Source organism: Trachypithecus francoisi, unplaced genomic scaffold (assembly GCF_009764315.1).
Source record: "Trachypithecus francoisi isolate TF-2019V2 unplaced genomic scaffold, Tfra_2.0 Lachesis_group11, whole genome shotgun sequence".
NCBI lineage: Eukaryota > Metazoa > Chordata > Mammalia > Primates > Cercopithecidae > Trachypithecus > Trachypithecus francoisi.
In genome coordinates, this window is record NW_022681456.1 from 112601190 (window position 1) to 112723085 (window position 121896).

Below are 121896 nucleotides of genomic sequence, written 5' to 3' on the forward strand. Positions count from 1 at the left end.
AATTAGATGGCAGTTGTGTTATGTTACTAAGTTTTGGGGTAAATTTTAAATGGAGCAGTAGATATTTAACACAGTACCCTCTGCCTTTGATTTTATATTTTCTCTTGCTAACAAGAATGAGTCTGTTTTTCCCTCTCTTAATTCTGGTTTGTCCCTGGGACTTGCTTTGAACAATGAGATGTTAGCAGATATGACACAAATAGAGACTTTAAAAAGTACGTTTGTATTTTTGCTGTATCTCTTGTTTCTCTTTGTCACAAGAAAGGCTAACTTGCTGGAGAAGAAACCCAGTTCTGAATTGCTCCAGCTCCCATGGAGGCTATCCAGGATCAGCTGACTCGCAGCTGACGGCCAGACACGTGAGTGCATCCAGCTAACGCTGGAACTGTCATGCCAACCTCAGTCTAAATTGATAACCCACAGACGTGTAAGCTCAATAAATGCTCATTGTTTTAAGCCATGAGTTTTGGGGTAAATTGTTAGGCAGCATTACTATGACAATGGATAACTAATGCATCTCTCTTGCCTAAATGTTATGCACTCACAGCAGCTGCAAAAACAGTGTCTTATCTATCCAAATGTCCCCATATGGTCTTCTCATTGCTCTAATTTTCTCGGTTCATCCTCTTTTCTCAAACCCATCTTGGTGACTCAGGTCTGAACTTGATTATTTAGTCCTGTTCCCAAAAGGCCCCTAGCATCACCTGCTACCTGATCAGCTTCGTAAGTCTGAGATTTATGCGGCCTCTCAGTTTGATGATGAAACTCAGAATTTTTGAATAATTAATGGAGAAAAATGACATTCATTGGGACTGACCCAGTCAATTCTAATGCTGCTTGATAGCCAGCCCACTGCAGTCCCTCCAACAGAAATACAAAATGGAACATTTCTTCTCATTTTAATGTTAATCATGAATTCCATATGCAAATTCTTGCTACTTTATACCCTGCTATACGAGCTTTCTAGGGGAGGGAAACAGTCTACCAGGGACATAGAGAGTCTGGTGTTTTTGATTCCTGAAATAAATTTAAATGCTGGGTCCTGTATGTTCTCACTCATTCCTCTAGTATTATAAGTTACTAATATTTGCCATCTTTCCAGCATTTTCAGTGTTGTGTGCCAGTCATGACTCAAATGACTCCCCCTGAGATGGGACCATCTGGAAATTTCTGTATTTATGGAATCAGTAGTCTGTATCCATGTGAAGGCTACTTGGACCAGTTGAAAGACCTACAGCAGCCACTGAGTCTCCAGAGAACCAGTCAGTAAAGCAGAAATACAAATTTGAACCAGTCCAAGCATGTCTGATCTTTCTCTCTCGTGCCAAAATAACTCTAATTTCTCTCTCTTTTTTTTTTTGAGACAGAGTTTCACTCTTGTTTCCCAGGCTGTCATGCAATGGCACAATCTCGGCTCACTGCAACCTCTACCTCCCGGGTTCAAGCGATTCTCCTGCCTCAGCCTCCCAAGTAGCTGGGATTACAGGCATGAACCACTATACCCGGCTAATTTTGTATTTTTAGTAGAGACGGGGTTTCTCCATGTTGGTCAGGCTGGTCTCCAACTCCCAGCCTCAGGTAAACTGCCCACCCCAGCTTCCCAAAGTGCTGGGATTACAGGCGTGGGCCACTGTGCCTGGCCAGTAATTCTAATTTCTAAAAAGTAGTAAGTATGCATTGTGTCTGGGCTCAAAACTAATATCCAACTTTGTGAGTGAGCTTTTTATATGTTCTCATTTAGTAAATTCATGAAATGTTATGTGATTCTGTTCTCTGCCTGGATCATCCATTCTTGAACCATGCTTTCTCTCATAAACTGCAATCCCAAGCTCAGCATGATCTCCTCAATGCCCCTCTGAATCACCAATGCTAGTCTTAGTTGCTCACCCATCTAAATGATTATTAACATGAAAGGGCAAAATATTATTTACAGGAATAATTTTTCCTCAAATTCTGAATATAATATATTCATGTGGTACATGTGTTATTTAACATACTTTTTCTGATATTGTCATCCTTGAGATTAAAAAATCCACTGCGTATAAGAAGTCCTTGATTCTGCAAGATATGAATAATACATTATTAAAAGCAGTCATAATCATTGCTTACTTTACAGAGTAATGTCTGTTTCAATTTGCCTCAATAGGGCTTAAGACGGGTTGGATCATTAACAGTATGGAAAGGAACTATAAGTTTAATACACAAGATATACTATAGTGTCCAATCGGTTTTTGAAAGGCTCCTTTTCTGTTTCTTGGCAACAATTAAACTATACTTCATGGATAGCATGGAATCAACCAGAAGTAGCAGGATCATTTTACACCTATAGTTAGTACTTTTCCTATTTAAGTTGAACTGGACTACGGTATCTCTAGGAATATTTTGCTTTGCCTAAATGATGAGATGCATACTAACTGCAAGGCAATACCATTTTCCTGCTGATTACCCTGTCTTGTCCTAGCTGCCTTTTCTCTTACGACTGGCCGCCATTTGGCAGTGGCTACTTAAGCCACTTTCTTCATAACAGAGTTCAGTAAATAAACACTTAAATGCACCAAGGGAGTAGCTTTTCCAAAGTCCTTTGTAATTCAAATAATCACCCCCTAATGTTTTATAAGAGTCTTTGAGTGAAGCTTGCTCTTATAGTGTCCCATGGGGTAAGAGTACTTCCCCCAAAGATAATGTGAACACATGTTTTAAAGTCTATTACATGGTTTGAAGTAAATAGTATGTAGAGGGGAAAAAATAATAAAGTTCAAATAAGCAAGCACACGGTCTTCAATAATACTGAAGGATTTCTACTGAGAATTGATATCTAAAAGATTCATGGCATGTCAATTTAACAGGAGGAAGCACAAGCCAATGGGAAAAGTAGAAAGAATGAAATTGACATAAGCAAGAAAAAAGGAGGTGGGGTTCTCCAAACAGGGTGAGTTGAATGTTAAAAAAAAAAAAGAAAAAAAAAATCAAATAAAATGAAGAGGGTAGGATTTTATAAAGTATTCTTAAGTCCCTTTTCTTAATAACTTCTCCTTTCCTCTCCCAGGAGGCCTGCATCTGTGACAGTAATATTAAATGTCAAGTGTTGTGACAAACGGTGATGCCCTTTCATTGCTCTCATCACCTATTTATGCTAAGCATATAGAAGGCTTCTCTGATTAGAAGTCATTGACAGAGAAGCTCAGCATGGCTTCTTTTGAACAGTCATAAATAGTTGAAGACTTGCGGTATGCATAAAATTAGAATCCCTAATAATTTCCCAGCAGAGAAAATATCATTTTTTTATAATTTAAAAAATATATTTGGCCAGGGGTTTAAATATACCATACATTCAAATCTTGAGCATCAGGCTAAAATCTCTTCTATTTAATATTCCATTTAATGTTTAAAGCCATTGGATCAGATTCTTATAAGATGAGATGTCTTCTTTGGTTCTTATCGTTGGAGATTATATTACTTTGATGTTACTGGGAAAGAACCCATGTAACCATGGCATCAGAACACCTCACAACTGGAAGGGCCTTAGATTTTTGCTTTGCCTAAGTTACTGGAAGAACCACTTCTAGCACTAGGTCTCCAACTCCACTGCCCACACACCACCACTACTCTGTGTCCAAGGATAGTTATTTTTAATACAAATATTTTTCAGTGGAGACACAGGCTGTCACTTATTTATTATTTTCCCAATGAACAGAAGGATTTGAGTTCTTCTGGCTCTTCCTTTTACCAGCCCTGTAAGTTTAATCAAGTTACTAGTCTTCTCTGAGCTTCAGTTTTTTATTTGTTAAATGATATTAGATAATTTCTCAGGTCTCTCCAGACACTCAGATTATCTTTATATGCTACACCTTTCACTACTGAACATGTTACGTTTAGTATCAGAGAAACATTTATTGGACATTTTTCTGAGTCCATCTTTCTGTGAACTGAGTCTTCATAGCTCATAGAGCTGGTTAAAATATCAAAAACCAGAAAAGGTCCATAGTGTTTGGCTTTCCTGGATAAAAACTGAACTTCTATGGATGTTCACCATTTTCTTGGACAATGATGGAAACCTCTTCTTGATATTCGCTAACTGGGAACTAGACTTTTCTTTTCTGCCCAGTAGCGTAAGTTTCTTTCCCCATGTGAGTTTCACAGAGCCCCTCCTTGCCAGTTAACATCAAGACAGCGGGAGTGGGGTGGATTTAGACGGAGCTCACTGTAGAGAAAAGTTTGTAAATCTAGTGGATTTAGAAATTGGGCTGAGGTGGTCTCCAGCCTCTGGTGGATATGAACTTCCCTGATCATTCTCTGCTATCTATTTTTTATTTGGGATAGTCATATTTCACATTCTGAGACTATAGTTTTTTCCTCCCAACCACACGTGCAGGTGCGAAACACCACGATTCTTTTTTTTTTTTTTTTTTATACTTTAAGTTCTAGGGTACATGTGCATAACGTTTATATCATGTATAACTCCCCAATGCAATCCCACCCTCCTCCCCCCTCCCCATGATAGGCCCCAGTGTGTGATGTTCCCCTTCCCGAGTCCAAGTGATCTCATTGTTCAGTTCCCACCTATGAGTGAGAACATGCGAACACCACGATTCTTGTCTTGAGAAACACACATCTAGATTGTGGTAAAACATAGATAAATACGCTGTTGTGGTTTAACTCTACTAGACATTGTAAATATCTAGACAAAAGGACATGAGCAACATTTGGAATATTGTGCATGTAGGGATCTCCCCATAAGCCATTGAGTTCTGATATTTAGTGAGGGCAGAGGCAGGGAGAGGGAAGTGATTTTTAGGAAAAGGTAGTGTTGGAAAACTGATTCCCAAGTTAGGCAAATACCATCAAAGCATTTGAGCACTATTTGATTTCCTCACTTTTTAAAGATAAGAACAAGGTTAAGGACATTAGGTAATTTATCCAAAGTCATATAATTAATACGTAGCAGTAGGTTGCAATAGTTAAATTCATTTCCACATAACTTCAGAAGACATTATTTTCCTATTTCTTATCCAAATGCCTTGGTGCCACATATATTTTGGGTATCAGAATTTAGAAGACAACAGAGTGCAAATATCATGTACTATGCAAAAAGTCCCAGCAAGGTCTGGGGCTCCCTGTAATCAAACAGATTCATATTTTGGTAGAAAAACAATAATGTTCACCTAACGTGAGATAAATAATGTCTATAAACAGCCTCACACCAGTTCAGGTCATGTTTTGCAGCCAAATGATTCAGGTCATTTCAGCTTTGCTGCCAAAAGGGCTTGGAGCTTTACAACTTTTTGAATTTTAGGATTTTAGATTTAAGAATTGTGCCCTTGATCATTAGCCTACCTGAGTCTATTCAGGGAGTTTTGAGTCGGCTCTGGACCAAAGCTGAGTTTTCTGACTGGGGAAACTGTTTCTATCCCAGGCCTCCATGCAGCCCTATCTGGACTGGTGGGTGTCAGGACCTGCAGCTCTCACCCTGAGGGGCATGAGGCCCAGGGGCTTTTCCCTCAGCAGCCAGAGCTGAGGGCCTTTGGAAACACACAGTGCTCCATGGCAAGTGCTCCATGGCCTCTGGCGGCCATGTCCTCACCACACCTGTAACATGCTTTGTGTCCAGAGTTGACAGAATGAACTTTTCAATGAAATCACATGTTCTATTATATTTGGGAGGTCACTGAAAAATATCGGACTTAAATCTGTATAAATTCGCATTGCAGCCAAATTCAGTGAAGCATATCTAATTTGAAAAGTGATGGATATCTATAGTTAATGAGCTAAAGCTGTGTTATGCTAAGGTTATTTGAAAATAGAGTGAGATTAGAAGTAGAAGTGACAGTGTTTTTTCTTTTCCACAGGCCAGGCTTCTGGGACAGGAAAAAGCTATTACATACCTGAAATATTTTAAAAACTGATGTACAGTATAATCACTTAAAAAAATACACTATTTGAAATATAACTAGTTGATAGTTATTTTTTTTGTTCTGTATCTCCAATTGTTTCTATATCTTAACAAGGTATAAACATTAATACTTTCTAAATTGTGGCTGAACATAAAGTTAATATTATGAGGATATTAAGAATTCATGCCATGACAGCAGTCTGAAATATAGAGGTACATTACTTTGTACCCAAAATAAATTTGACCTTGGTGGTTGCCATGCATTAATCACTTTCTTCTGGGCATAATAGCAGAACACTAACTGGATATGAATAATGGATACAACACTTTTAGACCAATTTTTAGCTCTTTAGTCTTTGTATGAACACAAAATGAGGTTAAATTCAGATTCTCATTCAGTTTCAAGTGCTCAAATTTAAGATATTTATAATTTATTAGGCTTAGAGGTTTTCATTAGTATAAACTAAATAGCTGCTACAATAAAGATATGGCCGAATGGATTGAAAGAGTATTCTATAGGTGTGTTGCCTTCCCTTAGCTCTATAATCAAATTCAGATTGATCAATTTAGGTGATATGAACTGATTTGTGAAACCCCAACAGATCACAAAGGATAAAGTAGCACACAGGATAGATAAATCTATACCATGATAGGTGAGAGCAAATTCATGTAAATGAGAATAATCGAAGACATATCTGATGATAGAGTTAATCTAATTATGAAGTTTTAAAATCAAATTAAGTCTTTTTTATGAACTTCATGACTGAAAAGTATATATGCTAAGAATTAATTCTATCTTCTGGCTGGATAAAGACCAGTATCTCAGGTTCTAGAGAACCTGAGATAAAATACAAACTTTAGTCACTTACTCATGTATGATTGAAGATTTATCTTTTGTTGATTTTTGTCTTTTTTTTTTTTTTCCTTTTTGTGGACAATGGGGTCTCGCTATATTACCCAGGCAGGTCTCGAACTCATGGGCTCAAGCTATCCTCCTGCCTCTGCCTCCCTGAGAGCTGGGATTATAGGCGTGAGCCACCGCACCTGGCTGTTGATTTTATTTTAACAGAAATAATCCTCATAAAGAATGAAGAGGCAGCCAAAAAGAGCCTTAAAGGAGAACCTGAGATTCTACAGAACCTGAGATACTGATCTTTATCCATTGTATTCTAAGGCTTAAGAGCACAACTTGAACTTAATTTAACTTTGATGTGCTCAAGAATGCTAGATTTATTTTGTTAATAAACATAAACATTATCAATGATAGTTCCTAAAATACCTTAGTTTTTGTAATCATATCATATACAGCAGCTTCATCATGTGCCTCAACTTCTTTGTAAAACAAAATAATGGGAGGTGAATATAAATATATGAATAAAAATAGAAAAGCTAAGTCAGTTTCTATGATGGAGAAAGAATACTTCTATATTTATTTTACATTTAGAGAAATAATGTTCAATAGTCAATTCAATTGTTATTGGACATTGCTTTTCCTACTAAAGTTTGATTACATAAAAATGTTCAAAAGATGTTTACCCATAAATTATATATTCTTTCCTGCTACCAAGATATCTATTTTCAAATTCTCCTTTGAGACTTTTTTTGGCTGCTTCTTCATTCTTTATGAGGATTATTTCTGTTAAAATAAAATCAGCAAAAGATAAATCTTCAATCATACATGAGTAAGTGACTGAAGTTTGTATTTTGCATTAAAATTAGAGCCTAGAGCTAGTTAACAACTGTTTTATAATTAGGAGATGTTTCAGTTTTCTCAGATACATTTTCTCCTGAAGGAATGTGTGAGTCTATTCTCTCAGGATGGTCTCAGTATCATGCTGGTACCTATTATTTATATACATCTAAGTAGAAAATATTTTTAAAAATCATTGTGGAATGAGAGTGGCATGTCTCAGTGTTGTTTTCAGTTTGGGGCTAATCATCATGATTATTATGTTATATGTTAAATTCCACCTAGTCAATAAAAATGGCTGTTTCCTAATTTAGTCAAAAAATAAAAAATAATATGGTGCATGATATGGTTTCTAGTGAACTCACTATACTTTCTCGAAACAACATAGTAGTGGTGATTTACTATGTACTTTATCGATGTCATCAGCAGATGAAACAAAATCACAGTCCTTTCTTGTGAGATGATATACCATGTAGACTGGGAAAAGTAATCCAGCTGCAGAGACTGACAATCAAGAGCAATTAGTAAATGGTTGTTTTAAATAAAACGTTTCAAATAAAGACGATGTCAAGTACTTCCAACATGTGCATGTGCATTGATTGCTAAGTCTTGCTTTAAAAAGGGCCTTCTTCTCTGAGACTTTAGCCACTCAGTAGCCAGTACCAAAATTGTGACCACGGATTCTTAAGTAGATCACCACTTTCCAGGGGAAAGATCTTATAAATTGAACTTATTTATATGAACTACACATGAAATGAAGTCACTTTTTTTTTTTTTCTTTGAGACAGAGTCTCACTCTGGCACCCAGGCTGGAGGACTGTGGTGAAATATTGGCTCACTGCAGCCTCCACCTCCCAGGTTTAAGCGATTCTCCTGCCTCAACCTCCCACCTCAACCTCCCGAGTGGCTGGGATTACATGTGTGCATCTCCACGCCCCGCTAATTTTTATATTTTTTGTAGAGACAGAGTCTCATTATGTTGCCCAGGCTGTTCTTGAACTCCTGGGCTCACATGATCCACCTGCCTCAGCCTCCCAAAGTGCTGGAATTGCAGGTGTGAGCCGCCGCTCCTGACCCGAAGTCACATTTTTATCAGCTCCTAAGACCTACTATAAAGCTGGCCATATTGCAATAAAATAAGAGCTTTTCTATATCTTACATAAATCTTGTTCAGAATGTTCATCCAGGAGTATAGGTTATCTTTCTCTAGACTTGACTCCCCTGATATGGCATGACAGTAAAATCCTGTAAAATTGTATTAAAAATATGAAAGGAAGAGAGAAACAGGTGACAAGACCACTTTGATTCTCTGGGTAGTTTATTCTCTTTTGCACACCATTATAATCAGAAAGTTTTAACAACATGCATTCAATATTTTGTTATATATATCAATATATTTTGTTATATATTGTTTCATGCATTAATTTCCACAATAAATGGGTTATACACAACTATGGAACAAAGCCGATCCAGTCACTAAGCTGGGGATTTCTTTTGTAGGGGTGTAATGTTAACTCTTGTAACTTTCCTTTCTCTCTGCTTCCATTGCTGACAGATCCCTTTTGCAGGTATTCCTTCAGGAGTAACATTTGTTCATCTATTTTTAAGGTTTTGAGAGTCCTCATAACATTCCCTACAGATCAGTAACAGAACTTAGAAGTCACCTCCAATGTAACTGATGAACTAGGAGCATTATAATATTGAAAAATAGATCACTTTATAAGAAATAAGATAACAGATACTCCAGATTGGTCTAGTTGAGAGCCGAATTCAAGAATTCATAAGGGTAAACAATTGTTAAGTATTTGCCAGAGTGGGCCATACACAGCTCTGCGGAACGAGAGTCTTTATTTAATGTAAGCTTTACAATCAACAGTGCTTTCAGAAACCATTGTTGGCCAGGCGAGATGGCTTATGCCTGTAATCTCAGCACTTTGAGAGGCCAAGGCAGGAGTATACCTTGAGGCCTAGTGTTGGAGACCAGCCCGGGCAACTTTGTGAGACCCCCACCTCTATAAAAAATTTTTAAAAATAGCCAGATGTCATGTTGTGCACCTGTAGTCCTAGCCACTCAGGAGGCAGAGGCAGAAGGATCGCTTGAGCCCAGAAATTTGAGGCTGCAGTGAGCTATGATAGCACCATTGCACTGCAGCCTGGGCAACAGAGGAAGACCCTGTGTCTAATGAAAATTAAAAAATCATTGTTAATGGTCAATTAGAAAGAGATGTGGGGTTGCCGAAGTTCACAGCAGTATTTCTTGAAATATTAAATTGAGAAAAATGGGTCTCCTAGATGGCAATAGGGGCCTGGTGTGGTGGCTCACACCTGTAATTCCAGCACTTTGAAAGGCTGAGGCAGGAGGATTGCTTGAGCTCAGGAGTTCAAGACCAGCCTGGGCAACACAGTGAGACCCTGTCCCTACTGAAAGGAAATTTAAAAACGATGTTAAATGAGATGTCTTCCATGGACTCAGTTATGACAATTATGCCATTGGTAGTTATATCCCAGAATCTGGCCTCATTCCCTACTTTAATTGCCAAACCCCGATCCTCATACTATAACACTAAGAAGATTATAGTATGATTTACATTACTTAAGATTGTAGTATTTCTGAATTATGTGGATGATGATAGTAATGTTTTGCTACCCATTATCCCTATCAATATAGCAACTAGCAGGGAGGATGTCATTTATACCCAAATGTAAATTATATATATATATATATATATTCATTCACTACTTCTAAAACACAAACTATATGCTCCATTTTTCTCACAGAAAAAGTCCCCACACTCCATGATCTTACATGATAGTGGGAAAGGACATGTAAATAAATACAGAAAGAAGTATACAATATGTCAGATGGTGATAAGTTCTATGAAGAAAAATAAACAGGATAAGGGAGACAGAAATACTTAGGCAAGCTAGGGAAGGGGTTCCTGTTTTATATTAACTGGTCAAGAAAGCTAGTATGGTGAAATTTCTGTATCTTAGAAATAGCAGAGACAAGAAAGAGTGACCCCTGTGGCTGTCTGGGGTAAAAGCACTTCAGGGAGCAGGAACAAGAAGGGCCAAAGTACTGAGATGTGGCCTGTTGGTAGTGCCCCGTGCAAAACACCCAATGTGGTGACTGACAACGGGGAGGAGGGGAGAATCTGTATTCAGAGAGATCATAGAAAACTAGATTATGTAGGTCACTTTAAGGATTTATGAAATTATTTTAAATGATTTGGGAAACCACTGGAGAACTGGGCAAAGGAGTGACCAGATCTAATTATTCTAAAAAGATCAGTGGGCTATTTGTAGAAATCCTACTGGCTAACATCCTATTGAGTTGCAAAAGACTGAATGCTGTTCCTTTAAGATGAAGAACAAGGAAAGGATCTCCATGCTAACTACTTCTATCCGACATTGTACTGAAAGGCGTAACCAGGGTAATACAATAAGAAAAGGAAATTAAGCATTCAAAGTTGGAAAGAATCAAAATTATTTATTCTTAGATGATTTTCTTTTTAAAATGTAGAAATCCTAAGGAATCTGCAAAACAACTAATATAACTAGTTGAATTTAACAAAGGTGTAATTTTCCAGGTCCATATAGGTAAATAAATTATATTTCTATATAGCAGCAAAACAATTGGAAAATAAGATAAAAAATACAATTCATAATAACAAAGAACCATAGAATACCCATGGATAAATTTTATTCTACATTTCCAAAACCTATACACAGAAAACTACAAAACACTGTTGAGTGAAATTGAAGAGGACTTAAATAAGTTGGAGAACTATATCACATTCATGGATTAGAAGACATACTGTTAAGATGGCAAGTCACCATGAAATAACAGCCAGTCTAACACTGAAATGAGACTTGAACTAGGAGAAACAATCTTCTACTTGGGAAGCCAGAGTGCTTGGGGAAATTCCTCTGAGATTTACAGATATATGTGTGAGTAGTACTTAGTGAAATATATATTTTTTTTCTGGAAAACATAAAAGACTTACGATTGTTTATATGAGGTAAGGAGTTTTAAAAAACCCTGCTTTTTAGCAAACATGTAATATTAACCTTCATTACAAAGGCCAGTGCCTTGAAAAAAGCTTATTTTGAAATTAAATCAGCATAACTTGAAGTAAAAAAAAAAAAAAAATCTTTCCCACTGAAGCCAGAGTTTAGAGTATCTCATGTTTAAAAACTCAATTTATTACCTTCTCTAGATTATGGTTTTATTAATTTGTGGTGTATTCCATCCAAATCTTCTACTTGCTTCAAAGTCTGAGATTCTCAGGCCAATATTTTATGTGAGTAACAGTCAGGTTTTATATATGGCCACTCCACACCTAGTAAATCAGGAACAGTATTAGATAATTTGTGGCATATGTAGATATTCAGAATCATTATACTTCTGTGGATTAGAGTGATTAATGAGTACTCCTGGACCAGAGAGTTAGAAATTGCCAACACGTGGTTCTGTTTTGTCTGCTCCTCATTCCTTTACTGCCCTCTTCTTGTTTTATATTTATATTTTCATCTTCTAGTGCCACTTTCAGATGGTCTAGATGCATACACTTGCCACTTAAGACAAAAGGGTATTTTCAAAACTGTGCTGACAGCACAACCTTGCTAGTTCATTATTGCTAAAAAAGGACATCTGATCCTCTTCCTAAAACAAAAAAATTTTTTTTTTTTTTTGGTACCGATTCTTTAATTTTCAACTGGGCAATGAATAACAATCCCATATAAAAATGACTGGTTATTCTGTTACATATCTGGCTAATAGTTTATCCTGGAAGGAATACAGGAAAAAAAAAAGGGGGGGGGGGTGTTCAAAGCTAAGGATCTGAGGTTACTTTATTGAGAGTTTATTCTGCCAAGGCCGAATTCTGGTTTTATCTGCCTTCAAAGTTTTACAAGCTAAAACTATTTTGACCATGCTCTTTAGAAACTTTTAGACTTTGCTCATTCATTTATCTTAGTCCTGGAGGAGATTGGGAATAATTTTCTGAGAAGAAAGTTGGTTCTGCCAGAGGGTGTTCCCTCTGCTCAGAGCAAAGGCAGTTTAAGTTGGGTGTTTTGATTCATATCATTTTTCTTTGTCAAGGAACAGACACCCACTCAAATGAGCTCACATGGAAATACGGTTATACGGGTCGTATTCATTTTCCAGAGCTGCCATAACAAAGTACCACAAACTGAGTGGCTTAAACAACAGGAATTTTGTAACTCACGGTTCTGGAGGCTTCACGTCTGAGGTCCAGGTGTCAACAGGGTTGGTTCCTTCTGAGGGCTGTGAAGAAGTAACTGTTCCATGCCTTTCCCCAGCTTCTGATGGTTGCTGGCAATCTTTGGTGTTCCTTGGTTTGTAGATGCGGCATCTTTTTTTTTCTCTTGAGACAGAGTCTTGCTCTGTCGCCCAGGCTGAAGTGCAGTGGCGCGATCTCGGTTCCCTGCAAGCTCCGCCTCCCGGGTTCACGCCATTCTCCTGCCTCAGCCCCCTGAGTAGCTGAGACTACAGGCGCCCGCCACCACGCCCGGCTAATTTTTTGTATTTTTAGTAGAGACGGGGTTTCATCATGTTAGCCAGGATGATCTTGATCTCCTGACCTCATGATCCGCCCTCCTTGGCCTCCCAAAGTGCTGGGATTGCAGGCGTGAGCCACTGCGTCCTGCAGATGCAGCATCTTGATCTTCACCTTCATCTTCACTGAGTGTTCTCACTGCGTATACCTATTCCTTAATTTTTAGCTGGGCAATGACTAGCAATCCCATATGAAAATGAATGGTTACTCTGTTAAATATTTGGCAAATAGTTTATCTTGGAAGGATAACTATTCTCCAAACTTCCCCTTTTTATAAGGACCACAATATATTGGATTAGGGGCCCACCCTACTCCAGGAGGAACTCATCTTAACTAATTACACCTGCAATGACTCTATTTCCAAGTAAGGTCCCATTCTAAGGTCCTGGAGGTTAAAGCTTCAACATATGCATTTTTGAGGAATACAGTTCAACCCACAGCAGGGGTTTCCCCCAGAACGCTCTTCTCTGGTGCACAGCAGGACCTCACGGAAACCGGAAATCTGTCTGGCAGCACCGGAATGTCTATCACTTTGTCTCAAGGGTCACGTGGTGCCTCTCTTCTCTTCTTTCTGCATGTGGGTTCTGCTTTTTTCTCTCCAAATCTGCTTCTTCTGCAAGACTTTTGGTTTTTGCTCCTCCATAACTTTGGTTTGGTATGGTGCTGACCCTGGTTTCTGGCGGCACACCTCCTTAAAACTGACTGGGGTCTCTGTGACTTTTAATTAATATTCCTTAGAGAGACATCAGCCTGTGGATTGCCTAAATCAGGAATCCACCTGGAGCTCAATCAGCTGAGGCTGGAGGTGGAGGTGCAGCGGTATTGCAGGTGGGGGATTTTCAACTCCAGTTGAAGTCAAATATCTTGAGAAGGTTCCAGGCATGGGGCATGGCAAAAGAAATGACGTGGTGATTTAAAATAGCCACAAATTCTTTGACTCTCCTTCCACCGAAAGGCAAAATTTTATATTAGTATGAGTATAATATACTAATTTGTATTAGTAGAGTATAATATACTAACTTGAGAATTAGACAGCAAAATAGCAGTAAATAAGCAAGGATTTCATTAGAGGCCGTGCCTGTGTGACTTGTAGCCAGGTTCAAAAAATACAAATATATATCACCTTGAGGCATTTATAAATCTGGTACAATGTGTTCACCATACCATTGTTACCTTTTTAGGGAAAAAGAAGTGCTAAAACTTTTTGCCTATTCTTTTTATTAAGCTCCACTTACCAATTTTTCAATTTTTATTAAGTAGCCAGGGGGTAGTCATTTAAGTCCAGCCTCTGTCACTTACTACTTATTGATCATACACAAACAACTTAACCACTTTTATCCTGAATTTCCTTGTCTGTAGAGTGAGGATTAGAATAGAATTTATCTCCTAAGACTAGTGATTAAGCAGAAAAGGCAACTAGAGCCCTTTTTGTAATAACTGCGTCATACTAAGTAATAAATGCTATCTGTTTTTTACCATTAATGTGTTATTTATAACAACCATAGATATTGACATCTACCGTTTAATATACCCAATCATAAATATAATATATTGCTACAACTATTCATGTCTTTTCTGTTATGCTATTAAAAACATTCAAACTCTAATGACCTAAATTAAATGAGTATTCTAGCATTTAAATATGTTGACCTATATTATCAGTGAAATTAATTCTCAATTATTCTAGTCAGGTATCATTTTATAAAGAGATGCAATTAAGTTTGGTGGATTCATCTTACAGTTTGGACCTCAGTGGATTATTGTCTCTAGTGATAATTTTATTATTATTATTTTTTGCTTCTGGCTTTCCAGATACATATTCATGCCTTCTGCAACTATGACTGATTTATATTTTCATTTTTATGTTTGTGTGCCTATTTCTCTTTTTGCTTGAATAATATTTCCAATGATTTTAACATACAAATTGCCAGGATTATTACCATATTAAGTAGAAGTACTAAAAGGGAGCATTTGTTGTCTTTTTTTTGTTTGTTTTTTAGAGAATAACTTCAGTGAATGTGTATTAAATATATTAACATGCAACTTGAAATATATATACTCTTTGAAGGTGAGTTAAGGAATTCTCAATGACTCTAGTTTTAGACTTAAAACTTGGAATAGATATTGGATTTTTGTCAAATGTGCTCTTGGTGTTTACTGAGAAGCTTAGAAGACTTTAGCTTTTTCTCACCTTGTTAATATGATGAGTCATGTTGATTACTTTCTTTGTGCTACATCAATTTGAAATCCCAGGGTAAATCATTGGCAGTTTTTATAATTCTTGAATACATTTTATAATGCTTGAGTATTCAAGTATTATATATATAACTTATAAATGATTGTAATTATCATTTATAATTGAGGTTGGCTTAGTAAAACTTTGTTGGTATTTCTCTTTTAGGTTTTGAAATCAAAACAGTTTTTGCCTTATAGAGAAATTTGGGGTACTTTTTCATTTCAAATAAACTTAGATAATTTTATGTATGTATTATTTAAAAAAATTTTTACAAAGCTTTGCAATTAATTTATGACAATGGAGTATATACAGTTATATATAGCATGTATAAAACTACATCTACTATATATTTTTCATTATATAGTATATTTAATGAAATTAATAATATTAATTAATATTAATATTAATTAATATTAATAGTAAATTAATAATATTAATTTCATATATAGTATATATAGTTTTATATATACTATAGTTTTATATATACCATATAGTTTTATATAAACTATAGTTTTATATATAATTTTATATATACTATATATGAAATACACTATATAATGAAAATATATATAGTATATATAAAATATACTATAATGAAAAAGATATATAGAATATGTATAGTTTTATATATATATAGTAACTAGTTATCAGTGCTACTTGGTTCTTCAGTTTGAATCAATGGTATAGTGAGAATACCAATGCACAGGATTGGATTGGAAAGTCAGCCCCACATGAATCAGAGAGCTTACCTTATATTATTCAAATGAAGTTAAGGAATAGGCACTCAGTAGGTTCAGATGCAGTGAGAAGTACTTCCCATGTTGGCTGTGTCCCTCTGGCTCAGGATAGGCTGGTTTGCATGTGAGGTTATGGGAATATCTCCCACAGTGAGAGATACTCCAAGGGAGTTGAATAGCCATGAGGCATTCTCCAAGGGATCATGCCCCATAGATCCTGGATTCTATTTACTATAGGTAATCTGTAGCCAGAGACTTCCCATTAAAGGTAATTCAGAAATAAGTTCTCCTCTTCCTAATAAATTTCTGTAGTATATTTATCCAGAGATAAATATCAGGTGGTATTGTTTTGGTATCAGGTTGATGCTGGCTTCATAAAATGAGTCAGGCAGGAGTCCTTCCTTTTCAATTGTTTGGAATAGTTTCAGAAGGAATGATACCAGCTCCTCTTTGTATTTCTAGAATTCAGCTGTGAATCCATCTGGTCCTGGATTTTTTTTGGTGAAGGTTTTAATTACTGCCTCAATTTCAGAGCTTGTTATTGGTCTTTTCAGTGATTCAACTTATTCCTGGCTTAGTCTTCATAGGGTGTATGCATCCAGAAATTTATTAATTTCTGCTTCAATTTCAGAGCTTGTTATTGGTCTATTCAGGGATTTGACTTATTCTTGTTTTAGTCTTGGGAGGGTGTATGTGTCCAAGAATTTATCAATTTCTTCTAGATTTTCTAGTTTATTTGCATAGAGGTCTTTATAGTATTCTATGATGGTAGCTTGTATTTCTATGGGGTCAGTGGTGATATCCCCTTTATTCTTTTTTATTGTGTCTATTTGAGTTTTAGCTCTTTTCTTCTTTATTAGTCTAGCTAGTGCTCCATTTTGTTAATTTTTTCAAAAAACCAGCTCCTGGATTCATTGATTCTTTTTTTTGGAGGGTTTTGGTGTCTCTCTTTCGTTCAGTACTGCTCTGATCTTAGTTATTTCTTGTCTTCTGCTGGATCTTATCTTCCTGCTTCCCTAATGCTTTTAATTATGTTGTTAGGGTATTGATTTGAGATCTTTCTAGCTTTCTGCTATGGGCATTTAGTGCTATAAACTTCCCTCTTAACACTGCTTTAGCTGTGTCCCAGAGGTTCTGGTACGTTGTCTTTTTGTTCTCATTGGTTTCAAAGAACTTCCTTATTTCTGCCTTAATTTCATTATTTGCCATGGAGTCATCCAGGAGCAAGCTGTTCAGTTTCTGTATAATTGTGTGGTTTTGAGTGAGTTTCTTAATCCTGAGTTCTAATTTGATTGCCCTGTGGTCTGAGAGACTGTTATAATTTTAGTTATTTTTCATTTGCTGAGGAGTATTTTACTTTCAATTATGTGGTTGATTTTAGAATAAGTGCCATGTGGCACTGGGAAGAATGTACATTCTGTTGATTTGGGGAAGAGACTTCGGTAGATGTCTACTAGTTCCACTTGATCCAGAGCTGAGTTCAAGTCCTGAATATCCTTGTTAATTTTCTGTCTCATTGATCTGTCTAATACTGACGATGGGGTGTTAAAGTATCCTACTATTATTGTGTGGAAGTCTACATCTTTTCATAGATCTCTATGAAAGGAGATCTTTTATGAAAGAGAAACTTTATGAACCTGGGTACCCCTGTATTGGGTGCATATGTATTCAGAATAGTTAGCTCTTCTGGTTAAACTGTTCCCTTTACCATTATGTAATGCCCTTCTTTGTCTTTTTTTGATCTTTTTTATTTTTAAGTCTGTTTTGTTAGAGACTAGGATTGCAACCCCTGCTTTTTTGCTTCCCATTTGCTTGGTACATTTTCCTCCATCCTTTTATTTTGAGTCTGTATGTATCTTTGCATGTAATATGGGTCTCCTGAATACAGCACACCTATGGGTCTTGACTCCCTATCCAATTTGCCAGTCTGTGTCTTTTAACTGGGGCATTTAGCTCATTAACATTTCAGGTTAGTATTGTTGTGTGTGAATTTGATCCTGTCTTCATGATGCTATTTGGTTATTTTGAACACTATTTGATGTAGTTTCTTTGTAGTGTTGTTAGTCTTTATATTTTGGTGTGTTTTTGCAGTGGCTGGTAATGGTTTTTCCTTTCTATATTTAGTGCTTGTTTCAGGAGCTCTTGCAGGGCAGGTCTGATGGTGACAAAATCCCTCAGCATTTGCTTTTCTGGAAAGGATTTTATTTTTCCTTCACTTATGAAGCTTAGTTTGGCTGGATATGAAATTCGGGGTTGAAAATTCTTTTCTTTAAGAATGTTGAATATTGGCCCCCAATCTCTTCTGGCTTGTAGAGTTTCTGTTGAGAGATCCACTGTTAGTGATGGACTTCCCTTTGTAGGTGACCTGGTCTTTCCCTCTGGCTGCCCTTAACAGTTTTTCCTTCATTTCAACCTTGGAGAATCCGATGCTTATGTGTCCTGGGGTTGATCTTCTTGTGGAGTGTCTTAATGGTGTTCTCTGTATTTCCTGAATTTGAATGCTGGCCTGTTTCGCTAGGTTGGGGAAGTTCTTCTGGGCAGTATCCTGAATTGTGTTTTCCAGCTTGTTTCCATTCGCCCCATCTCCTTCTAGTACTCCAATCAAGGTTTGGTCTTTTTATGAAGTCCCGTGTTTCTTGGAGGTTTTGTTCATTCCTTTTCATTTTTTTTTTCTCTATTCTTGTCTGCATGTCTTATTTCAGTAAGGTGGTTTTCAAACTCTGATATCCTTTCTTCTGCTTCGTCAGTTCAGCTGCTGATGCTTGTGTATGCTTTATGAGGTTCTTGTGCTGTGTTTTTCAGCCCCATCAGGTTGTTTATGTTCCTCTCTAATCTGGTTATTCTAATTAGCATTACCTCTAACCTTTTTATCAAGGTTCTTAGCTTTGTATTGGATTAGAACATGCTTCTTTAGCTCATTGTAGTTTTTTATTACCCATCTTCTGAAGCCTACTTCTGCCAATTCATCTATCTGATCCTCTGTCCAACTCTGCACCCTTGATGGAGAGATGTTGTGATCGTTTGGAGAAGAGGCACTCTGGCCTTTTGGGTTTTCAGCATTTTGTCATCGATTCTTTCTCATCTTTGTGAGTTTGTCTAGTTTCAGTCTTTGAGGCTGTTGACTCTTGGAAGGGGTTTTTCAGGGGGCCTTTTTTTGGTTGTTGTTGTTGATGCTGTTGTTGTCACTTTCTGCGGGTTTGTTTTTCTTTTAATAGTCAGTTCCTTCTTCTGTAGGGCTGTTGCCATTTGCTGGGGGTTCACTTTAGTACTTATTCATCTGATTCACTCCTTTGCCTGGACATGTCACTCAAGGAGGCTGGAACGCAGCAAAGATGGGTACCTGTCCACTGATGAAGGATGGGTCTGGGTTAGACCTAAAGAGGCAATCTGGCCACAGACTGCCACAGCTGGTGTGTTCGGCCGTGGGGACAAGTCTTGGGACCAAGCCTTCCTGCCTTCCTGGCTCTAGCAGGGATAAAGCACAGCCTGGAGCTATAGAAATGGATGCCACCCTTCCCCTACTCAGGGAGCTTAGCATGTTAGGCAATTGTGAGTCCCAGTGCTGGCTGCCGCCTCTCCTCCAAAGAACTCAAATGGCTTAGACAGCAGGCTGTGGCAGCTGATGCTCGTCACCTCCCCCTCTAAGAGTTTGGTAGACTTAAGCAGATTTGAGCTGAGAGGCTGTAAGAATCTCTGTGTTTTGGGGTTGACACGCTAAGCCCCAGTGAAATGGGTTTATGAGTGGGATCTTCCAATTCGTGGGTCGCACAGTTCCATGGAAAAAGCACCGTTTCCCTGGCTGAGTAGCACACTCAATCACCACCTCCCTAGGCTGGTGGGAGGAGGATACCTCTTCCTCGTGTGGGTCTCAGGTGGGCTGCCACAATACACTGCTCTTCCTTCTCTCCATGGGCCACACCAGCCTTCTAGTCAATTTTGTTTTCCTTTTTTTTGAGACAGAGTCTTACTCTGTTGCTCAGGCTGGAGTTCAGTGGTATGATATCGGTTCACTGCGACCTCTGCCCTCTGGGTTTAAGTGATTCTCCTGCCACAGCCTCCCTCCTGGGATTACAGGCATGCATGATGGCACCTGGCTAATTTTTATATTTTTAGTGGAGAGGGGGTTTCACCATGTTGGCCAGGCTGGTCTCAGACTCCTGACCTCAGGTGATCCACCTGCCTTGGCCTCCCAAAGTGCTGGGATTACAGGCGTGGGCCACTATGCCTAGCTTTCTAGTGAATTTTGATGAAAGAACCTGGATACCTTAGTTGACAGTGAAGGATTCACACACTTATGGTTTTCTCTGATGGGAGCCTCTGAACAGCGCTGCTTCTAGTTGGCCATGTTGGCTCCACCCTTGACTGTGTATTTAAATAGCTTGTCTTAAAGCTCACTAATTATTTCTTCTGCTTAATTAATCCTGCTATTAAAAGTCTTTGATGCATTATTCAGTATGTTAATTGCATTTTCCAACTCCAGAACTTCTGCTTGATTCTTTCTAATTATTTCAATCTCTTCACTGAATTATCTGGTAGAATTCTGAATTCCTTCTCTGTTATTTTTAATTTCTTTGAGTTTCTTCAAAACACCTATTTTCAATTAACTATTTGAAAGGTCACATATCTCTATTTCTCCAGGATTGTTCTGGTGCCTTATTTAGTTCATTTGGTGAGGTCATGTTTTCCTGGGTGGTCTTGATGCTTATAGATGTTTGTCTTTGTCTGGGCATTGAGGAGTTAGGTATTTATTGTAGTTTTCACTATCCAGGCTTGTTTTTACCCATCCTTCTTGGGAAGGCTTTCCAGTTTTTTTTTGTTTTGTTTTGTTTTTGTTTTTTTAAAGGACTTGGTTGTTGTAATTTTAACTGTATCTGCATTAGGGGCTACTTCAAGCCAGTAACACCGTGGTCCTTGTAGACTCATGGAGGTATCACCTTGATGGTCTTGGATAAAATCTGGATTACAAGGCAGAGACTCTTGTTCTCTTCCCTTACTTTCTCCCAAAGAAATGGAGTTTCTCAGTTCTGCATTGTCTGGAGCTGGAGGTGGGATGACATAAGCACTTCTGTGGCCATCATCAGTATGGGACTGTGCTAGGCTAGATCTGAAGCCAGCACAGTACAGCACTGGGTCTCACCCAAGATCTGCTAACCACTACATGGCTACTGCCTATGTTCCCTTAAGGTATTAGGGGCTCTACAATTAGCAGGTGGCAAAACTATCGAAGCTTGCACCCTCCCCTTCAGGAAGGTGAGTTCCCCTGTGCCCTAGGCAGGTCAAGAGATGCCAACTGGGAGCCATGGACTAGAGTAAAAAACCTTAGAAGTCTATTTTACTGTAACAGAACTGGCACTCAAACCATGAGACATGATCCTTTGCACTCTTCCTTCCCCTTTCCATAGGTAAAGGAGCCTCACCGCATGGCTACCACCACTATAGGCCCAGGGGGAGTACTGTCTGACTGTTGTCAGTGTTCCCTTGAGGCCCAAGGGCTCTTCAGTCAGCTTGTGGTGAACGTTGCCTGGCCTGGGTCTCACCCTTCAGGGAAGCGGGCTCCTCTCTGGCCCAGGGCAGGTTCTGAAATGCCCTCCATGAGCCAAATCCTGGAATTAGAGACCCCAGGATCCCACTCAGTTCTCTATCCCTCTCTGGCCAAGCTGCTACCCAAGGTGCAAGACAAAGGCCCCTTGGCTTTTTTGTTCACTTTTCTCAAGAAGAAGGAGTCTCTCCCCATAGACACCATAGCTGGGAATGTGCTGGGTCTTACCTGAAACCAGCAAGTTTCAGAGTCTCACCCAAGCTCCGTGGCATGCTACCTTGGTATTGCTGCTCGTTATTCTGAACCCAAGTGATCTTTACTCAGCAGATGATGAGTCCTGCGGAACTGGCTCCTTCCCTTCAAGGAAGTAGGTTCTCTTTTGTCCCAGAGCATGTTTACTGATGTCATCTGGGAGCTAGGGCCTGGAGAGGTGGCTTCACTACTCTGACTGGTGCCCTTATCCTACTGTGGCTGGGCTAGTATTCAAGACAGAGTCCTCTTTACTCTTCCCTTTCCTCTCAAGTGGAAGGAGGGTGTCTTTTGGATTCAAGAGCTGTGCAGCCTGGGGTTGGGGGAGGGGTGGCACAAGCAATCTCCTAGCTGCCCTGGCTGGTGTCTCACTAGGTCATGTGCTCCCCAAGTCCACTGGTACCAAGCCCAGCACAGCGTTAGGTCTTGCTTAGGAATTTCAGTGTTTGTGACCTAGGCAGCCTTTGCCTTTCAGGTTTATTAGAACCCCAGAGCCCTTTAGTCCATGGCAGCAAGGCTTGCTGAAACTCAAGTTCTGACTGCTGGGATGGGCAAGTCCCCTCTGGATAGGGCTGGCTTAAATACTTCCTCCATCAACAGGCATCAGCTGAATTCAGCCCGGTTTTGCTCACTGCTGTGACAGAGTAGCACTGAATTCAATGCAGTATCTCACAATTGCTACACTTTTCCTTTCCCAAAAACGCAGATTCTCTTTCTGTGTCAGGCAGCTGCTGCCAGGGATGGGGCAGGGATGGTGTGGAAGATTCAAGACTGTCTTTTCTCCCCTCTTCGGTGCATCTTTCAGTGACATGAAGTTAAAACCAGGTATTATGAGTGCTCACCTGATTTTTGGTTCTTATGAAGGTGCTTTTTAAAATGTAGGTACGTTGTTAAATTGGTGTCCCTTCCAGGGGGACGACTGGTGGAACCTTCTATTCAGCCGTCTTGCTCCACCTCTCCTATACATTGTTTTAAGCAATGAGTTTATGGTACTTCGTTGTAGCAGCAACAGGAAACTAATACACTAAGGAAACTGCACTCCCAGCTGGGAGAGAGTGCTGCCTTATTCCTACTTTGGCAGCCTTCTCTGTGCAGTTAATGTTTCAATACATTTGCCACTATAGGCACTTGATATAAAGTTAACTGTGTCTTTTGAGGTCTTTCTGTCCTTTACTGTTCCATTGTAACACCCATTGTAGGTAAAGTGATAATAAACTCTGCTCTGTGATCTCAAAGGAATGAATAGAGAGTAGGCCTTAACTTTTAGGTTGCTAATATTTCTGGATATTAAGTGTAACTCTTACAAGCAACAGCTTGTTAAAATTATTTTAAAATTTAATTAAGGACAATTTCTTTTTACAGAAAAGTTTTGCCTCCTTACTTATAGTTCTTTTTTTTTCTTGCTCCAATTGCATTTTCATTATTGGTTCTGTTCATATGTTAAAATTTAATAATGCCATTCATTCTTTTCCCTTTTCATTTACATCATATCTCGATGCATGCTAAACTTTCCAGACAATGCATTCAGTTTATGTCATGATGAGGGATTTCAAAGTTAGATGTTTCTCTTAGAATATGCATCTCTCTTTCCAAATTTCCCATTGAAATAAATAATTAAGAGAACAGCTCAGATTACATACAAGGAGATAAAAATTAAATTGTCCTCAGAATTGTTTTCTTTTCCAGTGAACATTATAAGATAATTCAGAAATGACAGAGTTCTATGGGAAATTATTTGAAAAGAATAAGACTGAAACCAGACATATTTTCTGTGAAGACACAGAAGGTCCTTCTTAGATATAAAAGAAAACTGGAAAAATGAGTCAAAGAATGCAGTAATGACAAAATAGCAATTGGAGAAAACTAGTGGTGATTACTAAACTCAATTCATATATTCATTTACTCAAAAAATATTTATTTAATGACTCTTATGCCTTGATCACTGTTCTAGGTGCTAGGGATATAGCTGTAAGCAGATCTTCTCCATAAAGTTTAAATTCTAGTTGGGGAGAAGACAAAAAAGCAAAATAAATAAATGTAATATATACTATGCTGGATGATGACACATATGATTAAAATAACTAAATCCAAGAGGGGGATATGATGGGAGTTTATGGAGTATTATATTTAAAATATTATAATCAGGACTGAGAAGGTGATACCTGAGTAAATGTATAAAGGAGGTGCTAAATTAAAGGATGTTTTAATAATTTTTAAATACACTAAATTGTATACAGTTTTTTCTTTTAAAGTTATATTTTAAATTGTACAATAAAATAGAAATTATACATTGTTAAATTTCAGGGAAGATTTTAGTGTAGAAGTTAAATATATGAGCTCTGGCTCCAAAGTTTCTGGGTTTAAAGTTCAGCTCTACCATATACTAAGTTTTATGAACATGGTTGTGTTAAACTCTCAGCAACTCAATTTCCCTACTTGTAATTGGAAACAAGAATAACAGTTGCTTCATAAGGTTGTAGTGAGGGTAAAATGAGTTAACATATAAAATGCTTAAAACTGACTGGCACATGGTAAGTACTCAATAAATGTTAGGTATTACTATGGCTATTCTTGTTATAATATTAAATCTACAAGGATCAGAAGGAGAAACATGGATCCAATAGGAACCCCTACTTTTCAAAAAGGTAGGTAAATAATATTGTTCAGTTATTGAATAGATTCACTAGTAGGAACAAATGTGTTTCTTTCTCTTTATAATTTTTGCAGAGAGTAATAGCAGAATAATAAAGAAAATCAAGAATAGAATGCAGAGAATAAAGCTGACTGAAACCAAAGCAAACTCAACAATTAACGATATTTAATGTAAACAGGCCAAATCTCCATATGAACAAATAAATCACATCTGACTAGTTTTTTTTTTTTTTAACAAAGGAATATTCTTCACATGAAAGTACACCTTTGTAAAATAAAACAGGAAAAAAGAGATATATTAGGAAAGATTTCAAAAATTAAAAAAGCAAGAATGACATTATTCACATCAAACAGGTAGAAATTAAGATAAAACCTTCAGAATAGGACAGTTATTTCATAATGTTAATAACTATTATACACAACTAAGATGAAAAAGATCTTGAAATAATAAAATATTATAATGTTAGAATGAAACATTGAAATCCACAAATAATATAGTGGGATATTTTAACACTCCTCTATATATTCGTGTTAGAGCAAGAAAACAAAACATATATCGCTTCTCGGCCTTTTGGCTAAGATCAAGTGTGAAAACAAAACATATATAATATTTGAATAATATGATTAATAATTGAACTAATCGTTTGGTATCTGACTTTGTAATCCATAAAGAGAAAATATTTTTTATTTTTAAATGTTAAAGGAACATTTATTCAAAAGAAACTTTGACTAGGCCAAAAAAATTTCAATATACTTCACAAGTAGAATTTCAATATACTTCACAAGTATACAGAGATTGTTACAATCAATGTGAAATGCATTTTGGCAATATCTTGCCAAGTTAAAGATGAGGATAACCCATCACTGGTGGTTACAATCCCAGGTACCCTATAGAATATTTTCCTCGTGTGGACAAGAAGATCACGCAAGAATGTTTGTTGCACCACCATTCATACTTGCAAAAAGCTGGAGAGACCTTAACTGTCTATCTAAAGAGGAATAGAAGCATAAATTTTGGAGTATACATGCAATTAAAAACTCTATAGCAGTTCAAATGAATAAACTATGAGTATATGCAACAGTGGATGGATCTAAAAAATATAAAATTTAGCCAAAAAGAACAAGTTTTAAAATTATACAGTATGGTTCTATTTATATAAATCTAAAAACGTACAACAATACATTTTGCTAATGGATATATATGGGAACAATACCACTTTAAGTAATGAAAATAATAATTACTAAGTGCAATACAGAACTTACCTTTGTAAGTTAGAAACCCTACAGGTCAGATTCTTTGGTTACCTAAAACATAACAAGAATTAATTTTAAAAGTTTAATAACATTTTTTCAATCATTTGTATACTTAAAACATCCCCACGGATTACCATAGGATCAAAAATCAAATCAAAAACAGTTAACAACTTATCAAATAAAAAAATAAATATGTATATCAAAACTTATGTGATTTGGCCAAAGATAAACTTATTCATAAGTAAATATGTATTTTTTAAGTTTTAACTTTTATTTTAGATACAGAGGATACATTTACACAGGTGTTTTACATGGAAATATTGTCTCATGAGGCTTGGGGTATGGATCCCATCACCCAGTGATACATAATGTCTGTTAGGTAGTTTTTTGATCCTCTTCCTCTTTCCACCCCCTACCCTGAAGTGGGCCCTGGTGTTTGTTGGTCTCTTCTTTGTGTCCACATGTACACGATGTTTAGCTCCTGCTTATAAGGGAGAAAATGTAAAATTTGGTTTTTTGTTCCTGCATTAGTTTGCTTGGGATTATAGCCTCCAGCTCCATCCATGTTGCTACAAAGGACATAATTTTGCTCTTTTTTTTATGGCTGCATAGAATTCCATGTTGTTTAAAGGTACCACATTTTCTTTAGCCAATCTGCCATTGATGGGCACCTGAGTTAGCTATATATCTTTGCTACTGTGAATAGCACAGTGATGAACATACAAATACATGTGTTTTTTGTAGAATGATTTAATTTTCCTTTGGGTATACACCCAGTAATGGGATTGCTGGGTTGAATGGTAGCTCTGTTTTAAGTTCTTTGAGAAAACTCCAGACTGCTTTCCACAGTGGCTGGACTAATTTACATTCCTACCAACAGTTTATAAGCATTTACTTTTCTCTGCAGCTTGGCCAGCATCTGTTGGTTTTTTGACTTTTTTATAATAGCCATTCTGATAAGTGTGAAATAGTATCTCACTGTGGTTTCGATTTGCATTTCTTGGATGATTAGTGATGGTGAGCATTTTTTCATGTTTGTTGGCTGCTTGTGTGCTTTCTTTTGAGAAGTGTCTGTTCATGCCCTTTGCTCTTCTTTTAATGGGGTTATTTGTTTTTCACTCATTGATTTAAGTTCCCTATAGATTCTGAGTAATAGGCCTTTGTCTGATACGTAGCTTGTGATGTCTTTCCCATTCTGTAGGTTGTCTGTTTACTCTGTTGATAGTTTCTTTCACTGTGCAGAAGCTCTTTAGTTTAATTGGGTCCTACTTGTCTAGTTTTGTTTCGTTGCAATTGCTTTTGGGGACTTAGCTAAAAATTCTTTGCCAAGGTCAATGTCAAGAAGAATAGTTTCTAGATTGTCTTCTAGGATTGTTACTATTCCTATCAAACTACCAATATAATTCTTTACAGAATTAGAAAAAGCTATTTTAAAATTCATATGGAATCTGAAAAGAATGCAAATAGCTAAAGCAATCTTATGCAAAAAAAAAAAAGAACAGAACAACAAACCCCCCACCCCAAAAAAAAAGCTGGAGGCATAACACTACCCAACTTCAAACTATACTGTAAAAATACAGTAATCAAAACAGCATGGTACTGGCACAAAATTAGACACATAGACCAATGGAACAGATAGAAAACTCAGAAATATCACCACACACATAACAACCATCTGACCTTTGACAGGACCAACACAAACAAACAATGGGGAGAAGACTTCTTATTTAATAAATGGCACTGGGATAACTGGCTAGCCATATGCAGATAACTGAAGCTAGACCTCTACCTTTCATCATACATAAAAATTAACTTAAGGAATCAAAGATTTAAATATAAGTAAACATTTTTGTATTCTTTGTACATTAATAAAAGAGAAAATGAATTAATCAAGCATTCAATGTAAAAAGATAGAAATAAAACAAAAATGTTAAAGTTAAGGAATCTGAGTGAAAAGAAATAACACATACACACCGACACATGCACACACATATATAAATTAGAATTAAAATGAGATAAAATTTAAAAAGTCACAGATTGATATAGACAAGAATTAGATTTTTTTTTTAAAAAGCCAAATTAATGGAAAATCTAAAAAAGAATATACACACCATTTGAAATGAGAAAGAGGATTTAACAATAAAGAAAGAATAAATTAAACTCATAAGAGATTTTATGCACATTAAAGCCTACAACTTGAACATTTTAATGACATGAATAACTTGTCTGATGAAAAAAGTATTAAAATTGACTCAAGAGGTAGAAAACCTTTCTAATGTAATCATTGGGAAAAAATTTAAAAACATACCAATTATCTAAAAATACATGCTCCAGAGTCACAAAGTGCTTGAAAATTATGCATTTAAGTATTCCAAAAATAGCTCATTTCAACAGTATACACTTTGCTTAGAACATTAAAAACCTGTGTGTGCTTGTGCCATTCGTGTTCCCCTCTAGATCCACTCCACCCTTCCCCTCACTGCCCTCATACCCAGATGGACTACTTTGAAGGACTCCCTGCACTCTGTTTTGGACTGGTTTCAGCCAGATGGGAAACCCAGAAGGAGGCTTAAGGGAGGAAAGAAAGTAAACTTGCAGTATTTATATCTTGAGCTCATTTTCTGAGGAGTTACCTTAGGCTATTTGAGACCCCTACTAAAGATTATAGGTTTTCGCAAGTTGGCCATTTTAATATTATTCTCTCATTCCAAGTTTGGTAACTATTTCTCCCTTTACCCCTTCAGACCTAGGTGTGCTAGCCACCCTAAGATACTGTAGTGTAGCTGGTGGTTAATCTACACTCCCTGCATACCTCTTTGTACACGGTACATTTATTTATCTTTCCTGAAATTATCTTAATTTGACTATAATATTTGTTTCTTGCTGGCACACTGATTCGTACAATAAGCAAATCATTGAATGAAGTATCACATATGATACCAAACCCTGAGAAGATGGTGCATAAAAGAATTACAAACAAATTTCATCTTTTATTAAAAAGAAAATTCTAAATAAAATATTAACAAAGATACTCCACCATTGACAAGTAATTTGCATTAAAAATGCAAGGATGGCTCAAAATGAGTGCACTTACTTTATATCAATAGATTAAAGAAAAAATACTTTTAATAGGTACTGAAATATATTTAATAAAATCTAGTATATTTCTGGTTAAAAAATCAATTACTTAAAAAATAGTAAAAATTGTTTGAAACTAAGAGGTGCCTTATCCTTAATGACTGAACAAAAGACCTTTCTTTGTCATTAAATTATTATTTACATTATATTTTACAGTGTATATATTATACTATATTAACTATTATAGTATTCCAGGTCAATGTAATTAAACATGGAACAATAAAAACTAGAGTGTTTTGAAAAAAATGAGACAATCTATTACCATTGCAGATAATGTAATTTTTCAAATGTAGATAGCCTAGAATTAAGCAATCTCATTAAACTGGCTGAATTCAAGAAAAAGATACAAATTGACCATTATTATCAGTGTAGTGCCCAATTAGATAAAACAACAGGGGAATCTCATTCACAATTACTGCAGAAAAAAAATCATAATATATTTAGGAATGAACTCATGAAATGTAAAGAAATATAAGAAAACCTATAACATTTTACTTATCCATATGAAGGGGTTCTTGAATGGATGGAGAGATATATTGTTGTAATTGATGAGAAGGTAGTATATCATGATAATTAAGATCATGGGGCCGGGCGCAGTGGCTCAAGCCTGTAATCCCAGCACTTTGGGAGGCCGAGACGGGCGGATCACGAGGTCAGGAGATCGAGACCATCCTGGCTAACACGGTGAAACCCTGTCTCTACTAAAAATACAAAAACTAGCCGGGCGAGGTGGCGGGCGCCTGTAGTCCCAGCTACTCGGGAGGCTGAGGCAGGAGAATGGCGTAAACCCGGGAGGCGGAGCTTGTAGTGAGCTGAGATCCGGCCACTGCACTCCAGTCCGGGCGACAGAGCGAGACTCCACCTCAAAAAAAAAAAAAAAAAAAAAAAAAAAAACACATCATGGGCTTGGAATCAAACTGACCCAGGCTAGGATTCTTGCTCCTCTACTTAGTAGTTGCTTAAAGTTCCTAAGACTCAATTTTACTATCCTCATGTTAGGGATACACTGATATTTCACACGGATCTTGTGAATACATTGTCACATGTTGTGGTAAAGTTCTCAGCACAATGTCTTGATAATTATAAAGGTTCAAAAATGTTGGAATGAACTATTTTCCTCAAATTAATTGACAGGTTTAACACAATTCTGATCAAATTGAAAAAAATACATATATTTTTAGGGGGAACTTGACAAAAATTCTCAAGTAAATCTAGTGGAAAATAACCACACAGAAATAGTAAAGAACTTTTTGACAAGAAAGCAGTTATTACAATGTCCTAACACAACACGTTTGAAAATATGTGATAAGGATTTAAGGAAAGAAAATTTAAAAATGGAATGAAACACAAGCATATGTAATGAAACAGATACAAGTATATTTATCATATATATATCATAAGGAAAATCTATGCAATAACGATATAGGCAATGATATTCACCCAGATGACACTGGCATTCTTAGTGGAGGAGAAAAAATCAGTTTGCTTTCAGTTTTACGCAAATTGGCAAAATAACATCAAGATAGTTAAAATTTAAGGATATATCATCACACTATCAAATTGGAGGGGAAAATGTGTGTAATTTGATTAAATTCCTTACTGAAATATATCTTGCTGTATATTGTTAAGTGTTCTTTGATCTTATTAAAAGGTTATTCAGGTTCTCTAAATCTTTAAATAATCTTTTTCTATCTTTTTTGAGCAAATTTGCTTTCTTGGTATTGCATCTTTTTTTTTTAAAGATTTGGATACATTTGTCTTCAAATTTGCTACAATAGCTGCATGGTTATATGTAAAGTCATTATTATTTTATGTTTTAGAATAATTTTCTTCATTCTTCCTGGCCTTGACTTACATTAGAATGTTGACATCAGGACTTACAAAGTATGTTCTCACCAAGAGGTGAGTTTCTGTAGTCAGATGATTTCTCTACCACTTCTATGTCACACAGACTTTGTAGTTTGACTTTATAACTGGTTGTGTTCCATTTTGATAATTAGTTAAAGATAATATTTTTTCCCTCACAAAGAAGTTATTTCACAAGTAGTAAACAAGAGGGATTTTCTTCCTTTAAGAAAATAACCTGCTATTTCTATCTTGCAAGCTGCTTGGATCAACTGCTTTATAGTAGGATTACTGGGACTCCCTACAGAGCTTTGTTACCATGGTTTAGTTCACTTCTCTAATCAGAGTGCTCTACTTCACTCTCATTATGGTTTTATGAGTGAGAACATGTGGTGTTTGACTTTCTGTCCTTGCGATAGTTTGCTCAGAATGATGGTTTCCAGCTTTATCTATGTCCCTACAAAGGACATGAACTTATCCTTTTTTATGGCATAGTATTCCATGTTGTATTTGTGACACATTTTCTTTATCCAGTCTATGATTGATGGGCATTTGAGTTGGTTCCAAGTCTTTGCTATTGTGAATAGTGCTGCAATAAACATACATGTGCATGGGTCTTTACAGTAGAATGATTTATATTCCTTTGGGTATATACCCAGGGATTGCTGAGTCAAATGGTATTTTTGGTTCTAGATCGTTGAGGAATCACCACACTGTCTTCCACAATGGTTGGACTAATTGACATTCCCACCAATGGTGTAGGTGACAATGTGCTAGCAGCCCTCACTCTCAGCGCCTCGTCGGCCTCGGGGTCCACTCTAGTGGCACTTGAGGAGCCCTTCAGCCTGCCATGGCACCGTGGGAGCCCCTCTCTGGGCTGGCGGAGGCCGGAGCTGCCTCCCTTTGCTTGCAGGGAGGTGTGGGGGGAGAGATGTGGGTGGGAACTGGAGCTGTGTGCAGTGCTGGTGGGCCAGTGTGAGCTCCCGCGGGCATGGGTGTGGGCTTGGCGGCCCCGCACACAGAGTGGCCGGCTGGCACCGGCCCAGGGCAGTGAGGGGCTTAGCACCCGCACCAGCAGCTGCGCAGGTTCTGCTGGGTCCCCCAGCAGTGCTGGTCCGCCAGCGCTGCACTCAAATTCTCCCCGGGCCTTAGCTGCCTCCCCGTGGGGCAGGGTTGGGACCTGCAGCTCACCATGTCTGAGCTCCCCTGCTGCGTGGGCTCCCCCATGGCCCAAGCCTCCCCGATAGGCGCTGCCCCCTTCCCTGGCACCCGGTCCCATGGACAGCCCAAGGAGTGGCAACCTGCTTGGGTCCCCTTCCACACTGTGGAAGTTTTGTTCTTTCGCTCTTTGCAATAAATCTTGCTGCTACTCACTCTGGGTCCATGCTGCCTTTATGAGCTGTAACACTCACCACGAAGGTCTGCAGCTTCACTCCTGACAGCGAGACCACGAACCCACCAGAAAGAAGAAGCTCCAGACACATCCAAACGTCTGAAGGAACGAACTCCGGACACACCATCTTTAAAACTGTAACACTCACCTCAAGGGTCCGTGGCTTCATTCTTGAAGTCAGTGAGGACAAGAACCTACCAATTCCAGACACACCACCAATGGTGTAAAAGCATTCCTATTTCTCCACATCCTCTCCAGCATGTGTTGTTTCCTGACTTTTTAATGAGTACCATTCTAACTGGTGTGAGATGGCATCTCATTGTGGTTTTGATTTGCATTTCTCTAACGACCAGTGATGATGAGCTTTTATTTATGTTTGTTAGCTGCATAAATGTCTTCTTTTGAGAAGTGTCTGTTCATACCCTTTGCCCACTTTTTGATGGGGTTGTTTTTTTCCTTGTAAATTTGTTTAATTTCTTTGTAGATTCTGTATATTAGGCCTTTGTCAGATGGATAGATTGCAAAAATTTTCTCCCATTCTGTATGTTGCCTGTTCACCCTGATAGTTTCTTTTGCTGTGTAGAAGCTCTTTAGTTTAACTAGATCCCATTTGTCAATTTTGGCTTTTGTTGCCATTGCTTTTAGTGTTTTAGTCATGAACTCTTTGCCCATGCCTATATCCTAAATGGTATTGCCTAGGTTTTCTTCTAGGGTTTTTATGGTTTTAGGTATTACATTGATGTCTTTATTTATCTTGAGTTAATTTTTGTATAAGGTGTAAGGAAGGCATCCAGTTTTAGTTTTCTGCAAATGGCTAGCCAGTTTTCCTAACACCGTTTATTAAATAGGGAATCCTTCCCCCATTGCTTGTTTTTGTCAGATTTGTCAAAGATCAGGTTGTTGTAGATGTGTGGTGTTATTTCTGAGGCCTCTGTTCTGCTCCGTTAATCTATATATCTGTTTTGGTACCAGTACCATGCTGTTTTTGTTACTGTAGCCTTGTAGTATAGTTTGAAGTCAGGTAGCGTGATGCCTCCAGCTTTGTTCTTTTTGCTTAGGATTATCTTGGCTATACAGGCTCTTTTTTTGTTCCATATGAAATTTAAAGTAGTGTTTTTTTCTAATTCTATGAAGAAAGTCAATAGTAGCTTGATGGGGATAGCATTGAATCTATAAATTACCTTGGGCAGTATGGGCATTTTCACGATATTAATTCTTCCTATCCATGAGCATGGAATGTTTTTCCATTTGTTTGTGTCCTCTCTTATTTCCTTGAGTAGTGGTTTGTGGTTCTTCTTGAAGAGGTCCTTCACATCCCTTGTAAGTTGGATGCCTAGGTATTTTATTCTCTTTTTAGCAGTTGTGAATGGGAGTTTACTCATGATTTGGCTCTCTGTTTGTCTATTATTGGTGTATAGGAATGCTTGTGATTTTTGCCCATTGATTTTGTATCCTGAGACTTTGCTGAAGTTGGTTATCAGCTTAAGGAGATTTTGGGCTGAGATTATGGGGTTTTCTAAATATAGAATCATGTTGTCTGCAAACGGAGACAATTTGACTTCTTCTCTTCCTATTTGAATACCTTTTATTTATTTCTTTTGCCTGATTTCTCTGGTCAGAACTTCCAATACTATGTTGAATAGGAGTGGTGAGAGAGGGCATCCTTGTCTTGTGTTGGCTTTCCAAGGGAATGCTTCCAGCTTTTGTCCATTCAGTATGATATAGGCTGTGGGTTTGTCATAAATAGCTCCTATTATTTTGAGATATATTCTATCAATATCTAGTTTATTGAGAGTTTTCAGCATGAAGGGGTGTTGAATTTTATTGAAGGCCTTTCTGCATCTATTGAGATAATCATGTGGTTTTTGTCATTGGTTCTGTTTATGTGATGCATTAAGTTTATTGGTTTGTGTATGTTGAACCAGCCTTGCATCCCAGGGATGAAGCTGACTTGATCGTGGTGGATAAGCTTTTTGATTTGCTGCTAGATTTGGTTTACCAGTATTTTATTGAGGATTTTTACATCGATGTTCATCATGGATATTGTCCTGAAATTTTCTTTTTTTGTTCTGTCTCTGCCAGGTTTTGGTATCAGGATTATGCTAGCCTCAGCAAATGAGTTAGGGAGGAATCCTTCTTATTCTATTGTTTGGAATAGTTTCAGAGGGAAGGGTACCGGCTCCTCTTTGTACCTCTGGTAGAATTCGGCTGTGAATCCATCTGATCCGGGCTTTTTTTGGTTGATATGCGATGAATTATTGCCTCAATTTCAGAAATTGTTATTGACCTATTCAGGGATTTGACTTCCTCCTGGTTGAGTCTTGGGAGGGTATATGTGTCTAGGAATTTATGCATTTCTTGTAGATTTTCTAGTTTATTTGTGTAGAGGTGTTTATAGTATTCTCTGATGGTAGTTTGTATTTCTGTGGGATCAGTGGTGATATCCCTTTTATCATTTTTTTATTGTGTCTATTTGATTCTTCTCTCTTTTCTGTATTAGTCTAGCTAGCAGTCTATCTATTTTATTAATCTTTTCAAAAAACCAACTCGTGGAATCATTGATTTTTTGAAGGATTTTTCATGTCTCTATCTCTTTCAGTTCTGCTCTAATCTTAGTTATGTCTTGTCTTCTGCTAGCTTTTGAATTTGTGTGCTCTTGCTTTCCTAGCTTTTAATTGTGATGTTAAAGTGTTGATTTTAGATCTTTCCTGCTTTCTCCTGTGGGCATTTAGTGGTATAAATTTCCCCCTAAATACTGCTTTAGCTGTGTCCCAGAGATTTTGGTACATTGTGTCTTTGTTCTCATTGGTTTCAAAGGACTTCATTATTTCTGACTTAATGTCATTATTTACCTAGTAGTCATTCAGGAGCAGGTTGTTCAGCTTCCATGTATTTGTGTGGTTTTGAGTGAGTTTCTTAATCCTGAGTTCTAATTTGGTTGCACTGTGGTCTGAGAGACTGTTATAATTTCAGTTCTTTTGCATTTGCTGAGGAGTTTTACTTCCAATTATATGGTCAATTTTAGAATAAGTGCAGTGTGGTGCTGAGAAGAATGTATATTCTGTTGATCTGGGGTGAAGAGTTCTGTAGATGTCTATTAGGTCTGCTTGGTCCAGAGCTGAGTTCAAGTCCTGAATATCCTTGTTAATTTTATGTCTCATTGATTTGTCTAATATTGACAGTGGTATGTTAAAGTCTCCCACTATTATTGTGTGGGAGTCTAAGTCTGTTTGTATGTCTCTAAGAACTTGCTTTATGGATCTGGGTGCTCCTGTATTGGGTGCATATATATTTAGGATAATTATTTCTTCTTGTTGCATTGATCCCTTTAATATTATGTAATGCCCTTCTTTGTCTTTTTTGATCTTCACTTGTTTAAAGTCTGTTTTGTCAGAAACTAGGATTATAACCTTGGCTTATTTTGCTTTCTATTTTCTTGGTAAATATTCCTCTATCCTTTTGTTTCGAGCCTATGTGTATCTTTTCATGTGAGATGAGTATCCTGAATACAGCACACTGATGGAACTTGACTCTTTATCCAATTTGCCAGTCTGTGTCTTTTAATTGGAGCATTTAGCCCATTTACATTTAAAGTTAATATTGTTATGTGTGAATTTGATCCTGTCATTATGATGCTAGCTGGTTATTTTGCCCATTAGTTGATAAAGTTTCTTTATAGTATTGATGGTCTTCACAATTTGGTATGTTTTTGCAGTGGCTGCTATCAGTTTTTCCTTTCCATATTGCTTACAAAGCTTAGTTTGGTTGGATATGAAATTCTGGGTTGAAAATTCTTTTCTTTAAAAATGCTGAATATTGGCTCCTACTCTCTTCCAGCTTCTAGCATTTCTGCAGAGAGATCTGCTGTTAGTCTGATGTGCTTCTGTTTGTGGGTAACCCAATCTTTCTCTCTGGCTGCCCTTAACATTTTTTCCTTCATTTCAACCTTGGTGAATCCAACGATTATGTGTCTTGGGGTTGCTTTTCTTGAGGAGTATCTTTGTGGTGTTCTCTGTATTTCCTGAATTTGAATGTTGACCTGTCTTGCTAGGCTGGGGAAGATCTCCTGGATAATATCCTGAAGAGTGTTTTCCAACTTGGTTCTATTCTCCCCGTCACTTTCAGGTACACCAATCAAACATAGGTTTGGTCTTTTCACATAGTCCCGTATTTCTTGGAGGCTTTGTTCATTCCTTTTCATTCTTTTTTCTCTAATCTTGTCTTCATGCTTTACTTCATTAAGTTGATCTTCAATCTCTGATATTCTTTCTTCTGCTTGATCGATTCGGCTATTGATACTTGTGTATGCTTCACAAAGTTCTTGTGCTGTGTTTTTCAGCTCCATCAGGTTATTCATGTTCTTCTCTAAACTGGTTATTCTAGTTAGCAATTTCTCTAACCTTTTTTCAAGGTTCTTAGCTTCCTTGCATTGGGTTAGAACATGTTCCTTTAGCTCAGAGGAGTTTGTTATTACCTACCTTCTGAAGCCTACTTCTGTCAGTTCATCAAACTCATTCTCCATCCAGTTTTGTTCCCTTGTTGGTGAGGAGTAGTGATCCTTTGGAGGGGAAGAGGCATTCTGGTTATTGGAATTTTTAACTTTTTTGTGCTGGTTTTTCCTCATCTTCGTGGATTTATCTACCTTTGGTCTTTGATGTTTGTGACCTTCAGATGGGGTTTCAGTGTGGATGTCCTTTTTGTTTATGTTGATGCTATTCCTTTCTGTTTGTTAGTTTTCTTTCTAACAGTCAGGCCCCTCTGCTGCAGGTCTGCTGGAGTTTGCTGGAAAGCCACTACAGATCCTGTTTGCCTGGGTATCACCAGGGCAGTCTGCAGAATAGCAAAGATTACTGCCTGTTCCTTACTCTGGAAGCTTTGTCCCAGAGGGCATCTGCCAGATACCAGCTGGGACTCTCCTATATGAGTTGTTTGTCTACCCCTGCTGGGAGGTGTCTCCCAGTCAGGAGGCATGGGAGTCAGGGACTCATTTGAGGAGGCAGTCTGTCCCTTAGCACAGGTCGAGCACCATGTTGGGAGATCCACTGCTCTCTTCAGAGCTGGCATGCAGGAACGTTTAAGTCTGCTGAAGCTGGGTTCACAGCAACCCTTTCCCCCAGGTGCTCTGTCCCAGGGAGATGGGAGTTTTACCTGTAAGTCCCTGACTGGGGCTGCTGCCTTTCTTTCAGAGATACCCTGCCCAGAGAGGAGGAATCTAGAGAGGCAGTCTGTCTACAGTGGGTTTGTTGAACTGTGGTGGGCTCTGCCCAGTTCAAACTTCCTGGCAACTTTGTTTACACTGTATGGGGAAAACTATCTACTCAAGCTTCAGTAATGGCAGATGCCCCTTCCCACACCAAGCTCGAGCGTCCCTGGTCAACTTCAGACTGCTCTGCTGGTAGTGATTTCAAGCCAGTGGATCTTAGCTTGCTGGAATCCGTGGGGGTGGGATCCACTGAGCTAGACCACTTGGCTCCCTGGCTTCAGCTCCCTTTCCAGGGGAGTGTATGGTTCTGTCTCTCTGGCATTCCAGGAGCCACTGGGGTATGAAAAAGAACTCCTGCAGCTAGCTTGGTGTCTGCCCAAATGACTGCCCAGTTTTGTGCTTGAAACCCAGGGCCATGGTGGCGTAGGCACCCAAGCAAATCTCTTGGTCTGTGGGTTGTGAAGACCATGGGAAAAGCGTAGTATCTGGGCTGGAATACACCATTCCTCAGGGCACTGTCCCTCATGGTTTCCCTTGGCTAGGGGAGGGAGTTCCCCTACCCCTTGCACTTCTCAGGTGAGACGATGACCCACCCTGCTTTGGCTTGCCCTCTCTTGGTTGCACCCACCATCTAACCAGTCCCAATGAGATCAGTTGGGTACCGCAGTTGGAAATGCAGAAATCACCTGCCTTCTGCATTGATCTTGCTGGGAGCTGCAGACTGTAGCTATTCCTATTCAGTCATCTTGCCAGCCACCACTGATTTTTTTTTTTAATAAAAGGTTAGATTCTTTTAAATCTGTTTTAAATGGATTAAGGAATATAAACTAAAATCCGGAGGGTGAAGTAGTATCTTCTTCCATGAAGTCTACAGATCAGAACAGTTAATGCTGTTGACATGACTTTGCATTGACCTTTTGATGATGAGAAAAATGTCGTCAAAAGTTATAATATGCTTAAATGAAAATGAACTTCAAATAGAATCTTAATTACTAAAGCAACTGGACTGGAAAAGACAATGTTAACAGTAACAGTAGTTAATTTTTCAGAAAGTACCACAGAATAAATTTACATTCACTAGTCAAGAAAAATAATAGCACCAAATATATGAAGACTCTTGGTTTTAACATATTACTTTCTGAGCATGTAGATAGATGAGCAGGAAGGTGACTTTAATACAGATGCACTTGAGGCTTTAATTCATTAGCAATTCAAGAAGGAATAATAAATACTTCAAATAAGCTGTGCTTCTCACACCGGCTCGGTAATGAAATTTTAATTAACTATAGAACCAATTATAAGATTTTGTATAAAATATTGCAAGATTAATTTTTTCAATGGCAATTAAAGTGTTCAAGTAGAGATTCTGCAGGTTTTGTCTAGAAAGATTTTCCTTCTTTCTTTTTTTCATTTTTTATCATAATAAATGTAAAAAATATATAAGAATTCCAATTTTGAAAGCCAAATCCCTTTCTTTTGTTTGTTATATGTTTCATATATGGACAGTCCCCAACTTAATGACAGTTTGACTTATATTTTCAACTCTACAATAGTGTGAAAGCAATGTATCGAACTGAAACTTCAAGTGCCTATATAACCATTCTACTTTTCACTTTCAGTAGAAAATTCAATAATTTCCACGAGATATTCAATGCTTTATTATGGAATAGGCTTTGTGTTAATTTTGCCCAACTTTAGGCTAACATAAGCATTCTGAACATGTTTAAGGTAGGCTAGGCTAAACTATGATGTTCAGTAGGTTAGGCGTATTAAATGCATTTTCAACTTATGATACTTTCAACTTATGATGGGCTTTTTAGGACATAACACCATTATAAGCAGAAGAGCATCTGTATATATTTTGTGCATCATATATAAAAATTTAAAGATATAAAATTATATATCATCTAATTTACATAAAGTGTTAGCCAAAAGAGAGACTCCCTTCTACTTTATAGGCCCTAAAGGAGTTATGGGTTCCTTTACACGGCAGTGAGTGAAATACTCAGAAGTCTAAGATACGGACATAAGCCTAAACAGTTTTTCAAGTCCCTTTTATCTTCCTGCCAAAAATATTAAGCAATAAACAACTATTGGCCAGGCACCACGGCTCATGCCTGCAATCCCAACACTTTGGGAGGCCAAGGCGGGCAGACTGTTTGAGTCCAGGAGTTCAAGACCAACCGGGGTGACATTGTGAAAACCCATCTCTACAAAAACTACAAACATTAGCCAGACATTAGCCTTATGAAGCATACTTCTTAAATAATAAGACTTGAAAGTCAAAATTACTTCTTGATTCATGGACTGCAGAATAGATGTTGTGTTAGCAGGCATAAAAACTCTTTGTGCATCTTTCCCAGAGCTCTTGGGTGACTAGGTGCATTGTCAATGAGTAGTGGTACTTTGAAAGGAATCTTTTTTCTGAGCACTAAGTCTCAACAGAGGGCTTTAAATATTCAGTAAACTATGTTGTAAATAAATATACTGTCATCCAGGCTTTGTTGATGCACTTATAGGGCCAGGCAGAGTTGATTTAACATAATTCTTAAAGGTTCTACAATATTTGGAATGGTCAACGAGCACTGGCTTCCACTTAAAGTCACCAGCTGCATTGAAACTCTGCATTTGAAACTCTGAAGTCAGACATTGACTTCTTTCTAGGTGTGAATGTTTCAGGGTGCATCTTCTTCCAATAGAAGGCTGTTTTGTCTACACTGAAAATCTGTTGTTGAGTGTAGCTACCTGCATCAATGATCTTAGCTAGATCCTCTGGGTAGCTTGCTGCAGCTTTTCCATCATAACTTGCTGCTTCACTTTGTACTTTTATGTTATGAAGATGGTTTCTTTCCTTAAGCCTCATGAACCCACCTCTGCTAGCTTCCAACCTTTTACCTGCAGCTTCCTTACGTCTTTCAGTCTTCATAGAATTGAGGAGACTTACAGCCTTGCTCTGGATTAGGCTTTGGCTTAAGGGAATGTTGTGGCTGGCTTGATCTTCTCTCCAGACCACTAAAACTTTCCCCATATCAGCAATAAGGCTTTTTGCTTTCACGTTATTCATATATTGACTGGAGTAGCACTTTTAATTTCCTTCAAGAACTTCTTTGCATTCACAATCTGGCTAACTGTTTGACACAAGAGCCCTAACTCTCAGCCCATCTTGACTTTCAACATGTCTTCCTCATAAACTTCATCATTTCTAGCTCTTGATTTAAAGTAAGAGATATGTGATTCATCCTTTCACTTGAACACTCAGAGGCTATTTGTAGCTTATTAATTGGCCCACTTTCAATATTGTTGTGTCTCAGGGAATAGGAAGGCCCAAGGAGAGGGAGAAGGATGGAACAATTGCTGGTCTGTGAAGCAGTCAGAACACACAATATTTATCAATTAAATTTGCTGTCTTGCATGTGTGATTACAGTGTCAATAGTAATATCAAAAATCACTGCAGGGCATGGTGGCTCATGCCTGTAATCCCAGCACTTTGGGAGGCCAAGGTGGGTGCATCACCTGAGGCCAGGAGTTTGAGAAGAGCCTGGCCAACCTGGTGAAACCCTGTCTCTACTAAAAATTCCAAAAAAAAAAAAAAAGTAGCTGTATGTGGTGGTAGATGTCTGTAATCCCAGCTACTCGGGAGGCAGAGGCGGAAGAGTCTCTTGAACCCAGGAGATGGAGGTTGCAGTGAGCTGAGATCGCACCGCTGCACTCCAGCCTGAGAGACAGAGTGAGAGTCTGTCAAAAAAAAAAAAAAAAAAAATCACGTATCATCATAAAAGGTGTAATAATAACGCAAAGTTTGAAATATTGCATGAATTACCAAAATGTGTCACAGAGACGTAAAGTGAGCACAGGCTATTGGAAAAATGGCACTGACATGCCTGCTTGACACAGTCAGTTTCAAGCTGTTGTTAGCTTGAAGTGAGGAGGCAAATGACTATAAATTAGGCTGTTGATTATTTTACATGTAACTGCAAAGTGTTCTGGGACTGTCAAATTCCTTAAGATACTAGATAGAAACTGTGACATGATTTTTTTTTTTTTTTTTCAGATTGGAGTTTATCATATGCTAAAGTAGTTAAACTTATTTTCTCAAATAATTTCATAAAGTAATTATTCTGATATCTGTCAGCCTAATCTTGTTTCATCTCTAAAATATTTAATATTTTCTACTTCCTACCAGGAAAATATAAGTGAAACTAACCACTCGATTAAGTAATTTTTAGTAGTACATATAATTTTAAAAGTAAAATATATAGTGAATTTTAATTAGAGATTTGTTTACTGTATTTTACACATAGTTCATATATATATATATCAGACTCCTCACTTTATAAATAACTCATAATTTAGTCTTGCAAATTAAGAAATAAAAATGGCATTTGATCACGTTGTCAATTTATTAGAAAATGATAAATTACATTATGTAGATATGAAAAATTGTAATTTTGGTTGCTTTTAGTAACTTATGTTACAAGATATGACCTCTAATTTATTTCACAGTGAATTTTATGTTTCTGAAAATATGTGTATTATCCTTTTATTGGAAGTTAAAACTTGAATTCTGATTTTTTATTTTGTTTTTTAAGAGTGGCTGATGGTTGACATTATCAAATGTGGGTTGACTTGCTTAATTAGGTTATATGGTGGATATCTCCCACTAATTAAATGAGCATAACACTGCATTTTGTTCCTGGATGTTGACAGGTTTCAAAGATGCGTTGAGTTGAATATTTTAATTTCCCCCTCCCTTCCTGAATATATTGAATTAAACACAACCCCTTTCAGTGAAAGAGTCACTGGTGTAGCTGGTCTTTGGGGGAGTCATGGTAAAGACTTTGTGCTCTTAGCCCTCTTCCTTTCAGAAATTGAGGATGTCAGTGGCTCTAATAGAATAACAAGTCCATTTTCAAATATATTGTTTTCTTATTGTTTGCTTTCAATATAACAGATGGGCTGGCTAACAAATTGTCCATTGACATATTATGATGATAGACTACTTTGATTTTTTTGGTATAAAATTCAGAAGAATTTAAAGAACTGAGTGACACTGTCATAAGAAAACTCTTTCCCATTCACTTTTTTTCTGATCAAGGTTACTCATTGCTCATATCTATGAAGTAAAAATAAAAACAAACTCTATCTTTCTAGTAATAATATTCACTGATAGATATATAAATTAATCCGAAATAAATGAGCTTGATCCGTGTCAGTATGAATTGTGTTTTCAATCAATTTAATTTTTTATCTTTAATAATTACATTAAATTTGTTAATATCTTTATGTTGTTTTGAATAGTTGTTTACAGAAGAAAAAATTTTTAAATCTTTTAGACTCTTGTGGGCAACAGGAAAAAATTATATACATATTTTTGTAGCAAACATATATAACAGAATAATCAGTGAAAGACTTTTCAGCATAAAAATGTATTACATTAGTATAAAATGTGTTGGTGAAATGAGATAGGAAAGTTCAAAAAGAGAAAGAAACTATATAAAATTAGAAAAGTGTTAGTCTTTTTTTAAAAAATGAATAAATTTTGTGTATTTAGATTCTGTTGCATACTTAAAAATCTATTAAAAAGATTTTATTTAAAAATGTTGATATTTATAATATGTCTGAAATTACTTGTTACTCTTTACTTTTTAAGAGATAAATCTTAAACATCAACTGAAAATGTACAAGTAGATACCTATTTTTCTAAAATTCTTCTAAAATTTTAGGGATTTGTCAGTTGAAGTCCTCTATCTTAGGGGACCATGTTCTCTTGGTGATCACTTTTAAAGTCTGTCTTTTTCTTCACTGCAGGAATTATTTTTGCCTGGATGGTGGCCAAGACTCTTTATCTTCAAGAAGGGACTGCACCAAGGTCCTCAGGAACATGACCACCTTAGGGGTTGAATGCAAGGCCCTTCAGCCTGTTCTAACTTACTGCTCCAGCCTTGCACTCTGGCCGCCACCAGAGCTCCACACTCTCCACATCAAATCTCTCCGTCTGTGACAACATCAGATCCTTTTGTACTTTGGTGCTTTGAACCTTATGTTTCTTCTGCCTGCAACCATCTTCCCACTGTTAAAGGCAAAAACAAAGACAAAAACTAAACCCCAGGACATGTAGGGAGATTGATTTTATCTGGAATCTTGGAATAGCGAGAGCACCCCAGATCGGAGGATCAAAGCGTGTCAGCAGGGCAGTTTTGCCTTGCATTTTTTTTTTTTTTTTTTTTTTGAGACAGGGTCTCGCTCTGTCGCCCAGGCTGGAGTGCAGTGGCTGGATCTCAGCTCACTGCAAGCTCCGCCTCCCGGGTTTACGCTATTCTCCTGCCTCAGCCTCCCAAGTAACTGGGACTACAGGCACCGGCCACATTGCCCAGCTAGTTTTTTTGTATTTTTTTTTAGTAGAGACGGGGTTTCACCGTGTTAGCCAGGATGCTCTCATCTCCTGACCTCGTGATCCACCCGCCTCGGCCTCCCAAAGTGCTGGGATTACAGGCTTGAGCCACCGCACCCGGCCGCCTTGGATTTTATAACAAAGAGCTTGTCTAAGCTGTTATGTGGGATGACCTCACAGTTAGGATTTTTTTTTTGTAATCAGGGGGAGACTCAGTCTGTCAGATTGTTACTGAAAAGGGGTTCCCATCCAGACTTCAAGACAGGGTTCTTGGATCTCGTGCAAGAAAGAATTCAGAGCCAGTCGATAGACTAAAGTGAAAGCAGGTTTATTAAGAAAGTATAGGAATAGCCGGGCGCAGTGGCTCAAGCCTGTTATCCCAGCACTTTGGGAGGCCGAGACGGGAGGATCACGAGGTCAGGAGATCGAGACCATCCTGGCGAACACGGTGAAACCCCGTCTCTACTAAAAAAATACAAAAAACTAGCCGGGCGAGGTGGCAGGCGCCTGTAATCCCAGCTACTCGGGAGGCTGAGGCAGGAGAATGGCATAAACCCGGGAGGCGGAGCTTGCAGTGAGCTGAGATCCGGCCACTGCACTCCAGCCTGGGCGACAGAGCAAGACACCGTCTCAAAAAAAAAAAAAAAAAGAAAGAAAGTATAGGAATAAAAGAATGACTGTTCCATAGGCAAAGCAGCAGCATGGGCTGCTCAAATAAGGTACTTATAGTTATTTCTTGATTATATGCTAAACAAGGGATGGATTATTCATGAGCTTTCCGGGAAAGGGGTGGGCAATACTGGAAACTGAGGGTTCCTTCCCTTTTTAGACCATATAGGGTAGCTTCCTGACATTGCCATGGCATTTGTAAACTCTCACGGCACTGGTGGGAGTTTCTTTTGCATGCTAATGCATTATAATAAGCAGTGAGGACAATCAGAGGTCACTCATGTTACCATCTTGGTTTTGGTGGGTTTTGGCTGGCTTCTTTTCTGCAACCTGTTTTATCAGCAAGGTCTTCATGACCTGTATTTTATGCCAACCTCCTATCTCATCCTGTGACTTAGCATGCCTAATCCCTTGGGAATGCAGCCCAGTAGTGATAGGGACAGGCAGCAGAGAAATTCTGGGCAGAAAAGGGAGGGTCCCTGGCAAAGGCCCCACCCTCAAGCCAAAATGCCAGAGACTGCAGCCCAAAGTGAGACTTTACATCACTGTTTTCCTGCTTGAATGTTGCCTTTTCCAAAACAACCCATAGCCCCATCCTGCCCCTTTCTGTGCCTATAAACACCCCAAACCCAGCAGGCAGAGAGAGGAGAAGCAGCTGGACGTTAGCTACTACGGCTGGATGTTGGAGAGAAGCGGCTTGACTTCAGAGGGACAAATTGACAGCTTCTCTGGTAACTTCAGAGAGGAATCCGGCAGGAGATAGCTGGACTTCGGGGGAAAATTACCTTCTCGCTTTATCTGCTTTTCAGCTCTCCTTCCCATTGAGAGCCACTTTCATCAGCAATAATATCCCCCACATTTACCATCCTTCAATTTGTTCATGTGATCTCCTTTCTCCTGGACACTGGACAAGAGCTCGGGAGCTGTGAGTGCGGACGCAAAAAGGCTGTCACACTGACCCTTTGCCTTTGTTGGCAGAAGGCAGCTGCCTCACATGAAAAGGCAGAGGGTCCACTGAGCTGTTAAGGCTTAAGCTGTCCATGGATGGCAAGGCTAAAAGAGCACTTAACACTCCCTCTGGGGCTTCAAGAGTCATGAGCACCCCCACAGTGCTGTCGCTGAGCATGCACAGAGTTTGCTCCTGCCAGCACCCAGTAGCACTCACCCTGGCTCCTGCACCGCTCACCCGTGTGTCCTCTCCCATGAGGGGTGGGAGGCAGCGGGTCTGAGTGAGTGGAGTTCGCTCTTGCTGGCGATGAAGTGGCCGGCTGATTCCAGCACTCGTGTATTCCTATTCCCACCTTGTTGGCTTGCTCGCTTCCTCCCACGAGGAGTTGAGATCTGTGGGCTGAGTAAACGGGGCACCCCTGTTGCGAGTTCCACAAAGGGATCAGGGAAATGTCCTGCTTCAGTAGGTCTCAGCCTTATTTAATCCAGCCCCTATTCAAGTTGCTCTGGTTTGAATGCCTCTGACGAGATGAACAAGAAATGTTTATCTCTGTGTCAAGCTAGTTTTGGGAGGATAAACAGTTCAGCTAATTATTTATGAAACAAAGACAGTTTTTCAGGGTCTGGCTTTGTTATACAGAAACATTTGTGAGTCTTATGTGAGTTAGGAAAAAGAGTGTATTTTGAGTCTCGTGTGTCACCTGGAAGGAGGTTTTTGCAGTAAACCCTTTCCCAGAACACAAAAAGGGTGAGGAATTCTGGAAAGCTACTTTTCAGAACGACAGGGCATAGGTAAAGTTCAATGTCACCACCTTGGTTAAACCTTTGGGTTCTAAGTACTTCCTTTGTCAAACTGTAATCCTCAGGCTCCCCAGGAAGTATAACTGAGACAGAGATTAGCTTGCCGGATGTTTATTGGGAAGTCCTTTTGGGATTAACAGCTGTGGAGAGCAGACGAGAAAAGCTGTTTAGGGTGGAACAATGTTCCACAGACCAAATCCGGTTCATGGCCTGATTGTATTTGGCCCTGAAATAAGTAAGAATGGCTTTTACATTTTTAATGGAGTGTAAAAAAAAAATAGAATACCCGACAGAAATTGACCTTATGTGGCCTGCAAAGCCTAAAACATTATACTCTCTAGCCCTTTCAGAAAAATTTGCCTGCTTCTGGGTTGGAAGGGGGATGGTGAACTGTTGATGCAGTCATAACAAAGGCCTTAGTCAATCGTCCTGGGAGCTTGGAAGCTGGGATGATGCTGCAAAGTTGTCTTGAACTGGGGCAAAGGGGTAGGATTTCCCATGTGATCTGGTCCTGGGATGGGGTCTTACCTCGATGAGGCAGCTGGAGGAGGAGTGCTTCAGTCCTCCTAGGGAGGGTAGAGGGTGGTGGCAGCATTCACCATATGAGCCTTTCCTGACTTCCTGAGGGAGAGTTTGTTGCTCTCCTTTGGTCTCCCACAGTGTGAAGTTTCGGCCTAATTAGTCCTTTACATGCCAGTATCCTCCACTCAGCTGGGACCTACCAGAAACAAAAAAGGGTGTCCAATTTCCTTTTGTGCTCCTAGTGCCTAATGCAGAGTCTGGCATAAAGATTGGGCTCAGTAGATATTAACCAAATGAGGAAATATTCTCGCTTTTTATAAGACTGAAATATGGAAAATAATCTGTCTAGGCATTCACAGAATAAGTGGAAAGGCTTTTTAAGAGTCAGATATCTTGCAAACCAGACCTTTGTTTATTTTCATGAAATGGATGTGAATGGATGTATGACACTTGAATACAAGAAAAGTAGAATGTCCAATTTCAATCACACACTTGGATTTGGGAGAAATTCTCCCCCTGGCTTCATAAGCTGCCATATTAATGTTCCTGACACTTCCTGGCATGTGGTAGGAACAATATGGATTTCTCTGCTGGACTTTCATCAGCTTCATTTATCTCCACCTTCCAAACACGAAACTCACTGTCTCCTGCCACTCTTCAGATGAGCCAACTTAACTCGCTTCCTCTGGACCTGAATCAGAAAATGCTGTTAATTCTAGGACAACGGATTCTAGACCCTGCTTACCATGAAGGGGAATATTACTTTATTATTCTTTGTATTGATTGAATCTATAGGAACAAAAAGCCAAGGTACTGACTAATTTCTCAATAGTGCTCTCTGTTAAAATTATCATCTCTGAATTGCTGGAAACATAAAGATAACATGTGAATTTTCAGTAACTATCACTCTTTAAAAGGTCCATAGCAAGACTGTCTCAAAAAAAAAAAAAAAAAGACCGAATGCGGTGGCTCAAGCCTGTAATCCCAGCACTTTGGGAGGCCAAGACGGGCGGATCACGAGGTCAGGAGATCGAGACCATCCTGGCTAACATGGTGAAACCCCGTCCCTACTAAAAAATACAAAAAACTAGCTGGGCAAGGTGGCGGGCGCCTGTAGTCCCAGTTACTCGGGAGGCTGAGGCAGGAGAATGGCGTTAACTCGGGAGGCGGAGCTTGCAGTGAGATGAGATCCAGCCACTGCACTCCAGCCCGGGCGACAGAGCGAGACTCCGTCTCAAAAAAAAAAAAAAAAAAAAAAAAACAAAGAGATCTTCAGCTCCTGGAAAGCAGAGATCATTACTCATATTGTTTTTCAAAGTCTACAGTTCCTGTTTTAGGGTGTTTTTCAGGACAATAACTTTTAGAATTAATTGATGGGAAGTAAATTCTTTGTGATAAGTCCAGTACTATAACACAGTATGGGTTAAAGTTTATGCTTTTCTCCACCAACAGTAGACCAACTGTACTTGATTCAGATATTTCCACATTCTGTAGACTTTTGGGAAAAGTTTACTGTTGGCATCATTTGAAGTTTCTACATGGTTGCTTTGCCAAGAGAAAGCTAATGGAGTGGGAATACAGAAAAAGAGAACAGTTTAATTTGACGGACAGCACACCTGGATTTCTAACTCTGGATGTAGATGGACAGCAATGAAACAGGGATCAGGAGGGACTCTGTTCTATTCTACTGACTCCATATTTTCTCACTGTAGCCATTCCAAATACCTTTTGACTTCAGTGCATATGAGCTGTATTTTATATGCTTAAAATTTAATTGTGTATATTTTGAGTTAGACTATCATGATGCCTATAGTATTTTCTACTGCCACAGTATGAACTGTAGACATGCACTCTATTTCACAGAATCATATATCTTGGGGTAGATGTAAATTGGCTTCGGCTGTCTGTCCTTTGTGCCAGAAACTCCAGGGCATCCTGTGAATACAATGTGATTGTGTGTCAAGGGTACCAAACCATCTCCAGTACCTCTTTGAGAAGTGTCAACTCATTTTCTGTTATACTGTCATTTCCTAGGAAAATACCACTAATAATTTTACAGCCAAATTCTTTCTAACACTCTGTTTAAAGAGAAATGAATGTTATCTTTATAGTTTTGCTTTTTCTGACATATTCATTGAACTATAATAAGTAAAAATTTAAAAAATGAATGGTCCAGCAACTTCTTTTTGTTAATTTTCTTCACCACCAGGAGACTAGACCAGGCAACAAGATAGACATGAACAAAGTTGAGGATTAGAGAGGGCAACTGGAGAGGCAGGACATTTCTGTACTCCTTTCTGAAGTAGTTTTATAGAAGAGAAAATTATTAGAATTTTGAGTGAATCACAGTGAAGCTATGCTATATCTTTATGGTTGGGTTTTCAGAATCTACCGATCTGGTAAGAAGAAATACACAACTTTTTCAATTTCCCAGTTAGAATTTGACACTGCTTACAGGTCCTGGCCTCTTTTGATCTCTCCTAAACAATCCTTTGATAACAGTGACAGCCTATGAAGCCAAACTCACTTTTTCCGATCACCTCCTAGGTGAAAACAGAAATAGACTCTTTTTTCCAATTCCAGTTTGTATTTGTCTTGAGAAGTTTAACCCCAGCCAAATGAGTGGCATTTCTTACTTTGTTCGAAGCACACCCTTGCCCAGCACTCAGCCTCATCTGATTACAACAGACCACTCACAGTTACATAAGGTCGGATTGATGTGTAATGCCCTCTCCCTGACACAAGCAGAGGAGAGGGAAATTGTAGGGACTTATTTCCATTTAACTCTGGCAGCTTTAACTTCATGCTACTTCTGAATAAATAAAACAATTTTTTACTTCTGTTTGTTTTCCCTTTAGTTTCCTCCTTTTGTGGTTCTGGTTGTTTATTTTTGGTTTGCTTTCTTGTTTCCCTTGTTCTAGCTTTTTATTCACCTGTTTTCTTTTATTCCCCATAGCTCATTTCTTTTCTCCTCTCTGCACAGGCAACCATTCTAATACATGTAACGTGTATTTTTTAAAAAAGAGCTTATGTTCATAAAAAATGTATATTGTAATTTGTAAGCATCTCTTTTCAATTTCTGCATTTGTTATTGTAATATAAGTCGCACTGTGTCTTATCCTTTGTTACCCAGCAGTGTTCTTTTAAGATCCACTCATGTTGCTCTGGGTATGTCTACTCCATTACTTCCAGCTGTCCATGGTACTCCTTGGTGTGTATCTGCCACCTTTACCTTTTCATTCATCCAAGATGTAACTAACTTCCTGCCACTGCAGTGAACATCCTTGTACGTGTTTTCTTCCAGAGTAGTGTGAGCATTTTGGAAAAAAAATAGACCCAGGAATGGAATTGCTAAGTCATAGGACACGCCCGCGATTAATTTGACTAAATAGTGCCGCATTGCTGACAACAGCCCTTGTCTACCTTCCTGCGAGCAATGTATGAGAGTTTTAAACACATACACACACACATGCACACGCACACACACACACACACACCCTCTAACCAGAATTTACCTAAACTGGCTTCTAATTTTTGCCTTTTTTAGAAGTGTGATATAAAATTAATGGCAGTTTTAATTTGCATTTCTTTGTCGATTTCATATGCTTTTTTTCTTACTTCTTTTGGGTTTTCCGTTCTGTAAGTTTTTATATACTTCAACCATTTTTCTATTAAGATTGCTATTTTCTGGTTGATTTGAATGATTTCTTGTGTCAAAGTGTGTGTATACTGCTAGAAGAAAGAAGGGTAAGATTTACTTCTTTATAGCTTCCCACTCAAGGCCTGAGTAATTTTACCATTCATCAGTCATATGAAGTTATTTTTCAAAGATTTATTACAACTTATGAGAGCATGAGAGTTACCTTGATTTACTAAGAAATTGTAGATTATTTTCTTTTTAAATACCACCCACTTATCAGCAACTTGGAAATAGAAATGAAAATGGAGCCATTGAGACTTTCTTTCTTAGGGCAAGTTCCTCCAATTATCAGAAGGTAAAGGGGAAAAAAAATGACATCCACTTCTACCTCTGTCATAATGCACCGCTGGGCTGCCCTCTAGTAATGGAAATGTGAGAAGCTCTTTCCAAGCATCCTGTCTGAAATTAGCTGTTGGTTCAACCGTATCTTTTGTGTCCAAACCCTCACATGTATTTCTCCTAAGAGCTGCCTGATGGGCTTAGTAATAACAGAGGAAATGGAACAAAATGTGAAAATAATGCTGGACCAGGACTATAGTATTGATTAAAGTTGCAGGATTGTTTTAAAAAAGCACTCAAATTGGGCCTTGTTTTAGTTTCCTGAACAATAAATGAAGAAACAAAACTGTATGGTGGCTATTGTCTTTTTTTTTTTTTTTGGATACGGAGTCTCGCTCTGGAGTGCAGTGGCGCGATGTAGCCTCACTGCAAGCTCCGCCTCCTGGCTTCACGCCATTCTCCTGCCTCAGCCTCCCGAGTAGCTGGGACTACAGGTGCCCGCCACCACGCCCGGCTAATTTTTTGTATTTTTAGTAGAGGCTGAGTTTCACCGTGTTAGCCAGGATGGTCTCGATCTCCTGACCTGGTGATCGGCCCTCCTCTGCCTCCCAAACTGCTGGAATTACAGGCGTGAGCCCCCGCGCCCAGCCACTGTTGTCTTTTGGTTAAAAAAGAAAAAAACAGCCGGGCGCGGTGGCTCAAGCCTGTAATCCCAGCACTTTGGGAGGCCGAGACGGGCGGATCACGAGGTCAGGAGATCGAGACCATCCTGGCTAACACAGTGAAACCCCGTCTCTACTAAAAATACAAAAAAACTAGCCGGGCGAGGTGGCGGGTGCCTGTAGTCCCAGCTACTCCGGAGGCTGAGGCAGGAGAATGGTGTGAACCCGGGAGGCGGAGCTTGCAGTGAGCTGAGATCCGGCCACTGCACTCCAGTCCGGGCGACAGAGCTAGACTCCGCCTCAAAAAAAAAAAAAAAAGAAAAAAAAAAAAAAAAAACAAAAACCGAAAAACAAAACTATTAAAGTCTTCAAACTGTTTTCAAGCTTATATGTGGCTCATCAGCAGAAGCCTTCAACATGAATTTTTCAAGGCAAGAATGGAATTAGTCATAAGGAAATTCCCAAAGAAAAGGAAAATTCTTTGTAGAAGGAGACTGTTGATCCAAAAATGAGGTATAAAATGAAATACTGAGGTGAATGTGCAAAATATTTATTAGGAAGCATTGAGAAATTGTTCCAGTATCCTTGCTAAAAAACATATAATGTATATGGAACTTTCCAGTATATTCAGTAATAAGCCTTATATGATACTTCACTGTCTCTGTGTTTGCAAGTCACAGTGTTGAGATCAGTCTGTTGGCTGCCTAGCTGAGTGGTTTTCCCAGGTTTGATAAGAAAGCAGTCTTACATAACAATAAGTTAACTCACTCTCTCATGCCACAACTGCCTCTGAACTGAGGCTACATTTGCATGCCATTAGGGTCACAGATCACATTCCCAGGGAATGAAAAAAATAAATCTGTCCAATTAGTAAATCCTATTCGCACCATAAATTATTCTTTATTTGCATGAGTTTGGAGTCGGAACATGGTGTTTGCAAAGCAAGGGCACTTTACATATTCTAAAATAAGAATAAAAAGTGACTAGGGAGATAAGAACAGTATGGTAAGAATTATATTTGTGTAACAAAATTAATTCAGGAAAGCTGTTGCATTTATAACCTAGAAGAGGTTGTCCTTTTCAGGGGAATTAAAATGGACTAAAATATACAGAACAGTTACTTGAAAACCTTCCAAACACATCTTTTATGTAGTGCTACAAAATATATTTATTTACTTAAACAAATGGCATTTCCAAATGAACAAAAGGATAAAATATCTTTAGTGAATGCTAGATGTTCATCTTATCAAAATGAAGCTCTGTACGGTGTCAGAAATAGCATTCAGATGAATGGATGTTTGATGTCTCCTATTTGCTCCTCCAGTGTTACTTTCTTCACTTCACCACCATATTGTTAACCTGGGGAGGCTGATGTGTATGGATTGTATTCACGGGCTCTCTTGTTTGTCTGCTATTGACTGAGTTAGCTAGAGAGCCCTGTCAGAGACTGGAGAAAGGAAGAGAACATTTATGCTGTTAGCTCTTTCCCTGAGCAATGTCTATACTGTCAAGGTCCTTCCACAGAAGTTTACACCCCTTCTTATGGTGACCCAATAAATAGACTTCTCCTTCCAGGCTCCAGTGGCCACTCCCTAACCTGGGCCTAAACATATGAACTACTTTCGTGTTACTTTACTACTCCATGTGTTTCCACGTCTTTGTTGATAATTCTTTCATGATACCTTCTTGGAATTATTAGGTTTGTATTTGTCCATCTGTTTCCCATTGGGATCCAGATTTACTGAATTTAGAAGACAAATCTTGCCCCCGGCACCTTTTTAAATAATCTGTGTCCATTTGGCCTATAATAAGACATCAAGAGTGAGTTGTCAGGGAAATAACAGAGTGAGGAAATTAAATATTCTCATTATGTGCCAGGTACCACGAAACATTTTTTAATTACAAATCTGTACACCCAACCCGGAGGTATCTGTAAACTGGAATTTCTGAAAGATAGAGAGCTTGGTTGGACTGGGGAATGATGCTCTCAGAAGCTTTCTCTTATCATTGGGAAATACTGCCTGTGCAGCTCTGGCCAATCTGTGAGACTGATGGAAGTTATCTTCTTTTGGACATTTTTATCCATTCACCAATCATTTACTGCTCATGCAAGATATATAAACACTGTATGAGGTGCTACAGATTTGCAAAGTGCTGTACAACTAACTCATTGTCTCATTTTAATGTTGCAAAAATCCTCCCCATTTAACAGATGGAACAATTGAGTAGGAAACAAATCATATGTTTTAACTATGCCTAAAATTACAAAGATAGTAATTGGTAGACTAAAGACTTGAAGTTATGTAGTCTAATGCAGTGTTTCACAGATTTCCACATATTACCTATGAATGAAAAAAAATTCTTCCTTTAGTCTATTAACAGAAGCAGGACACGCGCAGACACGTTTAATAGTCAACTTAGGGTGAACAAGCCAAGCGCAGTGGCTCGCACCTGTAATCCTAGCAACTTGGGAGGCCAGAGCAAGAGGATCCCTTGAGGCCAGGAGTTCAAGACCAGTCTGGGAAACACTGCAAGTTCCTATCTCTGAAAAACAAACAACAACAACAAAAAAATAAGGTGAACAAGTACCAAGGCAGAATTAGAGATAAAATGTGTTCACCTTTAGGGGATTTAGAGCACCTCTGGTGAGGCCAGTAGAACAGGGTTTTTAAAAAGGATGCTAGAGTCCAGGCGTGGTGGCTCATGCCTGTAATCCTAGCACTTTGCAAGGCCGAAGCGGGTGGATAACCTGAGGTCAGGAGTTCGAGACCAGCCTGGCCTATCTCTACTAAAAATAGAAAAAATAACCAGGCCTGGTGGTGCATGTCTGTAATGTCAGCTACTTGGGAGACTGAGGCATGGGAATCGTTTGAAACTGGGAGGCGGATGTTGCAGTGAGCCAAGATCCTGCCACAGCACTCCAGCCTGGGCGACAGAGTGAGACTCTGTCTCAAAAAAAAAAAAAAAAAGAAAAGATGCTGGAAAACATAGGGGTACTCAGGCCATGGAGGACATTAGACTGCTAAGCTAGGGAATTTGAAATGTACCCCTTACTTATTAGATATTTCTAAAAAGTGATCAGGATTGTGAGGAACATCAGTTAATAAGCAATTGAGGTTTATAAAGATTAATTTGGAAAACATTCATAGAATAGGTTGGAGATTAAGAGAAAAAAATGAAAACAGATCAGTTAGAAAGCTTGATAAGTGAAAAATAACAAGGATTATTAAGGGGACTAAGAGAATAAATTTTAAAAATTGCAAAATAGAAATAGACCCAATGATGAATTGAATTTTAATAAATGGATAATTAATAAGTGACAAAGGGAATAAATATGGAAAATGCTTTCTGTCAGGCCTCTGAGCCCAAGCCAAGCCATCGCATCCCCTGTAACTTGCACGTATATACGCCCAGATGGCCTGAAGTAACTGAAGAATCACAAAAGAAGTGCAAGTGCCCTGCCTCGCCTTAACTGATGACATTCCACCACAAAAGAAGTGAAAATGGCCGGTCCTTGCCTTAAGAGATGATACTATCTTGTGAAATTCCTTTTGCTGGCTCATCCTGGCTCAAAAACTCCCCCACTGAGCACCTTGTGACCCCCACTCCTGCCCACCAGAGAACAACCCCCCCTTTGACTGTAATTTTCCTTTACCTACCCAAATCCTATACTCTCTTTTCGGACTCAGCCTGCCTGCACCCAGGTGAGATAAACAGCCATGTTGCTCACACAAAGCCTGTTTGGTGTTCTCTTCACACAGACGCGCATGACACTTTCAAGGATAGAGACAAAGGAATCCAATGGTTTATTGGGTTTTATTTTATTTTGTGTTGTTTTATTTTATGATTTTGCTTTTTAAAATCTTTGATTGTAGGTTCCGTGGTACACATGCAGGTTTGTTACACAGGTATGTTTTGTGGCACAGGCGTTTGGTATACAGATTATTTAATCATTCTGCTAATAAGCATAGTACTCGATAGGTAATGTTTAAATCCTGTCCCTCCTCTGACCCTCAGCCCTCAAGTAGGCCCCAGTGTCTGTTGTTCCTTTCTTCGTCCCCAGGTTTAGATCCCACTTATAAGGGAGAAAATCTAGTATTTGGTTTTCTATTCTATGGGTTAGTTTGTTTATATTTCTATGGGTTAGTGTGTTTAGGATTATGGCCTCCAGCTCCATCCATGTTGCTGCAAGGGACATAATCTTGTTCTTTTCTGTGGTTGTATACGGTATATATGTACCACATTTTCTTTATCCAGTCTACTGCTGATGGCCATTTAGGTTGATTCTATGACTTTGCTATTGTGAATAGTGCTGCAATGAACATATGCGTACATGTGTCTTTAAGGTAGAACAATTTATATTCATTTGAGTATATACGCAATAATGGGATTGAGGGGTTGAATGGTACTTCTGTTATAAATTTTTTCAGAAATCTCCAAACGACTTTCCACAAGGCTGGACTAATTTACATTCCCTTTGTGTGTTCCCTTTGGAAAACAAGTTAAGAATGCTTAAAGTCTTGACCTTGAGTTAATGGTAAGATAGTGCTTCTAAGAGCAGAAAATAAGAGAGAGTAATTTGTTTGAAGTGGGGGCGGGGGACAGGAAAGAAATAAGTGATTTGGATCTGGGAATGATGATTTTGGGCATAGTTTGGCTTGGACCAGTAGACAATATTGGAAATGTATAATCATTGTCAGGAACTGGGGATAGGGGAAATGGAAAATTGTTCTTCAGTGGGTATAAAGTTTCTGTTATGCAAGATGAATAAGTTCTAGATGTCTGCTGTACAACATAGTACACATGGTTAACAATACCTTACTATGTGCTTTAAAAATATGTTAAGAAGACAGATCTCATGTCAAATGTTCTTACAAAAAAACCCCACAAATGAACATAAGGACATTATTTGAGGTGTTGGATATGCTTAGTACCTTGGTTGTTATGGTATCACGGGTGTATGCATATGTCCAAATTCATCAAGATATATGAATAAATGTGTGAAATTTTTGTATCTCAATTATACCTAAATAAAGCTAAAAAAAACAAGAAGACAACTGAAGTTGGAGGAAGCCTGTGTTTGGCTGAGGGGTGGATGAAGAGATATGAAAGAAATAGTGGATGAGGAGATATGGAAGAAATTAGAGAATAGATAAACTAAGATGCAGGCACAATTGAGGAAATAGGCTTTCAAGATAAAACCACATTCCTGTGATAACTGAGAAAAGGTAATTGGAATGAATAATTGATATTGAAACTTTTGACAATGGGTGTTAGTTATGCTCATGGACTAGAAGTCAGAGGGTAGACATGGCAAGGTATTGAAAGAGATCAAATGAAGAGACTAAGAGGCAGAAATGAAGTCCACAGGCAAAGAGCCCGGGCGGCGCCCTGAGCCTAGTTAAAGATCGACCCCGGACCTAACGGATTAGGTTATCTATAGACTCCAGACATTGTAAGGACAAACGTTGTGAAGGTCTCTGTCCTGCTCTGTTCTGTTCTAATTACCGGTGTCTGCCACATATCTTAGTCCTGGGCCCAGTACAAACACATCCCTCTATTTTGTCCCGACTTCCTGAACCCAACGCAAACACATTTCCCCCCCCCCCCACACATCTCAGAAACACCACCTAGAGAGCCCCTGATAAGGTCACAACCGTTTGTAGTTTTACTAAATGCGCGGGAACAAATAGAAAACTGTTAATTGTATAACTTAAAATATTAACCAATTACCAGTTGTGATGCTGCAACCAAAAGAATTCCTTTGTACCTCTGTAACCCTACATGTCCTGTATACATCGGACTATAAAAAGCGGGCACATGCATCATTCGGGGCCCTCTTGTATGTTGTAGAACGGAGGGACCAAGTTCGAACTTGCATTAAAGATCCTTGCTGCTTGGCTTTGACTCTGGACTCTGGTGGTCTTCTTCGGGGAATAAACGGTCTGGGCATAACAGTATAAAGGGCATGAAATTTGAAGTGCGACAGGCCTGAGCTGGAATTTCAGTTTTGTCACTCACCAGCCATGTCAATTAGGCCATGTTACTTAAGAAATGATAAAGGCAGTATTACCACTGACCCCACAGGAGTTTGAGACCAGCCTGGACAACATGGTGAAACCCCATCTCTACAAAATATTACAAAAATTAGCCAGGTTTGACAGTGAATGCCTGTAGTCCCAGCTGCTTGGGAGGCTGAGGTAGGAGGATCTCTTGATCCCGGGAGATGGAGATTGTAGTGAGCCGTGATTGTGCCACTGTACTCCAGCCTGGGTAACACAAATATAATTTTTATCATGTTTGAGATGCTATCTCAAACAAAACAAAACAAAACAAAACTAACACCCTGATGGATAAAGAGCCTGGGTGGCAAAAGATGAAGAATTTATGATTCAATGCACAGGAGGAAAAGTTAGTCTTAGAAAGGAACATACACTTCTTTGGTGACTATTTGGAAGGAGAAGAGCATAAACATATTTTTATGTGCTTAGAAAGGAAGCAATAGCACTTTTGAAAGGATGTGTCTTCTTGGTGAAAGAACAAAGTTGTTTGCTATGTGAAGCAATGATGAAGAAGTGGAGCTTAGTAAAGTAGAAAAATTTGAAAGCATATCATAAAAAAGACTACAGATGTTAGTAGAAAAGAATAAATAGATCGCTCATCAAGAATGAAAGACAAGTGACGGAAGTAGAGTCAAGATAGATTTCACGATAATTTAGGAAAAGGTAGACGGGTAACCCATTTTCTAAGAATAGTAGTAAATCCCAGGGAGCTGCTTCAGTTATCCAAGTAGAGGGGCCAGAATCTAAGATATATCATGATGAGAAGATTGAGAAGAAGGTGAGATAAATCAATAACATGGCCAAAAATTGGCTGAGTGGCAGTGAACTGAAATCACTTTTCATATCGACTCACTAAAATTTAATCTACTATGGAGAGGACCTTTATAAGCTTTTGAACATCCAAAGAGTTGAATAGGAGCTCTATTTGATTATTCCCAGTAATGCATGATATGTAGAAGGGAGTAGCTAGGTCTTGTAAAACGTGATAAAAGTGCAAACAAAGAGGAAATGATGAAGCATGCTTTAATCTCAAGGCACTCATGAAGCCAGGGCGTGTTCCAGAGCAGCAGGGACGCACCCTAACATGCAGGCATGCTGAAAGATGTAAGTCTCCTCATGGACCTCTGCTTGAGTAGAACATGATATGGTCATTCCTTTAGCGCTCTGAACCAGCCTTCAAGAGTAGAAAATCTTTGACAGAGAATCATGTAAAATATAATCAATGTAAAATGAAAAGAAATGTATGACTTTTGAAGAACTTGATTTTCTTAAACTTGATAGAAGAGAAATTTCCTACCTTTTGGAGTCAGAAAAAAGCAAAGGTTTTCATCACAGCAGAAGACTAATGGCAGCTTCTGAATGGAATGAACTGCCTTGGAGTAAGGGGTGACAACACCAGCACTGGGAATCTGCGGTGGGCTGCATGCCTCCTAAGGGACAGCAGGTGTTGGTGGGTTACAAAACCTTAAGGCCAGATAAACCTACTGTGCTTCCTATCTTTGTTAATCTTATTCATTTGTTCATTCATTCATTCATTTGAGTACTTACCATATGACAGGGAATAATGGACTAGGTACTTGAGATTGACAAGATCATCATTCTGATGGAGCTTGTACTCCTGTTGGGAGTGGGATTTGAGGGACAGAACACAGTGACTCCTCAATCTGAAATATTTTTTATGTGTGGATATGCCTAGGCATGTGTGTATGTATGTGTTTTGAGTGTAGGCCTAAGTGTATGTGTGTGTGTGCACGTGTGTGTGAGAGAGACAGAAAAGAGAAAGAGAGAGAGAGGTCAGAGAGAAAGATAAGAAGAGAGGACAGAGAGAGAGAGAGAGGTACAGGGAACAGGTAGTGACTGTGCATTTCCTTGGCCCTGCCAATTTCCATACAAGGAAAATAACTACCAAATTAAATATCCTTGAGGGACTACTCTTGACATAATGAAGTATAAGTTCATGAAATAACGTTTCCTGTTTTGTATTGTCTAAGGTTTACTTGTTGCTTATCAAAAAAAAAGAAAATGATATTATATTGTCAAGATTACTGTGCTGAGCTAGATACTCTCTTAATGCTACTAATGGGATGATAAATTTGTCAAAACCTTTATGGAAAGCAATTTGGCAATATATATTAACTATTAATATGTTCATGTCTTTTTAATATGCGGTTTTAAGGAATTTATCTCAAGGAGAATAACCTATGATATGGACAAACAAATGTTCATCATAGCATCGTTAATAACAGAGATAAAATGCTAAAAATTTAAATTATATATGAATAGAGAAATGATTTGTCTTGTTATAGACATCTACAGTATGAATATTATGTAAATAATTAAAATTATGTGCTCAAGGAGTTTTTAATGACATGGGGCAATGTTTATGATATATATGTTATAAAAAAGAACAAGATACAAATTTTTGTATTTTGTCAATTCTTAATATTTAAAGCAGTTCTATAAAATTAGACAGAAGAAAATGGGCCACAATGCTTTATGCTTTAAGCATTTTCCACAATTTTGTGCATGTGACTTTTATATTCAGAATTATCAACAAATTTTTTTTTTAAAAACCCTATGTTAAAGCAGGAGCCAAATGCCTCTGTAATTATCCCACAAACCATTGGGTCCTAATCTGCAATGATCTGGAAAATCAACTCTTACAATATAACCATTATATCAATTCAAATTTTTGCTTATGGATTCACCAGATGGCTGTATTTTAGTGCTATGGGAGCAACTCTTTTCTGTTTTTCTTTAGAAAGTTTGTTTTTACCTTTTTTACATGGCAAGGCCCGTCCTTGGTCTGTGCATAGTAAATGCAGTAAAGTGGTAGCAATGGCCTTCATGGGGCTATGGTTTTGTGGGAAATGATTTTAATTAAGTAGAGAGAAAGCACAGGACATGCTATTTTAAGATTAGGGAACATTTCTTAAAATGTGGCCCTGAAATCTTTTGCATCAGAGTAACCTCCAATACTTGCTAAAATACAGATTTCTCAGCCTACTAAATCAGAATCCTAGGATGGGCCCTGGTAAAGTGTATTTTTAAAGATAAGCCCCAGGTTATTCTCCTGAGATTCTCGAAGAACCACCAGCTGGGGAGGTTAGGTTTAGAAATTCTTGTATGGGATCTGTCGCTCCAATGTTAATAAGTAAAATTAGAAGTGTTTTTCGATTGCATAAACCCAAAATACAAAACACTTTGCTTCTTAGATAAATCAGAATTGGAGGATGGGGCCTACCTACTCCTCTACTGTAATCTTGTGAAAGAGATTTACCTTTGGCATTTATTGAAAGAGCAGATACCAATGGACAGTAACATTGCTAGGAATAGTGGTAGGATGGGTGTATAGGTGATTTGCTCTGGCTAGAAAACAGCTGTCACAGGTTCCATTTCTTCTGGGGTATCCTTTAAGATGGAATACTTGGCAAAATCAATGTACGTCAGAGTCCATAACTCATAATGAAATAGGCTTCCATGGGGAACTGTTGTACCCTGAAGCGTGAGTGCTAAGTCAGATATGCTTGCCACTATGTGGTATGGTCTGATTGTTTGTGTCCCCCAAAGTTTATATGTTGAAACTGAGTGCCCAAGGTGATGGTATTAGGAGGTGAGGACTTTGGGAGGTGATTGGCCAGGAGAGTGGAGCCCTCATGAATGATATTAATGCCATTAAAAGAAGTTCTACAGAGCTGCTATGTCCCTTTTACCATGTAAGGTTGCAGTTAGAAAATCCTATCTATAAGGAAACACGCCTTTACTAGGCACTGAATCTGCTGGCACCTTGGTCTCGGGCTTTGCAGCCTCCATAACTATGAGCAATAAATTCCTGTTATTTATAAGTTACTCAATGTATGGTATTTTGTTATAGCAGCACAAATGAACTGTGATACTATGTGTCTGGAAGATGTAAACAACTTGAGAACTTAGGTTTTTCTTAGGTACAATGGAGATAATACTAGTACCAGATTAGTGATGAAAAATGTTATGCAAAATATTTAGCACAAGCCATGTTATGTAGTAAGTACTTATAAGTGTTTACAGTGACGACTTCACAAGAGCTTAGCTGTAAAAGTTTCGGAGGTCAGGTTTTTCTAGTTGGCTTGGAAGACCATGTTAGTTATCAGACAAGCCAGGGATTTTGAGTTACCCCAATTCTTGAGGGGAAGGAAGTAGAGTGGAAGAGGATCCAAAATTACTTTTTTTTTTTTTTTTTTTGAGACGGAGTCTCGCTCTGTCACCCAGGCTGGAGTGCTGTGGCCGGATCTCAGCTCACTGCAAGCTCCGCCTCCCGGGTTTATGCCATTCTCCTGCCTCAGCCTCCCGAGTAGCTGGGACTACAAGCGCCGCCACCTCGCCCGGCTAGTTTTTTGTAGTTTTTAGTAGAGACGGGGTTTCACCGTGTTAGCCAGGATGGTCTCGATCTCCTGACCTCGTGATCCGCCCGTCTCGGCCTCCCAAAGTGCTGGGATTACAGGCTTGAGCCACCGCGGCCGGCCCCCAAAATTACTAATAGTCCTTCATGTGAGCTAGATTTTTGATATCTGTTGGTTTCGTGGAAAATCCAAACCTAATGTCATTTATTGAAATTCACCCTCTCGTGGATGGTCCAGTACTGAATTGAGCTATGTAAAATATCATTTGTGGAGTGATATTCATTTGTGTACCTTTTCAGTTCAAAACAAAGTCAAAAGTCTTTCTCTCTCTCTCTCTCTCTCTCTCTCACACACACACACACACACACACACACACACACACAGCCTTAACCCTGGCCACCTCTCTATTATTTCTGGAATCCCATATTCTATACAACTATTTTAGTTTCTAACAATTGTCTTGGTTTTTATGATGGTCACCACCATGAAACACAGTTACTTTACACTTTCTTGCATTATTCATAAATATTCCCCAAGTAAAATTACTTGTTACACTTTTCCCATTTAAATTTGCATTGGCTAAGTAAGAGACATCTCTACAGATTGTTCAATTTTAGGAAAATAACCATTCCCCAGAAACACAAACAAGTCAAATCAAGATAGTTACCAGGAGCAATTCTTTATATTATCCAGTTGCACAACACACTTCTTGAATAAATGACATATCCTAATTTAGGATACATCACCAGATTCAAGTCAGAGAGTATCCTCTGCCAGTCAATAAGAGTGCGGGTCACTGGAAGATCCCTTCGCAGAATTTTTCTCAGGGCTTCATTGGATAACTCCTGTAATTCTTCGAAGACTGCAGCTTGAAATTTGTTCTCTTGCTCTTCCACAAGCCTTGCAAAACTTAGAGCCAGTTGAGCTTGGTTAACTATTTCCAAGCTTTCTTTCAGGTCCTTGGATATTTCAATATGAAGGTTGACACACCTGAAGAAGTGAGCTTGCACAAATATTCTTCCTGTTACTTGGGTTAGAAATGGGTTAACTTGGAAAATCCATTTAGATTTCCAAAGTCCATTCCAGCACTCTCCTGTTTCATAGTTGTGATCTTCAATGCAAGCTATCAAGTATTCCTTACTTTTGACAGTTTTTCTCAGCACGTTGCAATTTCCTTTTGGATAGTGGTCATTCACATACAGTTTTAAGGCGCACAGAACAACAACTCTCAGATATTCTGTCTCATTCCGAATGACACCGTGACTTTGGATGTCTTTCAGCTGATTTTGAAGCAGGTCATATTTGAAAGAAAGTTTGCTTTGATGGTCAAAAAATCGGTAGTCACCCATTACATTGTGGTGAGACAAGAGTACTGGATTTCCATCGATGCAGAGTGGTATAGAATATTTTTGGCAGTGTTGGTGGCCTGCACACTCACCTTGATGGTGCATAAGTTTTTCATCACGGATAAGCAAACAGAGATCATCAAAGGCATTTACAAATTCCCCTGGAGGTGCCTGTAATAACAGTCTGCGAATTACTCTTTCCTTGTCCTTCCTGCTCAACACGCTAAGTGTCATGTTTGGTTGTAACAGAAGCAAAGCTTCTGAAATGAAGAGTGCTCAAAGGATAAGAAAACATTCCATGAGACACCTTTCCCATCAAGGTGTTAACATTCAAGCTGAAAGTTATTGTGTTTGCCCATGAAAGGAGGCAGTCTAGCAAGGTCTGAGTCTCCTGATGAGGTCATAAGAAGCTTTCCTTGTGAAGTGTGGAACCTCTGATGATATCACAATGGGTATTCAGACCAAAAGGAAAAAATGACCGTCACCTGACAGTGTGGTGCCCAGCCAACCAGCTATACCTATTTTGAAGATTTTAAGAACTTAGCCTCCTGAACAGTCTTCTTCGAAAGTGGTGTGTCTCTGTGTGCATTATATGTTGTCGGGGATCTAGAGAAGCAGCCCAAAGTTTCAAGAGTGACAGCATTTTGCAACTTCAGGAATCACAATGGTATTGATTTATACTCAGGCTCTCAGAGTAGCTGCCCAAACCCACTGGAAGCACATTACATTGTGATGAAATGTTTGAGGGGTTTAAACAAAATAGTAAAAAATAAAATGAGATACAATGGCAGTTCATGGAAAAATGCCAGACATCAGGGAAAGATGCGTTTTCAAATATTGTGGGTTTGGAGATGGTCAGGATGTAAGAAGCCAAACAGTTTCAAGGGCAGGGTAGTGCAGGTACCACATCTTGCTTACTATTTCTATGGTGAAGTGTGAGTCAGCTTCAAAGAACAAAGGCAATAAACCACTGTGTGTTCTCTGCTTTCTCCCTAGAAAAGTGGTAACAGCTGAGGAGTATCAAGAAATTATTTTCTGCAAAGGGGCAGAGTTAATTGTATTTGGAACCCGTAACAGCACCTATTGGGGAAAGACTTCTACGTGAGGAGAAACGGCTCTACAGGTCATGAAACTATGGAAATGAGATATCCATTGAGAGCTTCTTTCTGCTCCTCTTCTTTCTCCTGATTATCCTCTTTACTTGATGCTGTTGTTCTTTTCGAAGCGTTCTGAATTTAAATCCTCTTCATTTAAGCTGAACTGCTTGTTCCATGTCTGTTCTGAGCTTTTCTAACTTTCCTTACATTCTGGTATCTTTTTCTTATAAGAAAATGAGCTTTATTCTATTAAGTCATAACTATTACATTTAAGGAGATCTCATTAATTCATTTTAACATCTGAAACTGAGTAGTTTTGCACAATTTTTACCTACACCTTTTATAATTTTAGTGATAATTGTCATTATCTCATTTCGATCTTAGTTTTTCAAATGGAAGTGTCCTAACTTTTATAGTTTATCTAGGATAAGTAAGCTTTTTAAATTTTTTTTTTTGTTGTTTTCTCTTTCATACCAAATATATACTTACCATGGTATTTTTGATGCTTTTTGATGGTACTTAAAATGTTACTGTCTTGAGTGTGTGTATAGCTGGGCATTTGACTAATGTAGTAATAATAACTTTATCAGTCATGGTTACTATTTATTGAACACTAAGTAGCAGAAACTGTGTTTGGTGACATATTAGGAATTCATCTAATGCTTCCACCTTCCTTAAAATTCAGGGTTAAGTTGATCACCTTTCTGGATTAGAGAACTAAAACAGAGAGATCAGGTGAGAGATGACCTTGAAGTCTGGTTGCCTCCCAACTTCAGGCCTTCAAGCAATAGATTGTAATAATGTTTTAATGTATTTTCTAAGTAATGACTTTAATTCTCAAATTTTAACTTTAATTCTTTTCTTGTATTTTTATTGTGCTATATACCCTTTCATACCTTTACTATAACATAGTAAATACTTAATTTTTTTAAAAAAAATATTATTTATCAAACAATTATCCTATAATTTAATGTAAGCATATTCTTTAAAAATAAAAATAAGTACAGTAAATCAAATGTTTCTTTAGGAATTTTAAATACTCAGTGCCTTTCTATGAGAATTTCCTTAACTTTTTGTGCTTTCTACATGGTTTTTGTCGAAGATTCAGGATGACTTTAGAGGTGGAAAAATTAACCTAGAAAAAACTCAGAGATTACTTGAAAAATTAGATATTCGGTGCAGTTATATTCATGTGAAACAGATTTTTAAGGTAAGATGATATCCACCCCCTGCCTATCCTATCCTAGGAGGAACTTAATCCAATGTGAGTAAATGTCATATAAAGGTTAGTCTCTTAAGAAGAAAAACAATTAATTATACTAACTATATTTACAATCAAGATGGAGAGCATTTCGGTAGAAGGTAAAATTAGTTGTTGAGAAAATCTGAAATAATACCAGGAAATCAGTTTAGAATAATTTCCTGAGAATACAGAAATGCTAGCATTAAACCTAGGATTGGATGTCTAACTACATCAAAATAATAATGGTAACTGTATTAGATATTAGTGATTTATAGAATCAGTGGTGAATAAGCCCAAATTTAGCAGAAGGGAGGAAATAATACAGATTAGCACAGAAATAACTAAAATGGAAAAGAAAAAAAATAGAAGAAATTGAGGAAATTGAAACTTGTTTTTTTGAAAAGTTAAATAAAATTGACAAATACTTAGAGTATGAAAAAAAGAGAGAGGAGTCAAATAAATAAAATCAGAAATGAAAGTGGAGACATTACAACAGATCTCACAAAAATGAAAAACACATAGGGACTGTTATGAGCAATCATATACCATAAATTTGGACAATCTAGAAAAAAAAGAGAAATTTGAAGAAACATACAACCCATCAAGACTAAACCAAGAAGAACTAGAAAGGTTAAAGAGACCAATAACAAAAAGGAGACTGAGAGGTTGAGTGCAGTGATTAATGCCTGTAATCTCAGTGCTTTGAGAGGCCAAGGTGAGAGGATCACTTGGGGCTAGGAGTTTGAGATCAGCCTGGGCAACATAGTGACACCCTGTTTGAAGACTTAATCAGTAATAAAAAACTGCCCAACGAAGAAAAGTCCAGGACCAAATGACTTCACAGATGAATTCTACCAAAGATTTCAAGAATTAATACCAATCCTTCTAAAATGCTTCTAAAAAATTGAAAAGGGAACACTTCCAGTTTTATTTATAAGGTCAACATCATCCTGATACCAAAGTGGAACAAATACACCACAAAAAAACAAAACTTTAGGCCAATATTCCTGATGAACATAGATGCAAAATTGCCCGATAAAATAGTTGCAAACCAAATTTATAGCACTCTGAAAGGATCATATTCCATGACCAAATAATATGTGTCCCTGGCAGGCAAGGATGGCTCAACATGCAGAAATCAATCAATGTGATACACCACCTTAACAGAATGGAGTATAAAAATCACATGATTATCTCAAAAATATAGAAAAAGCATTTGACAAAATTTAACTCCCTTTCATGATAACTCTCAATAAATTAAGTGTAAAAGGAACTTAACATAATAAAGTCCACATATGAAAAGCCTACAGCTAATATCATATAAAATAAACTGAAAAAAATTTTTCTAAGATCTAGGAAAAGGCAAGGATGCCCACTCTCACCACTTCTGCTCGAGATGGTACTGGAAATCCTAGCCAAAGTAATTAGTCAAGAAATGAAAATAAAAGGCAATTAAATTAGAATGGCAGAAGCAAAATTATCTCTATTCACTGATGGCACAACCTTACATGTAGAAACTTCTGAAGATTTTGTCAACAAACAACCAGAAGGCCAGGCATTGTGGCTCATGCCTGTAATCATAGCACTTTGGGAGGCTGAGGTGGGTGGATCACCTGAGGTCAGGAGTTCAAGGCCAGCCTGGCCAACGTGGTGAAACCCCATCTCTACTAAAAATAGAAAAATTAGCCAGGCTTGGTGGCGCATGCCTGTAATTCCAGTTACTCAGGAGGCTGAGTCATGAGACTTGCTTGAACCTGGGAGGCAGAGGTTTCAGTGAGCTGAGATTGTGCCACTGCACTTCAGCCTGGGCAACAGAGTGAGAGTCCTCAAAACAAAAAACAAAACAACAACAACAAAAACAACTACTAGAACTATTAAATTCAGTAAAGTTGCAAGATACAAAATTAGTATATAAAAATTTGTTGCATTTCAATTCATTAACTCTGAACCATCCAAAAAGAAATCAAGAAAACATTTTCACTTACATTAGCATTAAAAAATATAAAGTGCTTAAGAATAAATTTAACCAAGGAAGTGAAAAAGTGGCACACCAAACTGTAAACCATTGATGAAACAAACTTTAAAAGTTACAAATAAACAGAAAAACATCCCATATTAATATATCCATACTACCCAAGGTGATCTACAGATTCAATGTAATCCCTGCTAAAATCCCAATGACATTTTTGTTTTTATAGGAACAGAAGAAACAATCCTAAAATTCCTACTGGAACCAAAAAAGACCCCAAATAACCAAAACCAATCTTTAAAAAAGAAATATAAAGGTGGAGTCATCACAATTTTTGGTTTCTAAATCTATTTAAAATACTGTAGTAATTGAGGCAGTATAGTAGGGGCATAAAAACAAACATATAGACCAATGGAACAGAATAGAGGGTCCAGAAATAAACCCCTTCATATATAGTCAACTGATCTTCTGCAAAGGTACTAAAATACACAGTGGGGAAAGGATAGTCTCTTCAATAAATGGCACTGGGAAAACTAGATATTTACATGTAAAAAATGAAATTGGACTCTGACCTTATCCCATACTCAAAAATCAACTCAAAGTCCCTTAAAGACTTAAACTTAAGACCTCAAACTATGAAACTCATAGAAGAAAATAGGAAAAAAGCTTTTTGACATTGGGCTTGGCAAGAATTTCTTAGATATGACTCCAAAGGGATAGTAACAAAGACAGGTAACAAAAACTTGTCTAAAAATAGAAAAGCGGGATTACGTGACACAAAGTGGCTATTGCCCAACAAAGGAAATAATCACAAAAATGTAAAGGCAATTTACAGAATAAAAGAAAATATTTGCAAACCACATATCTATCTGATAAAGGAATAGTATCCAACATTGAATCCCACAACTCAATAGAATAAAAACCCCAAGTAACCTGATTAGAAAACGTGCAAAGGGATTGTATAGACATTTCCCTAAAGAAGCTATACAAATGGCCATCAGGTATATGAATAGGTGCTCAACATCACTAATCATCACGGAAATACAAATCAAGCCACATGAGATATCACCTCGTACCTGTTAGAATGATTATTATAAAAAGTATAATAGAAAAGTGTTGGCAGGAATGTGGAGAAAAGAGAACTCTTATATCCTATTGGGGTGAATGCAAACTGGTACAACTGCTGTGGAAAACAATATAGAGGTTCCACAAAAATTGAAAATAGAGCTGCCATAAAATCCAGCAATCCCATTTCTGGGAATATACCCAAAGGAATTGAAATCAAGAGATATTTGTACTCCCATATATATTGCAGCATTTTACAATAGCCAAGATATGCAAGCAATCTAACTGTCCGTTATGAATGGAGAAAATATAGTATGTGCATACAATGAAATATTACTTATCCCGAAAAAATAAAGAATGTCTTGTTATTTGTGACTACATGGGCAAAACTAGAAGACATTATATTAAAGGAAATAAGTCAGACACAGAAGGACAAATAGTGCATGACACCACTTATGTGAGGGATCTAAAACTGTCAAACTCATAGAAGGAGAGAGTTGAATGATAGTTACTGGGGCTGGGGGAGGGGAAAACAAGGAAGTGTTACTCAAAGGGTATAGTTTCTGTTATACAACACAAATAAGTCCCAGCATGCTACTGAACAGCATTGTACCTGTGATAAATAACACTGTGTTGCATATTTAAAAGTGTAAGAGGGTAGATCTTAGATTGAGTATTCTTATCACACACAAAAGTAATAAAAAGGGTCCAGATGCAGTGGCTCATGGCTGTAATTCCAGTACTTTGGGAAGCTGAGGTGGGCAGATCGCCTGAGCTCACGAGTTTGAGACCAGTCTGTACAACATGGTAAAACCTCGTCTCTACAAAAAGTACAAAATATTAGCTGGACCTGGTGGTATGTGCCTGTGGGCCCAGCTCCTTGGGAGGCTGAGGTGGAGGGATTCTTTGAGCTCAGGAGATAGAGGCTGCAGTGAGCTGTGATGGCACCGCTGCACTCTAGCCTGGGTGACAAAGCGAGACCCTATGGGGAAAAAATAATAAAGAGGAGGAAACTTTTGGAAGGAATGGATATGTTTGTGGCATAGATTGTGTTGATAAATTCATGGCTGTATACTTATCTCCAAACTCATCAAGTTGTATACATTAAATATGTATACTTTCTGTATGTCAATTATACCTCCATAAGTTGATTTAAAAAATCAAGAAGGAATATATAATCTGAAAACATGTTACTTCACTTATTCCCCAAGAGAAAATCATACAAAAATTATCTTTGTTTGAAGAACTAGTAGGAGGGAAACCTGGCTCAATTCTGTCACTAGATGACAGAAGGAAGGATCATTAACAAAATTAGGAAAAGCCATGTTAGCTGAGTTTTGTACTAGGAAGATGTCAAATTTCTTGGAGAATCAGGTAAGAAATCTAGACTGGCCAATCCAGATCATTAGGAACATTAAAATCCTACATATGATTTTGTTTTTTGAAAGTGAGTACTCAGTTGACACAATCTGTGTTGAAGTTGTTATTGGTTACACAAACTGGAAAAGATCTGACATTTTACCCTCCTTGCAAGCTAACAAGTTGGCCTGATGTAGCTCCATGGAAGTTGGTGGAAGCAGGCTTGTGGGTCAAAAAAAAAAAAAAAAAAAAAAGCTTATTACTACTCACAGAAATGACAGTTGTCAGGGTATTAGCATTTTGATGTTATTTCCCCAAGCCCCAGTTTTTGAAGTGTGGTATGAAGAGGAACAAGTGACGCACAGTGGGTTGGGTTATAGAACAGTTACCTTAAGGTTAAGGAACTCTGGTCTTTTATGGTGGGGAGTAGGCCTACCTGATCTTTGCCCTGTAGACTGTCATTATCATTATTATAGTGAACAGTAAACAAAACTGCTTTTTTTCTCTGGAAGGAGACACTATCTTTACCAAAGTTGTTAGCTATACAAATGTCCTTGAAAATCTAGTATGGAAGAAAAGCAATCAATACCTCTGCTCGGAAAACACATAGAAACACAAGAGACCTATGGAGAACTGTCTTCCAACAACCACTTCTCTCAATAAGATTTAGCCCTCAAGTTTACAAACCACAAAGAGGAGGTTAAAAAAGAAAAGTTGTGCTTCTCAGGACACCCCAGTGAAAACAAAAGTTACAGAACTGTTTCTCTGAATCGAAGCAGTGCGTGTGGCCATAAGGTATCAGAATTTTAATCAATTCATAACTAATACCACATTCAAAGAACACAAGTTTTTATGAAAATCTTTACGTGCAGGATTTTTCCTCGGGTTGTATCTTCCAAAGGGAGAAAAGCTATTGCTTCCCGATTTAATAAACTTTACATTAAAGACAAAATAAAAATAGTAATATATTGAAATCTGTATCACATGTGAAATGTTGTAAATATTATTCAGTGATTATCAGGTTTCTTTATGTTATCTTCAGGGCAGAGATATCTGAAGTGAAATTTAGTAAAATACATGCCATATTTAAAAGCATAACATAGAATGCTCGACCACTGTAAAAGTACAGAAATGGCTCACTAATTGAAAGGTATGATTATGGACATGAGCACATGAGCAGGCCTGAAGGTCTATTGTTTTGCAAAGCCTTTTTGGAGTGGCTATGAAAATAATATTAATTATAAAAATTAGAGAGGCAGGGTTTTCTAAGAATACTTCAAAAACCTCCTTAAAATAACTGTAAGCACTTTAGAAGCATAAATTACATATAAACAAGGCTGATAATCATGATAAACTATTCTTATCTATTAACATAATTCTAGAACCACTAATTTAAAACTTTGTCACCTTAGGCTAAATTGCCATGTATGCATTAACATGTTGATTAAGTAGAATCCTTAGGGAAGGTGTATTGGTTAACTGTCTTTTATGGATAGTTGAAGATTAAGCTTACACATTCAACTCACTTGCTTCAACTCTTGTTGCTAATTTTTTCTCACTTTATGGATGCACCTTTTCCCAGAGTAAATAAAATGAGTCCTAATCAATCTTTGGTGATCAAAATCTTCTAGTCTCTCAGAGCACTAGAGATTCTTGGCTGAAAGATATCCTAGCTGTTTACTACTTGGCAAGTTAAAAGTCTCTCTGAGCAAATTTCGTAATCTGTAGAATGGGACTACTAACATAGCTATCTCACATGATTGCTGTGGATATTAAATAAGATATTATGTATGAATGTACCTAGTACCAGGCATGAACAAAGTAGGTGCTCAGTAAATACATGTAGACGCTACATCAGTTAAGCATACACAATTGAATTACATTTGTTCATTTTCTAAGTAGCTAACCTAAATTCTGACATGAGTTTATTTTCTTACAAGGTGACATTTTATTGTAAATTTGAGTAAAGAAAATAAAACTTTATGATCTTGGCAATATATTCTAAACTTCTTTCTACAAGATTAATTATTGATTCATGGTTTGAGCAGCAATTCTCTAAGATTTTTAAAACTGCTTTACTAAAAAAGAGTATCGCTTTTATCATGCAGTAGTGTTTATAGCATTTAAAATATTTTGTAGGAAATATATATTATTTCCATACATAGTATGAGTGTTGGATTACACTTTTGATTGTTGGCTGAGTAAGAAATAGTATCCTTTGTAATTTCAGGAATTTTTTTTTATAGGATTTGCCCTGAGTCTTCCAAATCTCTAAGGAATTAATAGCCACTATTAAATCTATAGTATGTGCTGACACTCTGTAGGAAACTGTGAATTGTAAAAAGTGAATAAAGTGTTATCTCTCTTTTAAGGGCAGAAAAAGGAATGCAGAAATTAGTTTTATAAGTAGCTTATAATATATCTCATCGGTAATACTAACAGGGAATCTGAGAGGAGACTCTATTTAATTTGGGCTTTTATACAAGATGCCATGATGGAAGTGGCATTCTTGTTGGACCTTAAATAAGAAGCAGTATGTATGGAGTATGTGGAAAGAGTGCAGGGAGAATAAAAAGTAATCAAATATGACTGGAGTACAGGATGCATGAAAGGAAGTGGTAAGAAATAGTTGCAAATGACAGTTATGGCCAGACGATGGAAACTTTGAACGGTAGACCATGGAAATTATACTTCCTTTTGTAGGCAAGGGGTACTCACTGAAAATTCTTGAGTAAAGAAATACTACATATTTTAGGATAAATAACACGGCACTAGTTAGAATGGATTGGAAGCTAGTGTTCAGAGAGAGAGAGAAATTATTTCTCTACTGTTTCTGCTCTACAAATCTGCTACCTGGAATCAACTCAGCCCCTTATATTCTGTTTGGTTCCACCTCAAGTTTATGGTTTCTTACCTTAGTTGGTCCTCCACAATGTAAACTTTTAAAAAGTCTCACCTAAAAAATAAATAGCACCATATCCTCTTCTAATGGTACATTCTCTGTTTTAACAGATAAACCAAAAGAATCCTTCACATTTCTTTCTCCACTTGTTCAATGATCCATTGCAATCCGTTTTGCTTTCATACCTATCTTGAAGATCTTTTTAGGTCAAAAATGTTAAATCCACTGGTTAGCCTCTCTATGCATTTCACTTATCCCTCTTTTTAAAAAATTTCCTTGTTCTAACTTCTATGACATCATTCTCTCCCAATTTTCTCTTAAAATTTGTGACCAGTCCTTGTCCTTCTGTCCTGTGACTATTCCTTCTACTCTCCTCTTAAAGTTGAGCTCTTTATATTCTTTATTTTTACATTACAAACTTTTCCTGAGCTATCTTATTGACTCTCAATGGCTACTTCTTAAATAGGAACAAGTTCCAGGTTTTCTATCCTGAACTTCAAAGACATGTAAATGGCACCATTTATTCATCATCTGCCATAATGTAGGCACTGATTAGGTTTTGCACTCATTTTATTAAAAACATACAAGGAAGTTATTGTTATTTTCTTTTTACACATAAGGATATTGAGCACAAGAATGCTGATATAATTTCTTCATATCTCACATAACAATAGAAACTCATGTCTGGGTCTGTCTAACTCCAAAGTTATTATTGTACTTTCTTCTATAGCGTATTGTTTTCTTCTATCCCTAACCCACAACCATTTGCCTACTGGCTGTCTCTGCTTAGATGTTGTCTCAGATGTACTTCAAATTTAATATGTTTAAAGTGAAACTCGTCTTTCCCTTTTAAACTGTCTTTCTTCCTCTATTTCTTTGCTTGGTGATAGCAGCACCGTTCTCTCAGTTATCTAAGCAGAAATTGAAGAGATTTTCAGATTCTTCTTCTGACCCTATCTTTTTAGGTCCATATACTTGCTACACCATGTCAATTGTCTTGAACTACTTACTACTTATTGTGGTCCTCAGACCAGAAATGAAGCTGATTGCATTTCAACAAGTCCCAAGGTGACTCATATGTACATCAAAGTTGGAAAAACACTACAGATTGGTTTGTTTTAAATCCCAACATCTACCTTCTACACTGCGGCCAGATTAATCTTTCTAGAATAAAAATCTATGCGATTTCTCTCTTAAAACTAATCAGTAACTCTTTATTCTTTCCAAAGAAGTCTAAGTTTCTCACTGTGGCTTCCGAGGACCCCTGGGATTCAGCCTTGCCTCCTGCCTTATCTGCTCCTGCAGCTTCACTAACATTCTCTCCAATTACACTCTTCTGTTTTGTACTTTGTACCTTCATTTGCTCTGATCTTAACAAATAGAATTAGCCCCTTTCCTCCCTAATTTCAGGCAAATATCTTCCTTCTCATCTCTGAAGACTTAGCTCCAGGATCACTTTTTCTATAAAGATTCTCCTTTGACACTCCAGGAAGAATTGTCCAACTTTCCTTATTGTGTCTATTATCTATAAAATTTATTTTATTTTTAAAATTAAAAAAAATTAGAGACAAAGTCTTGCTCTGTCACCCAAGCCAGAGTACAGTGCTGTGATTATAGCTCACTCTAGCCCTGGACTCCTGGGCTCAACGGATCCTCCTGCCTCGACAGGCATGCACCAATGCACTTGGCTAATTTTTTTTTTTTTTTTTTTTTTTTTTTACATTTAGAGACAGGGTCTCACTATGTTGCCCAGGGTGGTCTCAAACTCTTGACCTCAAGTGCTCCTCCCACCTTGACTTCCCAAAGCTTGAGGATTACAGGTGTGAGCCAGTGTGCTCAGCTACAAAGTTTACATTTCGGCACCTATACACTTCCATGCCTACTTTCTTTTTCTAGACTATCTGCTTCCAGAGGGCACTGACAATATGTTACTTTTGCATCTTTCTTACCCAGTATACTATGTGACTCATATATTTGGTGAGGAGGAAAGGGAAGAAGAAAAGGAAAAAGACAAAATTGTCAAACAATTTAAACTAGTGTCAGAGTCTGGGAAAAAAGAAAGTGGCAAGTCCTGTCGTTTCCTGTAATATAATTTGAATGTATTTAGGCTTTATTTTTAGTATAATTTTAGATACAACCAACTTTAAAATACTGTATCTTACATTAAAAGTAAATTCTGTCTTGATAAATCAGCTTTCTCATCACATTATTTATTTTAAATAACATTTCATATTTTTACTAGCAAACTGAGCATTGGAAATGGAAGATGGTGACAACATGGAAAGCCTTCATTCTGTTTTTTGAAAGTGTACACTCAGAATGACAGTCAACAGAATTATTTTGTATTCTTTTTTCCTTGTTTATTCAATCATTCATTTAAACATATAGTAATTAAGCTCCTACTCTAGGTAGGTCCAGTATTAAGCAATGGGAATAAAAGGAATAAAATATCTACCTTCATGATGTGCACGGTCTTGAAGTATATGGTGTATTTCTGAATATATAAGACATTGAATGAATTGTTTGGGAAAGTGCTTTTTGTAATGCTTTGCAAAGAATAGCCACTTAAGGAACATTTTTTAAAGAAGAGAAAAATGATTTCTCTTATTATATGTTGTACTTTTAATGATCAATATGAAACATTTTAAAGGTGGTAGTGAACCCTGAGGTGGGACCTGAGATTTTGCATATCTTCTGGAATATGCATTTTTAAATCTCTTTTCCTATCCTCCTTAAGTCTAGAGAGATACTTAACTCCTTCATCTAATTATTGTCTAAATGCACTTATTTCATCAGATTCATAAAACTGAATGGTAGGCCACATTCTGAATATCTCCAGTCAGGCAGGTACTTTTTAAAGTCCTGAGGATACAAGAAACAAATGACAAACTCACTGTCTGAGGCAATTCTAGAATGAATTTAGGAAAAGGCTGTCATTCCAATCTAATAAGGCCTGTAAGAGAAGAAAGTGGAGCCTTCTAAGAACCCAGAAAAGGGATATTTTAATGTAACATGGGGAGGAGACACACAGGACCTAGGAAGATTTCTAGAGTAGGTGACACTTTTTCAAGGATTAGTAGAAATTGGTAATTTAAACAGAAAGAAGGATATTCCAGAAAGAAAAAACAAACAAACAAACAAATATCTCTACCATAGCAAGAGATGGTTTGGCATCTGAGCTAAAACTAATTCAGAGCATCTGAAGTGTGAGGTGCAAGGAGGAAAAAGAGCAGAAATCATCCATGACATTTTAGATGGCCTTGGATGCTACACAACACAGTTGGGGTTTTGTCTTGAAGACAAAGGAGGTGCCATGAGAACTTTAAGAGGGAGTTGAGATGGTCAGATTTGCGTGTTACAGAATTTATTTCTGCATGTATACTGTTAATCTGTGTAATGGTATACTGACTTTTTTTCTTCCAACTGCTCCTCTGGGTGCTCTTATAATTAGTTAAAAATCCTGGTCTACCTGTGTGGCTGGGGACAATTTACTAAGATTTTTGCTCTTCAGTTTTCTCTTATAAGGGAGTCTAGTACATTGGCAGTCTGAGTTGCTATCACGTGCCTCAGCACTCAAATTGTACCTTCTTTCTTATTGTTTTTCTTCTCCCTGCTTCCCTTGATCGTGAGGCTACCACGTCCTGTTTTTCTTCCCCATTGTTACTTGCTCCTTGTTTCTTTCCCTTTCCATTCTCTTTCTACTAAAATTAGATCTTCCCCTCTTCAATGATACAACTCTCACTATTTTGTGTGGTTTTCATTTTTCTGTATTTGACTTTCAATTCTTCTTTGATTTTGATCAATTATAGTGATTCTTTGGATTCGTGGAGTTTTGTTTGAACTTATATCTCCAATTCTTTTTAGTATCAGATGGCAATTTTGACCTTTTAGAAGAACACGAGACAAAACAAATTATCAGAGAACATTTCAGATGACCAAGCTTATACTCTGTTTGAAAGTAATACAACTTTCATTATTCAGTGAATAATGTATATTTTATTTTATGCTGCTATTCTGTAGAACCATAACTTTTTATTTATATAACTTTCTATAACCAAAATTTTCAGGAATTACAGGCATCTTTTAAATGTTTATTGACTTGCTTAAGATTTTATGACAAATAAGGAGTAGGATAAGGCTAAAATGGAATTAATTCTATAACATCCACTTCCACGGACCTCAAAATCCAGAATTTAAAAACAGTAAGTTGAAGCATGTTAGTTAAGTAAGGTAATGAACAATATGCATGCGTTACTTTAAGATTATATAATTTTAAGGTGCTATCATTGTTTAATAAGCTCTGGAGACCCGGCATCTGATTTGACAACTACAGATTCCACCATGACACCATGCGCCTTCGACACACGCTTCTTGCATGCAAGCTGTTTACAATGTAACAAGAGAGTTAAGATGTTATAAAAAAGCATTTTTAAAAAAATTAAATCTCCCTCTTAGCTGAAATTCCAATTTCCTAGTTTTTTTTATTTGTTAGTGATACTATAATTCTACTAGCTTTTCTAACTCTCCCTGACCCCGGTCATTCCTGAATTATTTCTCTCATTTGTCTAAATCTCATTGCATTGAATCCTTCTGAATTCTCCCTTCGTCATTTCACTGAGGTCTGTTCTTTAGTGTCTGTTCACCATCTCCCACTTGAATTTCATCTTATCTGCTCTCTTACCTGCAGTTCTCTATCTCTTCCAATTGGAAATGCACAACTAATCACACCAGTCTTCTATTTTTGGTATTCATTGTCCTATTCAGAAACTCCCAGTTGTCCTGGTACTTTTAATAGCTTGCCTTTTCTCATAAAGTTCAGATATGACCTTTCGAATCCATTCTTTCTTATTGGAACTCATCTTGTTTGTATCTGCCCCAAATCCTTCAGTGATTACTCAGACTCCACTTCCTCAAGGTATTGCATAACTACTACAGCTTCTGCCGTTTACATTGATCTTGAATGTGTCTGACTCACTCTGACATATATGGTCCAGGCTGCACACCAGTGGCATGAGTTTACACACTGCCTGGTATGGTTTTAAGAAAGTATCTTCAAAAGATACCTTTTGTATCTTTTGAAAAGCAGAATACAAAAATGAAACGTGAAATTGAAAGACAACCTGGAACCCTCATTTTCTCCCACACTCCTTTCTTTATCCCTGTAACCACTGGGTTTCAAGAGTTAACTAACCCCTTCCCAATTTTGACATCACTCCATGCAGTTTTATATATTTTATTTTCAATAAGAATCCAATGTAAGTTTCATCTTCTTTCAAGTATAAATTACTATGTATTACATAAATACTCTATGATTCATTTTATGTATTTTTTATACCCCCAATGTGAGCCCACTAGTCATTTTTTTTAGTAGGACAATGACAGGCTGAAACAAGGAAGAATCACCATAGAAGAATTTAGAGCAATTTATCGAATTATCACGCACAGAGAAGAAATTATTGAGATTTTCAACACATATTCTGAAAACCGGAAAATTCTTTTAGAAAATAATCTGGTTCAATTTCTGACACAAGAACAATATACAGCTGAGATGAGTAAAACTATTGCTTTTGAGATCATTCAGAAATATGAGCCTATCGAAGAAGGTATGTTTGCATTTCAAAGTTTTATCAGCATATTTATGTGAAGTATTTTTTTCTTTTTCCAAAAATTATTTTAAAGCAAAGTATTTTTATGAATTATGGTTATCAAATTACAGTTTTTGGATGGGTCAAATATCTTTGGGAAAATATATTTTATAGAACTGATACCTTTTAGAATGCTATACTGTGCAACCGTGGCATCCTTTCCTATACATTGTTCAGCTCCTTCTTTTAACTGCTTCCATGTATCTCTCAAGTATTCAGAAACGAGCTTGGAGGTGAAAGTAAGACAACGATTCTATTACATTTACCCTATTAGAAGAAAGTATCTTGATCTCACGAATAAGATAAAATCCCAGTTATAGGTGGTCTTCCATTTTAATGCATTCTATTATTGAAAATATGTATAAAAATTAAATGTGCTAAGCGAAAAAAAATTCTAAGAAGAAAATATTATAAAATGATGAATTTTACTTTGTTTATAAATATAATTATCTACAACATTTCAAAATATATAAATATATATACTTTTCGCTTTTTCTTCATTTTTGAACACATAGTGATTTGGTTTAAATTAAATGACCATTTAGTCTAATGATCTGTCATAGAATTTGTGATCTTTGTTCCATCTTTCAATGGGTAAAAACATTCACAGTTTTTCATTTATGTTCATTTTGAAATAAAATTATAAACAAATACAATAAAATATTCATATAATGGTACCAAAACATTGTTAAAGCACAATGTTTGACCTTACAGAAATTAACTGATAGAATAACTCAAAATATTCACCTAGAAGGGGCGTATGAAAGTTCAAGTTTTGCCTCTTTAAGTTGGTTTAGGCTACCAATGTTTGACATATGATAATGTAGGTACTAACAAACACAAACTTATTTCTGCATTGGATCATACATTCATAATTCATTCAAATATTTATCTGCATTAATCAAGTATGGTTTTGGGGACTGAAGATACAGTGAAGAACAAGGCAATTAGGTCTTGAATTCCTGATGGGTTGGAGGAAAGTTGACAGTAATTAATGAAGCACGTAAAAGGATAACTTAAGAGAGTGCTATGTGACATGGAAACATAGAGCAGGGAAGGTGATGGAGAGCAGATGACCTGGGAGGCCTAGTTCAGGTTGGGTGTTTAGGAGAACCCTCTCTGAGAGTGTGAGATTTGAGCTGAGACTTAAATGGAAAGAATGGACAAGTTATGTGACAAAATGAGAGAAGTGTCTAAGGTACAAGAAAGGGAAACTTTAAAACTGAGTTGAAGAACTGAAGGAACAGGAGGACTGTGTGGTTAGAACTTTGAAAATGAGGGGGAGATGAGTTTGGAGAGACTGGCAGAGGGCCACAGTAAAAATTTTGGCTTCATGATTGAGTGCCATGCAAAGATTTTGGAGGGTTCTCAATTGTAGTGGTGTCATTGAGTTCGGTGTTAGTGACAATTTCGTCTCAGCACCATTAAACTTTTGCAGGTTTGCAGCAAGGTAAAGAGCTTGCACCTGAATATTAAGCAACTGTATCACTAAGCAGAACTGATGAGTTCAGTTTACTTTTTTTTTTTTTTTTCATAGCAAGACTTTCTCTAAGGAAGTAGTGAATTGATTTATGTTCTGGCTCAAGCTCTTTATGTCATTGCCAACTGGAAACAACCAGTTTACAAATGAGGACTTTCAGTAGCACTGATCTAGAGAATATTACCGAAAAAATTACTTTGGCACTGTTAACTTCAGGTGGTAAATTAAAAGATACAAATGAGATATTGGGATGGTGGCAGTGACACTTTGGAATTGTGTTTGCGTTTTAACTACAATTTTATACTGTTCATCCATTTCCTCTTTTGAGCCTTCACCTGCCTCCAATACTCTCCAACACAGCCAAGACCTTGCATTTCATTTACATGATTATTGATCACTTTGGTGTCTTATTAAGGCGCATTTGAATTATGATCTTATAGTTCCAATTGCTGCCAAGTTCCTCAGCCTCATCCCTCATTGGTATGTGACATGTACCAAATGAGGTTTTTAAAAATCCATGTGATTAATCCTCATTTCAAACTGGTAGTTTTTAAGGGAACAAAATGAGTTTATTTTCTATTCCGTTACTGAAGATATTTACTTAATTATTCAATAGTTCAAAAGGGCTAAGCCAATTACTACTAATTAAACAGGGAAAAATAATAAATGTATGCAAGTCATTACTGTTACAATGCATGATTCATTTGCTCCATGCACTTCTCTCTTCCTAAATTTATATGGTTTTGAAATAGAGGGTTTATATACCTATAAAAATTTTATTTATTTTCTTCTACCTTTATATTTTAAACCAAAATAGTAATAGCATTTTGAATGCTGTCTTCTTCATTTTTACAATGTCATAAACATTTACTTACGTCACTATATTTTTATGATACATTATTCTTAATGGTTGCTTAGTATTGTATCATATTTTGAGATTTAATTTGTTTATTCCCCCGCTCTTATCTTGCTTTCATAAATAATGCTAATGTGAGCATTTTTGTACATCACTGAGTCTCTACTTCTATAGGATAAATTCCTGGAAATAAAATTCTCTGCCAAAGATCACACTCTAATCAAGTGAATGCTCATGTCACCTTTTCTTTTTGGTTAAAATGAACTATCAATAGCAATAATAGCAACAAAAAATTATAGAGTTAATATATAAGGGTAGATCCTATTATTACCTCCATTCCACAGATAGGGAGAGGTTAGCTAGCATGCTCAAGGTCATATAACAAGTTAAATGGATATGAGTCCAGGCTGTCTGTTTCCAGAGCCAGTCTTCTGCTTAAATTGATATTTTGGTACATATTATAGTGAGTAAAAAAGTGCAGAGATTAATTACTAAAAGTGATCATATGCAAATGACCCAGCAATTCCACTCCTAGGCATGCACCATACATAAATGTGTATATATTTGCACCAAAAGACATTTACTGGTTATTTTTGGCAGCACAATTTGTAACAGCCCCAAACAGGAAATTATCTAAATGCCTATCAGTGATAGAATGAATAAATAAATTGTGGCATACTCATACAATGGAATACTGTAAAGTAATGGGAATGAGCAATGTATAACTACAGGCAACTATAAGAATAAATCTTTGAAATATAATGTTAAGTAAAAGAAACCAGGTACAAAAAATACATGCTGTCTGAGTCAATTCATATGAAGCACAACAACCAAAGAAAACTAATCTATTCTTTTAGAAGTCAAATCAGTGGATATACTTGGGTGTGGTGAGCAACTGGAAAGTTAGTCGGAGGCAGGCTTCTGGAACACTGCAATGCTTTGTTCTTTGACCTGTGTGCCAGTTATCCAGATGTGTAGCTTGTGGAAGTTCATTGATCTATAATATATGCACTTTTCTTGTGTGTATTTTCAAAACATAAAAAAATCAGAGATAATTAAATAATATATTCTTTACTTGAATGTTAATATTGGAAGAACTAAAGGTTTTCCTACAAAAATTTGTTTCCAAACAACATATAGTATGAATATTAATTCTAAAGGAATATTTTAGAAATATGCTCTACTACTGAATAAGTTTACAAGTGAGATGTAGTTTTTTATCTTGCTAATGGTATTTTTGCATCCTTTTAACTTATTTTATTTATTTTTTTTAGTTAGGAAGGCACGCCAAATGTCATTTGAAGGTTTTACAAGATACATGGATTCACCTGAATGTCTACTATTTAAAAATGAATGTAGAAAAGTTTATCAAGATATGACTCATCCATTAAATGATTATTTTATTTCATCTTCACATAACACATATTTGGTATCTGATCAATTAGTGGGACCAAGTGACCTTTGGGGATATGTAAGGTATTTATTTGATTTTTAAATTTAAAAATACGTGGAAGTTCTTGGCAGTGTCCACCTCAGTAGGCAAGAGTGCACAATAAAAAGAAGACTCCCATGTTATCCAAACTCATAGGGAATAGGAATTTTTATTTGTATGTATCTTGAAGATCCAACATTTGGACGAAGTGGCAACATAATTTATTTTATGCATTAGTATTACATTGCACACATAATCCCACATGTTGAACTCTTCTCCATGGTTATGGCCCCTCCAAAGTTTGCTGAATAACATAGATACTTCTCAAAGGAAAGCGTATGAAGAAGACTGTTATTTAGCTAGTCAGAAGATCCTAGATTTTAATAAACATGGTTAAAATTAATTCTCAGACATCAGAACACATAGTATAACTAAAGCCAACACGTAAATACAGTACATTGTATAACTTCGCATTTATGGATAGTGATTTTTATAGACTTGTATGCTCAGTAGTTTACATAGATTAAAAATAATCTGCGTTGCATTGCTGATTTTATACCTAACAATGTATCTATCATACTGTTAACAGCAGACTTCAGTTTAGTCAGCTCAGATACAGTGGTGAATGAGATTTTCAAAGCTGCTACATATATCTGTGTACAAGCAGATAGACAGATAATAACCAGGTAAAAAAATGTTTTCAAGGATGAATGAATCATACGGGGAAGATGAACTAAGGTAATGTGATGGAAAGTGACTGTGAGGTGGAGGGTGTTACTTAGGGTAAAGTTGTCAGAAAAGTCTTCTGAAGAGGTGAAATGAAATAGTTGTGGCATGAGTGATGATACAGGAAGCCTTAGAGAGATTAGTAGGAAGGTCATGTTAAACAGAGCAAGTGCTTGGCATGTTTAATTGAGAGAAAAATGGCAAATGCTGCTGGAGACAAGTCAATGGTGAATGAAGGGAGGTGAGTTTGAGGAGGTAGGTAGAGTCAGTTAATGAGGATCTTGTAGAGCATGGAGAGGAGAATAGATTTTATTATAGCTGCACTGGGAAGGATTTTTCTTAAGATAGTGTCATAATTTGATCTATTCAGTAATGTGGAGGAATGACTGATGGGGCCAGAGTGGAGGTAGACTATGATTTGGGAAGATGATGTAGCAGTGAAGGTGATATCGGTGGTGGTGAACTCATGAGCCAGCAGCTGAGATGATAAGTGGTTGAATTTGAGAGACAGATGCTTCTCGACTTACAAAGTGATTACATCCCAATACTTGAAAATATCTTAAGTTGAAAATGCATTTAGTACATCTAACCTACCAAGCATTATAGGTTAACCTAGCTTACTTTAAAACACTTACACTAGCTTACAGTGAGGCTAAATCATATCCCCTCTCTAAAAGCACCCCCAAAACTGGCAACACAGGACACTGTAGAGTCTTGGTTACTTACTCTTGTGATCATGTGGCTGAGTAGGATCTGTAGCTCACAGCTGCTGCTCAGCATCTTGCGATGGAGTATCTCATACAGCATATTGCTAGCTTGGGAAATGACCAATATTCAAAATTCGAAGTGTGATTTCCACTGAGTGCATATTTTCTTTGCACTATCATAATGTTGAAAAATTGTAAGTTGAACCATTATATATTGGGGACCATTTTAGGAGGCAGAGCCAACATGACTTACCAGGTGATTTGAAGAGAGATATGAGGGAAAGAGAGGAATCAAGATTTTCATCCCAATAACCAAATTACAGTGAAACTGTTGGCTGAGATATTGAAGCCCAAGAGAGAAGTCCATTGTAGGGTGTGAGGCGACATGCAAGGGTTCTGTGGTTTCCATGTTAAGTTTGAGGTACCAATTAGTTACCAAATGGCTGATCAGATAGTCAGTTGGGTATATGTGTGTGGAATTCAGAAGTTATCAGACTGGAAAAGCAGAATTGGAAGTCATCAGCATATGTGGGATATTTAAAACCAAATGATTAGATAGTATTACTTAAGGTAAAACCATCAATAGAAAAGATATCTTATAATTCCAAGATAACAGCAAACATACAACTAAATATTGCTGCTTCTCTAATTTCAAATCTAAGTAAAGACATAAATTCACAAATTTGGAAATGTATTCATTTAGAATTCTGTAAAGATAGCCCAATTTATAGATATAACTTCATTACAGGAATTTCTGTTCATTTTTTGTTATTTTAATTATTTAAAGAGAGAAAATATAAATATTAAAGCAGTTTTATTTAGAAATATATATAATTACTTTTACATTGCAAGAAAAAGTTTCATCCAACTGCAAATTTGCATTTAAATTTAATTGTACTTTTCTCTGTTTCTTTATCCACCTTTGGAAGATACATGCTTAGAATGAAAGTATTTCATAATATTTTTCCTTATGACTAGTGGCATAATATAGTGTTTAAATATCAATGTTTAAGTTACTAGTGCTCATATTTCTTCCCTTTCCCTCATCTGTTAATTTTGTGACAGACATAACCATTGTGTATCTCAATTTCCTCATATTTACAAAAGGAAAAATAATATTACTGCTGTATAGCATTCAATATTTTAATGTACCAAAAGATTCTTAAATTTATTTTATTACCAGTTAAAATTCAACTTCAAATAGAAAATGGTAACATTACACAATCTAAAGGAATTACAATAAAAATTATAATATTTTATACCTTGATAGTTTATAGGAAGTATTTGAAGGAAATTTAAAGATAAATAGATGAAATAAAGTTAAGAGTGGAAATTTCATACCACAAAGTTCTGTAGTTCTGTACAAATTCTAGAATGCCTGGAGAATATCACCTGTAAGTTTCCTAGCAGTCAAAGTCAAGAGAGAAACAGGATTACAATGAGGTTTACAATGATCATGAAAAACAGTAGTGAATGAGAGAACAATTTTCTCCATTTGTTTCTAAAAAGGAGGATCAAAGTGAAATAGTGTAGTGTCCTCAACGTCACCGTTAGAGAAGATAAAACTTTCTCTTATATGCCTCTGCATGTAAGTGGTTGGCATGACATTGTGCAATCACTGAAAACATTTTTGCGGGGCACCAAACCATCTAGTCTGAATATGCAGTTTTTAAAGGTTGGCCTCATCCATAGATAAAATTAAAACTATCTAAAGAAGTAGCAAGAGCAAATATTATTTATGAAAAGTTTTCTTTCACAATATAGTTCTTGCTGGTTTTTTCCCCACACCACCCAAGTAGAAAGCTCAAGATTGTTCTCTGGCAGCATTCCAGAGAACTCATACTCTGTGTTGATAAAATAGGCAAGACAATTTACTGTCATAATCAAATACGAGTCAGGAAAGCAAACATTCTTCCATAGAAATTAAGAAACTTTACAAATAAATATTGCTTCTTCTCCAACCTAAAATCTAAATACATAAATAAATCCATAAGCCAAGAAATATATTCATCTGCAATTCTACAAATGTAGCCAAATTTAGAACTTCTGCCAAGGATTAGGTGACCACCTTATTTGCCCAGAGTATCCATGGGCCAGACAAGATTTCTCTATGAGTATTCTAGGTCCATTTCTCCAATACAAAGACAATTAGTTAACAAAACTCTGAAGTTGTACATTATAGTGCATTACCACATGCCTAAATAAAGCATTGTGCACTTAAACAAGCAAACAAACAAAAAAACCAAAGCAAATGACCCAAGTGTGGTAGCATGTGTCTGTAGTCCCAGCTACCTGGGAGGCTGAAGTGGGATGATTACTTGCGCCTAGGACTTTGAGGTTGCACTGTAGTCTGGGTGACAGAAAGAGACCCCATCTTAAAAACAAAAACAAAAACAAAAAAAACCCAGACGCATAAAACAAAACCCAGCAAAATTAAAAAACCCTATCCTAGCTAACACGGTGAAATCTGTCTCTACTAAAAATACAAAAAATTAGCCGGGCAAGGTGTCAGGCACCTGTAGTCCCAGCTACTCGGGAGGCTGAGGCAGGAGAATGGCGTGAACCCGGGAGGTGGAGCTTGCAGTGAGCCGAGATCGCGTCACTGCACTCCAGCCTGGGCGACAGAGCGAGACTCTGTCTCTGAAAAACAAAAACAAAAACAAACAAACAAACAAAAAACCCCAAACACCCCAAAAGAATTTATTAAGAATTTAATTTTTCTTAATGAAAATTTGACTGGTTGGTGAAGCCTCCAAGATAGATGAGATTTACTAATTTTCTTCTTCTCTAATGCCTTACTTCCTCATCAGGTTTCTTCTGTCTTTTATCTCTATTATTCTCAAGGGGGTATATAAGGTTTCTCTCTCTCTCTCTCTCTCCCTCTCTCTCTCTCTCGCTCTCTCTCTCATATTTTAGGCAGTCCTGTATTCAGTACATTGCTTAGTGTCATAATTGTGTTATCTATTCTTAGCTATGCTCCTACCTAAGTACTTCTAGGGTCATCTCCCTAGAAAGGGACTAAATGTGATCTCCAAAGAAGAACTAAATCTAAAAGGTTCATTTTCGTATGTGGCCCATTTGGTGCTCTGTGCTTCTGTTTAGGAAAGCTACTGACTTTATATAAGTACTTTGTGCTGGGACCACACTCCCTTCTCCAGGTTGTCATGACTTATGGCAGGGTTTCTCAAACTTTTCAGTTTTTGAGTCAGATAATTTTTTGTTGTTGGGGACGGTCCTGTGCATTGCAGAATGTTTAGTAGCATTGTGACCGTTACCTGCTAGATGCCAGTTACAAACCTTCCCCATCTCCAGCTGTGGCAGCCAAAAATGTCTCCAGACATTGCCAAATCCCTCCTGAGGCAAAATCGTCCCAGTGGAAAACAGTAGCCTGTAGACAGAGGGGTAATTTAATGTACTTATTGGAAAACAAGTGTTAACTTGGCTTTCTATGGAAAAATATCTCTATGTATGACAAGGGAGTTTCTTTAACCTCATTCTTAATATGCATCAATTCTAAGATCCTGGTGTCTCAAGTCAGCTCTCAGATTCAGTTTTGTCTCTTCCAAGATCGCATTTTAGAAGATCACATTTTTCTGCCTTCCACTTTTCTTCTTACATTGTTACAGCTCTCATTTTTTCTAATATAAATACAATAAATATTTACTAACAGTCAGTTTATGTCAAACATGTTTTATGGGCTGAAATTTCAATCCCTGCTCTTATAGAACCAGCACTAACCATTGCCTCATGTTACTGTTGCTGACCCTGTCTGTGGTTGGCACATATTACTACCCATGTCAGGCCAGGTTCATAGATAATAGGAACAACTATACAACTCTGTGTATGTGTCTGTGAAATAATTTAAAGAATTATCTTAATGCTATATCTACATTTGCATGAATCAATAAAACAATATCTATACATAAATCATAAATTTGAGTGAACTCCTGGTAATTTGGGGCAAATGACCTATTTCATGATGACATACAATGGCCTACTCTGGGCTGGGTATGAATATTTTGAGACATCCCTATTTGCTTATATTCATTATTATAAAGTCAGTGAAAAATCTGAATGCAATCAGCTTCAACTGACACAGAGTAAATAAAAGCATATGTGCTAATAAAGCATCCTGTCTCTGCTCTCTTGTAGTATGAACACTGAGAATTAATTTAAACCCAGTGGGTACAACTGATTTAATGAACCTAAGATAGAATTTACGTTTAAATCAAGAAACTGATATTTTTACGCAGAAAAATCAGACCCAGTTTTAGATATCAGTAGAAGTAGAAATATATTTTCCTCAGTTTTGATAAAGCTGTGAATTTATATTCTGAGGCAAGCAAGTCATACTTTTCTCCCAGTGAAATTGTGAGTCGAATAGACATAGATTAGCAAGTATCCAGGCTTCCTTGGCATAAACCTTAATTTTCTCTAGTGCTTACTTGGGTTAAAATTAGAGATGGCCTTATGTAAAATGGTTAGACAGAGAAGGATTATTTGCTGATTCACCAGGCCCTCTAGTTTCCATACCGTCTAGCCAACATTGTTTCCAGGGAGCAAGCATTATCACAATTTATCTTTTCTTTATCCTTCCCTTTCTACCATATACCTCATTCCCCCAAAGCCTGACATGAGGAAAGAATTAGATAAGATTTGATTAATAGATTTTACTATTCCGAGAGGGCTTTGAACATCATCGCTTTTCATTGGTATGGCATTGAACAGTAAATGCCACCATAAGTAAAATTGTATGGGTTGGGAGTAGGGATGTTTCAGAGCTACGACTATGGAGCAGGTATCTTCATTGCTTACTGAAAACCAAGCATGGTATGGAGAGCACAAGAGTAAAACATTTGACTAGAAAGAAAGACACAGTGTTGTACTACACAGACAGTCTGTGTCTTCCTTTATAATGTAAATTTCTAGAGATTCAAAGCTTGTCCTAAAGACAAGTTTTTATAGAGTTTTATGGACTCATTTATGCATTTATTATAAAATCACAAATAGTCTTTGGAATGTTTTAGTACTTTGGTATATATTTTTAATGGTCCAGGAGTAACATTTTATTTTGCGGAAATTTTGCTAGTGCCCTTGTGAAGGGATGCCGTTGTTTGGAGATTGATTGCTGGGATGGAGCACAAAATGAACCTGTTGTATATCATGGCTACACACTCACCAGCAAACTTCTGTTTAAAACTGTTATCCAAGCTATACACAAGTACGCATTCATGGTATGTACATATCTTTTTTCAACTGTAGCTATTTAAACAGAAGCAATTCTAATTTACTTGCTTCAAAATCCTATAATGCTTAGCCTTATTTTAGATGATATTTCAAATTGTGGGTTATGATCCATTAGTAGGCAGTGAAATCCATGTTGTAGGTAGTTAAAGGTAGATTTATCGAAGTTAGGTTCAGCTGGTAAGGTACAAGTGTTTCATGGAAATGTTTGTTTACTCGTGTGTGTGTGTGTGTGTGTATTGTTTCACAATGTAAAATATATTTATTATTGTGGATGATGGCAGGAAAGTTTGAGAAATATTGGTCTAGGTAATAAGTAGATATTTTACCAATATTCAACTCTTTTACTTTCAAGACAGAATAAAATGTGTCAACAATGCATCATTTCAATTAACATTTTATTGACTATAATAACAGCTATTGATATGGTAAGAAATGTTCAGAAGTTTACTTTGGATTCAATAATTTTTAATTTATTATAGATTCAAAGATATATTTATTCCTAGAATTTAAGCTCCGTGTATGAATCCTACCCTATAAATTGAGCAGGTTTTTGCAATCCCTCAATGTTAAGGAGTTCTAAATAGCACTGGTTTCATTTGTAAACGTGGCTAATTTGCACCTTCAGATATTTTAAGTTGTTTTTGTAAACTTAACACACTTGATTTCTTAAGTACTTCAATTATAGTATAATTTTACTACAATCAAAAGAATTCTTACTATGTACTAAAACTATGTAATGTGTACCTAATATATTAAATTTACAAATATAACATGCTTAAATTTCTCCTATGTCAATACATTACATAATCTGTCAACATAAACTTAAAATCACAAATTTATATAAATTTATCTACTATATATTAAAATACAGTACACAATAAATATTCCAAAGATACAAATGTCATATATGAATAATTTCTATCTTAGTGTAAAAACATTGAGAGTATGGCACTGATTCTCCTAAACATGTAGTTTCTGTTATTTCTATATGTATTTATCTCTACTTCAGTCTCTCTCTTAAACTCACACCAATGTACACAACTGCCTATTTGACATTACCACTTGGACATGAATAGGCATATTTAACTTAACATGTTTAAAACTGAGCTCCCTGATATTTCTCCAGTCCTGTTCTCACCATGATCTTCCCCATCTCATTAATGACAACTTTCATATGCTCTAGCCAAAACCTTTTTTGCCAACTGTAACCTTCTTCTCCTTCTCTCAAGCCCCTCAATCAATTCTTCAGCAAATCATCTTGGCTTTAGTTTTAAAATATATCCTGAATTTAGCTATCTCTGCCCATTCTTACTGTCACTGTTCTAGTCAATCAACATTACCTTTCACTCAAATGATCCCAGCGCCCTCTTCTTTGATATTCTTGCTTCTTTTCTTATTGCCTGCAATCTCATCTCAACATATCAACCAGAGTGATTTTTAGTAAGTCAGACTATGTCATTCCCCTTCTCAAAGCCTTCGACCTCACTCAAAATAAAAGCTAAAATTTGTACAATGACTCACAAGGCCCTCAGTGGTCAGTTTTTCATTGCCTCTTTTAACTCTCCTGCTGCTCCATCCCTGCTCACTTGGCCATTCTGGACTCCTTAGTCTTTTTCAGACGTATGTCAAGGCCTTTGTATTTGCTGTTCCCCCTTTATATGAAATACTCTTCCCAAATATTTGCGTGGCTAACTCCGTCACCTAATTCAGAGTGGAAAAATGAATTTAAAAAAACAGTGACAGTCTTAAAATTCAAAGGCCTTGCAAAGATGAAAAGCCTATAGCTTCTAAGATTTCAAAAAGCAAGAAATGGGCAACTAGATCAGAAAAAGAGACAAAATGCAATACTTCCTATTCTTTCCAATAGGAAGAAAAGAAGCAACATTATTTTTATTTGCAGATGACATAATCCTGTCTGTAAAAAAGCCCAACGATTCCACATGAAAACCCTGTTAGAACTCATAAATCAATTCAGTAAAGTTGCAGAACACAAGATCAACATGTTTATATCAGTAGTATTTTTATACGCAAACAGTGACCTAATTGAAAGATATTAAGAAAATAATCTCATTTACGGCCGGGCACGGTGGCTCAAGCCTGTAATCCCAGCACTTTGGGAGGCCGAGACGGGCGGATCATGAGGTCAGGAGATCGAGACCATCCTGGCTAACATGGTGAAACCCCGTCTCTACTAAAAAATACAAAAAAGCTAGCAGGGCGAGGTGGCTGGCGCCTGTAGTCCCAGCTACTTGGGAGGGTGAGGCAGGAGAATGGCATAAACCCGGGAGGCGGAGCTTGCAGTGAGCTGAGATCTGGCCACTGCACTCCAGCCCGGGCGACAGAGCGAGACTCCGTCTCAAAAAAAAAAAAAAAAAATCTCATTTGCAATAGTATAAAAATGACATATATAGGAATAAATTTAACCAAAGAAGTGAAAGATCTGTATACTGAAAACTACAAAACATGGATGAAATTGCAGACGCAAATAAGTGAAAAGATATCCTATGGTCCTGAATCAGAAGATATAAAATAATATTGTTAAAATGTTCATACTATCTAAAGCAATACACAGGGTTTTTTTCCCTTGGGGTGTGGTATTGGTACGTTGTTGAGGCTGGTGTCAAAGTCCCAGCCTCAGAAGATCCTCTCACCTTGGTCTTCCAAAGTACTGGGATTACAGGTGTGAGCAACTATACTGGGCTACAGTATACAGATTTAATGCAATCCTTATCAAAATTCCAATGGCATTATTCATATAAATAGAAAAAGAAAGTCCTAAAATTTGTAAAGGACTATAAAAGACTTCAAATAGCCAGAATAATTCTAATAAAAACAAAGTTGGAGGTGTCACACTTTCTGATTTAAAATTATATTTCAAAGCTATAGGAATCAATACAGCATGGTCCTGTATAGAATAACAGACATATAGACCAGTGGAACAGATTAGAGAGCCTAGAGATCAACCTAAGAATATATGGTCAACCTAATTTTTGTCAAGGAGACCAAGAAGACAAAATGGTAAAGGATAGCATCTTCAATAAATGGTACTGAAAAAACTTAATTTCAGCGTGCTAAAGAATGAAATTAGACCCTTATCTTACACCATACACAACAAATCAAGTTAAAATGGATAAAAAAAACTTACATATAAGACTAGAAACTATGAAAACCCTAGAAGGGAACATAAGGGAAAATCTCCTAGACACTGACTTTGGCAATTATTTTTTTGATATTACATCAAAAGCTCAGATCACAAAAGCAAAAATAGGTAACTGGGACTACATCAAACTAATAAGCTTTTGTACAGCAAAGGAAACAATCAACAGAATGAAAGCGCAGCCTATGAATTGGGAAAAAATATTTGCAAACCATGTATCTGATAAGGGATTAATATCCAAAATTTATAAAGAACTCATACAACTCGTTAGTGGAAAAAAAACTTGATTAAAAAATGAAAAAAAAACCTGAATAGGCATTTCTCCAAAGAAGACATAAAAATGGCCACGCAACATTATTAGTCACCAGGGAAATGCGAATCAAAACTACTATGAGATACCACCTCACAGTCTTACCATGTTAGAAGGTCTCATCAAAAAGTCAAAGGATAGCAAATGTTGATTAGGGTGTGGTGAAAAGGGAACTCTGTACACTGATGGTGGAAACGTAGATTGGTACCACCAATGGGAATGCAGCATGGAGGTTTCCAAAGAATTAAAAAATAGAGCCACCATATGACCCAGTAATCCCTCTTCTTGGTACATACCCAAAGGGAATTAAATAACCATCTCATAAAGATATTTATGCTGCAATGTTCACTGTAGAATTGTTCACAATAGCCATGATATGGAAACAACGTAAATGTTCATTGACAGACAAATGGATAAAGAAAATTGGATATATACAATGGAATATGACTCAGTCTTTAAAAAGAATGAGATCTTTCCATTTACCACAACATGGGTAAGGACATTATGTTAAGTGAAATAAGCCAGACACAGAAAGAAATAATGCCTGATCTCAGTTACATGTGGAATTAAAAAAAAAAACAACTCTCAAATATACAGAGAGAGAGAACAAAACAGTGGTTGACAGGAATGAGGTGTGGGGAGGGAGAAGAAAATAGAGACAGGTAGGTCTGAGGCCACAAAGTAGCAGATATGTAGGATGAAAAAGTCTAGACATCTAATGTACCCTATGAGAATTACAGTTAATAAAATTGTGCTGTGTATGGTATTCATGCTGAATGAATAGATTTTAGCTGCTCTTGCCATAAAAATTTAAATAAGGGTAAATGTGAAATGATGGATAGATGGATATGTTAATTTGATTCGCTATAATAACCTTTCCACTATCTACGTGTGTCCCATAACATCATGTTGTGTACCTTAAGTATACACAACAGAACGTATTTAAAAAATCCCAAAGAGCAAGAATTGAGATTTTAAACAAGGCTTTGAGCAATGGAGAGTCAATGAGATTTCCCAGCTGAACAAAGTGACTTAGTTTTGCAGCATAGATCAGATTAAAGTTTAGACTTCCAACTCAAGGTAGTCACTATTCATTTGGAAAAAGAGGACATGAAATTAAATAGATGATAATTATGACTAGGAAAAAACCTTGGGTCTAGTTGCATGAACTTATGAGAATACATACATAAGAAATCTAAGTTTTGAGGGACTTAAATTGCCCCAAAAATCCCCAAAAACCCACAAGTATGACTCTTAGGTCAGCCTTAAAACAGCCTTTAGTAAACATTGCTTGGCTTTCAAGAGAGCAAACTCCTCAACATCCACTTTCAATGTGGCCAAGGAAGATAAAAGAAAGCGGATCTTCCCAGAGGATGGAGCCAAGAACATAGAGAAATGACATCAGTGATATCAGGACCTCATGGAAGAATCCAGCTTTTATTCTGAGCCCCAGTCTCAGAATTATTTATTATATTTGGAAAAAACTGTACACTATTCTGTTGGGGTCAGAGTGAGTCAGTGGACTCACTCTAGTTGAGAAGGTCATTGTATAGGTCAAATAAGGGCTTCCAAAAATATTAAGTTTTAATTCCTGGAAGTTGTAAATGTTGTTTTATTTGGAAAAAGTGTCTTTGTAGATGTAATGAAGTTAAAAACCTCTAGATGGGGAGATTATTCTGGATTATCTGAGCGGGCCCTAAACACCATCATATGAACTTTTATAAGAAGGAAGTAGAGAGAGATTTGATACAACAGAGGAGAAGGCAATGGGAAGATAGGGACAGAGATTAGAGAGATGTGGCCACAAGCCGGGGAATGTGGGCAGCCACCCAAACCTGGAAGAGACAAGGAGGATTCTTCCCCAGTGCCTTCCAAGGGAGTGCAGCCTTACCAACACCTTGATTTCAGACCAGTGAAACTGATTTCAAACTTCTGGTGACTAGACGGTGAGAGAATAAATGTTGTTGTTTTAAGCCACAAAGGTTTGTAGTAATTTTTGTCACAGCAGCCACAGAGCAAAACACTCATACATTAAAAAGACATAGTAATAATCTACCCTGTTCTGAGTGCTGTGAAAATGCAGCAAGACTTGTGATTCCCTGGCTTGTTTACAAATTGGTAAATTTGTGCCCTGATAAGTATATATGAAATCAAAACAAAGAAAAAAATCCTAAATAAGATCCAATGATGTTTTGTTCCCTATTTTACGGCAAGTTTTGAAGTTACAGCAGTGAGAAAGGGCAGAAAATACCTTTGTAGAGCCACCTTTGCTTAAAAAAACTCCTTTGCTATTAGAAACTGGAAATATCTTTATCTTTGTTTATATGTCTAAAACAATGAGTTTTGATTACAGAATTTAAAATTGAAAAAGCAGAATATTAACATTTCCCCCCACTCATCAGTGTTAATAATGTTGTTGTTTCATGTTTTAAACTCTCTAAATATTTGTATATTAACAATAAAAATATAGCATGCTAATTTTTGGTAACTTGCTTTTCTTCATAAATCCATAGATAACTTTCTATAGTAGTATAGATATCTCTGTCTTCTTCTTCTTTTTTTATTTTTTATTTTTGAGACAGAGTCTCATTCCATCACCCAGGCTGGAGTGCAATGGTGCAATCTCGACTCACTGCAATCTCCACCTCCCAGTTCAAGCAATTCTGGCTCAGCCTCCCAGGTAACTGGGATTACAGGCACCTGCCACCATGCCCAGCTAATTTTTTTTTTTTGCATTTTTAGTAGAAACAGGGTTTCGCCATGTTGGCCAGCCTGGTCTCGAACTCCTGACCCCAGGGGATCCACCTCCCTCAGCCTCCCAAAGTGCTGGGATTACAGGTATGAGCCACTGTGCTCATCCTGCCTTCTTCTTAATTGGTCTATATCATTCCTTTATATGGATATGGTATAATTTATTTATTATTATTATTGTTGCAATGGCGCGACCTCGGCTCACTGCAATCACCTGGGTTCAAGTGATTCTCTTGCCTTAGCCTCCTGAGTAGCTGGGATTACAGGCACACACCACCACACCTGGATAATTTTTATAATTTTAGTAGAGATGGGGTTTCACCGCGTTAGCCAGGATGGTCTCAATCTCCTGACCTCATGATCTGCCTGCCTCAGCCTCCCAAAGTGCAGGGATTACAGGTGTGAGCCACTGAGCCCGGCCAGTATAATTTATTTACATAAATATTCACTGATGGATGCTTCAGGTGTTCCTATTCTTTTGGTGCAAATAGTAATACATTTTTCTTTTAATACAGATTTAATGGTCTCTGTTTTGCCAAACTCAAAAGTACTTTCAGTTTAAAGAATACTTATTTTGCAAAGGTACTAAACGTTTGAAGTAAGTTTTAAGATACATTAAGCACTTATATTAATTGCATTATAATTATTTAGAAGTTTTGATGAATAACCATAGTAATGGTTACTTTTTTAGACATCTGACTACCCAGTGGTGCTCTCTTTAGAAAATCACTGCTCCCCTGCCCAACAAGAAATAATGGCAGACAATTTGCAGACGACTTTTGGAGAGTCCTTGCTTTCTGATACGCTTGCTGATTTTCCTGATACTCTACCATCACCAGAGGTAACATTTTTTTCTGAGAAACTCAGGTTAAGAAAAAAGCCCATGAAAACATGTCACTATTATATTGGCCCATGAAACTGGGCTAGAGACCAATGAAAATGCTTAGTTTTGATCATGTATAGCAGGTTATCTTTGCAATGTTGCCTAGGGAATGTTCTCATGAACATTAAAGTGAATGTATGAATGTTCAATAAAAATTATATTATATATATATGTGTGTGTGTGTGTGTGTGTGTATACATATGTAAAACCCACATTTTGATTGTGTCTCCTACCCCATGGGTCCACAATATCAAAGTAATTAGTATTAGGGACCAGAAATTTAGTATGTTTCACAGGCAAAAGTTCTAGAAAGTGGCAAAAGTTCTAGACTATAAATAGAGTCAGTACCCAATATCTCAACAGCTGGGTAGCAGGTTCGCCTTTAAAAAATCTACTCTTTTCAATTTCCCTGTCTCTATGACCCTTTCCATCTTAATTAGAGCATACTGAAGTATTTGCTTTGAAAAATCATGTCCACATCTACCATCAGGACTTCACTTCTCTCTCAGGCTGTCTCTTTATTACTCCCTTTCTATGGCCAGGTGTGGCGGCTCATGCCTGTAATCCCAGCACCTTGGGAGGCCGAGGTGGGCGGATACCCTGAGGTCAGGAGTTCAAAACCAGCCTTGAGCAACATGGGGAAACCCTGTCTCTACTAAAAATACAAAAATTAGCTGGGTGTCATGGCATCCACCTGTAATCCTAGCTACTAGGAAGGCTGAGGCAGGAGAATCACTTGAATCCGGGAGGCGGAGGTTACAGTGAGCCAAGATTGAGCTATTGCGCTCCAGCTTGGGCAACAAGAGTGAAACTCTGTCTTGTTGAAAAAAAAAAGAAAGAAATTACTCCCTCTCACAGCCCAAATTTTCATTTTCTTGACTCCTTGCAACCTATTCAGTCCCTCTTTCTCTTCTAATTACTTCACAGGAAAGTTCCCATCACATTCATCAAATATTTTCTTACTGATAAATTCTAATGAACCTCTTCTAGTCTTCATCTGGTTGTCCTCTCATTAACATTAAATACTGTGGACCTCCACTTCCTTTCCCTGAAACACTTTCTGTTATAACACCACATTCTTTAGCCTTCCCTCGTTCCTCTTTGACCACTCCTGCTTAGTTTTCTTTGCTGGGCCTTTCTCCCTATCCCCCATCAGATTATAAATAAACTTTCTTTTTGGTGAATAGTGTTGTCTAACTGCAAATAGTTTGGTTCTGACATGTCTTCATTTTTGCTAGACATAACAATATTTTTGTAATATTTGAGTATTTCCTTCTGTATTTTCCTTATTATTATTATTTTTGCCAACCTAAAATAATCAAAAGGCTCGGGATTCAGAAGAATTTATTCAAGTGCAAAGTGTGAGAGTAACTTTCTGGGACACACAGACAGCAAAGAATGGTAGTCACTGCTCCTGGTGTGGGAAACAGTGAAAATTGTTTTTTACAGACAAAAACAGAGGTGCAGAACAGAAGTACAGTATTTTCCATACAATGGTTAACATACAGATTTAAGATTTGATTGGCTACTATTGATTACACTCTAAGGAGTTTGCTTAACATTCTATTGTAAAGAGGTAATCACAAGGTTCTCTATCTCTAATGTCATTTAGTCTAGGTTTGAATAAAGAATGGGGAGTCTGGTCAATGCATAACATCTCAACACAAAGGTCAGAAAGCAATGGTCATGCACCATTGAAGAAAAACAGCTGTATTACATGACTAAGTTTCCAGGGCTGAACTTTTCTCCTTGGCATAATAAATTTGGAAGATCCTCAAATTTTACTTCTTTTAACATTTTATTTAAATCAGTGAAAAATTTTCAAGTGAAAGTGTTGTGACACCAGTGACAAGAAATATAGGGCTGATGATAGAACTGAGACAGAAAAAAACGAATAGTGTGATAAATGGAAAGACCACGGTTCTTCTGCCGCGTAAGAATGCCTACAGCCTCAGTGTGTTCAATTGTGGCAGAAAAGAAATAGTAAAGAATTTTGCAAAGTGCTGGAAACATGGCATCAAAGATTAAACCCGAATTATAGCCCAATTCTGGAACTTACAATAATTTTAAACTTTCTTGGAAGAGAATCCCACTTCCTATTATATATGAATCTATTTTTCTAGCATTCCCGTACATAGCTTTCATTCAAATTTTAGCTCCATACTAAAGCAGGGAGGTGCTTTTCAATGAGTAAATGAAGAATTAAAGTTACCGTGTAATCCCAGCTACTCAGGAGGCTGAGGCAGGAGAATCTCTTGAACCTGGGAGGTGGAGGTTGCAGTGAGCTGAGATCATGTCACTACACTCCATCCTGGGTGACAGAGTGAGACTCCGTCTCAAAAAAAAAAAAAAAAATTACCTTATGCTACAATATTCAGTCCTTGTGTGTAAAATAATTGCCTAGAGAATTGTTAAGGAGGCCCAATTCCAGCCCACAATTCAAGATTCTGGTTCCCTCATTTTGAAGCAGATCCTAGGAATGTGTCCCTTTCCCAAGTGCTTCTGATAATATTCTTAATGCACAGGATTGCAGAGTGCATTTGGTAGACTCTGCAGTAGAGAGTATTATAAGGGTCATTCTGAAAGAGGGAAGACCCGAGATGATGGAATAATTTGAATGGATACCTGAGGATGACAAAATGGAAAGGAAAATCAAAGCTCCTTGGAGAAAAGGACTTGACTTTATAACCCAGATTTCAGCAGTGTATATAACAGAGCCGGCACTTAAATGTACTTGCTAAATTAAGGAAATTTGGAAAGACCACAGTTCTTTTGCTGCATAAGAATGCCCACAGACTCAATGTGTTCAATTGTGGCAGAAAAGAAATAGTAAAGAATTTTGCAAAGTGCTGGAAACATGGCATCAAAGATTAAACCCGAATCATAGCCAAGTGAAAGAATGGAACCAGAAATCTTTGGATTAAGCACAAGTGACACTGATGGTAAATTTTGCTATGCTTCTAAATTTGATGGACAGAAAATATTAAGTTAATGATGCTTATGTGTAATACAGAAGAAATTTGAAGAGTCTTTATTACAAATCTTGAATTTAGTCTATACTAGATGCCAGACACTTATGATAGACATTTTAATATACCTGATTTCATTCAATACTTTTTAATGTTGGATAAGAAAATGATGAGCTGAAGCACTTACTACCAGAAGTTGTAACATTTTAATTGCAATATCATGGTAAGTATTTATATATATACTTTTCACATATTTCAAATTTTTGGAACAGTACCAACTTGTGAAATATAAAAGAAATGGCATATGGTAAGTCTCAATCATAACAGGCTTATTTTTTGGTGAATTACAATCAATAGCATTGTATCACTGTATTCATTCCTTTACTGAGGTGTGAATAGGGGTATGGGAAAAAATGGAGTTCTTACATATCTTTTTACTGTAGGCTAATTGGAAATATAGTGAAACACTTTTCAATGACTGTTACAATGCAAATTGACTTGTAAATGTGTGATTGTTATCTCTCAAATTGTTTCCTTAGGCACTAAAATTCAAAGTTTTAGTTAAAAATAAGAAAATAGGAACCTTAAAGGAAACCCATGAAAGAAAAGGTTCTGATAAGCGTGGTAAGGTGGAGGAATGGGAAGAAGAAGTGGCAGATCTGGAGGAGGAGGAGGAGGAGGAGAAATTCAAAGAATCAGAAATATTCGAATCTGTTTTAGGAGACAATCAAGACAAGGAAACAGGGGTAAAAAAGTTACCTGGAGTAATGCTTTTCAAGAAAAAGAAGGTGAGGTGGTGCTTTGTGAAAATCTTACAAATGAGTGGAAAGTTTTCTAATTTTATTCTTGGTGGAGAATTTTTTTAAATTCTGGAGAAAAATCATTTTCCTTCTTATAAAAACTCTAGTCTATCATTTACAATTTACTTTGAAAACATTGATGGTGGAAGATGAATTTTTTAAATTGTCTCTTTTCCTATGTTAGCTACTTAAAATTTTTTTTTTCTCTAGGCTGAGCATGGTGGGTGGCTCATGCCTGTAATCCCAGCACTTTGGGAGGCCGAGGTGCACGGATCATATGAGGTCAGGAGTTTGAGATCAGCCTGGCCAACATGGTGAAACCCCATCTCTACTAAAAATACAAAAATTAGCCAGGCATGGTGGCACATGCCTGTAGTTCCAGCTACTTGGGACGCTGAAGCAGGAGAATTGCTTGAACCTGGGAGGCGGAGGTTGCAGTGAGCTGAGATGGCGCCATTGCACTCCAGCCTGAGCAACAGAATGAGATCCTGTTTCAAAAAAATTAAAAAAAAATTGTCTATAGTTGATAAATATTATGCATTATTATGAAGCAGGCTTTGTGCAAAGTGCAACAGATGCAGAGATACACAACATAATTTCCCTGTTCTCAAGTAAAGGCAAAGACAAGATTCAATGTTTATAATACATAGTGTTATATGTACACACATTAGCATGATGAAATAAAATATATTAGGTTGCATGTGACACAAAACCAATCCAGCTGGTTTAAATAAAATGATAATTAATTAATTGACTTACATAGATGAAAAGTTCGGTGAAAGGGATTTTAATTTCAAAAATGACTTGATATAGTGTCTCACATAAAGTCAGCAGAACTTCAGTTCTTTCTCCAGCTTTGCTCCCACTTTCTCTGTGTTGGTGCATGGCTATTGCAAGGATTCAGCTTTATATCATTTCAGCTTCAAATCCAGTGGAATGCCTATCTCTTGGCAGAGCAAGCAATTTTTTTTTTTTTTTTTTTTTTTGTACGTTGGCTCTGATCTGGTTATGCGCACATCCCTGAACCAATTACGGTTGCTAGGGGAATGCACAGCTCTGTTTAGCTGGCCCAATCTGCGTGACTCATACTTGGATTGAGCATGAGCAAGAAATGTTTTCCCAAAACAAAACTTGGGAAATGGCTAAAAAGAAGTGTAAAAGAAATAGATGCCAGGTTGTGAAATGGCAAATGTTCACTATGTAATAGAAGTCATTTCAGTATAAATTTATTCATGACGAAAATTCCTAAGTTTATAAAATTCATGGGAATACACTGAGATCTTTAGGAAAAAATAAACAGTAATAATTGTGGTCCTCAATACTTATTACATTGATCATGATTTTTAAATTTAAACTAGCTTATATTCACATTAAATATTTTTGTTCCCAAAAATAATCACATTAAGTTAATCCAAATGGTGTTTGAGGAGATAATCTTATGAAAAGATGAAAATCATTTATTTGAAAGTGTATTTTCTTTACTAGAAAAAGATTTTTTTCCCAATGATTAGCATAAAAATGTAAAATTACTGCATTTTCTTTTTAGACCAGGAAGCTAAAAATTGCTCTGGCCTTATCTGATCTTGTCATTTATACTAAAGCTGAGAAGTTCAAAAGCTTTCAACATTCAAGATTGTATCAGCAATTTAATGAAAATAATTCTATTGGGGAGACACAAGCCCGAAAACTTTCAAAATTGAGAGGTAAATTTTTGTGACTCAAATAGACGAAATGTTTAAATGAGTTAGAGTCACTGCTAGGGTGTTAAGATTGTTCAGTGATATTTATAAAATGTATATTCTCATAAAATTTCAACATATTTAACATAATTTAGAATGGGGTTACATACCTCAGGTCTCATTAAGTTTTATTTCACAGAACTTAGCCATTAATTAACTTTCCTAAGCCATGACATTTTGATTGAGAATGTCCGATGTGGCCACATTTGTTGAGGGCTGGGGGACTGTGGTGAGCAGTTTGTATAGGAGAGCAGTGGCAGGGCTGCAGAGGGAGGCAGAGCCAAATTAGAAGGCTTGAACTTTGTCCTGGAAGTGAAGGTGAGCAGGAGAAAATTGAACTCTCAGGAGCGGCATGATCCACTGTATTTCCAAACGATACCTCTGATAGCAGCCAAAGGATGAGACTGCAGGCAGGAAGGTGGTAACAAAGATATATGGCAGTGAGAGCGGAGACAGGATGAACTTTGTGGATTTAATAGGCATTGAAGAGGGTGGGGTTAATCAGACTTGGAGGCTCTATGTCTATGGTGAAAGGAGAAGAAATGGCGCCCAGGCTGGACTACCAGATGGCTGTGCAGAATATGCACGCCCCACTGCACACCTTCAGAGGTGCCATCTGTCTCTGCATCTTCTTTTCACTGCCCCTAATTCTAAAACTGAGGTGGTTTGGCAGTGCCCAAAGTAAAACGGGGCCTGAGAAAGAGAATGGGAAGAAGACTCATTATGTGGGGAATGTCCCAACTTAAAAGGGAATGAGCAACTAACTTAACAGCCAGGTGACTCTGCTAATTCTCAAAAAATGGCAATTGTTTTTAGTAGTAGGGGTATGGGGGAAGTAGGGACAATAATGGATACAAAGCTATAGTTGGATAGAATAAATAAGACATAGTATTTGATAGTGCAACAGGTGATCACAGTCAACAATAGTTTATAGTACATTTAAAAATAACTAAAAGAGTATAATTGGACTGTTTGTTACACAAAGGATAAATGCTTGGGGTGATGGATACACCACTTACCCTGATGTATTACTAGACATTGTATGTCTGTATCCAAATATCTCATGTACTCCATAAATATATTTATCTATGTACCCCCAAAAATTAAAAGTTAAAAAAATGCAATCTACCATCTTGTGTAGAAATACCACAGAAGGAAAATAAGCACCCGCAATTGACTTGAGAAAAATTGCTGACTATTTGGGATTGCAGATTCTGAGAGATTTAATGATTAACCTTATTGGGCTGGTCATAGATACCCAAAGATTTTGAAGTATACTTTAGTTAATATTCTCTAACTATCTATTAGAGAGATCCTGGATTTTTTAGAGGCTCTTTTCCTTTTTTAACCTGTGTGTTGTAACCAAAAATTAATTCAGTAGGTCTGGACTACAGTTAAATAATAGAATAGAACAGAATAGGATAGAGTAGTGTAGAGTAGAATGGAATGGGATGGAATGGAATGGAATGGAGTAGAATAGAATAGAATAGAAGGGTATTGCAAGCAGTAATAATAAATATGGTTTTATGAAGCAATTGTGCATGGTGCATGTGTGTTGGATTGTAAAATGTGTTTCTTACTGTAAGGTATGGTTAAGAGAGTTTGAATGACATGCTTTACTGGTCTCTGTTCCTTTAAATTATTGAATTTTTGTTGTTGTTCATGAGGACAGGACCTGTGGGCACAGCATAAATAACTTATAATTTTATTACTCTCATCATATTAAATACTTGCAAACATTTTGGAAAGGAATTGGATAGTTCTGAGTAGAGTCAAAGTATAGCATTACCATTTCTTTGAAGGGGTATAGAGCATTTTTCTTGTTTAATAGTAAATAATCAATGTTAATAGTAAATAATGATGTCAGCAAAGGTTTAACTTCAAGGATGCCAATTATTATTATAAACATAATAAAAATTAAAAATAATGTTGTAGATGAATATTACTGAAATGAAATGATGTTCACATTATTTTACTAAATAAAAATAGCGGTTTGTGAAAGGGAACAAACATTATCATTCAACTAAAAATTACACACATACAAAAGAATGGGAAGATATATATCAAGGAGTTATCAGTGGTTATCAATTGAATGATGACATATGGTTTTATTCTTTGATGTCCTCCTGTTTTACAGTAAACATGAACTGCATTTGTAATAACAAACGTTTAATTTCTAAAGGATAATCTCAGAAATAGCAAAATCATATTATGTTATGAGACCTTAGTCATCATTCACATTTATTACTTTGTAAATGAGAAACATTAAGACTCAGAAGAGTGTGTGTTTTGCCTAAGGACAGACATCTGTTAGGACTAGATAAGGCAGCATGATACTTGGACACCTATGCTGCATTTATACCCACATGGTTTCAAAATAAATTTTCTCTCAAGGAATGTGTAACTTTTGAAAATAAATATTGATAAAATTAACTGTAATTTTTAATTTGACAGTGCTTCCTAAATAATAGTATTTAGGGTGAGGGGAGAGGTGATTCTATTCTAGTTGGATTAGCAAATGAAGTGAGCCATAAACAAAAGGCATTCTCCCATGATGGGTCACTATATCAGCAGGAATGGTTGCAGAAAGAGGATCTGTTTAATGAAAAAAGAAGAACCTTGGAGAAGCATGAAATCTGTGTTCAAAAATTTGAAGAAGGTGCCAAATAGTAAAGGGTTTAAGTTAGTTTGAATCTCAGGTGACTAAAATATTATATAGACAAGAAGAAACACAAAGAATATGTACAGAAACTGTGTACAGATTCTGTACAGACTGTGTGTGTATGTTTGTTCTTGTTTGTGTGTATACTTCAAGTACATAGAGATTATCCCAGTAAGAACAACATTTGAAATAATTAAAAGCACTGAAAGTTTTTCAATGGAGAGATGTAAACACAGATTGAATAAACTTTGGGGAAGATGCTGGAGTGAAGGGATTGGAAGTTGAACTGGACAACTTTGGGGTGCCTTTCAATCCTGAGAACCTGTGAAATGTTCAGTAGGATTAATTGGATTAATTTAGCTGGAATCATATAGCTTTGTGTGACTTTGATGTGATTCTGTCCTACTGTGAAAATCAAAATGGAAAAATAATGAGGGAAAATGCTGCTTTTGTTTTGAAAAATGAATGGATTATATTTTGGAGTTTTATGTATTCTTACAACAAAGTGAAATAATTTGGATGTAAAAATTATATAAATCAATTTTTTCCTTGAATGATCAGTGTACATAAATTTTATGATAAAATTGTTACTAACATCTAAATAATAGTGAATTATACTGTAAACATAAAGGCATGGATTTATTTTGATATTCATGAATTGCAAATTTTTGCCAAGACAATACATACCAAAATTATTGAAACTATTATAGAGTTATATGAGATATATATATATATATATATATATAAGAAATAGTGGCTTATTTAATTTATTTGAATTCTTTCACAATGTTTTAATAATTCTTTTTCAGTCCATGAGTTTATTTTTCACACCAGGAGGTTCATTACCAGAATATATCCCAAAGCAACAAGAGCAGACTCTTCTAATTTTAATCCCCAAGAATTTTGGAATATAGGTTGTCAAATGGGTATGTTATATAGGATATTGAGTTGTTTGCAAAAGTAACATAAAATGAATTTATTTTATGAATGTATGAAAACTCGTGAAAAGGGCTTTCTGTAAAAGATTTTTTGGTCTGGGGGTTTTGGGGTCAGGCACTAATGGTGAGTCATGTGTTTTAAGAGTTGAAGTCATTCCTATCTGGGTTGAAGCGGGGTAAATCTTGGTGATTGCTCGGGGGAATGGTGGTTAAATTCATGAGGAGTTAATATGAGGCATGTGAAGTGGAGGAAGGCAACAAGGAAAACCAAATGGACATTGAAGATCAAATTCCTTTGCTTGAGATATGCTCAAGGCCTCTTCAAATCAAGTGACCTCTATCATTTACACTTTACATGAGCTTCTACATTCACAGTATTGAAAAGTGAATAAGATTGCATAACCTGGTTATTTGCCCTCACCAGACCCTTATTCCAAACTGCACAGCTAGGACAGCACTGCACTAACCCGTCAGAAAGTACCAGGTGTTACCCTTCTTCTACCGGATTGTGGCAAGGCCTGTAGGTGTGAGGAGGAGTGGGGATATTGGGGCTGGGTGGAGGGCAGAGTTTGGCACTCGCTACGGTGGCTATTTACCAGCCTATGTCGAGGAGCTTCCATATTTTAACGACAATTATTGCTTTGCCTGTTTCTCACTTTCTCCTCAAGTGACAACAGCATCTCATGGACTTGAAAATGTGTGACATAGTTGGTGTCTTTACCTCTTGCATTTAATGCACTGATACTCTTTGTTCTGATTTTTTTTTTTTTTTTTTTTTTTTTTTGAGACGGAGTCTTGCTCTGCCACCCAGGCTGGAGTGCAGTGGCCGGATCTCAGCTCACTGCAAGCTCCGCCTCCCGGGTTTATGCCATTCTCCTGCCTCAGCCTCCCGAGTAGCTGGGACTACAGGCGCCCGCCTCGTCGCCCGGCTAGGTTTTTTTTTTTTTTTTTTTGTATTTTTAAGTAGAGACGGGGTTTCACCGTATTAGCCAGGATGGTCTCGATCTCCTGACCTCGTGATCCGCCCATCTCGGCCTCCCAAAGTGCTGGGATTACAGGCTTGAGCCACCGCGCCCGGCCTGTTCTGATATTTCTTAAGTGTTACCTGACATGAACATTGTTATTCTATAATCTATACTGGATACCATTTTGATTTCTTTACTCAAAGCTGTGTAGTAATTTATTTACAGATTAAACTTTGGAACTCATCAATATACCTTAATATAGACATGGCAGGAGAAAGAGTTTTAAAAATCATGAATTATTAGGCTAATGATGCTTGCTCATAGAACATTTGGGGATATAGAATCCGTGATTAAATTTCAGTAAATGGTTTGTGTTCCTTTATTTGTATTCTCTATTACCTGACAATGTCAAAACTTCTTTCTTACAGTGGCTTTAAATTTTCAGACCCCTGGTCTGCCTATGGATCTGCAAAATGGGAAATTTTTGGATAATGGTGGTTCTGGATATATTTTGAAACCACATTTCTTAAGAGAGAGTGAATCATACTTTAACCCAAGTAACATAAAAGAGAGTATGCCAATTACACTTACAATAAGGGTAAGATTAATAATTTTTCTTTTATATTTTTTGGTTATTATATAAACTAGATAGTGTACATTAGTATTTTGAATTCCACTGATTTGCTTTAATTTCTTTTATATTTCTGTTAATCTTTGTAGGTACTATATGTGGGTAGTATTTCAGTATCCTTCTATACCTGAAAAATGTCTTCCTGTTTCAATTTTACGTGAATGATTATCTGCCTGTGAATAGACATATTGAGCCTAAAACCTTCTCCTCTCCAAGTTCTACTTAGATGATTCCATTGTGTTTAGGCATTTAATATTGTGAGATACAGGTCTCAGTTCAGCCCACTAATTACCTTGTGGGCGTGTTACTTTTTCTTGCCTTTGATGAATTTTACCTGAACATTTTAGGAGCCCTTGTCTTTTCCTCAGTCTCCACGATTAGGCTTTTGTAGGTCAGGATTTCCTCCCACCCCATATGCCTGTGAATATCATTTGATTACTTAAAAAGAAAAATTACCCATATGTCTTTCTCTAGTATCTGTCTTCTGTGTCTATTAATTTGTGTCAACTTTAACATACTCCCTTTTCCTCGGCATGTTGGGAGAGCTTTTAACATTTTTTCTTTATGTTGATGATTCAAAGTCTGCATTTGATTTTGTTCTTTACTGATTTTAATGTAGAAATGATTTTTTTTATCCTGCATTATTAGTCCTCCTGCCCCACTGCGGTTGACCTCATATTGCTTCCTTTTTATTTCTGTTTGTATCCCACCTAGTGCCCTTCCTCCAGACTCTTGTCTTCTTATTTTACCTTTTATTTTATTACATCCTGTAAAACCTTATGGAGCATAAAAGCAGTTGTCTAAGATTTGTTTCCATTAGTAAAGACTTTTCAAAACGTCTTTCTTATTCCTCTCTAACCTAAGTGCTATGTTTATTTTCTTTTTAAAATGTCACCAAATCTTTTGAAAAACCTCTAGTTGCTTTTTCTCTCCACTTACTTATGAGCAATTCTGTTTTAGGCTGTAACTATACTTGTTGCTTGCAAATCAATAGAGTGGGTACGGTTTCATTGGTCCCTCTTTCCATTTAACTAGTTACTCCCAGAACTGTATAAATCATCTCAGATCCTACAGGAATTTTGTAAGCACTTACGTTTCTGTCCCTGGCCAGCACGTCATTACTTAGTGAAGCTCTGCCAGCTGCTGGGCTTACGTTTCTGTCGTGGCCAGCACGTCATTACTTAGTGAAGCTCTGCCAGCTGCTGGGCTTACGTTTCTGTCCCTGGCCGGCACGTCATTCCTTAGTGAAGCTCTGCCAGCTGCTGGGCGCTCCCCTGCTCCCCATGACCTGGCTGTTAGAGTGCAGGAAATGCTGGGGTCTCCAGAATGTGCTTCTCCTGCGACTCTTCCTAGCTCAGCTCCTTTTTCCACCGTCGTAATACCACAGGATTTGGGAAACTATGCTCCACGTCTACTTCAGGCCCTAGCCACTTTATCTCAGCTGAGAATGGGAGGATTGAGAGCTTTTTCCAGAAATTAATGTGGAACGTATAGCAAAGATGAACAGGACTAGAAAGATCCTGATCTTTGCAGGAAACAGTGCCTGTGAAGTATGTAGCTGACTTTTGCATGGTCTGTTAAGGAGTTTGTGACTCTGATGTAGAAGCATTTAGTGGATAGGCAGCAATTGCCTACAACACTGGATTGTTAATGCTCCTTCAAGGTCTGGCATAGTATTAACCACTGACTTCACTTTACAATGCTATTATAATATTGGCATCCTTTTTGTAGTTGATCTGGTAAAAAGAAATGGCAAATCAGCCACTTTGAAGATCCCTTCCATTTCTACACACATCGCTTTTGTGTGCTCTGGGACTGGATTCTCCTTTTACCCCCTGCCTTCCAAGTGATTGTCATTTTTATTTGTGGCTTCCTCTTTCTCTGCTTTCTCTTAAGATATTTATGTTAGCTAAAGTCTTTCCTTAAACCTTGTCTCAAACTATTCTCCTTGGGTTCTGTTACATAAACATTCACAGTCTCACCACTAACAATGCTCAAGTCTTTAATTGGACCTCATTTTGAGAATCTAAAAGCATATTTTAGCTCACTGAGCATCCTTACCTCCTTAATCACCATTCTGTCAAACTTAAAATATTAAAAGCTTGAACATCCCTTCCTAATCAAATCTACTTCTACTCTTATTTAAATGTCAGCAAATGACCCCATTCTTCCACTCTGCTCAGACAAGAAAATTGGGAGTCATTCTCATCTTCCACATCTCCTTCATGTCCCACATCCAGACCAACTTTAAATTCTGCTGATTCTATTCCTAAATGTTTTTTCCCTCTCCATTCTCTTGATCTGACCTACTTTGATGCTGTCCTGTATCAGGAATTTACTACCTGTCATCAGGTCTATTTCTTTGGCTTCCTGATGGTTTCAGGTAGCCTGTCTCAGTCCTCCATATCTATTCTCCACAAGTTGACCAGAGAGATTTTGCTACAGTGCTAATGTTATCATGCATACATAATATTTATTTGTGTCTCTTGACTACTTTCTTGGGTAGGCCTTGGCCTACTTGCATAGTCCTATCTCTTACCAATTCTAGCCTTTCACCCTGTTCTACAACCATATGGAACTAGGATCCTTCTCGAACCATGACTCACCTCCACGAATTGCGTATGCTCTTCCAGTAACTAGAACATTCTTTCAGCCTTACCTGCCTATTGCATTTTGACTCACTTTTCAAGACTTAGGAATCATGTCTTTTTGAAAGCATTTTCCTAGGCTAGGTTAGCTGTGCTTCTTTTCGTAGCTTTGCTGTTTTCCGTAACACCCTCTGCATGCATGCATTATGGCATCTATCATAAGGTTTTATAATTGTTTATTTACTTGTTACTTGTCTTCTCCATTTGTCTGAGGATTCCTTAAGGATTAGAGATGTGGGCCTGATGTGGTGGCTCAAGTCTGTAATCCCAGCACTTTGGAAGGCTGAGGTGGGTGGATCACCTGAATTGGGAGTTCAAGACCAGCCTGGCTAACATGGTGAAACCCTGTTTCTACTAAAAATACAAAAAGTTAGCCTGGTGTGGTGGCATCCAACTGTAATCCCAGCTACTCAGGAGGCTGAGGCAAGAGAACTGCTTGAGCCCAGGAAGCAGAGGTTGCAGTGAGCCAAGGTCACACCATTGCACTACAGTTTGGGTAGCAAGAGCCAAAGTTCGTCTCAAAACGACAACAACCACCACCAAAACCAAAAAGAGATGTGTTTTGTTCCATTCTTATTTGTGCCTGATACAAAGTATATTTTCAATAGATCTAGGTTCATTAAACAAATACATTATTTTTCTGGTTAAGAATAGTAAAGAGAACATAGGTGCTCTTTCATTGAGAAAGTGAAGGCGGAAGGCAGCTAGTGTGCACAAATGCTCACAAATGCCATGTTTGTATTTTGAGGATTCTCTTGTTGAGGTGTAAGTGGCATGGAGAGTTAATGATTCTCCAGGAAGCTGCTGCCATGGCCATGTGGGTCTTTCTCTGTTGCCTCTACCACTCTGGGGAGTTTTGTGATTATGGCTTGCTCAGATAGTAGAGGGCATGATTCGGGAATCAGAGGGCCTAGTTTTATTATAAGTTTTCTTAAGTTGTTGATGAAGACATTTGACGTTTCTGCTTTACTCTTTGTCATATGCAATCTGAGAGTTTTGGTTTAGGCCAGTTATTTTGAAGTTTATAAAAACTACAAGATTGCTTTCTAAATCCAAAATCTTATGGGTAAGGCCAATGGATAACAACAGAGTTGACCATTGAAGGCTTTTTGTTTGACATTCCTTCCTCCGCACTGGCTCCTGTACAAACAAATTTGTAAATTTGTTTATAAATTATTTGATCAATACTCCCTAAACCAGGGGTGTCCAATCTTTTGGTTTCCCTGGGCCACGTTGGAGGAAGAGGAATTATCTTGGGCCACACATAAAATACACTAACACTAATGATAGCTGATGAGCTTTAAAAAATGCAAAAAAAAAAAAAAACCTATAATGTTTTAAGAAAGTTTACAAATTTGCGTTGGGCCACATTCAAAGCCACCATGGGCCACATGAGGCCCGCAGGTTGGACAAGCTTGCCCTAAATTCTCATTCAGTTCTCATATTCAATTATGTTTTTCAAAATTAGATAATTTTTTTTTTCTTTCTGGAATGAGGTACACCGAGCTGAACCTACTCCATTTTGGGAAGGGTCTATTACCTGCAGAATGATATTTAGCAGATCTGTAGTGGTATTGGGACCAGTGTACTATATGTTTATGGCCATTGTTCTTTCTAATTACTTTGGTGTCCAATTATGCTGATGCCCATTCCACACTGATTGCTAAACAGTTGCACAGGCATACTGGCTTCTAGCTAATGCCATAATCTGTGGAATTAGGAAAAGTTACACATTAGTGGTTTTTCTTTTCCTTTCTTTTCTCTTCTCCTCCTTCTCTCCCTCCTTCCTTCCTCTTTTCCTTCCTTTATTCCTTTATAAGGGAAAATTACACATTAGTGGTTTTTCTTTTCCTTTCTTTTCTCTTCTCCTCCTTCTCTCCATCCTACCTTCCCTCTTTTCTTTCCTTTATAATCAAACTTAATTATATATTTGTTTCTCTTTATGTAACCTTCAGAAATTGGAATTATGCCTCAATTTTTATAACTGCATTTTTAGGCTTACATCTTCTATCTCTTAGCTTAAGTTAGTTCATTTCAAATATAGTTTTCTTGTGTTCTCATTTTGTTCCTTAGATTATAACAAATTTTTGCTTCAACAATTAGCTTGGCAAATAAAAGTTTAAATACAATTATTATTAATTACTTTGTTAAGATTTTTTTGATACCCAGTCCCTAATATATGTATGAAATAATTGATTTTGTCAAACTCAGAAAATGCTATCATGGGAAGTTAAATGGTACATTTTTAAAAAAGTAATATTTATATAGCTTTTAATTTTTCCAGCATATATATATATATGAATTCAAAAATAGTACATGTTATCAGAGTAACTCAACCTGAATTCCCTAAAATATGATCATAACAAATGATTTTAAAACAAAAATATGTTAATAAATCGAAAATTGTGGACATTGTGGACTTCACTATAATTTTGTACATATTCTTGGTGTTTACTGATAACTGAGGATAAAAGACTTAAATTTTAAAATTTGTATCATATTCCACTTTCAATCTTTGTGGGAACTGACTTAGAGTCCTTCAACTTTTTGTAATACATAATTCAATTTTGAAATAAATGGTGATGCAACTTAATATCTTGCTAAATTCTTATATTCATATATATTTGTGCAGCTCATCAGTGGTATCCAGTTGCCTCTTACTCATTCATCATCTAACAAAGGTGATACATTAGTAATTATAGAAGTTTTTGGTGTTCCAAATGATCAAATGAAGCAGCAGACTCGTGTAATTAAAAAAAATGGTGAGCTCCTAATATACCGTATTGAACTTCCATTAGCCTTCTTGTCGGAAAGCTTACAAATTATATGTTGATAGAGTTTTTATACATATCTATTATTCATAAGACAAGGGTTTTCCATTATGTCCAAAATTAGCAAAATGTTATATGCAGCAAAAGCACTTTTATAATGATTAGGTTGTTTAGCTGTATTTTCAAATTATGAATACAGAAATGTATCTGACCTGAAAAATTATTGCTTAAAAAAATTTACCTCCTTTTTGTTTTCCCTCATGTCACTGAATTAAGAAGGCATTTTGACAGCCTCAGATCTACTTAGCTTCTAGCCTTTGTGTTAAATCAAAAATTTGTGATTTTTGACACAGCATATTATATATTTTTATAATGAATTATTTGAATTATTTTAGATTAGAAGTCTATGGCTTCTGAATCAGGCTACGGATGCCATAGAAACCTACTGATAGAATATTTGGATAATTCAGTCATTTTTGCCACAAGGGAAGTGAAGAATGAAAGGAAATAACTTTGGTAAGATTTTCATCATTCTGGCATGCTATGACATCTTACACAGTATAGTACTGGCATTGCCATTTCTTCTCTGAGGTTGAAATGACTAAGGAAATTAGAAAAGGATGGGTTCCTGGGATTGACCCCTGGTCAGGGTCACCTTGAAGGAGACATTGGAACTGATTCTTGAGTCTGGAATCTTCTTCAAGGGATATTCTCAAAGCAAAGTGGACTTCATTCCAGAGTCTAGAAATATGCTTCAGGCCAAATGGTACTGACAGAGGAGCAGGCACAGTTTTCTTTTTCTTTTTCTTCTTGGATAATAATTTCTAACAATGTCCATAGTCTGCCTCCTCGGCACTCCCCTGAATACTTCCAGTGTGGCTTCTAGAGCGAAAATCATGGAAAAAGATTTGGGAAGATTTTATTGCCTTATCCTGTGTTATCAATGGGAAGGGATATTGATGATGACTTCCTGCCTCATTTGACACCCTTTAGAGTTGAAGGCACATTGCTATGGCTGTGTCCAGAGATAGTAACTGCTGATGTCATGAAGCTTATAATAATCTATCTCTTGTTCCCTCCATCCTCTACTTGAATCTTCATCACAAAATGCTTAGAAACTTAATTTATTCAATGCACCCCTTATAATACTATGATTCTAGAATTTGTATTACATGCTTGGATTTTATGGGAATATCCTTTCAGAAATTCAGTTTGGTTCATCAAACATTACTAAGCCTCTGCTATGCTAAAAGCCTTGTGCTAAGTAGTAAAAGACAAAATCTGTTTATTAAATGAATTCTTATATATGGACCAATTAACTATTCTATAGATAGTTTATAGTTCAGTGTGAAAGATGAGCTGTAAGTAAAATAATTATGATTTAGAGTCATTAGTGCTTCAAGGAGAGTACAAAGATTTGTACTGGAAGGGGGCACTTCTGGAGATGGTTCTTGGAGAATGAGTAGAATTTTTTAGAGTTTGGGGAAAAGGACATTTAAGGCAGAAGCCATAATATAAGTCCTAAAATATGAAGAAAATACAATTTAAACATACCAGAGACAGAACACATGAGTCCTAAAATATGAAGAAAACACAATTTAAACACGCTAGAGAAAAGCCAAGAAACTCACGATGGGTGGAATATAGGGTGCTTAAGAAAGATTAGTGAGAGAGAAAATGAGAAAGTTATTTAGGGATAGTCATGGAAAATTTCAAAAGCCTTGCTAAGGTGTCAGGAACTTTCTTTTTTCTAGAAAATGGATAAAATTCAGACTTTTAAATAGGGCTATAACAGAGTTGAGTGTTAGGTTTTTTTCTGCAGATTTGAGAAGAAGTATATGAGAGGGAAATGAGAAATACAAAGTAGAGTCAGGATAAAATTCCAGTGGTTAGAGGATATAAAAGTCATGGTGCAAAGGAGGCTATGGCAGTAGGAAAGGAATGGGGGGTGTAAGTGAGAAATACTGTGCAGAAGTCAACGTCCAGATGGCTGGACAAGAAGAATTTTAAGACGATTTAGCTAGACATGAGAGTCTGGGAGGAAAAGGATAACATTTGGATAAAATGTGGAAGCAATTCTTCAGTTTTGGTCATGTCTGGGAGAACTATTTTCATCACTATCAAATTTGGTATCCTGGTTTACTTTTTTCTTATGTTGACAACTAAAAGTGAGGGCATTCTCTTATAATTAACCCATATTATTGTGTATGTGTGTGTGTGTGTGTGTGTATGTGCATGTATGTGTGACAGAGATAGATACAGGAGGAGGATGGAAGGGAGGCAGAGGCACATGTGTAATGAAGTAGGATTGGAGGAAGAAGAAATCAGTGCAAACACTTCTGTGAGATGTTTTGCAGTGTCTATAAAGAATTGACTCTAAACTTGCCTCTGTACCCCTAAGAAGAGAAATTATTTCTTTTCTTAGGTCAAGGTAATGTGATCATTATTCCATCATGAGCCAATTAGTTTACTATTTCTGTGGGTATAGGCTGCACCCTGGGTTGCTATGTGGTAAACGTGCTCTTGTGACCACAGAAAATATAGATATAGTATAATTAGAAATTCATCAATGCTTCTGGAAATGCAAGTCAAAGAACAAAAGCTATTGTCATAGCAAGTGTAGCATTGCCTTTGTAAATGAAAAATAATACACATAATTCTTCTCCAAACCTTTGAGTCTTTATTAAGTAGGATTTCTATTTAATTTGAACGTGAATTTCTTGATTCTGTTAAATTACGCTTTACTTTTTGGATGATTTGGGTCATATTGTGACACAAGGTGGATTTCTTGCTTGGCAAGAAATTGGTTGTTTGGGATGATTTATTTTCCTAGAGATTGAAATTCATCAACTTTGGACTTTGAAAGGAGCACTTAGTCTGAAGAAGGATCAAGAGTTGGCTTTAGTTTGTTACCTAGCTTTCAGTCTAACAACTATGTATGGAACTCTTCCCATAATAAGACTGACTGTATTAGTCCATTTTCACATTGCTCTAAAGATACTACCCGAGACTGGATAACTTACAAAGGAAAGAGGTTTAATTGACTCACGGTTCCCCATGGCTGAGGAGGCCTCAGGAAACTTACAATCATGGCAGAAGGTGAAGGGGAAACAAATTTGGATCTTTTCATGGGGCAGCAGGAGATTGCTAGCAAGAGTGGGGAGTACTGCCTTATGAAACCATCAGATCTCATGAGTACTCACTCTCTATCATGAGGACAGCATGGGAGAAACCGCCCCTATAATCCAATCACAGTCACCAGGTGTCTTCCTAAACACCTGGGGATTACAATTCAAGATGAGATTTGGGTGAGGGCACAAAGCTTAACCATATCAAGGGGTTAGTATAGAAAAATGATGTTACTTAATTTTCTTCATTTCTCAATTTATTTGCTAAAGAATTGCCTAAGTACATCAGTCATATTGCATAATGATTAAAAGCTTTTGCTCTGAAGTCAGACTCCCTGTTTTTGAATTCCTGATCTGCCACTTAATGGCCACATATGTGAAACTTTTAGGAACCAAGGTAATATCATTGTGGCTCAGTTTTCCCATCCCATCAGGATGGGGTGGTTATCAGGATTAATTGAGTTGATCCATTCTTAGAACATTGCCCAGCAATAGTGAACACTCAGTATTGTCTGGTTATTATTCCTCTCACACTAAGTATGTTAAAAACCTATGTGCTCTAAACATAAGGTATTACTATTGTTAAAGGATTGAAAAGAAAAAGTTTGGAGAACAAGTGTTATCTATTTTTTCCTAGATATGGTATCTATTATTCTTTGTATCTTCTTTTTTCATATTTCAGCTTTTAGTCCAAGATGGAATGAAACATTCACATTTATTATTCACGTCCCAGAATTGGCATTGATACGTTTTGTTGTTGAAAGTCAAGGTTTAATAGCAGGAAATGAATTTCTCGGGCAATATACTTTGCCACTTCTATGCATGAACAAAGGTAATGTCCCTAAAAGTTAGATGATTGTACCAGCATTTAAATATAACTTGTGTATATCAAAGACACATTTGGACACACCAAATAGCTCTATCATAAAGTAGGATGTAAAGGAAATTTTATGTATTGACACATATTTTTTCTCTGTGGAATTATAAAAATGTGTTCTCATGTGGAAGGTGGGGTGGGAGTGTGGGACTGACAGGAAGGCTAATTAGACAAACTTGGCATGTATAAGCATTTCTTTACATGCATCATAGTTCTTCTGTTTCAGTGAAGGGTAGTCATGACTACCATAAAGAAATGATGATGGGTGGCAACCAGAAGGGAGAAGCAGTGACTCATTCTTCCTGCCTGAGGAGAAGAGATTGGGAGCCTGAGACTATCCTTTCCTGACCCCTTTTCAGGGCTGACTGCCTTTATGTTGCAGAGTCACCTTTCCAGGGTGATTTACACTGTGCTCCCAATTACCTCGTCTCAATATGCTTACTTTTCTAACAGCATCTGAGATGTGCCTAGGAAACAGGGTCTTCCTGAAGCAGAAGGGTGGTGGCTAATTTTGGATCATGCTGCACTTTGCAGAAGAAGTATGAGTTGTGTGCTCAGTGTTGGGCAGTTAGGAAGTCAGAATAGAAAATGCAAATATTTAATTTTTGTGGAAGATTAATATACCAGATGGGAATAGAACTCTATAGTCATGGTTTTTAATGTATGCTTAGTAAAGAGCTCCTGTTTCTCAGCAAGGCTGTTGGGGCCACCACTGATTAACTGGTTATTGGTCTAATTAGATACAATTCCTTTTGCAGGTTATCGTCGTGTTCCCCTGTTTTCCAGAATGGGTGAGAGCCTTGAGCCTGCCTCACTGTTTGTTTATGTTTGGTACGTCAGATAACAGCTAATGATAAATGACGTATCATTAGCTATGCATCGCAATAAAATAGCCAAAATGAATGCCTATATGTTTTCTTTTTTAAACATAAATAATTACTCATAAAACTAGAAATATTGAGCCCATTCACTTAAAAATACACAAAAATAAATCAGTGGAAGAAAGAAAATAGAAACTTCAGAGGGTCCTGCCCCAGCATGGTGTTCTTGTTAGCTGATTTCTCCTGCCCTTCTGCTGCTGAGTTTTTTTCAACTGGCTTGTATCATTTTTAATTACTAGAATTTATAAGCTTTTGAAATGCATCTAATTATAAAAGATAAATTGGGAAATATTTAGCAGTATAAAAGAAATGTGAAATCTAAGAGTGTTTTAGCTTCTAGACACCCACTACTGCGTATTTTCCTGGGAAGGAATTAGATTGCCAGGCCCTCCGAGCCTTTTCATATCCTGGAGAGTAATTAGCCCCTGCATTCTTATGCTAGTTCTTAGATGTTGTGCACTGGAGTTGGTACCCTGTAATTAGACAGCCATTTTTATGAGTGTGTATAAAATTGATTTGCATGCAAACTGTATTCAGACCCATATCTATAAAAGAGACCTACTGTGTGGACTTACATGCTTGAATCTTAAATTGATTTGCAATATTTCTGAATCTGTAGTAATCTATACTGAATCTATACTTTCAAGTTGATTTCTTGGTCAAAGATGAGATTCCTGTCCTATCTCATCTGCTGGACTTTTTACCAACAGCAGAACTTTGCTTTATTAAATGTCATGTAGAAGAGTATGGAACCACTGCTATTAATACTAATTCTACCACATTGTTGCGTGGTAGTGATGTGAAAGCACCCAGCACAAAGCTTGACAAAGATGGGGACCTTTAATAGGTACTTTTGCAATTGAATGCTAACTAATTACTAAAATAACAAAATAACTGTTTGGGATGTATACTAACACATTATATCTTTATGATGAGAAAATATAACACATCTAGCATGTTTTACTATTATCATGGTTTACTCTCAGCACTAAATGTTTAAATTCAAATTCCCAAGTCATAGGTAGTAAGAAATTGTGTGGTTACTAAGTGCACAATCTTCCAGTTTCCACCTCAAGGGCTGTCTGGATTTAAGATCAGTGCACACCCTTCCCAGTAGGGATGCACAGCCAATTCTTAGAAAGATGCTTCTGTTTTGCCAGATAATGGATGGATCTTATTTAAATAATCAACTGTTCAGCATGACAGCAGGAGGGAGTTTCAGCCCATTGACCCAAGGCTTACCCTTCCCTAATCTCCTAAGACCTTCTGAAGATCTGGAATTCCATGAAATTTAAAGGCTTTAATCAACTGAGTTTTACAAGAGAGTTCATTAATTCTGCAGTGGAATAAACTTCTGTTTCTCATTTATACCATCAAGCTTTGAAACAAGAGAGAAAAAGGATATATTTTATTTTCTCTCCTTTTCTTTAGGTACCAAACTTATCTCTCTAATTTTGAAATATTCCACTCTATATTAGGAATATGGACTTTGATAGAAATATTACATTATTTTCTTTCTTTCTTTCTTTTTTTTTTTTTGGAGACGGAGTCTGGCTCTGTCGCCCAGGCTGGAGTGCAATGGCCGGATCTCAGCTCACTGCAAGCTCCGCCTCCCGGGTTTACGCCATTCTCCTGCCTCAGCCTCCCGAGTAGCTGGGACTACAGGCGCCCGCCACTTCGCCCGGCTAGTTTTTTGTATTTTTTAGCCAGGATGGTCTCGATCTCCTGACCTCGTGATCTGCTCGTCTGGGCTTCCCAAAGTGCTGGGATTACAGGCTTGAGCCACCGCCCCCGGCCCCTATTTTATTTCTTGTTCAAGAATCTTGTGATGTCTTGAGACATTTTTGGCTCCATTTTAAAATTTGCGTCATTTAACATTTAATGCCCCTTATATATTGAACTAGAATTTTGATTAGAAGTTTCTCACAAGAACTATTAACAGATTTTGTTCACGTAAAACTCCAGAGTCAGGGAATGTTCTCACATTTAGAATAGGCTGGGAATGTTGTGAGAAGCCAGATTTGACTCATGCTTTTTAGGTATAATTCATTTACAAGAAAAAATTGTGTTGATAAACGGAAGAAAACATAGGAAAAGGCTAAATGAACCCTTGAGACTGTGGCAACAGAAGACTTTTTAAACTTTAAAGTCTTAGTTTAAATGTCAGTTCCTCAGGGAAGCCATCCGTGTTCTGCTAGATTAGGTTATATTCCCTGACTTATGCTTCTTTACAACTGATAACGACAGTTAGGAACCAACTTTGTACTATCAGCCAGACTTTAGTGTTGCTAGGAGCTGCCATGGAGCTCACAGCTAAACTGTGGTGTTTCCTTGTTGAATATAAACAGTTTCACAGAGCATCAACCCAGACGCAGCCACTCTGTACCGTGACGGAACAAGACAAAGACAAGAACATTCCGGAATCATGACTGAATGCACAACAAAAACATGAATATCGTCCAAACACAACAATGCTACACACTCCCCTATCCTGGCTGACCTAAATGACTATTAATTTAGTACCAAGTGTCGCTTTCGCCTTGATTCACTCCTCTCATCTTACAGATAAGATTTACTCCAATCAGAGAATTGACCCCTGTTCTTGACAACATCCAAATACAGAGGAGAACTCTACTTTTTTGAAATCTCCCCCAAATCATTTAATACAAGCCCAAATCCAATAGTGAGTACTTTCTAATACCCTCTTAGTAAGATGCCTCATGGCTTCCCATGTTGTGTCTCCTTTTGTAGTGAGCAATAGAGGCAACTGTGTGTTCCTGGTGGTCTTTTGCTGGACAAATTCTGACTTCTTCCATTATCTTGTACTTCTATGTGTTACAGAAAAGTTTAATTATGTTGTTAATTTTGAAGGTTTATTTTTTTTCTGGTCGTGGTTGGTTAGGGTCTCAAATAGAACATGAGTACAGTCTCTCCACCCAGACTTATCTGGACTTCTGTCTGGGAAATGATGGTCACTGGAGGTAAATGACAGGCTGGTTGCTAAAGAGTAAAGTTGCCCCAGCTGTAAAAAGAAGGTCTCCATTTTAAATGTTGGATATTAGGGAGTGTCTTGAGGGATGTAAAACATGTCCCTTATACAGAGACTCTAGGAGTTCCAGTCAAAACCTTTGTGCAGATCTCAGGAGATTTGGGAGCCACACTAGGAAGAAGCTTGTTCTGTTGGTTAGTGCAGAGAGAATGGAATCCCTTTTGAGTGAAATGCTTATGGGATTGAACAATGGACATTTTACTGGGGGAATATATGGACTGGATTTCATTTTTCAAGAGTTCTTAAGATCCCTTTATTCTCAGTACTGCAAAAACATCTGTTTAATTACATTACTTTCAAAGTAATAACACACTATAAATATGTATACCAACAAAAAGTTCCTATGATGCATTCTAAAATCTTAGGCCATAAAATTTGAGCATTCTACAGGATTCATAGTTAAGCTATGAATTTTACCAGCCACTGGAAACTCTCATTCCAAACACTGAAGGGCTGAACTGAAGTGGATTTGAACCAATGAAGAGATCAATTTTCTTCTATGTATCTTCTGGGCTTACACAACAGCTCAGCACACCTGGGAGTTGGTGTTAAACACCTTAATAATGTACCTGTTTTCAGGAATAAGAGCCCTCTTTCTACTTTCCATCTGTACATAATTTAACTTTCACACTTTCAGTCATCTTTTCCATTCTTCTCGCAGGGCAGTCTCTTTTCTAATGCATTAATCACAATATCTGCAACGTTATCCAGGGCCTAATGTGTGCCTAATACTAATAAAAATTAATCTTAATCCTTTCAGCAATCTTACATTGTATTGTTAATGAAAGAGGCCCAGAAACATTGAGGCAATGTTTACGGGTATTATAAACATTGCCTATGGTTTACAGTAAATGACAGAACCAGGGTTATTAATCTAGGGCCATCTGGAAAAAATGAATCGTGTCACTTAATGCACAATATACAAAAATTAACTAAAAAGGGGTCATAAACCTAAATGAAAGAGCTAAAATTATGAAACTTCTAGAAGAAAGCAGATAGAATATCTTTGTAGTCTTGGGATCAGCAAAGGTTTCTTGTAACATTAAATGCATGAGGTATAAAATAAATGATAGAGTTGATTTCATCAAAATTTTTAAAAAAAGAACTTCTGCCTTTTGAAATACACCATAATGAAAATGATAAGGTAAGCTATATATATCAAAGGACTTATATCCAGACTATATGAAGAATACTCATGACTTAATAATGACAACCCAATAAGAAAAATGGGCAAAATATTTGAACAGGCACTTGCCAAAAGGAAATATGTGAATGATCAATAAGCATATGAAAAGAGACTCAATTCCATTCATCATCAGAGCAAGGCAACTTAACACTATAATAAGTTATCATTAGTATTGCTAAAATAAAGCATAAATGATCATTCCAAATGTTGGGGTGGATGTGGAGAACTGAACTCATACACTGCTAGTGGGAATGTAAAGTGGGACAATCACTGTGAAAACAGTTTGACCATTTCTTACAAAGTCAAACACATCCCTACCATACAACTCAGCCTTTTTGGTCCCAGATATTTACTCAAGGCAAATGAAATCACATGTACACACTAAGGCTTTCCATGACTGTCTATAGAAGGTTTATTTATAATAACCCCAAACTGGAAACAACCCAAATGTTCATGAACAGGTGAATAGATAACAAATGATGTTATGTTCAATATTATTTAGTGTAATAAAGGAATAGACTATTGATACATGCATTAATACCAATGAATCAAAATTATTAAAATGAATGAAAGAATGTAGGCAAAAAGTACTATGTACTGTGTGGTTCCATTTATTTAAAAGAACAAAAAACGCAAATTAAATTTCTGTAGTAAC

At 37.1% G+C, this 121896-nt stretch overlaps 2 protein-coding genes across 12 annotated transcripts; one reads left to right on the plus strand and one right to left on the minus strand.

Annotated features, from left to right (window-relative positions):
* Positions 1-58783: 58783 nt before the first annotated feature.
* On the minus strand, positions 58784-63559 carry CAPZA3 (capping actin protein of muscle Z-line subunit alpha 3). The gene is made up of 2 exons (XM_033222743.1): positions 62490-63559; positions 58784-58873 (listed from the first exon to the last, which is right to left on the minus strand). Exon 1 carries the CDS (start codon positions 63400-63402, stop codon positions 62503-62505), a length of 900 nt encoding a protein of 299 aa, XP_033078634.1. The 5' UTR covers positions 63403-63559; the 3' UTR covers positions 58784-58873; positions 62490-62502.
* Positions 63560-63618: 59 nt separating this feature from the next.
* PLCZ1 (phospholipase C zeta 1) lies at positions 63619-117031 on the plus strand. 11 transcript variants are annotated; one of them, XM_033222736.1, is made up of 15 exons: positions 63619-63739; positions 64165-64313; positions 65352-65475; positions 78175-78406; positions 82059-82260; positions 88739-88883; positions 95806-95955; positions 99506-99590; positions 99687-99754; positions 101313-101469; positions 104977-105093; positions 106499-106668; positions 111982-112111; positions 115931-116080; positions 116884-117028. In XM_033222736.1, exons 2-15 carry the CDS (start codon positions 64303-64305, stop codon positions 116967-116969), a joined length of 1827 nt encoding a protein of 608 aa, XP_033078627.1. In that variant the 5' UTR covers positions 63619-63739; positions 64165-64302; the 3' UTR covers positions 116970-117028. The 11 variants fall into 11 exon arrangements, 9 of the variants coding, with proteins under 9 accessions (XP_033078627.1, XP_033078624.1, XP_033078630.1 ...); XM_033222741.1 differs by having other exon boundaries at positions 63630-63739; positions 78172-78406; positions 116884-117031; XR_004440001.1 differs by lacking the exon at positions 116884-117028 and adding an exon at positions 112516-112636 and having other exon boundaries at positions 99506-99754; positions 115931-116023.
* The last annotated feature ends 4865 nt before the right edge of the window (positions 117032-121896 follow it).

Excerpts from the sequence above, each read along its gene's own strand:
- CAPZA3 (XM_033222743.1), bottom strand. The coding sequence starts at position 63,402 with ATGACACTTAGCGTGTTGAGCAGGAAGGACAAGGAAAGAGTAATTCGC.
- PLCZ1 (XM_033222733.1), top strand. Across the intron at positions 99,755-101,312 it reads TGCTTTTCAAGAAAAAGAAG|ACCAGGAAGCTAAAAATTGC; the intron begins GTGAGGTGGTGC and ends TTTTCTTTTTAG. Across the intron at positions 105,094-106,498 it reads GAATATAGGTTGTCAAATGG|TGGCTTTAAATTTTCAGACC; the intron begins GTATGTTATATA and ends TCTTTCTTACAG.